The sequence below is a fragment of the Lepisosteus oculatus genome, chromosome 13 (assembly GCF_040954835.1).
Source record: "Lepisosteus oculatus isolate fLepOcu1 chromosome 13, fLepOcu1.hap2, whole genome shotgun sequence".
Lineage (NCBI taxonomy): Eukaryota > Metazoa > Chordata > Actinopteri > Semionotiformes > Lepisosteidae > Lepisosteus > Lepisosteus oculatus.
In genome coordinates, this window is record NC_090708.1 from 9,982,679 (window position 1) to 10,126,857 (window position 144,179).

General features: G+C 39.3%; 6 protein-coding genes, 2 long non-coding RNA genes and 3 other non-coding genes across 20 annotated transcripts in view; 4 read left to right on the top strand and 7 right to left on the bottom strand.

Annotated features, from left to right (window-relative positions):
* Positions 1–20,370: 20,370 nt before the first annotated feature.
* On the bottom strand, positions 20,371–26,502 carry LOC107079151 (uncharacterized). Its single transcript, XR_001480118.2, has 3 exons — positions 26,418–26,502; positions 26,101–26,268; positions 20,371–20,717 (listed from the first exon to the last, which is right to left on the bottom strand). It is a non-coding gene; the product is annotated as an uncharacterized lncRNA (long non-coding RNA).
* A 299-nt stretch (positions 26,503–26,801) lies between these two features.
* bcl6aa (BCL6A transcription repressor a) lies at positions 26,802–50,247 on the top strand. 5 transcript variants are annotated; one of them, XM_015361248.2, is made up of 9 exons: positions 26,802–26,906; positions 43,941–44,112; positions 44,379–44,600; positions 44,867–45,844; positions 46,443–46,621; positions 47,082–47,249; positions 47,658–47,788; positions 48,047–48,184; positions 49,007–50,247. In XM_015361248.2, exons 2-9 carry the CDS (start codon positions 43,952–43,954, stop codon positions 49,148–49,150), a joined length of 2,121 nt encoding a protein of 706 aa, XP_015216734.2. In that variant the 5' UTR covers positions 26,802–26,906; positions 43,941–43,951; the 3' UTR covers positions 49,151–50,247. The 5 variants fall into 5 exon arrangements, with proteins under 5 accessions (XP_015216734.2, XP_006637714.2, XP_015216732.2 ...); XM_006637651.3 differs by lacking the exon at positions 26,802–26,906 and adding an exon at positions 38,031–38,135; XM_015361246.2 differs by lacking the exon at positions 26,802–26,906 and adding an exon at positions 38,874–39,067.
* On the bottom strand, positions 33,838–38,745 carry LOC138242138 (uncharacterized). Its single transcript, XR_011191393.1, has 2 exons — positions 38,646–38,745; positions 33,838–38,402 (listed from the first exon to the last, which is right to left on the bottom strand). It is a non-coding gene; the product is annotated as an uncharacterized lncRNA (long non-coding RNA).
* Positions 50,248–58,464: 8,217 nt separating the features above from the next.
* On the bottom strand, positions 58,465–64,067 carry smx5. The gene is made up of 5 exons (XM_015361353.2): positions 63,990–64,067; positions 62,930–62,997; positions 62,191–62,221; positions 61,280–61,339; positions 58,465–60,483 (listed from the first exon to the last, which is right to left on the bottom strand). Exons 1-5 carry the CDS (start codon positions 63,990–63,992, stop codon positions 60,358–60,360), a joined length of 288 nt encoding a protein of 95 aa, XP_015216839.1. The 5' UTR covers positions 63,993–64,067; the 3' UTR covers positions 58,465–60,357.
* A 965-nt stretch (positions 64,068–65,032) lies between these two features.
* Positions 65,033–65,104, bottom strand: trnap-ugg (transfer RNA proline (anticodon UGG)). The gene has a single exon. It is a non-coding gene; the product is annotated as a tRNA-Pro (tRNA).
* A 1,278-nt stretch (positions 65,105–66,382) lies between these two features.
* On the bottom strand, positions 66,383–66,454 carry trnap-cgg (transfer RNA proline (anticodon CGG)). The gene has a single exon. It is a non-coding gene; the product is annotated as a tRNA-Pro (tRNA).
* Positions 66,455–66,729: 275 nt separating this feature from the next.
* On the bottom strand, positions 66,730–66,801 carry trnap-agg (transfer RNA proline (anticodon AGG)). The gene has a single exon. It is a non-coding gene; the product is annotated as a tRNA-Pro (tRNA).
* Positions 66,802–66,865: 64 nt separating this feature from the next.
* cep63 (centrosomal protein 63) lies at positions 66,866–76,040 on the top strand. 4 transcript variants are annotated; one of them, XM_015361355.2, is made up of 16 exons: positions 66,866–67,267; positions 67,364–67,402; positions 67,671–67,735; positions 67,916–68,171; positions 69,104–69,199; positions 69,469–69,591; positions 69,992–70,105; positions 70,708–70,899; positions 71,316–71,461; positions 71,843–71,989; positions 72,167–72,281; positions 72,756–72,953; positions 73,106–73,192; positions 73,908–74,113; positions 74,587–74,920; positions 75,243–76,040. In XM_015361355.2, exons 3-16 carry the CDS (start codon positions 67,695–67,697, stop codon positions 75,417–75,419), a joined length of 2,232 nt encoding a protein of 743 aa, XP_015216841.2. In that variant the 5' UTR covers positions 66,866–67,267; positions 67,364–67,402; positions 67,671–67,694; the 3' UTR covers positions 75,420–76,040. The 4 variants fall into 4 exon arrangements, with proteins under 4 accessions (XP_015216841.2, XP_015216840.2, XP_015216842.2 ...); XM_015361354.2 differs by having other exon boundaries at positions 66,981–67,267; positions 70,708–70,908; XM_015361356.2 differs by having other exon boundaries at positions 66,997–67,267; positions 67,994–68,171; positions 70,708–70,908.
* A 23,663-nt stretch (positions 76,041–99,703) lies between these two features.
* On the top strand, positions 99,704–115,041 carry amotl2a (angiomotin like 2a). Its single transcript, XM_015361303.2, has 11 exons — positions 99,704–100,158; positions 102,123–102,877; positions 103,923–104,121; positions 106,494–106,638; positions 107,008–107,100; positions 109,911–110,206; positions 110,569–110,762; positions 111,091–111,192; positions 111,455–111,675; positions 111,831–111,992; positions 112,824–115,041. Exons 2-11 carry the CDS (start codon positions 102,186–102,188, stop codon positions 112,904–112,906), a joined length of 2,187 nt encoding a protein of 728 aa, XP_015216789.2. The 5' UTR covers positions 99,704–100,158; positions 102,123–102,185; the 3' UTR covers positions 112,907–115,041.
* A 21,540-nt stretch (positions 115,042–136,581) lies between these two features.
* On the bottom strand, positions 136,582–141,544 carry LOC107079118 (uncharacterized). Its single transcript, XM_015361055.2, has 3 exons — positions 140,973–141,544; positions 140,377–140,561; positions 136,582–137,551 (listed from the first exon to the last, which is right to left on the bottom strand). The coding sequence occupies exons 1-3, from the start codon at positions 141,130–141,132 to the stop codon at positions 136,979–136,981; spliced, it is 918 nt and encodes a 305-aa protein (XP_015216541.1). The 5' UTR covers positions 141,133–141,544; the 3' UTR covers positions 136,582–136,978.
* A 269-nt stretch (positions 141,545–141,813) lies between these two features.
* Positions 141,814–144,179, top strand: part of sap130a (Sin3A-associated protein a) — a 16,307-nt gene continuing 13,941 nt past the window's right edge. For all 3 annotated transcript variants that reach the window (XM_015361280.2, XM_006637654.3, XM_069197239.1), the window contains exons 1-3: positions 141,814–142,039; positions 143,311–143,434; positions 143,763–144,022. In XM_015361280.2, the coding sequence (XP_015216766.2) occupies positions 143,326–143,434; positions 143,763–144,022 (369 nt within the window). In that variant the 5' untranslated portion in view covers positions 141,814–142,039; positions 143,311–143,325. The remainder of the gene's footprint in view (positions 142,040–143,310; positions 143,435–143,762; positions 144,023–144,179) is intronic.

Here is a 144,179-nt window from a genome sequence, read left to right on the forward strand (position 1 = left end):
GCAGAAACAGCAGACCACAAGTGCTGCATGTAAGGCATTGAAGATGGAGTATGAAGTTGCAAAAGATCTCTCAATTACAGTAGATCAAGATTATGTAAAAGCTTTCCAGTTAAAAGAAAAGTCTTAAACTCCATTTAGTATTTTACTGGAAAACAATGCAGTGGTTGAGAAACTGGTTTAGATTTTGTGAGGACACAAGCAGCATCGTTTTGCACAGCCTGGGGCCTTTCGCCGGGGCCTTTCGCCTGATTTTGTTCAGAAAAAAAATTTACTTCTAAGAAAAAGATCAACTGGATCCGATTCCAGCAATTTTATTTAAATTAAAGAGATAATGGTTTAATGGCGCTCCAAATGTAAGGCTCAAAGTTCAGAGCACAATCAAAAGACCCTGAGCCTACTTTCTAGAGAGATTCTGGAGCATTTGGATAAAATTCATTCTTAAGTAACTTTTCAATCTAGAAACCTGATGGTAAGAAGAAACTATCCTAAATTGTGCCATGTCAGCATTCCATTTATTCATTCTCTGCCCTTTTATCCATGACAGGGTCACAGGGGAGCCAGGATCCCAGTCCATCACAGGGAACATATAGATACAGTATACACCAGAAACAATTTTTCCCAGACACTGCTTAACATACTCGCATGTCTTTAGAATGTGGAAGGAAACACACAAAAACAGGGAGGATCAACAAACCACACACATAACACTCAGCTCCATAACTGAACCCAGGGCCCCAGCACCGCAAACCACCAATGCTGACCACTGCACCACCCCCTAGCAGCACCCCTCATGTAAAAAATTTGGAATATCCTTGTTTTTATGGCAGGGCTGCATTACATAAGCCATGACACTGCTGTTTGACTATCAAAATTAGAAGTAAGGTAAATGTGAGTGTGATCGGCACAGACATTATATTCATCATAATGTCTCTGAAGTATGCAAGTTAAAAGTCATCTGTATTAGGGTCAGTACAAAAGAATCTCTTTGTATTTCATCGGTCATTAAGCAGAAGAAGAGACATTAATCTTGTAACAATCCTCAAAGATAGTAAACAGGAGAGGGTCTAACATAGACCCCTGAGGCACATCATTACAAACAGGTAGTGTGACAGACATATGATTACCAAGAGATCTGTAAACTGTATCCTATTCCATAAATAAGACTTCAACCAGTAGAGGACATTTTCACTATTGCCAGCTGAATCTTTGATGAATTTAAGAAGGGGGTTGTGGTCAACAGTGTCAAAGACAAAGATCATTTACTAACTAAAGCTATCCCTGTGCTTTGCTTTGAATGAAACACAGATTGAAAGGTTTCACATACTGTAGCTCATTTCATGCTGGGTGCCTTTGTAACAAACAGACCATAATACAGGCTAAATTGTGTGTGATTTAGACCAATTTTGTGCAAAAGGTATTTTTGAGTTATTTTGTACTTAGCTACTGAGACCATTTTGATCTATAGAAGATTTCCTCCTCAACATCCTGATTTAAGGCTGAAGAAAATACACCAGAGCACAAAAATATTTATTTAGTCTCAGAAAAAGGATGATGGCTAAAGAGCACGAAGACAACAAAGGTTCACTGTTGTAGGCAAGAGATCAGTATAAGTGATTGTCTTCATTTTAAATAATGAATCAGACAAAGAGATTTTTCAACAGACTCAAAGGCCACATCAGTTGTCTGGATGATGACCTTCCTTTTGTAATAACTGGAACTATTTCAACACTATGTGGCTTCAGTGTTAAGTACGTCAACGATTCATATTACAGAAACCAATATAACGGCATTCTGAAATATTTTTCAGGAAATCTACACTGTGTTGCCATACTATTAACTCACACCTTGAACATTTTCCAATTACAGTTGTCAAAAACGTGTTTTTTTGCATAGCTTTTTAACTGATTTACATAAGGACTATGGTACACACTGTACTGGATGTTCATATGACCACACAAATCAGAAAAAAAGGTAAAAGTGGGTTGCAAACATTCTATTTCAATCAGGTCATGTGCTATGATACTGAAAGCTAGACAGATTGCATGAAGTGCCAGACATTAATAACAGAGATTATTTTATCACTATCTGCTAAAAAGAAATCAAATTAATTTCAGCATTCATAACGATCTTCCTGACAGTTGTTAATCTATGAAAACAATAATAAAATAATAATACACAGTTTACATAACATACAGGTTATCCTATCTTCGAATTAACCAAGAATCAACAGAACTGCAACAACATCAACTATATCCTTGTATTTAGCCCTTTAATAGTCATTGAAAGCTAAACAGCAAAACATTGTTTTTATTTCTTCTGGTACAAAAGAAAACTGGCTACAGTGAGAAACAAAATAAAGGGTTAAATAGCAAGGACTTCAGTGACATACAATTGAGCCTGACACCCATTTCGTCTGTCTCGCATGCCTAGTGTTGTGCCCATGCGCACTCACACAAACACGCACTCAGACTGCCATTGCTGCTCAGTGGGTCATGCTTATCACCAGATAAGACTGTGTTACAGCTGTGAATGGGCCTGCTTATCATATAAATCATTTACATACATCTAGGAAAAACCACTTCTAGGGTTTAAGTTTCAGCACAAGTTTTGAAAGCCTAAATATGGTGATACAAGGTGCTGCCCCCACTGGAAACAGTATGAATCAAGCTAGTTAGATAACTCAAGGCAGAGTTTAATCATTTGCCTGCAGTCACCTACCATTTCCTGGAGACTTTTTTTACTATTGTATTACTAAGACTTGTGCATCTATTTTAATATTTATAAAACATCTACACATTAAAGACATACAGTACATCGCCTACATTGTGGCAGATGGACATATATTACTCAAACGTTCTTCCACTGAAGGAAGGCACAGAACTACAACAGAGCAGAAAGCAAGCAAACACTTCCTCAAAACAATCAAGAGATATTCTGCCAGTAATTATTTGCTCAGCCTTTGAAGAAAAATGATAAATCCTTGACCTCCACTGAACCCAAGAGTATGATTTATTCTAGATCATTAAGATCAGAAGTGTGCAGTTCTCTTACTGTATGTGATTAGTATGTGACTTCACATAGCTCATTTAATCAACATTCTTCCTTTGTTTATTTTTCTTATGCATGTGTGATTCTCAATGCAGTACATGCATTGAAGAATTTCTTTCTATGTTATGCATAAAATGTGGAAAAGTCATACAATTTAATCAGAGGGGAAATGACACAAGGGAAGGTTTGTTGCCCTCTTGCTCTTTCAAAGCAATCATTTGCATTCACAATGAGCAGAGGGTCCTTCATAAAAACAGACATGACACACATAAGAAACGAAACTGTAACGTTTACAAATGACTCTTCAAGAGCATGAAGTTTCTTTAAGGTTTCCTTTATTACCCGTGAAGCAACATTAGGACATCTGAAGACTTAGCTGTGAAAACACTGAAAGGAAGGAAAGAAGAGGATCTGTTTCACTTGAAAAAAACATTGCAGTAGAGCAAAAGTAATATTGCTCTTTAGCATGATTTCAGATGAGCCAACCGACAGCTTTGAATTTGAATTGATTCCAAATTCATGATCATTGTGTCAACAAGCTTAGTCTCAAGGGTAATTGCAAATATACTTCACCCTTTTGTCTGCCATAATAATGTCACAGGAGAGGTTATAGAAGAGAGGAAGAAGGTTTTTCAGCTCATCTTACATATCTGAACTTATATACGAACAGGAGATTACCTACAACATTCAGGGATTCAGAATCTGCAATATGATTTTGTACTTTACGTTAAGAATACCTTTTTAAATTTAGTTGTATTTGATTATCATTATTGTTCTTTGATTCTAGCTTAGGAGTAATGTTTGAATTTTTAAAGACTAGTTCTAGGTTTGCTCATTCCACTACATTTTGAAATCTTAAACATTTTGTTTTGTTCTATAATATGTTTTAACTCCACATGTCTATTCTTATAGCTATTATCCTACAGGTTGTATGGCACTGCATTGTTTCCAGTGGTTCAATATATATACTATTAGTAATGTGATGACCAGACCTACTGTATACACATTCAGCATGACCTCCACCATTCTGAATTAATGTGTTTTATGTCCAACCACTTAATCTGAGGTGTTTTCTGTACATATACATATATAAAATGTGTAATACAACAATATACCTTTTATTTATTACATCAAATTATTAGTAGAGGTCAATTCCTGAAAAAATACCCTGTATCACTTAGCAACCCTGTTACTGAATGATAGGATAGATGATGTCAGGTCCCCACCCTTGTCTTTTTCAAATCTTAACTTTGTTCTCTGTTTAATTCCACATATTCTGCTACATCCCTTCATTCAGATAACTGAATATCTTTTTTGAGTGTTATAATACATTAACATTTACTTTTAAATGTTTAAACATTTAATTTTCTCTCTGATTCCTGTGAATCAGTAAACCTTTATAATCTTTGTATTGATCTCTACGCCAGCTATGATTTGCAATCTTTAAGTGCTAGAACTCTCAGATGCACTGTTTCCTCACTGTTCTGGGGGACTGGCTTTAATTCCAGCTATGAGTTCCTGCCTGTGTGGAGTTCACATGTTAATTCTGTTTTTGCTGAGGGTACATGGTTTATGTCACCTCCCTAAGTCTGGGTTCGGTGTGATAACAATTGACTGCTCTAAATCGTCCCTTACCAAACAGGGTCAAAGGGATTTCATATTTAGGGAGGGGAGGGTTGTTCTCAATTACAACAGTGCTGGTTTGTAGAAATTAAAAATATATTGTCTTACAATAGAATTGGAGTAGTTAGGGGAAGTTCCTGTGTGTTTAGCAAGGGGTAGGTGAATTTTACTGTTGACCTTAAAGCCACCCACAAGGAATCTTACCTACAATTAAAGCTCTTCTTAAGAGTTATGTACAAAGATCATTTTTCTCAGCAATTATTAACATTGTCTTCTTTTACAAACCTTTACTATAGGTGTGAACTTGCCACATTCAACATATTTATAAAAGGAGTGTAAGCCCTTGACCATAAGTCAGGTCGCAGGGTTTAAGTGTTTTTGTATGCAAGGTCAAAAACAACCTTATGTGCTGACCTCAGGAGCTGAGTAGAGGCTATTAACTGAAGAATCAAGTCATGACTCACTCTGTGAAAGTTAGACTCCCCCAGTTATTTCCACTGTGGCTACTAGGTTTGGAACAACTCATGAAAACAACAACAAAAGGAGAATAAGCCAAGGGTCTTAAGACATACCTATAGATAGAAGACAAAACAGAAAGGAGATACTTATAGATTATAGATATAGATTTATAGACGTGTGGGATTTAAAATTGTCTGCTTTAACCAAACAAATGGGGAATCAAAATACAGAAACAACAACAACATTGCTTTTAATGGATTATTAGGAAATTTGTATTTTCCAATGACCCCCCCGCCCCCATTTGAATAAAAGTAGACTATTGATATTCATATAACTATTGTTATGTGTTAATGTCTAAGGTCAGACTGGAGCAAATTTAAGGGGATTTCCAATCAATTTCCCCTTTGTGTACATCTTGAAATAGTATTAAAACACTGCAGAAATTTGTATATTTTGTGAATAGCAAGGGAACTTTCCCTTTCCTTTCCTTTGATTTTCAAACTACACAATGTTTCAGTGCCACACAGATGAGACAGCCCTACGTCAGATTCACTGTAAAGTTGTCTTTGTCAAAATGCCATCGTACAGACAACTCATTTTTATAGGTTTATTTCTATGTGTAAGATCTGGTTCTGGTTGAGGGGGAACACTGGTGTGTTTTGCTGCCGCTCCTATCACCAATTTCATCTTTCTTGTTTTCATAACTTTTGATAACTTGTTGAAGTTTGCAATTGACACAATTGAACGCTTCCTGCATTGTTTTGTTACCAACTATGTTAAGATCCCTTCAAGGGGGAAATTAATCGGAAATTCCCCTGCTTCCCCATATGAGCCACTACTGGCTAAATGCATTTACTGATTAACAGAGTTCAGTTTTCCCCATGCTCCTTCACCTGAATCGTATCGTTTTGGGGAGACCTCTAACCAGCAGAGATTTACGTCGCCCCATTCCTGCGCCTCATGGAAGGGGAAATTTGCATACCTATCAACGTCTTTGGAAGGTGGGAGAAAACCCAAGCAACCACATTCAAGCTCTACACAGAAGACGCCTCCGTTTGTAACTCAGTCCAGGATCCAAGAGTCCTAAACCAACCCTTAGTGCCATGCTGAGGGATTGATGTGGCTCCTTTCTCATAAATATCTTTCCGTGGACGTTGATAAAAGGGGAACTGCGGTATTAAATCTCAGAAACAATGATGATGATATAGAAAAAAGTTGCAAATTTCAAATTAAACACAAAATCATGAACTTTGTGAAAGTACTGTATGGCTGCCATGTTGTCGCAAACCCCTGGTCTCACCACGGGCAAGAGTGAGAGTTTGTGCAAAATTGCAATCTGAAGCAGCCCTTCCTGCTCAATAGTCTCTGTAATGAGTAATGTACTGCGATGCACGAGTGAATAAGTACAGGCTGTGCAGTAGACATTTCACCACAGAAATGGTCGTACATGACATGCATGCAGAGTTAACAAGTAAGTAGTATTTGTTGGCAAAACTGTCTTGAAATTGAGAGCAATATTTCTATTGCATTAAAAGAGATTGTATTCAGAAGCCTGCATGTTCACAATGTAATAGGGCTGCTTCACATCACCGGATGTTTTGTTAACTTGTTCTGAATCGCAGAATATGGTGTGGCACATAAATGGAAATTTTGTCTATTTTGTGATGTAAATTGGAGGTTTTACACATTATTGTGTACATTTTACTTTCATTGTGGTTTGAAATGCATTCATCAGTGCTGATGCTTTTAACCCCAAAATAAAAATATAATACTGCACTTTCCCTTTAATAAGAGTGACATGGACAATTAATATGAGTAATAAGAATAACAAATTATGCTTTACCTGTTCAGATAAGATACAACTGTTCACAATACTTGGTATCATCAATGAGGTAGTAGGTCACATTTTATACACGTGAGGCCTTTAATGTAAGATGATCCCATTAAAGGATATATTATTGATTGCTATCATTTTAGAATTAAATCAATCTCCTCTAGCAAAAATATCTGTACAATATGTTAGTGCGCATGAATGTCGTTGGTTGGTTGCAAAAGTGCTTTCAATTAATATTTGAAACAGTTTGACTCGTATGAACCAACTTTCTAAAATTCTTAGGAACAGAATCATTTTATAATGTTTGACCTAGTTAAGCACTTAGAATGTCAAGAAGCATTTCCACACATCAATTTTGATTACAACAACAAAATAAAAGTTTATTTACAGAACTCACCACAGATTAGTCATCCTGCGTTGGTAGTTGTTAAATATATAATAAATATACTGTATGTGTATATAAAACCCTACAAGGTAAATTAATTCTACTTTAATACTGAAGAAATTAGGCTGATGCATTTATAATAATTTCTCACACATATATGACACCGATGACTGGTAAAGGCCAATGGGAAATTTGGCCAGGATGCCACTGTACACCCCTACTCTTTTTGAGAAACACCCTGGGATTTTTAATGATCATGAGATTGAGGACCTTAGTTTTACGTCTCATACGAAAGACGACACCTTTTTACACTATAGTGTCCCCATCACTGTACTGGACAATTACCCACATAGGCCACAGTTGAGCACCTACTGGTCCCACTGACACCTTTTCCCGCAGCAACCTTAACTTTCCAGGAGGTCTCACATCCAGGCACTGGCCAGGCTCACACCTGTTGAGCTTCAGAGGGCTACCAGTTGTGAGTTGCAGAGTGATATGGCTGCTGGCTATAGAATATGGTACAGAATGCAAGATACCCACTCATACAGGTACATGTATGTCTTAGAAAAACAGTTAAATCTATTGTCATCACATGAAATGTCCTGAGTGAAGGGCTAACCGTAGGACTTTTTTAAGCCTGTTTTAGTTATATTATCTTTTCTAAATTTAGCATAAGAACTGTACCAGAGCCATAAAAAAACAGAACCATGAACCATACCAGGACCATGAAGGAAAATGTGTGAAACGGGCCTGAGGCCTGAGCAGTGATTTTTACCCAGATGGTCCGAGAGAACAGAGAGTTTCAGAATCTTGAAATAGGGTTGTAGAGCTTTCCCAGTGGCTAAGGCAGAGAAGGCTCCCACCCAGGAGCAGACTGAGCTCTATGTTGACAGGTTTAAATCAGCCTCCCAGAGGAAGGGTAGGAACAGCAGACCAGAATGCTCCCAGCAGGCATGCAGTGCTATTGCCACTGCAGGGCTGTGTTGCCTGTGAATTGTTTAAAAACAAGTGACTCGGAGGTGGACTGGTCAGTGGAGTCTGCCTACACCCATCTCATTCTCCCCTGTGTGCAGGCAAAAAAGCAAACACTTTCTCATGAACGAAATGTGATGGGTTTGTAACTGCCAGCCGAGATATGAAGAACACACAGCTGGCTGTTCTTATTCAGGTGGCTATAACAAAAATAAGTGGGAATCCCAAATTTAACATTTAGAAAGTTGTACAAAAACAAGTACAACCTATTGTAGTTCACTGTAGTGTTTCAGATAGGTTACATAATTTGTTCTTCAAGGTTTTTGTGTATGACATCACTTCCAGGATCATGAATATCTAAATTGTAGACTTTTCCTATGATTTCTGAATATAAAGCACACTTTTGTGAGAAAGTGTTTATTTTTTGTTTATCTCAATTGTCTTGGTAATTCACTATCACCTGAAACCCACAAGCGTGTATCATTTTGAGAAGGCTGAAAAAGGTTTACAGAAAGGTTCACATTTCCAAGAAAGGAATTAATGGGCAAGACTTTTGCTTTCACACCATACATACTGTACGTTTTGTGGTTTAAGATTGTGCCACTACCAAAAAAGAGGAAGAGTTTTGGAAGATTGTGATAGCTCTGATAAGTATCACTTACACCATATTATGACAACTTTGGGTCAGTAAGAGTTTTGTTTTCCTTTTAAAAAAAGCTTACAGTGGACAATATAAAAAAAAACAGGAAGTGAAGCAGACCTGTTTGTCTTCAGTTCCTCAGATGTAACCAAGCACATTAGCCTAGGTGCCTTTTGAAATATATTGAAGGGGCACTGGCAAATAATCAGAAAGGAATTACAGCAAACCATGTATCCTATTCTAACTCCAGCGAGCTGAAAGGTTGAGGGAGTGCAGTTCCACTTAACTTGAATTGAGTTGGGTTCAATTCTTGGCAACCTCTAGATCCAGAACAGTAGTAATGGATTGTGTAGCTAATGTGCCGTATTTGGGGATGCAGATGTATCGTGTAACTATGTGTTAGTTGCAACAGCAACTCAAATTTTAAACCCATAAGCAAGCAATGGAATCAAATCTAATCTTATGCTTTTGCCAAAATAAGATTTTTGTTTTTGCTTCAGGAAGAGCTAATTGTTTCCTTACCTTCCTTTATCTTTCATTCAAACTCACATAATATTGGTGATCTTCATAAAAATCCCAATCTGTCAATGTGGTCCATCTGGGACATTTGTACAAACAGCAAAAACATAAAGTCTGAGTCACACCCGAAGCAGGCTCCACAGCCGAAATGTTGTTTCCTTTCTTCTCTTTCAGCATGAAATAAACCTATTACTTGTTCTTTTGAAGTCTGAGTTGAGACAATTGATTACGAAAGAAAGGCCGCAGCCAAAGAGCACTATACTTCAACAGCAGAGAAAGAGAGAGTGAAAGCTTTGAAGGAAGGGAGAGTTAGAAAGGTATCTTTGTAGGATTATTAAATTCTTGCCCACTTGACCTGTTTCAGTTCACAGTTAAGATAAGATCACTTTATTGGCCATATACAATTTCTTGCATTAGGAATTTGTCTTTTCGCATCTCCCAGACAGGGAGAGAGAAGCTTGGGGTCAGACAGCAGGGTCAATCACTTATACAGCACCCCTGGAGCAACTGGGGTTAAGGGCCTTGGTCAGCGGCCCAACAGAGTAGGATTCCCCTGCCAGCCGTGGGATTTGAACCGGCAACCTTCCAGCGACAGCCACATTGCCACCGCTCCACCCAGATAAGATTTAAAAATAACAAAATGCAGGGAAATAAACTGGGGCAACTGAGCGCAACTGAGTTGCACTCAATATCTTTGGCATGTGACATGACCAACACAATTCTTTCAAAGTGTGCAATCAGATCTGATCTGTGTGTTTCACTTTTCAACTGGTAATAAGGATTAATAGGCAAAGACTATTAGACTGTAGAAAGTAGACTGGCGTTTTGTGTGAAATATTTTTACATATACACAATTTTATGTATACTTGGTCAGTGACAAAGAAATAAATAAAATATCAAATAATGGGGGAAATGTTACAAATTCAAGACTGGCATGCATGCACCCGAGCTGCGCTTTGAGAACTAGTTACAGAGCCTAAAGCACACCAGTCCTTCCTTTATCGTGTGGGCATCACTACCAGCCTCCACCATCTCCTTTTGACTCAAACCCCCATGACCCCTCTCCAATCATCTCACTGGAGAGCAGCCCTGAATAGAGGTGGAAGCCGAGTGTGCAGCCTTTTCCATCATCATCATCTTCATCGTCATCAGCTACACACTCCTTCCATATTCATTATCTCTAGGAGATTATGGTCAGCGTTCCCTGCATTCTGTTATTTTTAAATCTTATTTGATATATTTTGTATACTGTATAGTACTGTATTTGCTGGATTACTGTTTTCATAATAATTTAAACTACATACTGTCACAAATGGGGATTTATGAAAGCAGTGAACAACAGGAGTTGACCGATCGGCTCAGTCAGTATCTAAAATAAATTATCATAACCCCCAAGCATGTAAATTATTTATCAAAGAACATACCCAAGTGGTTTGTATAGTTACAGGTACATGAATTCTTTATTCTATGGCACAGCTTTGGTGAATAGAGCAACAATTCAGGCACACTTGGTTAAACAAATATTTATTAACAATGACCATACACACACTACATGCAACATAAACGTACAAAAAGTTTACAGACAAGGCATTCCAGAGACCTATGTCTAAACCACCCAGGAAAAAACCCAGACTGCTACGAAGTATTTGGCTTAAATAATGCCTACAGAGACCAAAAGAAGAGATAAGCTGCCTCTTAAACTAAATAGAATACAACCTACGATTAATTCTCTCTCTCTGCAAACTGGGATGCCACAAAATACATGGGAGCCTATCTCCCTATTCTAAAATGCACACACTAAGCAGGAAAGGCAGATTTAAGCCAAGGGATTCTTCACTCAGGAATGAACTCCAAGTACCCTAAAAACTACAGAATAACAAGGTCTCTTGGCAAAGTTTAGATACTAAGCTCCACTCATGTCTCTTCCTATGATTTTGAACTAAGACCTCTGGCCTGGCACACGCTTCAAGTTCTCCCCTCCTATCTCCCTCTGTCTCTCTCTTGTAGTTGGTTTTTCTTTATTTTTTCTTCTTTCCTGCTTTCTCTTTTTTCTTCCTTCCTGATCTTATATGGTGTATTTTTGGACTACCGATTGACACTTAATCATTTACCCAGAACTTAATTAACAATGGTAAACCAAGGTCAACTTTAGGATTGCTTTGATCACAGGATCTGGACCCCTTACATCTCAGCAAACATCCCCTTTGCTTTGAAGCTGGAAATGTTTATAGTGCCAGGTGTTGCACACTTTATCTAGACCCTAGAGACACTCCCTAGTCACCAAAGCTGTAACAATACATACACATACTAATACACTTCTGATTGATTTTATTTTTTCATGGGAGGGGAATAGGAGGATCTAAGGTGTTCTGATTTTTTGTGATTTTGGGTCAGGAACTTACAGTAACTACTGCATAGCATGCAAGTCTATTATATTAGCAGTTACCTAGTGGGTCCCTACCCTGCAGTAGAAGGAACAGAATGTATACTGATATTTTTTCCAGCTGGGCTCTAACTCTACAATGCTAATTGATTACTTAATTGATCTGCTTGCATGTTTAGACTTTTATTTAACTTGTCTCTTTTGTCAATCCCAATGAAATCCCAATGAAATACCTGACTTCAAAAATACCTCAGCATACAGAACTTTATACAGTCTCTCCTCATCTTTTGACCATTATTTCTAAACTATGCTGTGGATCAGTTAATCACAAAGAGACTCAGGTGGGAATGATGCTGTATCAGACACGCCCACTTTGTTATCTTTTCTGGAAAAGCCCTTGAATATGCTCTGAAACTGAGAAATTGATACTGAGTTGATACCAATTACAGATTCTGTTTGTACTTTTAAGAGCTGAAAGCAAATTTCCACATATGCTTCATATAGAAATTTGAAACTAATTTGTGATTAAGAAACCTTGTGACTAAAAACTTGGCTATCGTGCTTTTCCAGGACCAGGGTTAGGACTACTGACTTAGCCACCCACAAGTGAAAGAATACAGACATGCAAATTTAATATAAACAAAATAATTTTCTGAAAATACCATTGGTTTCATTGCACATTTGAGATGACGCACCATCTTAGACATTGGCTTTTAAAAAAGAGCAAGATAGAAATCAAGATAATTCTCTTGTGAGTGCAGAAAAATTAATATATGCAGAAATTTGAGATTTAATACTTTCAGGGATTTTTCATCAGGTCTTCCTGTTATAGATTAACCCTTCGGTTTCTGTGAGATGTGGCTAAAATTAGGCTAAATAACAGACAAAGTCCTGGTACTGTATATTGGGCAGAAATATAAACTGAGAGCAAGCACATATCTGCACAACTTGGAGAGGTAGCAACATGGAATAAAGAGAGAGTAATGCAAAGATAAACTAGAACAGCAGGGCATGAGAAGAAGATCTCAACTAACACATAATGCCCTTGCAATATCACACAAAGAGGTTGCAGCTTAGTATAGAAAGTTAATGGCAAAGTAAAGCTTTAAACGTCCTGGAGATGTTATTTTGAAAAACAATCTCATACTACTGTCACTATATAAAATACAAAATAAAAATACAAAGCTTAAATGCCTTTAGGTTTTGTAAGTTGATTGTAATGATTATGCCTGACTGTTGGACATAACCAAACTACACTCTTCTTGTAATGATGTGAAGACTTTGCGAACACTAGGGTGCATAGCTCCTGTCCCAGGGGGCAGGTCTGGATTTCTTTTCACCTGAATCCTTAAATACCTAATTTAATTCATTATTTGTTTAAGATGCTGTAGATTTAAAGAGACTTATAAACCTGCCGCACAGCAGACTTTAAAGACCAGAGCTGGTCTAATATAATTATACCTCTCCTTCTTCTTCCATACCATCGCAGGCGCGATTCCCTCATTTTCTCAGTGGTTGGGGCGACTTTGAGTGTTTTTCGCACCTCTTCATGACATGGTCTAGTCTTGCCAAGCCGAGGGTCCATCGCAGCATTTTCATTTCCATCGTATGGAGTGCCTGTTCATGTTTCTTTGTCGTTGGCCAGCATTCAGCTCCGTATAGGGCCACTGGTCTGACCACTGAGCGGTAGACTTTGGATTTTAGGCGCAAAGGGATCTTCTTGTCGCACAGTACTCCAGTGACCTGCTGCCATTCCATCCAAGCGGCGCTGACTCGCTTCTTGGCGTCTTGGAGAGTAGTGCAGTCGGAGTTGACACATGAGCCTAGGTACTTGGTCACTTTGAGCCTGTGTCACTTTATTCAGTTGGACCCCACCAGCTGCGATTGTGCCATCGGTTTGATCACCGCATTCCAGGTACTCCGTCATCTTGATGTCCAATTTCATCCCGTTCAAGGCGCGTCTTCCACTCCTGTACTTGCTGTTCGAGGCCGTGTCGCGTTTCACTTGCTATCATAACATCGTCAGCATACAATAGCGTCCATGGATGCCTCGTTTGGATATCTTTGGTCACTGTATCCATGCAAAGTATGAATAGCAGAGGAGGCAAGGTGTCTGAGGTTCCAGCTGCGCAACGTACTGAGCTAGTGGCCTTTTGGTACAGGAGCTTTGTCCAGCTGACATAGGCTTCAGGGATGTGGTGCTGTCGCAGTGCCAGCCAGATGAGATCGTGCGGTACTCTGTCGAATGCCTTTTCCAAGTCGATGCATCATATCTTGTTCAAATAAACCAAAGTCAAAGCTTGTTTTAACAAAGCAAATTTTACTCAATACTTTCATCACGTATTATAATTTTTTTTCTATGTACAGTAAAATACTGTGTGCATGCAATGTTAATTAAATATGCAATGTACAAAGAGAATGAAGTATTAACATCTCAGAAATCTCAATGTTTTAATATAACTTTGCCAAAAGGTATAAAGGAGAACAGAAATACAGATGTACTGTTACACACTGAAGATATAGCTTTTTCAATAAAAATTTAATTAAATATAACAATAACATTTTTTTTACAATTAATATTTTACACTACTCATTGATTTGTAAGTATCTTTGTTAAAAAAACAAATCTTGTTATGATTTTTTTTCTTTTCATTCATTTAGATTAATTGTGTTTTTCCTGCACAAAATGCAGTTTCTCTTATATAGTGTTTATTCAAATACACTTTCCATGTGTTTGCTGCGAGATAACAATGAGAGTAAATGATATTTATCAAATTCCATGTAAACTTTGCTTGAACCAAATATTCAAATTAAAACTGCTTTTGCAAAGATAGATTTGCTGATGTCTGTGTGTTGGAGATTGAACTAATCATAGACAAATTCCCATTTCTTTTCCTTCATTTCTGTAGAATTAAAGTTACAAGGTAACATGCTTTAATTAGTTCAGACAAAAACATTATGTTCTAGTTGGGGAAAAAACACAGGATTTTTAAACTGAGGATTGTGCTATTAAAATATCCTGCATTCCAGTCACCAATGCTCAATGTCTAGTCCAGCAAGCCGTGTAATTCTCTAAAACTAATCAACCAACCTGAACCTGTTAAAAGAGTTAAATTGGTCAGATAAAAGCAAATTATTAGTGCCAGTACCTAAGACCTTAGGCCAAATTAAAACCAGATGGTCCTGCAACTTTCAAAGAATGGCACAAAGGAATTCTAGTCTGCAGGTGTTACATTTATAAGCTACTTGTACAGCTATTCTGGTGTTGAGATATCTCACTCATTAATTTTCAAACTAACATAATTTAACAACCTAATTAATATACAAACAAAAAATGAGTATTGATTAGACAATATTATTCCTCTCTAAAATGGGTCATTTATTTTAGTGTTTGTCGTATAAACACAACTTTACAAAGCTTCTGTGGTAATTATCTCAGACTTTTTAGCCGCTTTCCACAGCAGGGAATCCTAGTGAATTACAGATCTCTCACTAGGCCCATGGATGTTTTATAGTTCTGCATTATGCATAACCATACTTAAGCATCTTAAATAATCTCCAAGTCAATTAAGGCAAAGTTGGCTCCAGTCTTTGTTTGCTACTCAACTATTTCTTATTTTTGCAGAGCTGAGTAAGAGTTCATTTTAATACCAAAGACGTATTCATTTGTATTTTTTTTTATTTTTAGGAACCAGCTCTATTTCAACATCACTGTCTCCATCTGTGCACAGAAGACAAAGCAGTTTAATCCAACAAGAATTCCTTTGCTCAAATGGAAAAAAAATTGCCATAAAATTGCTTTCATGCAGATCGTAAAAAATATATGGTTTACCCGTGATTACTGGATAAACATATTTCAAACAAATGCTCTTGTATTCCACATAGTGGCAACATTTGTTTTCTCCACACCTCTGAACATCCAGATACAAGATTCTTGAAGCTCAGGCCCCTAAATTAGAGATATGCCTTTAATAGGTGAGTGCACGTGTGTGTGTGTGCTGGAGGAGAGGCAGGCTCTAGATTTGTAGCACAACCCAGAAATATTATTTCCTCCAGTAGAATGACAAAATCAAAAAGTTTCAAATTAAGACCTATGAATTATGCAAAGTATTTCTATGTAGCAAGGGACAGTCCCTACTCTGTATGTGCCAGTAAGGGATGCGACGAAAGAAGCTCAAGAAATCATAATGCCGGTATTCAGTGATGCAGTCCTAGAGGTTTAACAAACACATCAAACAAAATCAGCTGTGCAATCCAATGAAAAATGCTATTTTGTTTCATTTTTTGTTTATTTTCCGCCTGGAATGTATTTGAAAAAACACTTAATTGAGGCACATTTTAAAAAACTGTTGACCAAAAAAACTTATTGTTAGTATTGGCCCACACCAAATGTTATGTAATGAACTGTTTTGAAATTGAAACTGTGCGATATCCCAGTTATACATAAACACACAAGAACAAAAAAAGCAGGCGAACATTATCCTTAGTATTGTGTTTAAAGCACAGCCAAATCCAGAGGCAAGATCAGTGCAATTTCTAGTATAAAGTTATAAAGGATGTTCCTCTTGTCCCGAGTTAAACCCTGCAATTTATGTTTGTTTACAGAGGAGATCGGAAGGTAACAAGCTGATGAGAGTAAAACATTTTTAGTATTAAAACAAATTTAAAAATAATTTAATACTGCACCACATACAAAAGTATGTTTAAAGAACCAGTGTTATAATGTATTGCAACCTGTTCTGCCTGGAGCTCTTAAATTGTGTAGCAACACATCCTGCTGCTATGGACTGGGTATAACTCACTTTGACGAAATGTGATCTCATTACAGAAAATCCAATCAACTTTCACTAAGTCATTCTGTGAACTGTTTCTTTACTTGTGTTGTCTTTTGGAATTTTTGATTACACTATTCCTATTATTTCCTTAATTTTCAAGTTTGACTGATTGTTTTCATTTTAATGATAATATTTTCCAATGGCTTATTGTTTTTACAGGAACCTTTAAAATGTTAATTTGCCTACTCAACACATTGTCTCCTACTGTGTTTATACAGTAAATGCAGTGCAGTTTCTTCCTTGTTAGTTTTCTTCTATGAAACCTCCAAAACAAAAATAAGTACACCAGAAAACAAAGACAGAAATAATGTTTTATGTCTATTTCTTTGCCAGGTTACATTCCTTTATTTTTATTTTTTTCAGCAATTTCTCAGCATGACATTTACATTGGAAAAAACTGCTGAAAACCAAGAGCTATATTTAACTAAAACTGAGACTGCAGTAGTTAAAATATCTAGGTCACTTTTTATAAAGAGTAGGAGTGCATTTCATACATTTGCAAAACTCAAAACATTTAATGTGGTCTACTGGTTTGCAGACTTCTGTTACTGAAAAATCAACTACTATTGGTTGCCCCCAAGTCATCACACCTCTGTAGGCAGACTGGAACGGATCTCACCAAAATGGAAAGGACCTGAGATTTTCAATCGAGGGGGATTACTTGCCAAGTTTTTTTAAATGTACAAAAAACCAACACAAAATGCATAGAAGGACAGCAAACTGGAATAGAAACAGACTATATTTGGAACATTTCTTCCTACATCTTCATATCATTTAGTGAACACCAAATAAAAAAAACAAGTCCTTCAGGGGGGCTGGTGCTTCTTTCATTTGTGAAAAATAGGGGTTACAATGACACTTAGGACAGGTTTGCTAGTAGTTTGCGTCAGCTACAAAATAAGAAACAAAAAACCTCACACATTACGGTCCTGAACAAAAAGATCTCTGTATGGATATTACATCACTCCCATTAATTCTGACTCTCAAAGCATGACAAAAAAGTCCCTCCAGTCAGACAGTTTAAAGAACCAAACATAAAAACACATTTCTATGAAATTACTTTTTAAATGCGTGGAATACAGTGGTGTTTTCTGTAGATACTCTCTGTTTTTTTGGGGGGCAATTTATAACATCATAAAAAGTCTAGTATATTATGAGTCCATCCCTCTCTTGAATATCATATGACTGGCTGAAGAAACACCATGTCCATCTAAACAATTATGAAATGTTTTAGTCTGGGGTCACACAAAAGCCAGTGCATTACAAGTGTTAAGAAATCTTGAATGTAGGTCTTTTGAAAACATCATTGCATAGCATGCCAAAAACCCTCAGGAAGTACAGCTCTGTAAACCAAAAAATGATTCAATGAGAAAACACTAATCTGAGAGAGTTATCCTGGGTCCAAGGCAGGAAGGAATGAATAAGCCACACACCCATCCATTTTCTTACCACTTCGTCCAATTCAGGGTCACAGGGGGTACAGAACCGAGCAACAGGCACAAGGCAGAGTACACATCCTGACAAGGTCAGGATGGCAGCCCATCACAGAGCACACACAGACACACACACTCCCACCTGGGCCAATTTTCCCAGAAGCCAATCCTACCAGTATGTCTTTGGACTGTGCGAAGAAACCAGAGCAGCCAGAGGAAACCCATGCGAACACAGGAAGAGCATGCAAACTCCATGCCGATAGCACCCCACATCTGGCATTGAACCCAAGCCTCCACCTCCGCGAGGCAGCAATGCTAACCAACATGACATCGTGACACCCTCAGAATGAATAATCAACTCTTAGAAATGCAAATATAAAAATGGATTTCTCCCAAGAGCTAGAGGGTTTCAGTGTAAGTTGAATGTGAATCTTCTTCATGAAAGATTGGAATGAATCAGTTACCGCTGAGTGTAATTAATTTTAATGAGCAATAAGTACAAGTCATGGCCCCCCCAGCAGACTCACACACCCCCCCACCCCAACTGTGTAACTGTTGTTGTTTCATCCAGGAGACACTTCCTTCAACCTCAATGTGTAGAAGCTGTTCTTCCATTTTTTTGCTGCATAATAGTTCCCATTCTATAGCGCTAGATGAAAGAAGCATGCCTTTATACACCGTATGATTCATTCAATGTAAAGGGAGAAAGAGTAGTGACAATGAACCAAATTTAATTTCTTTCAGCCATCGAGATGCATGCAGCCAGTGACAGTTTCATTGTAATCTGCATGCACATTACAATAGAGTCAGAAGAAATGTCTCCAGTGATCCGTTGTTTTTTAAAATGTTGTATTTACCTTAATTCTTCGTTCTTTCTATGTTTTTTTTCTATGTGTCTCACTCAGAATGTGACTTATCCGTCCATCTATTTTCTAAGCGCGGTCAATCCTGGCATAATTGCCTCGGTTGCCTTATATACCACACGTCACCCTCTCCTCCTCGCTTGTTTTTGCATCCCTCCTAAACCCCATCTCCACCTTTGCAGCTACTCCTTGGTCTCCTTTTTACCAAGCATGGGAGTCCTGGCCTCCCTGTCCTACAGCCAGGAGGTTGGCCCTCAGCCAGGCAGATTAAACCAAAGGTTTCACTAAATCCAAAAAACAATTCATCTGTCGCACAATCCTCGGCTGCTGTTCCTCCTTGTGAAATCCAATTCAGGGTCGCAGTGGACACAATGAATTGGTTGCCTATCCTGGCAAGTAATATAATAATGGTCTGTATTATACCTAAACAGTATTTGGTGGTGGCTCTTTGTCAGTCAATTCTTTTGTTTTCTGCCCAATGGGAACCACCACCTGTAACTAGGTGCAAAAAGTGTGTGGGTATGTGGCTCACAGTTTGTTTTAACCTAGACAGTTCCACTTATCGTCCTGTCTTTTAAGTAAAAGCGCCAGAACAATCATAAAAAAAATGTCACTAAGCACCCTCAAACCTTAATTGCAGTACATTGTGTTTAATTTCACATCGACATATTACAATAAAATAAAGCTTAATTCCTGCCTTAGAACATAAGAGAAACATTAACAGTACACCACTAATTTGGTGAGAAATGGTTATGAGCACTGAGAAAATCAAGGACAAAGCAGGTCACCAAAATAAAGCAATAAAAATACTCTGTATAATCACAAGTATGGTTTGGTATAGGATAACCTTCTAAGGTCTTGCACCGGTGTGAAAAGAATTAGCATGCTCTTATTTAAGAAAAAAAGATCATCATGCATGATCCCTCTTATCTCAGAATGGAAATCAACTGCCAAATGGTTCCAGGTAGCTGTTAGTGGGATGCAAAGTGTCTTGAAAGAGACATGTACTGGGCCTGATAACTGAGGATTTCAAAGGCAAATCTATGTTGTTAACCAATCGGTTACCTCAGTCAATCATAAATGTACTCATCACCTACATGGAGATGAATAAAAAGACATCATATTTTTGTTGTTGATAGTTTTAGTGCCTCTGAAAATGACGTGATTGTCACGATTATAGTCCCTCCTCCTTAAGGGTGCTCCAGCCCTTCACTTTAGACTTTATTCTGTGCACCTGATTCCTATTCCCAGCCCACCTTAAAAGCCAGGCGCTGACGCTCATCCGGGTTCTGCATCTGGTTTCCGTACCTTGCGAGTCCGGGACCTGGAAGCGCCTGGTCCCGTTAAGGTTTTAATCCCCGTCCCCCGTCCCCCGTCCCCCGTCCGCCGGTTCCGACCCGGTTTCTGGTTTTAATTCTTTGTTTGGATGGATCTCCTGGTTTTGGATTTGCTCTTGTGTTTTGGATACCCTCTAAGGATTACTCTTTTGGATTGTTTGCCTCGGCCACACCTTCTCCGTGCACCTGCGCACCTTGGACACGCCCCCCTGTTTTCAGCCCCGTATTCCTGCATGACGTTTTCCCAGTGTTTCCCCACTTCTTCGGATTGTGTCGTCCGTATAGGGTCCGGAAAGAACTGTTCGTTACAGTGATGGTTCATATCCCTCAAAGGTTCATGTGGTATTGACAGTGCACCACATTCCAAGACTTCTCTGATACTCTGGCTGTAAAAGGTGAAAAATCATTAATCATGTCATGTACTGTAGAGTTCATAGTCTTGTTAAGGGTTTTTGTTTAAAATTAAATGTTCCTTCTAGTTACATATTTATGTTTATCTTTGTTTAGATATTTCTATGCATTCAACAGGCTGTTTTGCACTTTAAAAATGATCACATTCAGGTCACCTGCTGCCATGGAACATCACAGTTAAGCTTTCCCTTTACATCAACTAGCATCTCTTAGAAGTCTTCCAAAATCATCTGAGTCACACTCAGTCTTTCAGAATTGTGTGAATGTGTTACGCTCATTGTTTTCTACATTGCAGATACAGCAAAAACTGCTTTTTTCAGAAATGATAGAAGAGAATTTTCATATTAAAACATCATCACATTGGATTTTTTAAATTAAAAAAGTCATTTCTTCAGAGCTGAATTCACCATTTTTAGTAGACATTGCATCACATCCACGTGATTAAGCAAAGTAACAGGAAAGCTATTTTACACAGCAAATGTTTTTCCTGCAGTACAATATGTACTCTCCTATTTTCATAAATAATCAAATCTAGTGAAAATTAAGGAAAATGCTTACATTGTTGGAATTTTCATTTAAATTCTCTTTATTTTCCCTAATTCCTTTATTGCTAGATTTGTAGCCTTTTAAAATTGCTTGTGAAAAATATATTAAAAACATTGCTCTGGAGCAAAATACATAGATAATCACTTGTAAGTATAATACGGAGAGGGACTAACTTGAATTTAGATCATTCAAAATTTAAGTTAGTTTATTTTGGAGTCTTAAGTCTGTCTCTTTATCCTGTGTGGTGTTTCTTGAGGCATTCATTTTTCCACATGATATTCTAAATTTAACAGTGTGTATCTCAAGACTTCTGTAGTTAAACAGTCCACAACTTATAATACTTTGGTCTTTCACTCAAGGAGAATGCTCTTGCTCACAGATGTGTTGAAACAACCATATATCTGCTAATAAAAGAATATACAATTTGTATTCAACAGAAATCACTCTAAGGCATTTTTAAATTGTTTAAAGTCATTATTTAATATACCTTGAAACTTACAGGCCCTGCTTCCTAAGAGAAAACAAAATGTAATGAATATGAATGCTTAATAAATTTGAAGATGTTTTTAAAATGTATTAACAGCTTCATTCATCAAACTCTCAAAATAGTCTTGCAATAGAGGCCTATACAGATGAGATTACGGCCTTCAATACCGGGCTAGTCCTGCCTTGAGCCCTGTGAATGCTGGGATAAGCTCACCATGACCCTGTAAGGATAAAATTGTTATTGAAACAGATGGATTCTTATTGTCATATTGTAAAGTTCTTTAAATGTAATACATGAGTATGAAATGGGGACATAAAACGTTATTGTGAACATGAACATGTATAGTTTTCTCAACCAAATATCTAAGCGATAATAGTTAGCTGCCTACAGAACCCTAGCAGAGTACAACTGTCTACTTCTTACCCTTTCTATTCAAATTATCTCCAAGAATGTATTTCTGTAGGTTTGTTATAGTCTTTTATTTGTACTGTCCTCATAAGCCCACCCTCTTATGATTTCAAGAGTGTCCAAATCACACAACAGAGGAAAGCCATTACATCAATTTCAAAACCTGTTATTCTGCTTTCTGTCTTAAGTCATTTCGATTTTGGAATGGAAAAGTACTAAGAGTTGTTACCAGGTTGAAAACCAAACCCTTTACCTGCATGATGGGGGTGTTATATGACATTGAGGAATGGAATGGCATTCTTACTTTGTGGATTCATTGTCTGTTTTTATTCTCCCTCCTATTTGTACACTCGATGAAACAACCCTGACCATCATGGTACACCTCTATCTTTTGCTAAAGGCACTACAGCCCTCCCCTGCCAGAATCTTCTCACATACTATCTCTTTTATGATATACCACAGATGTCAAAAAAGTGTTTGTGCTTGTAACTTTCCATTTATGGAATGCTTACAGTCTTCTTGTTAGAGTTTGATCACAGTGCTTTTTTTTCCAGAAACACCTGTTAATCAGGAATTCACATACAGTATGGGTTCACATGAGCTTTTACAGACTAAATGCAATTAGTCATTTTCTGTTGATAGATAGTCTGTGACAATATAGATTTTATGTCTACAGAATTAATACAGTATGTTTTCCAAAATGTGTTAGCCCTTTTGAAAGGCAAGTGACTATAATCTAGTTATTTGCTTCCGAAACTCCAATACCGGGCTAGTCCTGCCTTGAGCCCTGTGAATGCTGGGATAGGCTCACCATGATCCTGTAAGGATAAAATTGTTATTGAAACAGATGGATTCTTATTGTCATATTGTAAAGTTCTTTAAATGTAATACATGAGTATGAAATGAGGACATGAAACGTTATTGTGAACATGAACATGTATAGTTTTCTCAACCAAATATCTAAGCGATAATAGTTAGCTGCCTACAGAACCCTAGCAGAGTACAACTGTCTACTTCTTACCCTTTCTATTCAAATTATCTCCAAGAGTGTATTTCTGTTGGTTTGTTATAGTATTTTATTTGTACTGTCCTCATAAGCCCACCCTCTTATGATTTCAAGAGTGTCCAAATCACGCAACAGAGGAAAGCCATTACATCAATTTCAAAACCTGTTGTTCTGCTTTCTGTCTTAAGTCATTTCAATTTTGGAATGGAAAAGTACTAAGAGTTGTTACCAGGTTGAATACCGAACCCTTTACCTGCATGATGGGGGTGTTATATGACATTGAGGAATGGAATGGCATTGTTCCTTTGAGGATTCATCTTCTGTTTTTATTCTCCCTCCATTTTGTACAATGGATGAAATGACCCTGACCGTCATGGTACACCTCTATCTTTTGCTACAGGCACTACAGCCCTCCCCTGCCAGAATCTTCTCACATACTATCTCTTTTATAATAAACCACAGATGTCAAAAAGTGTTTGTGCTTGTAACTTTCCATTTATGCTCACAGAGAACAGGTACTGTACCTTGTGCTGACAGCATTGAGATTTCCAAAGCAAAAGGAAATAGTGTAGAAGTGCATTCAAACAAAATCTATGAATGCATATTGTGTAGATTTGAATACAGTTAATACCTCCTATATGTACAGAGCAAATCTTTTGTAGGATAACCTGTAATGTAAAGCAGTCTCAAATACAATAAGTATTACAATAGTAAAACAATGTTCTTCAGTTGCTGTTTCACAACGTAAAGTGAATTTAGTCTGTCCTCTCTCTGAACAGAAATTGTGCTGATGTTTCCAAATTGCATATGTGGCAATGTATCAGTTGCTGCACTTTTATCACATATTTATTAACTCAGCCTTAGATCAGCAGCATTACCATGGTGTAGCCTAACATCTTTACACCTCAGAAGATCACGGGCAAGGCTGGCCCTGGTCAGTCCTGTTCAGAGATGGGAAATGAGTTCTAAGGTAAACCAGGTGGTAGTGGTGGTCCAGTACTTGGCACTCTTTCCAAACCAATATCCCTGTATGTTGACAAAGGACGCCGTGCCTCAGATGAGACATTGGGCTGCGGTCCTGACTACTTTTTTTTTCATAAAGATCCCACTGCTCGGTTGGGATGTCACCCTGGAGTCTTAGCTACATTCCACTCTGGTCTTGCAGTATGTGGCTTATGTACCTAAATTCCCCCGCTGAATTGAATAGGTGATGCAGTTTCTCACTTCTCTACCTGCTAGCAATAGTGGGGCTGCTAGCATATACAGCTGCCACACTCCGCCCAGGTGAATGCTGTACCTCAGCAGCAGACAAAAGGGATCCCTTCCTATATGTGAGGCTCTTCAGGATCCTTTGGGGTGAAAGTTGCTGCAGACATTTACTGTAAGCAAATGTAGTGATTATTCACAAAAAAAATGTAATCTGTTTTTTTTCTTCAGGCTTGAGGACCTGATCCATGTTATCAAAATCCCCAAAGCCATTGACAAGGTCTGCCTAGTGGCCGTCTTCCGAATGGACAGTGAAACACAAACCAGAGGAAGTGGAAGTGCCGAGAAGAGGAGGTACCTTTTAACCCAAAGGACTGGGAAAAGCTATCCAGACACATTGTTGAAGCTGATATCCCAGCTCCTTTAAAAAAAAAGGCTGGATGAGATCCTTGGATTGATTCAGGAATAACTACCAAACAGGCCGAATGGCCTATTCTTATTTCTAATGTTCTTATGTAAATGTACCTCATACCTCTGACAAGCTTTTTGCAGGAAGACCCCGTGCACCCCTCCCACTTGCTTAACCAAAGGTTACAGAGTTGAGCCGAGCTGATGAAAGTTTAGTGCTCAAGCTTGCTTCCTACCGAGGAAGCCTCGAGGTTCAGGAATAGAACTCATGTATATAGCCACACATAACACTCCTTTATAACTCATGTAGGCAAGGTACTGTAAGTGAACTAGAAACTAAGATGAGAGCAGTTAGCTTCTGAGCACTGTTTCTACCACTAGAAGCAACTGCAGGTTTTACAACATGAGGATAGTGAGAAAGACAGTCCAATGCACTTTAGGAACACCTCGAAACAAAGCAGAATTTTATTTGAACGGACAACATCTTCAGAATTTCACATTCGGATTCTAGTCATTCAAAACTTATATTCTGTTTTGAATAACTAGACAATTAAATATTTATCCTTTAAAACCCTGCATTGTCCTCTGCTATGAGGTAGGACTCATCCCATCACTCGAAGCTAAGGCATCTATCAAAGAAAAGCTGTTGCTTTCTTGTTGAAATTTTTGGGGACTTCAAAGTGGTGGAATATTTTGAAGTGCAAGTTAAAAGCACCTTTGCAGTGCATACCACCACACAGTCTTCTTGTTAGAGTTTGATCACAGTGCTTTTTTTTCCAGAAACACCTGCTAATCAGGAATTCACATACAGCATGGGTTCACATGAGCTTTTACAGACTAAATGCAATTAGTCATTTTCTGTTGATAGATAGTCTGTGACAATTAGATTGTATGTCTACAGAATTAATACAGTATGTTTTCCAAAATGTGTTAGCCCTTTTGAAAGGCAAGTGACTATAATCTAGTTATTTGTTTATCTTTTACTCATATAAAATATACAACACATTTTAAAATACTTTCAATAGAGAATATTAATTTCAGGATCTTCAAACAAATTTGTGTTAATGTCTTTCCTGGTTTAACTTTGCTTCCGAAACTATTGCTTCATTAACTGGAGCAACAACTGCAAACAATCTGCAGTTAAACTTGTGATTATTAAGCAATGCAGGATTTCACATGTTTGTTTTGAAACTCAACTGTTAGTGAATAAAATCTGTTTGCTTCTTCTTCTCCTTTTTTGAAAATCTGATCCTCGATAGCATAGAATGAGTAAGCAAAAAATTAGAACAATACTTACCTACACAATGCAAATGGACATGATACACGAGTTATTTCACTCCAAACGATTTAAGCCAAGTGATGAAATCTGAATAAAAATTCCCTGCAATGGAATTTCATCCCATCTGCAGTGTATTCCATCTTTCACGCACTGCTTGCTGGGATAGGCTCCGGCTCCCCTGCAATCCTATATTGGATAAAGCCATTAGGAAAAGGGTAAGTGGACAACAGACATTATTCTCAGTGTGACACTGTTCATGCATAGAATGCCATATCCTGCATAAGTGCTTGAGCAAAGTACAGTATAAAAGGCTTCTGCAAGGTAATTTGGTTTACCTCCTTAATATCCTATATAGTATCTTGTCCACATTGTGCCACATGGAAAGTAGTCTGAGAAAGCACACTTAAAGGCAAATCCCATTTTGTAGCACTGGTCACAATGCTTTGGGGCCCCCTACACAAGAAAAGGAAAGAGGTTGGTTCCATATACCAGATACATGTAAAAAAAAACAGTGACAGCTCTTTTTTCTCCATTTAATTGAGTACTGTACAAACTAAAACAAAGTGTTATTTACCTCAAAGTGTCATATACACAGTATGACACAGTACCGATTGGTATAATGGGAGGATCCTTGTCCGTAACTGTAAGGCCTGAGGAGAGCGAGATCCTTGAGTGAGGGAAGTGAGACATGTGGCAATAAGGTGGTGAGAGTGAAATTGCCCATAGACTGAGTGTAGCGCCGTCTGAAAAAGGTGGATGTTAGCAGTCTCGGGAGCGTTCCGAGAGAGGAGATGTGCGGCCCAATCCAGAGCTTGTCCAGTGAGGTAAGATACCATGAAAGCAACTCTCTCTCTCTCCACGGGGAAGCAGTCTGGGCGGATGTGGAAATCCATCCAACATTGAGTCAGAAAGCTCTGAAACTTGGAGGAGTCCCCATCAAATTTTTCCTGGGGAGGAGGGGGTAGAGGATTAACAGGTGCTTGAAGCGGGTGGACAAGAATGGGAAAGGTTGGGGAGGCGGTGCTTGTGCGACGTGGTCTACTAATTGCCGGACTGCCGCAGTTAGCTGGCCCAGGGTCTGGGAGTGTTCTTGGAGAATAGAAAATTGATTGTTCTGGTCAGCTGGATCCATTTTAATTAGGCTGACTATTCTGCCACAAAACTGATAGGTAGAATCTGAGGATCCTTATGCGTGAATCCTGCAGAATGTGAAGTAGCACAGGGACAATATCTCAAAAGATATCATAATCCAGTCGACAGGAGGAGCACTGAGTCCGGTAACCAGGGAAATCCGAGAAAGACAATCCGAAAAACGAAATCCAAAAAGCGTGGTCAAAAAAGGCAGGAGCCAAGATGAGGAACCGGGGGAAACCAGTCAAAAAGGTTTAGACACGCACAAGAGAATTCTACAAGAGGCTTCTCAATAGTGAGCATGGGTTTGTGTGTGAGGGAACTTTAAATACTGAAGGGAAAGGGATATGGTTGGATAATTGGTCTGGGAGTGAGAATTTGTCGAATCTGGTGCATGTGAGAGTGTGATGGGTTTAGTTTGGAATAAGATCGTGAAACAGTGGATTTGGGAATGTAACAGCGTTTGCGAGAGAGAGTACGGTATTCTACAGTATTTGACACGGGAGTACTGTGTTGAGTAGGTGATAATCACAATATAGTAAAGGAACTAGATATGATATGTAGTCTTTTAGAAATTCCAAAATCTGGGCCTTGTCCTTTTCTATAGATCTGTACGTGTATTTCAAGCATGTTTGTAAAATATGAATTGTCACTATGCATCAGCACAAAAGAACAGCCTACAGCTACTTTTTAAGGTAAAAAAGAAAGGAGTAAATTTCCATGCTGTCTTTGTGTAATCAACACTTTGTAGTCACAGGAGGTCATTGGAGTTTGTTTATAATAATTATTGCTCAACCTTGGCATGACAGATATTTCCCATTAACATAAGGCTGAAAAACTGGAATGAAGTTATTTTCCGCTTGTGGAATCTGGTGTAGGTACTGTATCTTACTGTCTATCATGTTGGACCACTTTCTTCTCCAATTGCTCAGTATGTGGAGGATGAAAGCAATGGAAAATGAGAATATGGTAATAACACAAAACATTAAAAAAACTCAACTGTTTTAAGAGATCAGCACAAATCCAGAATGGAAAATTAACCTGTACAAATCCCACTATCCCCATCTGTAAATCTGCTGTCCCTTCACTTCAATCCAAGTAAAGGTTTATGCCATGCTGAAAAGAGAAGAAAGGAAAGACAATGTTTAGGCTGTGGAGCCTTCTATGGGAAAGATGTTAACGAGTATGCTGACAAAAGGCCATACATCTTCTTGCCTCTAATCTTTACCATGAAATTTCTTACTGGGACATCAGCTTATATCAGGAGTGTAACCTGATTGATCTTAACCACCAGTTATCACAGGTATGGTCTGTTATTCTATGGCATTCTTTTCCCCTTCCTGACTGAACGTTGTTTTTTGACCAAAATAATGGGCATATTTAAAATTTTCAGCATATGTGAAAAACAAACTTTATTTATTGCATTCAGAATCATTGCTAACTAATCCCTATAATTGGGATGCAAAAGCCCTTTATGACCATATTAGGGTAACTACCCTTCCCCCAAAGTACCAGGTACATATGAATGTACCCGATGTTGAAACAGGTCTGAGGTTCACCAGTATGTGAAACATTCAGTCCAAGTGTTAGTCCAGGCCAGCACAAGGCATACAAAAGGCTCATTGCTCAAATCGTTTATTTCCTGGACATCTCATGTGGCAATTCATTACCAAAGCTAGCGGCCATCTCTAAAAATGAACACCAGATACTAGACATCTGTTTGTTAAGGACTTTTCACTTTATTTCTTAATCATTTCTGTTTTTGGAAAAAACACCACAGGGTTGCCTAAATCAGCAGCTGGAAGAAATAGTTGGCCTGCTTTTGTTGACTCATCTTTATTTTTCAGTTTTTCAAAGACTGTCAGTCATACAGAAATATAAAGGGGTATTCTATTCTTTTGTTCAGTTTCTACAGGTTATATATCCTGTAGATATTATGATGTTATCTATCAGTTTATAAGTTTTCATTAACTATACCAGAGAAAAAAGCATGTGAAAGTTTCCCATAATATGATCACACAATCAGGGAGTGAAGAGTTTTATTGCCGTCATCCACTTGGTTTATAAGCATCTGAGCCACATGTGACAGCTTTCCCCTTGACAAAACTCTATGAGTTATTTTTTCGCTGGAAGAATTAGTTAGCAATGAAAGTAAACCAAGCATAGTAAACAGGAAATTGTTTATTACATACAGTCAGATTTTGAATTACAAGAGCTGGAGCCAAATAGTCCAGCTATTTACAAAAACAATTTACAAACTTGCTGCATCAGAAGACCAGCCCCCTAAGTCATGGGATAAATACAGTTTTCAAACTCCAGGCAAGGGATGTCACTTTAGCCTTCTCATGACAAACAATGTTTCCAGTTGCAATTACAAACCAAATTAATATATGGATACACAAGTAACATATAAAGCAACATGGAAATTGCAGGTTGAACGAACTCAAATCCTGTCTCTAAATATGACCAGAACCCATGGTACCACTATTGCAGAAAGGTGACATTGGCATCGCATCTTAACTGCTGTGCTGAATAACTCTTTGACAAACACTATCTCTTCACGCAAAACTTCTCTCCTCTCTTCTGCTTCATCGTCGGCTGGTCTCATGGTCAGGCTGTTACATGTTGTGTCACGGCAAAAAAAAGCTGCTACTTTATCCATATCACAGCTGTGCGTTAGTGTGTGGTAATTGGTTCTGATGGGAATTAATTGTGAAGTGCTTAGGGATACTTGAATGTGATGAAAGTCAGTTTCAAAGTAGAAGATTCATTCAATCATTCAATTGAAGTTCTAAAAGAGTTTGCGTGAAAAACGTTTGCAGCCCGCATATTACCACAGTGCCTGTTTTTTTATATAAATCTGGATGGACATTATCTGGATGGTCTGTTAGTAAAAAGATCAGGATATCCTTACATTTCAAGGATTCTCTAAGAGAATGAATAAAACTTTGTTCTCATTGCATGGTTAATGCTTAGTTTTGATATTAAAATCTACATCCATCCATTTTCTAACCACTTCATCCAATTCAGGGTCACAGCGGAGCTCTATGTACAGTAATTCACTTCCTGTGCAATATACTTATGCCAGCATTCATATGAAGTTTAATGTTTTATATATACAGTAGCTCATAATACTATGCAAGGTTATTGGGAGGACTTGACTGGGTCATAATGTGTGCAAATGTACAGTATCTCAGGGTGCAAATGCAAGTACAAAATTCTCTTGGTCGGTCTGATTGACAGGTTTTTTTTATTTCGTTAGTAGTACATCTTTAATTACTACAAATGAATGAAACAGGCTGGTTACTTTAATTTGTATTTGACTTTCATTTTCATCACAAAGGATCCAGGAGTGTTTTTACACACTGGAGGGCCTTCACTCCATTCACCACTAAGATGTAGTACCCACCTGGGTGACGGGCCGCAGGCAGAGAAGGAAGAAATTGCTTCAACAGTTGATTTAAGGGCTGTAATTTAAGAAATGTAGGCAGGCCAGATTATACAATTCCAAAGTGGAATTTAGATGTAACACACCAACCTTTAAAAGCAGTGCAAAAGGATCTTTAATAACAGGACCTTGGTTTAATATCGCACCAAAAGATCCTTTTACAGCATAGTCTCCCCAATCATTACAATCACTATACCGGGACATTGGTTTGGAAATTCTCATCCAGAAGGATGAGAGCCACCAGCACCACTAACAGTAGTACCTTTGTTTTCCTAGGAGGTAATCCATGCCAGAATTGACCAGGCCTAAATCTGCTTAGCAACTGATATTAGGCTACAAGTTGGAAATGTTTCTAGCTGGTGAAAATAAGGAATGGTTGATGTCCACTAGGTTGCTGCTAATACTACTGCAATGCTTCTACAGTGGCTATATTCTTAACCACTGGTTTTTCAAATGTATGATTCTAACAAAATGGGTCATACATTAGGTCTCCATTATAACTAAAAAGAAACTATCAAAAGGTGAATACTTATTACATATCCCCTAATCTTGCGGTGTGGTTCAGGCTGTGGTCAGGATTAGGGCTTTGTCACTAACATTCAATTAATCTGCAGTACAGGTCGGTTGCAATTGCATTTATGTCACTATGTTAATACTTTTTAAAATACTTTATCTATAAACCATGGTTAAATAACAGAATAAATAAAATATATTTATAAAATATATATATAGTTCCTTCGTTCCTTCCTTGAATATGTTCTAACTTTTACACTGATCTGCTGGTTTGGCAACCTGAACCTGAGAAGCAAGAACAAACCAGGCAGCCTGGTGAAAATATGTCAGAAGCTCATTGGCGCCGATCTTCCAGTCCTCTCCTCCATCCATCATTCATGTTGTTTTGCATTAAGCAAAATCCATCTATCTACGATGATCCTTCACACCTTTTGTTTCATAATTTCCAGTTACTCCCATCAGAACACAGATACCGACTCCCCATCTTAAACCAACAGATTTAAGTTCTCATTCAGACCTGCAGTCATATCGTTACTTGACACTTGACTTTCTATGTAAATCTGTATGTATGTTGTTGTTCCTGTCGTTTTTTTCTTCTGCCTGTCTGCACACTAACACTGCTACTGTAAAACAACTTGCCTCCCGACCCCCCAAAAATAATAAAGATTTTCTCTCTCTATTAGTACTTTATTATGTTAGTCTGCTAAAATAAACAACAACAGATAACGTTTTATGAACTCCACACAAATGAACATTAATCTTCATTTTTGTTGATAGATCACTTACCATTTAGTCTTGAGACTATATGAATTAAAAAGTATTAAATGATACTGCTCATTCAAGAATCTGTAACATTTCCACCCAATACTTCAACAAATCATAAGTGTTTAAATTCAAAGGAAGTGTCATAACACCATTTCCTAAAATCAGACATCTGCAAACCACAAATTATGCCTGATGAAAGCTCGAGTAACTATGCTTATACAACCTGTATATAAATATACAGACACACAACTATGACCTTAAATCTTACCAAATAAAAAGAATAGGATAATTTGTGTTGCCTACTTTTCTCTTATGTTGTGTACATTATGTAGACCAGATCAACCTGATCTCTTTCATTCCTAGCACTAAGTGTTTATCTATGGATTCCAGGGGAAAAAAAAGTTTATTTTAATGCCTTCTCAGCTCACTCAAGGATAACCTATACTTTCTGAGTGTTCTTCATTACCGGCCATGGCAAAACCAAGCTGCGATGTTGTTATTTGTTGAGGGATGACGTCTACCACTCAAAACAAAGAAACAATACCACCCTCTTTGAACAAATGTCAGGGACAGGCAGAAATCTGTCTTGAATAAATTTTGATGAATCTGGCAGAACATGCCAGCTTTGGAGGACAGTCAGCCGTGCCAAACCCATACACAACTACATTCCAAGAGTTGCAAAAACCCAGAGGGTGGATGCAGTATCACCAATACTGCCCCGCAGGGCATCAATGGCACCTTGGTCTTGCTACAGCTCTTCCCCAAGGAGCACAAGGAGGTCATCGGCACATGGCTGCCTGCCATTTGTCAGCCTTCACGTCCCAACTTCTTTTTCGCTTGGAGGAAGGGAACTTCTTTTTTGGCTGTAGGTGGTCTGAGCTGCATGGACCGTTTTTTTTTTGGTTTGTTTTTGAACAAATAAGAGAGCGTCAACTTGCATACCTGGATCTTATTATCACTCTTCGGCTGCGGGCCGAGCTGTTGCACTTGTTGTAATATTCTGTAAAAACTAACGGCAGACGTTTCTGAACGGGCCACTGAGTCCCGACCCTGGTCCTGAATGAACACTGTGTCTTCTGTTTTTTTTTCTCTCTAGCCGAGTTCTTAATCACAGGATCATTCCTTTTAGTTTTCTGTTTGGGTTGTGTTTGTAAATGTGATTTCAGTTCTTAAACAGTCGAAGGGGATTTATAATTGGGAATCAGTGCTGTATCAATTTGCGAGTTTCAGAACGGGCTCATTCAGGTGTCTTGTCTGAATTGTAACCAGCTGGACCTCTGAAGAAGGAAAAAATGCTCATTGTGGGCATGTCTGATACAGTGTCATTCCCACTCATGTCTGTCCATCATCAAGTTGATAAATTGGAAAGAGATGTTTAGCTAGAAATAATTGCAAGTACGTGGAGGGCAGCCCATTTAAAGTTCTATACTGAAGGCTTAAGTATTTGTTAAGTAATTGTTTATCTGCAACATCTTGTATTCCACTGGAAATTTATATGGCTACTACGTCTCAACTGCATATGAGTTCTGTGTTGTACAGCCTACTGTACGTCTAATCTCTCTTCCTTCGCTTCCTTGATATGCAGGCCTTTGAGATGTTGCATTTTTCTAGTGAAGCATATTTATACTGTGACGAAATAAACAACAAAACATCCCCCATGCAAAGGTATTGTACAAAAAAGAGAGATGAATTAAAGATTTTATCAGTGACTTTACTTAGGCTAGTAAATGCAGCCCTTTTAACCCATTCTCAAAGAGTAAAAGCAATTTTGTCCACATTTATTACAAAAACCTTAACTTATTGTATAACTTGTTGCATAACACACGCTTAAAAATAGAATTTTTACAGCTGTTTGACGCATGTTAAAAAGCACTGAATAATTCAGACCACTTCTGTACTTCTTACCATGGATGATCATTTTATTGAGTGACATTGAATCATTTTTTTGCTAAAATGTACATGCATTTGTAGGTTAAAGCCCAAAACGCAATATTAAATTCATAATGCAGTATATATTGAAATATGCACAGACGTGTAATACAAATTGTACTCAAATTACGAACTAACATCAGTTTCCTACCATAAAACACTTCTTTAGTTATAAGCTCACACCGTGGACATCAAAATGAAAAGCACCTGTCAAAAATCATCCAGTTACAAACCTTACTTGAAAAACATAAGGCATATAGGCAAAGTGTATTTAACTGGACGTATATTATTTGAACTACAGACTTTGCTTTGTATATCGCGCTTATCCAATCAGCAGTGAACTTGTGTTACCAAACTTGCTCGCTGTATCATGCTGTATTTTTTTAATGTGGCATCTGTAGTCAACGTTAAAAGTTTTTAGAAATCGCTATGCTGAAAAAAATAAATTATTGCAGATGTATGTATTTTGAGTACCGAAAGAAAAACGGATCTGAAGGTGATTGTTGCAATATCTGAAGTATCACCAGATGGAAGAGGCCACAATAACAAATCGCAGAACGAGGTAGCACAAGTCGCCATCCACCAACATCATAAGCAATTTATTTACGTCACTTCTTCAGTGCCCTTTTAACAATTTATGTACTCTGTATAGAATATTTAATATGGAATGAAAAAGAGTAGTTTAAGGTGATATGGTTTTCCTGGTGACTTGCATTAACTATTTTTTTCTAAAGTAAGACGTTGATTACAGAATGATTTTCAAAAGAAAAAAAATGAATGCGTCGTAGACCAGGTTTATGCAAAATGCGCTGTCAACTGGTTAGACCTGAAAGTAGACAAAAGACATGCAGTTTCTCAAATCAAACCTAAAAATCATTTTACAAGTTTTATTGCAACCCTCCTGTTTTGGAAATCGCGCTGTGGTTTAAATAAGAGCTCTGAGAAAATGCTAGGTTTGTATAGAATGTGTTAACGTATTTTAAAGAACCGCTTAGATTGGATAAATGGTGTACAAGCCCGACAGCGACACTACATTTAAACGTAAAAGTGACTGTCTTCCTGGTTTTGTAGTCCGTGGGTTAACGTTTCTCTTTTGCGAAAGGAAGCTTCAGGTATTTTAGATAAGCTACTTTCCATGCGCGAATTTATGTTTACATTTATCTTTAAATACTAAAACCCAACATAGGATTATTGATATTAAAGATGTTTACATAAACATATCTGTGCAATTTAAACAATAAATGTATTAGTTCAGTGGTAATTAATCTATTTTGCCCTGATTATACTATGCAGTAAAAAATGAAAACATTGCTCGATTTGAAATTACTTGCACATCGTCAAGCCGCGTTGACATTATTATTCTTGGTATACCTGAAGTAATCTCTCTGATTAATTGTATTGTGTTTTCACCTAAAGGTTTCATTTTTAAGCGACACGTATTTTATGCCCTGTTCGTAGGTATATGAAGAAAGTGCAAGTCGGAAGAAAAAAAAAACTTTTATCTTGGTTTTCAAAAGACGAAGTAAATTTATTTAATAAAGCATCAGATAAAAACTAAGGCAATATGCAAAAAACACAGTATTCTGTTAACTCCAATGAGATTGGCCGTATGCCAAGCCTGTTAGACGTAAGAGGGTTGTATTCGCTTTGGGTTACACTGTTACCATCTACTGTAATTGAAAACAAATTACAAACTCAGTATCTATTAATGACCTTGTTCTTCAACAGTTCTAAAATTATAGACTTGACCTTGATCTTACACGTTTCAAGGGATATATAACGAAACGTTCTTTGAGAAATAAGCAGTGTAAACAGTATTGGCACACCACTCACGTGAATATCTGAAATACCCCCGCCGCTCATCGATTTACATAACAACACGTGCAATACATTATTAAAATGTAAGCCTTAAATATAGTCTACATTTCTTGATAGCTCAATTGAGCGAGGCGCCGAATCCTCTTCTTATCACCGAACACGGGCAGAAAGTTTTAATCTGCTTTGGTAACAGTTTACCCAGCATTAGGCCTGTAATACTTAGCACGTGTTCGGTGTTATGACTTTCAACACGTTTGCCTGTTACTGAAACGTTTTAAGGGTTCGGTACTATCTCGAAACGAATTTATTTTTATTACTGGTTACATTTCTAAAGTAGCAATAGAAGATTCCTTGGATGGGAGTTCCTTGCTCAGGTATTCATGGGTGTCCGAACACTGATGAGGCACAACACAAGCAGAAGCGTAGCAGTGTGTGCACACAACATTTTTATACAAACTCAGAACTGCAGAATAAAAAAAAAACTGACGCTTTGCAACAGACAATGCCCTGTCGACACATTACGATGCGTGTTGACAGCAGTGCACACTTTGACACTAACACTTCGCAATAACACAGATGCAGGACACAAGTGCTGTATTCCAAGCACAGATTTCAAAAGTTTGTAATAATACGGTCATACTCGGCAGCACTAGCCCACCGTCCAGTTGCGGAAAACCGGAGTTCCACTTGTCATTAAGTCAGACTACTTTTTTGTAACGTATTTTACAAGTCACTGTAACGAGTCTTTTGAGAATTACCACCATTGAGGACGTTAATCTACGCCTTGGGCTCCAAGGTGTTACTGAATACACCTAATTTTTGCAGGGATTCCGTGTATTTTGTTTCCGTCAGTATTTGCACTTATTTCACTAATTGTTCAGATTTGTTTTCTTTATGTAGGACCGCCGTTTTTAAGCAGCAAATGCAGAGAGGAGAGAATCTAGAAATTATTGACGTAATCATAAGCCTTATGACAACCTGTAATTTTTTGAGCAGTAGTGAGTTTCAAAGCGATACCGACAAACTATCCAAATGCTCGACTCCAGTCCACGTCTGTACACCCCATAACTTTAGGCCATTCCTGGGTGACCCATTCTGACAAAAGCGCTGGTACATTACTAAGACACAACGATCAACGATATATGACGCTGCAGTGCAAGTGTACTTTCGCCACATTGGTCGTGATATTATTAGTTTTCTTAACATTAAATTTAGGAAATAAAAGAAACTTTAGATTGAGTTTTAAATTCAGTTTTAGAATATTTTCCCCTAGTGCGCAATATGCAGAGTTAATTTCCGCTTTACACGTAATTTTGAAAAATCTTGAAGGATTTATTTGCACAATAAAGCAGCATTATAAGGCTTTTTCTCTCACTGAGGTTTGACATCAAAGCATTTCGTGATTTGTGCAACGAATCACTAAGTGTTCGCTACGTTTATGTGACGTTTTAATAGCACACACAATATACAGTACTTGTCAAATAACATAAAACATCACAGCTACAATGTCTTTTGGAAGTCCAAGATTAAATTCAAACGCTCGCGTATCACGATATTCCACTTACACTTGTACAGAAAAGCACCATCACCAATGACATGCACATTTTGACACAGATTTAACCTTGCTAAGTGTAGGGTGAAAATACACAACAGACTGCATGCTGCAGCCTGTCGCTTAGGTCTTTAAAAGGGAAAATAGATGCATATACATGTTACGCACCTTCCAAATTAAAAAAAAGAACTTTGTAAGCACAATGTTTTTTCGGCTCATGATCTCCAGCTCCAAACAAACCCTTGTAGGATGGCGGGCCCAAATCCACAGGCAATGTAAGGTTAAAAACGGAGAATGTTACCAAAAAAAAATCGGCCGGAACAGCAAAAAAGGGAACACACGGAACAAAAATAAAACACACCTATAAAAGTGAACAGTAAGAACATGTATCCAAGTGTATAACCACCCCTGCTATGTTCTCTATATGTTATGGCAATCGGTTTAGTATTAGGACGAGCAATGTGCAGACACTGTGCTTATGTCACGGAATAGCAAATTAGTTCTGAGAATTTTGAGGCAGGGCTAAATTCACTGGCTACGTCGACTGTAAGTCTACCCACGTGACCGTCTCTGTCTGGAAGCTTCCACAACCAAGTGGGACATGAGCGCAAGAGCCACTTATTTTTCCCCCGTTTTGCAAAACTTAATCATAAAATAATAGGAAAAAACGTCTCTCTTTTTATGGTAAACTCTCTGTTAATTCAGTCCCTACCCGGGCCACCAAAAGTTTTCTCGCGGAATGCTGCTGAAATGCCCCGCGGAAAACAGTGATCCTCCCCCGCCCTCTGAGAATGGTACAGTCGCAAGCTCAAATTCCGAGAATTGAGCTCTTCTGATTCTTAGAACTGGGGTTCTTAGAAGTGGTGATGCAAGAAGTTTCTAGGAAAGCCCTACCAGGTGATTTTTTTAATTCTTTTTTGCCAATAATTTGGCGCGAAGTTTTACTTTTCTTTGCAGGTGGCTTGGTTCAAACACAATGTTTCTGTGACTGTGTTTTAAAAGAGGTTTCTAGGTGATTTCAAGGTGTTTTAGACAGTATTTTGTTGCGCAGTGTTCATCTTGTGTGCCTTGGCTTCTGACAGTACTCTGACAGTTCCCTCTCTCTCTCTGGTTGGTAGCTGCTGCTCCGCCGCTGTGGTGCTGTTCTCTGCGGCTGCTCTGCCTCTGTGGAGAAGGAGCAAGGGTTTGCAGCGGTGCTAATGGAGAGAGACGGGAATAGCTATTCTTGTATTCTTGCCTGGTAGTCTGAGGTGGAGAGACCTTGTTAGATCGAGTGATGAAACCACGTACAGTCTCGAAGTTTATCATTGTATCGCTTGATACGATATAACCTTGTACCGTGATCTAAAATGTGTTCCTAATCGTGCTGCTTTGAATTTGTAAATGCGTGTGAAAACTGGCACTTACTGTATTTGCACATTGTGTCCATTTCTATTTTTTTTTCCAACGTTATGTCCTTTATCTTTGTTGTAAGGCACTGTGCCACCTGCACAAGTAACAGTCGGTGGGTGTCTGGGTTAGTGGGCGTCTGGTACTTTTTAGTAAGTGTTGACACTGATAGGGAGGTTGTATTTTTGGAGATCTGCGTGACTCAGTGTTGGCTCTTAAATGGCAGGCTTGAGAAACAGTCACTGCTGGAGGGGATCATTCGGCACTGGCCAAGCCTGTCTGCTCAGGTTGCAAAAAATATCATATCTGTCGCTGTGGCCCCTTCGCCGCCTCAGCTCCTGAATTGTTTTTTGGCGAGCTGGTAGCTTTCCACAGTACCACGATGATGATGCGTGCCTTTGCTAAACATTTGGATAAGGTTGGAGGCAAATCTGAAATCGGTACAAGAACATGCCGTACGAAATGTTTATTTATAGATGACGGCACTGTTCTGGTGTGGCTATATACAAAACAAATGTAGCTTGTTTATACAACCAATTGAACAGGTGTTTTGTTTTTTAAATTGCAATTTTAATATAAGTAACTTTTTCTGGTTTGCGCAAGTTTTCAAAAGGCGTTCCTACACGCTAAAAGAACTTCCATTTTTTAAGGATTCACAGAATATTTTCTCCCCAATTGGAATTTAAAATGTAAAATTTCTGTGTAACCAATTTTGATGTGCAAAAAAGTTCTTTATTGTGACTCGTTTTTTTTTTTACGGGAGTGCGGCGCGACTTAACTCTTCTGTCTAAAACAGTTTGGAAAAGTACCGCTAAATGTTGGTATACACGCTTTAGAAAACCAAAGGACTTCTGGTTGTAATAGTGTTTACTTTCATATTGTCTCTGGGGCATTCTGTTTGCCTCTTGAAAGACTTACTGCCGAGCAGCAGCCCCAGACCTCGGGTAGAGATTTATGAACCTCTCCCTCAATCCCAGTGTCTGCGCTTGTTGGACTTGCTCCACACGCTATTCTTGGATAGCGCTTGGCTATCTGTTTTCGGGTTCAGACAGTTCATTGAGTAGGGGTCAATGTTTTTCACATAAGGTTCTTGCATCGTAAATCTATTATTTCAGTTGTTTGAATAGCTGTCGCGTTCTCAAGAGAGATCATTTTAAAAGCTGTTCATGGTCAAGTTTACGGAAAACCGCTCATGATCAATTTTATATTTTAAAATGTTAATGGCTTAAGCCGGTCCCAAAACTCTTGTGACTGCATGCTGTGTTAGTATATAATTGCTAGAGTAGGAAAATAACTGATAGTGCCCATTGTTTGTGGTGGTTTAAACTTGGCATGGAATTGTGTGTTGGAAATGAACTTGAAATCGTAAAGTGTACTTTAAGATCCATTAAAAACATTAACTCTTCTGCCATAACTAAATGATTGGGAAAGTTTAGTTGCATTTAATTGCTTGTGACTTACAATGAACCTTGTCGTATCTCGGGGAGAAAAGAAAACTTATGAGCGATTTCTTTTCATCTTTGTAAAAAAATATATAATAAGGCAAGGAAGCTCGTGTTTTAAAGAGAGCTAACTAACGAAATCGCGTTTGCCGGAGACCGTAGCGTTCTGCTCCTCCCCACTTACAAAAAGGGAGCCTTCTGAATGCAACAGAACCGTAACTTGTTTTATTTTGTGATGTGTGCGCGTACATAGATATGTTGGTGACATCTTGTGGTAATTGCTGATATGACTTGCAAGTGTGGTCCCTTAAGCTAAATTGAAATCCCTTTGAAGTACGGCAGCGGCTTGGGCTGTTTGGACTCTGGTCCGATAGATGGTGGGCTCCTGTCCCGAGTGGTTGTTGGTGCCTGTTACCTTGAGCAGAGTACCCCACTCAGCAGTGCCCTGCGTACTCATTGGGTCTTAATTGTAAAGGAGAATTTGGTCTTAAGTGACTTACAGTTGAGTAAATGATTAATAAAAGTGTATTTCAGACCTACACTGTGTTTATCTATCTTGTAATGTATTGTGTCGTGCTTTTATGAAGTGAAGCTTACAGTTGGAGAAATTCCGATGAGAAAATAACCCCAGACCTTTTTTTACTGTATCTTCCTCCTTCAACTCAAAACCCATAGAGGTATCCAGTGAGCATGTCCAGTTTAACTTACTGTATAACTTTAAAATTTTTATTAAAGAGAGTGGGCAGCAGTGCCACCTTGTGGCACACTCCGATTTCATGGAGACCCAGAGCAGTATACTCTGAAACAGAACTATAAAACGAGTAACGTTTTCAACCCAGTGAAATATTTTCTTAGACTATCATTAACGTCCAGGATTCTTCAGTTACTGCCCAATACACGTGACATTGTGGATAGTGAACTTCAAGTAAAAAAAATAGATCAGAGAAATTCATAGCTTTACTTACGTATACTTGTGGGCAGATATAGGTGTTTAAATGTCACAAGTTGATTTTTTTTCCTTTTACACTGTGGGACAGAATACCTAGTAATATAGGTTTGGACGGAGACAGTATTTAGCACTGAGCTAACGCAGAATGTACAACATGCAAATAATAATGTTCGTAGCGGGTGAGCGCAAAGTAGTATTTGGGGCGGGTGTTTTAATTTCGCCTCTAAATCATGGATTTTGCTCATGGGTAGACTGCTGTTTTTCCCCCCTGTAAACATCCACACATTAAATGGTTTAAAATAAGATGCATGGTTTTTATTAAGCTTGAAGTTTGTATGTGAACTTGCTTTCACAGCAGTGAACAAGTGAAATTTTGACCCTTCAAACATCTGCATATCAAAGCGGTGCACAGCTTCACATACACCGTTTAAGGAAACACCCGCTGGAGAAGTTTTTACTGACTGCCAGCGGAGGAAATACATAACCGTTCTTCCTTAACAACTTTGTCATCGGTTTTATCAATACCACAAATTATGGTATTCCCGGAAAACACCTTTAAGAAAAGGATTGCTGTCTTTAGGTTCTAGATTTTTTCAAAACGTAAGGTCCGATAAATTCGAAAGGAGCTTGTCTCTTGTATAAGTGCTACTGAGTTAACAGTAGTCCGTGTGAGATCAATTTTGCAACCATGCAGGGAGTATTTAATCACGACATCTAGTTCACAGTAAATATTTAATATGCGTTACCTTTCCAGAACTTCCAATAGAACTGAAATACCTCAGTCTGCTTCGGAAAATTGCAAATTACCTTTGCAAATTAGGAAGAGCAACCATCGAATACTTGTAACCCCTAAACGAGGTTATTGTATTTATGTGGCAACGTTCTAGAGAAATTTTTGGAAGTGTAGTTTTCAGAAGTTCAACGGGATGTTTTTTTTCTCTCAGTGAAAACGGTCAGCTGGCCGGACTGCGCCGTCTACTGGCTGTAGGAGATTTTCTCTCTGTTCTACCGTGTGAAATTGTGTCGTTTTGGGGGTGCCCTCTGTTTGAGCAGGTCTTTAAAACCAACTGCTACTGTGTTTATATAAAGACAGCGGGGAATTCACTGGAAATTCACTTAATCAGATTAGAAGTAAGGGTTACATTTGCACTGCACACGTTTTCGTTAAGATGAAATAAAACGACGGAAAAGAAAAGAGGTTTTGCTTAGTTTTTTTTGAAAATGTGGGAGTACGATGGTTTCGATGCGGGGTCTCTCTCTGACCTTAACCTTTTAAAGTCCTACGTAGGACCAGAAATCGCATTTCAGATCTCTCGCTTACCCTACAACAGTTCTAAACCCCAGCTGAAATTTATTATAAACAAGTTACAATCCAGAAGCGCAGTCTTGAAGCTTGTTAACTCGCCAACATATGTACAGTAACTCAGGAAAGAGAGCAAGAACTTAAGCTTAGACATAACGTTTTTTAGAAAAAAAAAACCCGTGGGTGTAAAGGGGCATTTTCTTTATTGTTGAACTCGAGATATGCGTACCGAAAAGCCAAGAAAGTTTTCATTGAAAAGTCTTCTAAATATTCAAGTGATTTCCAGGAAGGCGGCTTCTGGATCTGAAGAGAAGCAGAACTGTTCTCTGAAAATCCGCCCAGGCTGCAGTTAGCATTCCCGGAAAGGTTGAATCGCTGTATTCCCTGCTATTAAGACTCAAAAGCAAAAAAAAAATCATTGCCATTTATACGTCTTAGTTGGTTTACAACATGTTTAGACCAAACTGTAAAATGAAAGGGAGAGGAGCCTAGGAGAATGTCTATCTTCTTGAAATAAAGGTACAGATTATTATTCTATTCTACATTGCAGTTTGAATGTTTATATTCTAGTTTTAAACACTACATTACGTACAGTAGCTGCAAAGTTGCAAAGGGTGAAGAATGCGTTGCTTATGGTGCAAATTCCTGCATACGTGATATATTGGTTGCATGGAAAATTACATTTGCTATTACTACTTGTAGCCTAAACGTGCTGCTTTTAAACTTTGTGACCGCAAAACGACGGACGGTGGTAATGGAAATGGTTATGGAGGGTAAGGCAGTTCTTGATTTAGGGGTGATATTTAATGGTGGTAACATTCTTGTGATGGCATGCCACCATTGTATGATTTTTATAGTGACTTAATACAAAATTAACAGTTCCTCAACCAGAACCATTGTGTGGCCACGTTGCCATAGTAACGGGAACACTAAAACTGAAGTTCACGTCTGCCTAAACGGTGATGGGATTTTTCAAAACTGAAACTAATATTGTATTTTTTGTACAGTCCTATCGCAGATATGCGATTTTATTTACACCTCTGAAGTTTAAAAAAATAAAACTATCAATATTACTGTTGCACGGAGGTTTTAACTACCATATAAAAATAACATAATCACAGTTCTCCTACACTAACGTTAAGCAAGAATATATCCGTTACGTGTAAAAACGCTTCTTTCAGTTCTTCAGTCCTGAAAGTAGCTTTGTCCGAAGCCTTTCTACAGTTTAAGAGACTTCTGTTATGAATAGATTTGATATGATACATGTTACTTCATTTAATGATGTCCGGGTTTAGTAAGGAAGACTATATAACTGTGAATAGCTGCATTTAAATAGCCGACACTGTGTAACTTTGAATAGTGCTGTTTGGTTTATATCGATTGAATGTTAACGGGGTGCAATAAGTAATTACAGACTAACGACACGGAAATAAAACCCCCAACACATGGAACGATATACATTTAAAACTTAATTCCAGTTATGCAACCAGGCAATAACTGATATACTGAATACGGCTATAGACGGAATGTGAGTGGAAGTACTGTATTTGGAAGCTTTGGTTAACAGACATGTAAACAAGTATTCGGACTTCTCATAGACTTCTCGTTTGCCTCCTCAGATCCTGACAGAATGGCATGTGCAGCCGACAGCTGCATTCAGTTTACTCGCCATGCAAGCGACGTGCTTCTCAATTTGAATCGTCTTCGGAGCAGGGATATCCTAACGGATGTCACAATCCTGGTGAACAGGCAGCCCTTTCGTGCTCACAAGACAGTACTCATGGCCTGCAGGTAAACAGACCCCCTCCAATCCTAGCCTTTGAATTGCCAAGTCTTGCCTTGAAATTCTATACATGGGGAAAAAAATAACGCTCTCCACAAGACAGAACAGGCAGAGTGAAGTTTTTGCGGCGTGTGCAATGTCACCACGCGGGTGTGTCACTTCTTGAATTCCAGATATTAAGAGAATTTTGTTTTTGCTTGTTATTGGATCTTTTGCCAGTGAAAAGTATTGGTAAACCACTGCTTATGCACTCTTTCTTGTCTTGATTTCAAAGTGGGCTGTTCTATACCATCTTCACTGACTCCCTCAAATGCAACCTGAATGCCATTAGCCTGGACCCAAAGGTGGATTCAGAGGGCTTTGCAGTTCTGCTGGAGTTCATGTACACCTCTCGCCTCACATTGAAGGAAAGCTTGATCATGGCTGTTATGAACACAGCTATTTACCTGCAAATGGATCATGTGGTGGACACCTGCCACAGGTTTATCAAATCCAGGTAAGAAAGAAAAAATAGGCAGAAGTGAAATCCAAAGCAGATCACTGTAATGACTGAGCAGAGACTCGTGTTTAAAGTTGTGTGGGTTTTTAATTAAGCTGCAGTTGAACCTCAATAACTTCCTTTAACTGTGTGGAAGACTGGGACATTCCCCACTTACACAAGTTTGTGGTTTTACAGGCATGTCTGGAAAGGTCCAGTCAATTTTTTATTTTTAAGGTATACGTTTTAAGTCTAATGGTATGTTTTTGTTTTGTTTTCCTCAGTGACCCTTCAGCCAAGTTGCCCAGGGAAGAGTTTTTAGCCAGTCCCTTGCTGTTGCCTCAGGACATCCATGGCTACAGGGCCCATGAAATCGTGGAAAACCTGCCGGGCCGGGCTGCTCCTTTCCGGGATGGGAGGCCTTACGGTCCAGGCATGTTCAACATAGTGAACCCTCCGAGCAATTCCTACCACCTTTATAACCACCTCCCAGTCCAGGGGTTCCCCTATGCTCTTGGAAAGCTGCCAGAGGCCAAAAACCCCTTCCCTGACTACAGTAAAGGAGGCACCAGCCACCAGAAGCACTGTTCACCCCCTGATAACACTAGCAGTATGCTGGCAGACTACAACAGGGCAGCAACCAACACCTCCTCTGCCCTCTGCCATACCACTGCCTACCCTGCCAGGGACATGGTTGTGGATGATGAAGCGAGAAAGGAAGCCCACAGGGTTGCCGCCCAGTCCTCTGGACTGGTGTCCAGGAAGTATGCCTTCTCTTCTCTGGGGCATGAGCAGCCTGAAGACGGCAAAGAGAACACCCTGTCGGAAGAGGACGACATGAGCCACCAGCATTACTCCATGGGCATCTCTTCTGGCAGCCGCAAAGGTCTCATGAGCAGCCCTCAGAGCCCGCTGAAGTCCGACTGCCAGCCCAACTCGCCCACCGAGTCCAGCAGTAGCAAAAACGCAGCGCTCTCTCAGACCGCTGGCTCGCCTTCCTCCCAGGGAACTCAGGACCCCAAGGCGCGCAACTGGAAGAAGTACAAGTTCATCGTGCTCAACTCGGCCAACCAGGCCTCCAAAGGGGAAGAGGGTGGCCCCCAGGACCCCGAGACTCGCTCCCCCCGTCATCTGGGCTCTCCGGCCTACCTGCAGTCCGGAGAGGCCGAGCACATGGACCTGCAGACTCCCGCCAAGATGAGCGAGCACGGCGACGACCTGCCCACCCCTCAGGCCAGCCGTCTCAACAACATCATTAACAGGTGGGCCCTGCCTTAGGGGCTCAATGAAGAGATGAGCCCACTTTATCGCCGTCTGGGAAATCGATTGTGTGAAACGAAATAAGAGTTCGCTGCTTCAGGATGCCGACTTTGTTCAAAAAAAGAATCTTGTGTAGTCCCATGAATAGCACAGCAAGGGAAGTATACATTCCTTGCTGAGAATGCTTAGAATTAGAAGCTCACTAGATCATTACAGATGGGGGGGGGGGGGGGACAAAACAAACCTTCCATAGCTCAGGATCCATGGTCTGTCAGGTTGAAGGCACAGTAAACCAGATTCAAATAAATTATCGTTCTTCTGTTGTTGCCTGTGATGTTTAATGACTGGGAATGCTGAATGCAGCAGAGTGCATATTTCCATAGCATGTTCGCCTAGCTGAATTTTGTTTTACCTGTCCAATCCTCTTGAGGAACTCTGGATTTACCGCTGAACTCTTGTGTTTTAAATTTGTAGAAATGCCTTCTTAATTATGGATTTTGAAAAGCTCTGAAGTCATTTATTGATTCGCGATTTTTCTTTTTTCTGATTTAAAAATACTCGGGGCCGTTTTGTGATGTTTCATCTTTTTTCTCCCCCCAGAACACTGGAAGGATCCCCAAGGAACGACAGCCACTCTTCGATCTACATGAACCACTTAAAATGCTCCTCCTGCGGCTCCCAGTCCCCACAGCACTCTGAAGTTTGTCCCAACACTCCTGGTTCGCACTTCGGAGAAGAGATGTCAGAACTTCATTCGGAGTACTCGGACTCCAGCTGCGGTAAGGATTCTTTTTCGAATGGAGCCGATATCAACGGGGTTTTAAAAAGGCAGATTCAAACTAAATATTGTAAGGGAGATGACATATCGTTCAATTCTCATTTTCAGTACGTTGGTCAAACCATGATTAAGGCAGAGCTGATGTGTGATCTGAATAGTGAGCTTTATTGGTTAAATCACCTGAGGAAACCAAAAACCCAGCTATAAAGATGGGGCTGTCAGTACCCCTACTTCTAATCAATGATGAGCCGGGGAACTGCTGCAGCAAGGAAAATGAGATTGAGGGAGGACACACTGGATTTGGACCTCCCAAGATTTTAGGTTTAAAACTGGGATAAGATGCAATGGGGACATCCAGAGATCTGCTTCTTTACTGAAGAGCTATTCACTTTTATGCAGCAGTTTAAGCTTGGTGGCCTTGAACCTTCCATTTATTTTCTGTATTTTTTTTTTCCTAACAGAAAACGGAACTTTCTTTTGCAATGAATGCGACTCCAAGTTCGTGGAGGAGGATGCTCTGAAACGACACACACTTCAGGTCCACAGCGACAAGCCATATAAATGTGACCGCTGCCAGGCTGCATTCCGCTACAAAGGAAACCTTGCCAGTCACAAAACTGTTCACACAGGTAAACGTCTGAACCCCCCCTCCATCCTCCATTTCCCTCTCCCTAGTGAAGAGCAGATTACTGTATTGACCTGGTAACATTCATCATGAAGTTGTATATTGCCATGATCCTCACTCCTGGCTCTGGAGAGTGACAGTGTCTTCTGGCTTACATTCAACCGTGGACTCTTAATGATTTAATTGAATCACTTATTGACTTAATTGTTCTTGATTTACAACTGGTTCTCATCCCTTATCGATTTTGAGCTGGCTTCAAAATCTGATGGACTGTCGCTATCCAGCACCAGGAGCGGGTATTGCTGCTACAGGCAGAACATTTGAATTGGATTTAAGAGTCCCAAAAAACAGTGCAGGGCCACGTTTGGCAGCCATAACTCTGATTTTGTTTTCCTGGTTTGTCTTATTGCAGGAGAGAAACCTTATCGTTGCAACATTTGTGGTGCTCAGTTCAACAGACCAGCTAACCTCAAGACTCACACTCGCATTCACTCAGGAGAAAAGCCATACAAATGCGAGACGTGCGGTGCTCGGTTTGTACAGGTGAGTGGCGCTGCCATACAGAAGCAAGGATTAAGTCCTGGATTTTCAAATAATTTTTCCAGCTGAAATAAAACGCAAGCACACTGATGCCGTAATATCCCTAGCTACATTTAAGACTCCTGCTTTTGTCGTTCTTAAATCAAATATACGAAGCAGAAATACTTCTATCATTGAAGACAAAATGGCAAATAATGCAGAGTTTTGGACTTTCTTTTTGTTTGTTTGATCTTGACATGTTTGAAATGTCTTGTCTTGCAGGTTGCCCACCTCCGTGCTCATGTGCTAATTCATACAGGAGAGAAACCATACCCATGTGAGATCTGTGGGACGAGATTCAGACACCTGCAGACATTGAAGAGCCACCTCCGCATTCACACAGGAGAGAAACCGTATCATGTAAGCAACTTGCTGCCAGCCTGGTGTCCCTTACCCATATAGGTTATACTTAGTGTTTCATTTTCCGTTCATTTTACAATGATGTGCAATCTACACTCATTAGATCCCAATTTAACGATGTATGAATTGCCATATTGGTGTGTTTTAGCATTATCAACCGATATTTAAAGTAAAATGGTTTTGATGGTGTACTACATTTGTCTTTGTCCTGTTGAAAAGAACACTGTTGGACATGTCATTCAACAACTGGCAAAAACTGATACACAAACCTATGCAAACACAGCTGTGGATAAAGTGCAAACTGGAATGCGAGTTAAAAGGCCCGTGGGATCAGTAATTGGCATTGCCCATTATCTCTGCTTCAGGGGTTGATTAGGCAAAACAGTGGCTGTGATGTGAAGCAGTTTGACTTGTTTCACAATTGGTTGACTTTTAATTCCTGTAACTGGGAAATTCAGTAAGCTTAGTTTAAAGATACTTACCATGGAGAAAAACACACTAAAAAAGGGAACACCAGTTATACTATTGGGTGTGAAATTGTTAGTTTTTCACGATTATATTACTCGGCTCTTTTTTTAATTGATGCTTCAGTTGTCAATGAGATAACAGGTAAAAAGGCAGGTTGCAGGTATATCCAGTACTTATTTAAATAATACGTGCACAGGCATGCCAATGCAATAAGATCTAAATTAAAACCACGAATCATAGTGGGTTCAGTTTTCCTTTAAAAAAAAGGGATCCTTCCTGGCTGCATGTACTCAGCTGTGCAGGCACGTGTAGAGATTTTAACTACGATTCTCTATTTTTGTTTTTCATCTTTAGTGTGAGAAATGCAATTTGCACTTTCGCCACAAGAGTCAGCTGAGACTTCACCTTCGGCAAAAGCATGGCGCCATCACCAACACGAAGATTCAGTACCGCATGTCTGCCGGAGACCTGCCTGCAGACTTGACCAAGGCCTGCTGAGCAGCAGTTGGACATCTTGGCTTTGAAGAACTAGTGCCACACTGCGTTGAGGAGAAACGCTTGGGCAGGCTGTGGCATCCTAGACGGGTTTAATCTACATGTGAAACCATCACAAGATATGGTCTCTCTTATCACAGTCACTTTATTGTCTATACATAAAGATGGGAGTGTTTATAAGCTTTCTGAAGTATATAAAGCTTTATTTTGGTGAAAAAAGGATGGAATGTACACAAATCCAGTTTTTGAGGATATTTTATATAAAAGAACATACTTTTTTGAAAGTATTAAGAAAACTTTTGAAGGATGGTATTTTTTTTAGGGAAAAGGTATTTCTGGCGGATATGGACAATGAATTTGCTCTATAAATTTATATATAGATGTACAGGATACACCATGTATAATTGCCTCTTTCATGGATGTGAATTATTGCATTGGTTGCATAGGTCAGATACCATGCTGTGTTCAAAACTGAAGGAAGCAAACTGATGATCTAAATAGGGGACTTGTTGCTAATTTAGAACGAACGTTCACTGAATGGGCAATTTCGTAACTATTCTGTGACATAATATTGTACAATTGCATCAAGACCAGATTGCTTTCTGCGGGCAGAATCCAATCTGGCGTTAATGTTGAAATGACTTCAACTGAAATTTAAGGTATTATTCTGTATAAGCAAGAAAAATATTTTGTTTAAAGTGCTTCAGATTATTTGTCTAGAAATGTGTTTTGTTTTTTTGCAAGTGAAGGTTTACAGTTTTCTGTCTGTTGTAGAAGCTACAGTAGAAGGGTGTGATATTGTCCAGATTTTGTTTGTATGTACACTGTGTACTCAAGGTGCCTTTACTGTGGCAAATGAAAGATTCATTCAGCCCAGTTCTATTAAGGTACGACTCAAGGACAGCACTTGTCCTGTTTTTTTGTTTGTTTTTGTTTTTTTTTAATGCTTTTCATCTACCTTCAAAACCTGCAAATTCAACATTGCTTGAGCTGTAAATCTTCAGGTAACTTTTGGGGTTGGGCTTCTTTGAACTGCATTAAGCTTATATTGTAAAATATAGATGTATGAATGTAAAATAAAAGTCCTGAATTTCTATGTCTATTTTTGTGATGTACTGTATGTAGGTTTAAAGTAAACCCAGAGATTCTGAGAGCAGAAATACACGAAAAGGGAGATGTCTGAGGCAAGATGCAAGATACAGATTATAGTGACTGCCTTGGTCTAAATTTGGAGAAGGGCAGGCATCTAAATTTCAAGAGCCAATTTACTGATGTGTTTTCTAGACCTCTTTTAATCAGCAGCACCCGATCAGCTGGTGGGGGCTGCTGATTTAGTGAAAAATGAGCTTGTAAGGAGCTGTGCTAGAGGGAAAACATCAACAGAACTACATTGGTCCCAGCAATGTCCATCAATTCCAAAAAGAGATGACATTTTAATTCCCTCCTGTCGCACTGAGGGAAATGCAAATGGTGTTCTACACTGATGTTTTTAAAACACGTTTCATGTTGGTTTTCCATCTGGCAACACAAACACTCAAAACTACTTTGAAAAATACTTGACATTCTCCAGTAAGAAGAGTGGGGGAAACTGTGGACAAACCAATATAAAATGACACAAAAAATAAGGTATCCAGCTTGCGAGTTATAGTAAAGAGTAATTTCCATTAAAGTGTTCCTCATTGCACCCCAAGACTACTACATGAAGCACTATTATTTCAATATTTCTTTCATGGATTCACTGTACTAAGCATCAAGAATGGTCCTAATTATATTTTTATAAAGATCATTAAAAATCAGGGCTTTCTATCTGGGATTTTGGATTTTGCTCATAGTAATCAAAATATGGAATAAGCTTTAGGTCTGGTCTCATTAAATGATCCACCTTTTATCAAATTAAATTCTGACATCCTATAACTCAGATTTTTTTCCCCAAAATGTTTCAGTAATATTTTCAGAAAAATATTAAATGCAGCCTAAGGAACAACTCCTTAGGCTGCATTTAATATTTAGGCTGCTTAGGAAGAGTGACACTTCGTCTTTTATCTCTAATCGTCTGTTTCCTTTCCAAAGATAATTTTGTAGTCACCACATACAGTACATAAACCAGAAATGACAATTAATGTCAGCATCTGAAGCGCTTAACTGAAGTTTGGGAGGGATGGCGATAACCAAGCCACATTCATTCCAGATGTTTTAAATCATAATTGTTCCCAACATTATTTCTCAAAATCTCTCTCTATATCTTGAGCAAAATCCCTTATTTTGCGTGTAATCTCATTATTTCATCTTTTTTTTTCTGTTCCCCTTGGTCCTCATCGATCATCCAAGGCACCAGTTAATCACAAAGTGCTACAGGGTTCAGTCCTGGGCACAGTACTTTTTATTATTTATATGCTTCCTCTGGGTCCGATTATATGCAAACACGGTCTCCAGTTTATTGTCACTACAGATGATACTCAGATTTACGTTAAAACGTCTTCCCCCCCGATCTTCCGCCTCCATCACTTATCTTTTATTTGAATAACATCAGGCTCTGGCTGACGTCAAACTCCCTGAAGCTAAACAGTGACAAAGTAAAACTTTTACTGGTGGGCAGCAGATGTCAGCTGGAAACAGTAACGGCGGACTGCTTCCCCATTCAGGCTTCAGCCGTAATTGGGAACCTGGGAGTCGCGCTTGATCTTTTTTTTCCTGCTTTAGAAATATTGCCTGCAGTAGGCATTTTTTTCTGGGTGTCTGAATCATGCATTTATAATAGCAAGGCTTGATTTCTGCAACTTTATACCCCATGGGCTCCCCAACACTCTTCCCAGTAAACCGCAAAGTAGCTTTACAGTAAGTGGCAGAGTAAGTTCCAAAACTCTGCACTTAGACTTTCAACTCACTCCAGACCTTGGCAGCATATCACTCCTACACGTAAGTCCCTACATTGGTTGCCTATAAAGTCACGTATTCAATATAAGATGCTGTTACTGACCGATAACTGATAAATAATCTGGTTTTATCGTACATCTCCGAGCTCCTCCATGCTAACACTCCTCCCACAGGCTGCGTTCAGTTGAGCCTCGTCCTTTGCCCACTGTACCCAGGACTAAATCACAGACCATTCCTTTTCTGTTGCTTCTCCTTTTTTTACAGAGCGCTATTCCACTGATTCTGCAAAAGATTCGGTTTTTATTTTGACCAATGTATAATTGCCCTACATTCTATCCGGTTACGTTCTTGTGTAACTTTATCATTCGTTGTTCTTGTCAATATGTACGGAGTCATTGGTTTTTGGAAATCCCACTAATAATATTAGTTATTATTATGTCCTCTTACACCCCATATTCACTTTTGCAGCTCCCCCTTGGTTAACTCCTCATTCTGCTTAGGTTCCTAGCTGTGCCCTCTCTAGGCTACAGTCCCACTTTCTGCCCTGTCTTTCTGATACAGGCTCTGTGTTGTCACAGCCAGACCCTTCCTAAGAATAAGCAGCTTTCTAACATTGCATAGACATACAGACCTCTGCAGGTCCTATAATCCACCAAAAGATGTCAGTATCACACAAGTAAAAGACAACTGTTCTATAGGTTGTTTGTTGATTGTATGATTTTCACACCTTTCTGGAGGCTCATTTTTATTTCGCTTGCGATTATATTCATTTGCTGTGTCCAGGGTACTAAACCACTATTTTGGCACATGTACCTTGTCAACAGGTTATCGAAACCTTAATGGTGGAAGATTAATCGATCATTGCCCAATCCAGCACAGTCCCCTTTCCCAAATCTGTAATGCATTACCTTCAAACCTTATGCTTTTAAGAATGTTCTGTCATTCCTACACCTTTCTGAAGGTCTCAGTCTTTCAAGCAGAAAGTACATTACCAGAATACTCCACGTAACAGGTATGCAAAGGTGTGACAATTTATGAAAAAAAGATACCTATGTTTAATAACCCATGGGATAACCCAAAATTCTATTTTTTCATTTCCTTTTTTATGCATATGAAAAGAAACAACAATAAAATGTCTGTCATCATGTCACATGATCAAAACAAGACTTTCAGTTAAGGATACATGAGATTTTCAAATGAGAGAGTGCTATTTGGTATATCTAGATAATTTGGTAGCTAGCAAGTAACTTATACAAGGATATGATCCAGTCATTTCTTTTTTGTTGAATAAAGCAAAGAGTATTAGCTTCAAGAACATGGCTGGTTAGCTCGTTCCAGACCTCCACAAAAGGTTCAAAAGCAAATTAAACCCTGCAGGGAGCCTATTGTATGGCGCTTCTTTTCTAAAGAAATAATCACAGATAAGGGAATTCTCTGCTTTTTCATCCCATATTTCTGGTTGGGTGATTTTTTCTGCCTCTAAAACAGCTTACTTAAGGAGACTTTCTATATAGTATACTCACATTTACAAATAACATTTAGAGATCCTAGTTTTAATGGGCTATTGTATCCACAGATATTCAGATTGTTTAACTGAGCTTTTCACAACCTAAATCAGATCATTTTTAGCATAATCAGAGCAGTTGAGGAGCTTCTCTCAATGCTTCAGGTACCAATGCTTTGAAGAGATCTAGAAATCATGGAAACAGACCAGCCATTTCAAGGACAAGATTGGGGATCTCCAGGTTCAGGGACCTACAGTACAACCACTTACAGGAATGCTTCAGTTTATCAAAGGACTCTCTGCCATCCTTGTCACCAGTCCAGGCCTACTGGGCTAGTCACTCAAGACGGATGCCCTGCTACACATTATCAATCGCTTTATGCACTATTTCTCCCCAAGCCTTTAAAAAGAGCAAAACCTTCTCGGTCTCACTCAGCTTCAGTGGTTTCCTTTTCCACAGACAAAATTCAAGTCACAAAATAAAAACTCTTGGAAGATACATACTGTACCTCTATGGGATGTCAATCTAGAAACTTCAATTAAAGCAGTAAGAAGAATGAATCCGAAAAGGTGTACTTAATAAAAACAGGTTAAATACTGCACACTTAATATGTCACTTTAATTGTGGACAACACAAACCAACAGACAAGGTTATTTGGATTAAAATAGAACTCCAAACTGGATCATGCTTATTAAATACATTTCTGCCAAAAAAAAATAATCAATACACAGACACTATTTGTATATACATTGAAATTTACATTACAAGTTACTTCAGGCAAACTTTTGTTACCCACGTTTTTTCACTTTTGTAAAGAACGTCATCCTTAAATCTTGCTCTAGAAGTGCTGCAACTTCACTTTACACTTTCTGCTTTTAAATAGTCTCAACCACATGGTTTACCCAACTGTGGACCTTCATGCATCACTGGACCTCTTCTCTAGATTTTGAAGATCTTCTGATGTTGAAAGCTCCACCAGAAACAGAGCACGATCTAGTCCAGGGAAATTGTACAACAATGTCTCATTCAGGTCTTCCGGGCCAAGTCTCCAGTGTCGCTCCTTCTTGGTAGATATCTACAGAGATGTTAGTTGTAAAATAACTAGCATCATAGACCTACTTTCATCCTCTCATGTGAGATTCTTACCCCACCACACTACTTACTCCCTATTTAAGGATCAGCTCTAGGCAATTTGTTTCGGCTCCAATAAGGATTATGTTTCTGGGTGGGTGGGAATTTAACTTTAATTTTGTTAAATTAAGAGACCAAAGAGAGAAAAATGTGCAAACCGTTCTTCAAATTTTAGAACACTGTACGCTCTGAGCAAAGTTACCAAGCATGAAGCTCATTCAGTTCACTCTACTGCAATGCAACCCACACCTTAATTCTTATAATGATCAATTAAATATTTGATATTTTTATTGACTACCAAAATCTCTTTTGGACTGTGTTTTGTTTCTACCTGCCCTCCTAAGAGAGCAACTTGAGTGACCCTAAATTAGGTGTTTCTGCATGAAACTGGGCAATCCTGGTCCTAGGAGGGCAGTGTGACTTCAGGTTTCTTAAATAGCCAAATAGCGACTGTACCTCTTCATCTGAAAATTCTTCAAAGGATGAATTGAACATGTGGCTGGTCTCAAGCTCACTTTGATCCCCCTGCGAGTATCAAAGCAATAAGAACAGAGCATTACATAAAGACAAAAAAATACTTTCACTACAAATATGCTTTGGGATTACTTTGTGCCAATGCTTCTCAATTTGTATAGTGGTTGTGTCTGCTGAGCCACTCGATTACAGTTCTCTATCTGAGGCAAGTTTGTAAATTTGCTTTCGGCTCTTAAATGGTCATACTGGATGTTTAACCGGCAACCACTTTCTGAACTGAACTCTTTAGGTTGCCAGAACTGTAAATTGGATCACTGCAAAAGCAAAAAATACTCATTGTGGAAGTATAATACAGAGCCATTTCCACCTATCAGTTCAACATAAACTGATCAACCAGTTAGAGCTCTTTGGAGAAGCTGTGAAGCTTTTGATGTGCTGAAGCTGTTGGAAACAGTACCCTTGAAGTCAGGTATTCTGGAAGCTGAGGGCTAACCAAAGAAAAAAGTGAAATGAAAGTCTAAACAATCAAGCAGTTGAGTCATCAATTAGCAGTAAAGATTTAGGGCTCACCACGAATGAAAACCAGCCAGCAGCATTCCAGGGCTGTAAACCACTGCTCTAGACATCAATGATGTCTAGGTTTTACCGAGGTTTTCAGTGAAAAAATACATTTTGGGTTCATTTAGCAACAGGGAGAAGAGAGATGGTATTATGGGCAGCGTGGTGGTGCAGTGGTTAGCATCGCTGCCTTGCAAACGCTGGGGCCCTATGTTCAATTCTGGACCTGGAGCGCTATTGGCATCGAGTTTGTATGTTCTCCCCATGTCCATATGGCTTCCCTTCCACAGTCCAAAAACATACTGATATGTAAACTGGCTTCTGGGAAAACTGATCCTAGGTGTGTCTGCCCTGCAATGGCCTAGCATCCCACCAAGGGTGGATCCTGCCTCACATCCATTGCTTGCCAGGATAGGCTCTGGTTTCCCTGTGATCCTGAACCGAAAGAAGTAGCTAGAAAATGGATGGAAGGAACTAGTATTGGGGATAGCTTGAAGTTTTCTTTTTGCAGTCTACTAGATCCAAAAGTGTCATTTTCAACCCCAGAGTTGAACCTTTTTTTAATGCTGAGACCTACCTGATCTTCAGAAAGGACGTCTTCCTCTGGGCTGCACTGGAGCAAAGATCCCTGATCTCCCTAACAATTACAAGTCAATGGTGACAAGTACTTTTGTCAGTTCAGTTGTACCTCTATTTCTTGGCAGTCATCTTTGATTTTTGACAGTTCATTAGAAAAAAAGAGTTTGTGTCAAGAATTGATATTCAGTGGATGCTAGAGCTAACTTAACTTGCTTCACTCTAGAACAATGTGTGGATAATTTTGCAATAGTCATCTTCATGCATTATACCAGTCACAATTTTTCCAAAGGGTGTAAATAAAAAAATAATTTAAAAAAATTACACACACTTCACTCCTATCTTTTTAGGTTTCTGTCTCACAGTGTTATGTTCAACATTCCTTAATATCACTGTATGTTATGCTCTCCTCTTTCTGAAACTGTGAGCTATCCTGCTGCCCATGAAGCCTTGCAAACTGATTTGTTAGTGTGGTAAATAAGATGCGTGTATGCTGTGTCAGTTCTTATATTTCACCGGCTATAATCTGTATCATGAGGCAATTGCCTGCACATTACCTTGACAAGTACGGTGTTTGTTGGCACAGAATGGAGCAGAATGCTGTTAATTCAGTTGCTTGAATGTAGTCACAGAAAAACAAATGATGAATAAATGACAACAAAGAACAGCCACAAAACATTTAGAACGTTTTTACCCAACTTAGAACCAAGAATAGTGGAGAAAAAAAAAATTCAGTGAATGGTTAAGGCCTACCCAAGGAGATCCCTGTTCGATAAACCTGCATTATATGGCCAACAAAAATCATGGTGAAATGAGGGCCGTACTTGGAAAGGCCCAAAAGCAGAAGACAATCAAAACAAAACAAAACAAAAAAATCTAAAGAAACAGCCAGTACATCAGCTTAAATATAACTAAGAATTATTGTTGTAAATGAAAATGGTTATACACAGTGTTTATGGCATTTTTCTAACAATATCGTAAAATTACAAACTCTTAAAAATAGGAACACCAGATGATTCTCTTAAATACCCGTGGACAGACCTTTATATATTTGGAAAGCTTGTTTCTCAGGTGTGATTGCAATCCCCAGAATCATTTTGATGGTTTGTATAACCGGTTCTTTCGATTTGTAAGCCTATTTAGCACGAACACTGTAGACATCTAAGTAGCGTTGGTTGTTTGGGAGAAAAAAAAGTGATGTTTTATTTATATGAATTAAATAATCATAATATCTTTGCTACGTCAACGACGTATGGGTCTAAAAGAGAAATACCTTGTGATGAAGCGAAGGCGCGGTCTATCATTTCTATTAACAGCTAAACTGCAGTTTTCATCTCTTAAGCCAAACTCTACAATTCAGCGTTGTCTACTACTCTTGCGGTTTCTTCTAAGCATTGAAATTTCCTTCCCATACACTGCCCCTCAAAACACTTGTACCTGCTCCATGGCGATGATTATAACAAAAGCCCGTCCAAAAAATCCTCCCAGTTCGCAGTACTACTGCACGCTAGTGGCTTGCGCCATTTTAAAGGATTTCACACCTGCATCGTCGTGTCGTAAATAAACGTTAATTGAAAGACCCTGAACCTGTTTTACGTTACGTGTGAGAGGGAGACAATTGTTCTGTGGTAAAAAAAAACTCACTTCAAAACGTTTATTTAAAAAATATATATTTCATATAGAACACAAAAAAATAATATAACCTACTCAACCTCGATTTGGTAGTACCTCTAAAATACGGCTTAGGCAAAACTAGTGAAAGCTCCAGGCAACCTGCCTCCTGACTGCGTCATCACCTGCGCCTCATCCTCCCGCGGTCCTCACCGTCGCCATGGATGCGAGCAGGAGCGGGTTCCACATGACACCGAGACACGCCGGGACCCGCAGCGTTTCACAAATGTTTATTCCGATGTCTCAGTGTAAAGAAAATAATTCGACAAACGCCACATTGACGAAATGAGAACAGTACAGCAGCAAGGTGTAATTATTGGAAACGGTCAAACAACAAAGACCATATGATTTATTTAAGAAACACCAATTAGGGGAATTCTGTTTTTTGTAATGTATGCCAGTAGCCTGTTTCAGATGTGATGAATGTATGTTTTAATGTATACCGTATATGTTTTCTTTCACATATACGTTTTATGTTTATATGACTTAAAAAGACCATAAAACCACTTGAAAATCGGAGACCACGGGTTGGAAAAAAAAACGTTTATTTCTACTTTTTAACAAAATAGTCTCTCAAAACACACTACATCATTTATCATATCATTGTGACTCAACCAAATAGAAAATTAACCAAATCCACCATTAAGTAAGTTTAAACATACAAACATAATTAATGGAAATGGGAATCCAACTCCTATAAATTCAATGTAAAGCTTTTACATATCCACACCACTATGAGCAAAAATTTAAACTCAAAAGACACTCTTCTTACTCCTATTTAAAGGTAAAGACTTAGTTCAGAGAGACAATACAACCGTAATTCATCCAGAAACTGATAATTTGTTTATTGTGCGAATCTGATTTGATTATTCTTTTAAATTAATTCTTCAAATCTGTGCATATGATCTTTGTGGAGGTCATCATAAAGCTGTGCTAACCAATTAGGTGCGTTAACTAATGTTACAATATTAGAATTGCAATACAGTGTGTGTACATGGTTCCGAGGAAGACCTTGTAAAAGGAATCTGAGGGCTGTTACCAATTCTGAAAAAATACATGCACTTTTCTATTCTTTCTATAAAAATATTACATTGATTTTTAGGAAGAAGAACTGATATTTAAGGGCCAAAATGCTTCTGTTATACACTTCGCTTAATGCAGTTCCCAGGTAAATCTTTAAATGGTAAGTTTCACTGCAGTACAGTACAGCCTTGATTCCCAAAACTGTTCAGTTTTCTTCAGTTGTTCATCAGAAAAAAAATGGACTGAAATTTCTTTTAAATTGGTTTTGGAAGGTCTTGTCTAAATTGACATTCATGGGTGTATGCAAAAACAAATCTGTACAACCTTTTCTGGTGCTATTGTTTGCACAGTTTTGTTTCCCCAAAACATTTCAAATAAACTTGACACAGCACCAAAACATAAGAGAACATAAAACCATAACACATTTCCTACAGAATGTTTTCTACATTTTAGTGTGCTTTTTTTTCTTTTCACATTTCTAAATTTTAAAATGAAAAATCCCTTTTTAGGATCTTTTCATTACCCAGAAGGAAAGCAGTTGCTAAAAGCTGTGAAACCATAATTAAACAAAAATCATTTGTTTTATGTCTAGAACATAATAAATATGTTCTATCTGTATGATTTATCATAAAAAAACTAACAAGTCTTCCTAAGGATCTTGCACTTTTTAACAGCATTCCTTTCAGTTTTACTTTAATAAAGCAATTTCACACCTTGTTTTCTGAACACATTTGATGCCAGGCTGATTGTGGTGATGCTATGTCAATGCATAAAGCCAGGAAGGGACAAAATAACAAAAGAAACTCCTTATAAATATTACCTACTGTTGAATAGAAAAAATCCCTGCACATGCCTGCATACACACACAAAAAAACTAAGCTTTTATAAGCCTGATAATACATTGTTATAGTCTTTTCTTTAATTTCAAATTGCCAAATGTTACTTTGATTTCTCATTAATTAGAAGTACTTCGAAAAGTGTTATGTTTAAAGTTGTTTCCCCCATTCCAGTAGTAAATGGGTTATTAGCCTGCACCCCACTTCTGTTTCAAGAAAGAAGCAGAAATTAAGGGATACATAAATAAAGAAACAACCACCCAAGTTGCCATACTGACGAAGTAGGTTTTGGCACCCTACAAATCCACACTCTACGGCTTTGGGAGGATTCAACATCACAGCTACAGGAAACACTGAAAGATACGATCACTTAATCAGAGCACCTATTAATTATGCAAAACTGAAATCCAATTAAGAAAGCATTTACTTTAATAACAAAATTAAGATGAATTATTTAGGCTATGGTTTTACACATGCTCCAGTGAATGTGTAGTCAAAAGGCAGCCTAGGACCCTTGTGGAAACAGCAACACCTCCCTGGCCCACCCCGCTCATGCATGTGATCACTGTTTTTGTTGCATGGCTTCTTTGCGTGCGGCGTCCTGCAACAGCTGTGTGTCCACCTCATCCGCAGGGAGCTGCACATACCGCACCACTGAGCCTCGGATAAAGCAGTTCTTCACAGACAGCTAAGGGTCACAGACCAAAGGGGCAAAAGATAAAAAAAAAAGATCAGTCTAGCTGCTCCTCCAGGAGTCCTTGTTTTCCGGAAGGGCAAATGTCAGCTATTAAACGAGAACAATAAGATGAAATACATCCGTCTTTCTGTAAGAACTGCCATTTCAAGGGGAACTGCAATGCTATTTTAACATTTCGGGGTTAGAAAAAAAAAGGCATTGATGAGTACATTGAAAGTAAGATGTATGCAGTTACATGTAAAACCCCCAATTTACATCACAAAGTACTCGAAATGTTCAGGTTTGCAGAGCACCATACTCTACAATTCAGAACACGGCCACCAATCTTCTGATGAGGTGAAACGGCCCCATTACATTTCAAACAAGCAGGCTTGTGAATACACCTCTTTTAATCCAACAGACATTTTGCTCTCAGTTAAGACGGTTTTGCCAGCAAATACTACTGGTTAACTCTTCATGCACATTTCTGTGGTGAAACATCTGCTGCACAACCTGCACTACTTCGCCCGTACATCCCATTACATTAGTCACTACAGTGACTAGTGAGCAGGAAGGGCCGCTTCATGACTCAATTCACAGAAACTCTTGAACTTGCCCGTGGCAAAGACCAGGGCTTCACAACAACATGGCAACTATACACTACTTTCAGAAAATTCATGACTTAGTTCCTAATCCAGAATTTGTAAAATTTGTGATACTGTCAATTAATTTATGTTACCGAGATTAAACAACCAGTCTGAAAAACTGAGACTGCAGTTAAAGGACCAAATCTTGTCAACAGACTCACCATGTGAGGGTACTTCTCTGGATCAGTCACACTGATGTCTGTTAGTTTGATGTTCAGGTACTAAAAAGGAGAAAATGTCAGTCAAATGTTTTGTCAGTCAATAATGATTATGGTTTTCCACCAATTAAGAGTTAACTGGGCTTGCAACAAAAGCACAGGTGGAATGTAAAAGTGCAGAACTGGCAAAACTATATTGAAGTAATGAAAGTAAAAAAAAAAGTAAAAATAAATCAATATAAGTATGCTGATATTCATACTATAATATACACAGACAGCCAACCTCAATTTATTTCCTAAAGTTAAAAAAAAGATCCTGAGGACGGTTTCCACAATCCCATTCATTTCTACAGTAGCCAATATTTCTGTATAATTAATGTTGCCATGTTTCAATTAGCGGTAAGGTACGAGTTGGCAATGAGAGTTGTTGACTGTGTTGCATTTCGGGCAACTTAACACCTGAATTATAAATTAGCAGGATAAGACGTGACGTTCTCCAAATATGGTGAGAAAATAAATATGAATATCACTTGCTTCAAAATGCATGGCTGAAAAAATTACCAACTAATAAAATAAACTCTGATTCAATGACAGGGGTTTAACTGCTTAATTTTTATGGAGAATTTTCATGCAAAGCCCCATTACCGACTGCTGATCTGCAATAGCAAGAATGAGAAGGCTGCTTGTCAAACTCCTAAGCCATTTTACAAGAGTTGTCAAGAAACTATCCAACAAGGATAGCTTTTTATCACTCAGAAATATTTTGCAATGACACTGTAAAATACAAATACGGTAAAGCTAACCTTTCACAACCTGGAATGAAAAAATGATTTTCACTATTGCCACTTTTACATTTGTGGATTTAACAGGGAGAAGATATACATAAAAATAGAATAGAGAAACAAAACACCTACCTGGTCAACTGAATGAAGTGTCCCACAGATACTATAGAAGAGCACACAATAACAAAAAAAAAACATTATAATTAGATAATTTGGGCTCCATAAAAAAATGCTTAAAGGTTTTTTCCTTGTGACTTCATCTTACACTGTTTAACAAAAATGTTGCTATGGATTATGGAACATAAGCTAATTTAATTGCTGTACTGCATCAAGTTCATACTGCCATTGTTGAACTATTTTGTGTTTGGTGGTTTGCTAACACATTTGAAAGCGCTGTCTTAATAAAAACCTTAATATACATTCTAAGCATTCATTGACATTGGAATCGTCTTTTGTATTTCTGATATAACCACCTCATTCCTTCAGGTCTTTATGAATGCTGCCCTTTAGTATTTTAACTTTCTGCTCTGACACACCTATAAGGAGGTACAAACAATATTGTACCTGGACCTTGCTTTCTCTTTTTTTAAATGGATATGATGTGCTGTTATCTTCTGTCATTTTATTCTAGACATTAAGAGATCTTAGTTAAATTCATTGGAGATAACAGGCCAGTGTAAACCCACTATGACAGAGGAGGCCGATCACAGTCCTGCAAGGCCAGTGGATGTACAGGCTTTCGTTCCAGCTTGGCTCTCATCCTGAACAATAAACTCCTCCACTTCCGGAAACTGAGGCAAAACCTTGTTTACAAATTCACCGACTGCCACAACTTCGAAATTCTCTTTCTTTTGGCCAGTGCGGCCCTCACCTTAAATCATTTTTCAGCTCCACCACGACGTCCTTCCCCACAAGGGACTTAAAAAACGAGTAGAATAACTGCAGAGGGAAAGAAAAGGATTGTGAAACCCCCTGCCAGCAATCCTGGCCAAATCACATGAGAATCTACACGGGGTCACTACAAAAAAAGGCAGACTTGGAATTGTGTCTGTAAGAACATCAGTAATACTTTTGAAACATGCCTGGGATAGCACATTAATATCGTGTGATTCTTGCTGTAAACAACACAATTCCAGAATTTCCTTCAGTAAAGGTACCAAAAAGACTACGGGAAAGCAAGAGACGGTCTGGAATAAGTCTGATTTGCAGATACTGCACCGATCAAGCTCGAAATTGAATAACAAGAAGCTGGGCGTTTAAGATGCCTTTCGGGGCAACCTGTTCGGCTCAGCATCTTTCCCTAGAGCACTAAACTAGGCCTTGCCTATCCCAAACCCATGTCCTCAGCGTCTACACTTTTCGTTAGAGATGGGCTCTCCGGCGCTTTACTTAATGAATCATACCTACCGTGTACGGGCGCTAAAAGTTCGCAAATTTTAAGTTACTAATAACAGTTAAGCTAGTAATAGTAACAGTTCAACTGGAATATTCAACAGAGCGAAAAACGTGATCATAGTTTAAATAGCTCAAGTTATTAAAAAAAAAAGCGGAATCGGAATCACCAAGAAACATCCGCGACACACAGACCCTTCGAAACACGTAACGAGCATCTACTTAAAACAAAGCTTTCCTGCGGATTAGACGCACATCCAGCTGCAAAGAGAGGTGAATGCAAACCGTACGGCTGTTCAAAAAACAAGATTTAGCTTTATTACAATGCTCTTTCAAATTTGAATTGGTTGCCAATGGATTAAAGAAATTAATTCTGGTATTTTTTAAAGATATTTTGACGAAACGTTTGAGTAATTTTAATCTCGTCACGGTGCCGGTAGTCAAAACCATTTTCAGAAATTAATTTCTGATAGTGAAAAGAAATGTACACAGAAAGCATTAAAAACTGTTCTCAAAATTGAACAGAAAAGGGATCTCACCATTTTCACTCACACTCGACCCCCACTGCGCCTTTACTCTCCGTTTACATCCCAACGAGAACGGGATTAGAAGTCCTACTCACCCATTGGAGCAACTTCTTTGACGTCATAAAAATGAGCCGAAATGATATTCACCAATCAGCTTTGTCCGCTGGGCGACACGTGGTATAACCATAGAGTTTATGGAAGAAAGAGTAATATTTTATTATCACATGCAGATTGCATCGCCATATTGGTAGAGAGGATACAGGAATTGTGTATTTTCGAAGGGACCTACACACGAAGAATTATATCAGGAAGCTTTCAACAAAAGGCTTTAACTATTATGTCAAAAAGTTACCAAAATAAGTTCTTAGTTATTTTAGGTGTAGTTAATTTTGTTACTGTTATCTGTATCAGTAACTGCAGTGGTTTGTTAACCATTAATAGTCTCTGTAATTAAAGACATGCATAACATTTGAAAATTGAAAACATAAATCACGTTTGCTTTATTGTTTATAAAATATCGCTTCTATTTAGCTTAAAATCAAATCAATACATTTAAGGTAACGAAGATGTATTTAGTATATGTACTAGAACAAAAATGTATTTTTTTCTGTGCATTTTTAACCATAAAAATATTTTTTATTTTCCCACAAATATAAAATATAAAATACACAGTAAAACCTACAACTGTGTTGGTGTTTGTGCTGTGTTCTGTAATGATTTAGACCCTTTTGGAATACGAAGGGAATATTGTTATAGGTTGAGATTTTCTGCTGCTCTGCCCTCTATTGATGAAAATATATACGTATCGGTGTTTCTTAGTTAAAATGAAAAAAATCAGTTTGGTCATTCCAGTTCTAGTTCTAGTTAGAATACCTGTTGCTGATATTATTTCTGGCGATTTTGTTATTCTGAGAAGTGTTTTCACTTAATTTCACTTATTCTTTATTTAACGTTATTGGCTTTACGTCATTATTATCGGTGCTACTTTTTTGGAATATGAGAGTCACTCATTTAATTAAGGTCGGAAAACCATTCAAAACACAGTAAACAAAATGGGGCTCGTCCGGGATTCGAACCCGGGACCTCTCGCACCCAAAGCGAGAATCATACCCCTAGACCAACGAGCCCGCTAGCGCATATGTTTCTAGAAAGCCACATATAAAATAAAATACGTTAGGTGTAAATTAATGGGGCCCAAATGATTGCACAAGATTAAAACACCATGCATGGTACCATAATAATCCACATTTCATTCATATTAAAACAACAATTAGATTGAGTTATACTGCATAATTGCAGTGGAAGTCTCTATAATTTATGGCACTAAAACGTTTGCAGGTAAATCGAGAGTCACCAATAAAAAAGTGAGCCGCAAAGCGTTTAGCAGCCGAAAGGACGGAAACAAAACATCAATCGCTGCATCAAAAGCCTACATCAGCGCTTTGCTTTTTATCTGAAGACATTATAACGTCTTGAACGTATGAATTATGACTTATACCACCATGAGTATTCTAAATTAATTATGACTGAGAAATAATCTTTGCTCTAAATGACTGTGTATTACGTGTCGGCATATCGGAGCTTTTACGTTACCATAATGGCTAGGCTGTTTGCCTTAAAAAAAAAAACAAGCATAACAGAGCAGAAAAGAAGAGAAGGCTGTGAGGCTTGTTTTCCAGGCGGGATCGCCACTGTGCAACCAGATACGATCTAATGCATGATATAGCAGCTATTAAACTCCTTAATGATAGCAGCAGCTAATAAACTCTTGTATCCTTGTTTTTACAGAAGTCACTAGAGTTTGAAATAACCCATTTTGCCCAAACTGCCAGGGTTCTTGAAAAACCGTCCAGACGAGACTCCGGGATCAATCGACTGCTTGCAGACGCAGCTGGGCCTGGCCAGTACTGAGGTGGGATAACTGCGATCTGTGGTGTTCCGTGAACCAGTGGGCTGGGGTGGTGGCACCCTCTTCCCTCCGGACCACAAGATCCACATCCACGTCCCAGTATGATGAAAGGGGACACGGTACACTATCCGGTGGCATGCTTAGGATGAAAATAAACAAGTGAAGGTTTATTCCGTGCTGAAAAGAAAAGAAACACAACCTTTCGGCTGTGGGGCCTTCTTCAGGTGTGCGTGGATGCTTAGGATGAGACAATACACGTCTTAATGTCTTTTTATTGCACATCCCATGCCTCTGTTCGTAAGACAGTGTCCTGTCTGAATTTAAATATCGAACTCGTACGGTCTTTCCTGCACAGGTAGGATGATGCCTTCTATTTGCACAGGAGCTTCAACAATGGATACTGACATGGGTCCCCTCCTACATTTAAAGTGCTATATACCCACAAGGGATGGTTTTTATTTAAACCCGATGCCTACTTTTCATGTTTTCAAAAGTTGGGCTCGTCCGGGATTTGAACCCGGGACCTCTCGCACCCGAAGCGAGAATCATACCCCTAGACCAACGAGCCACACGATGTCCTTCCTCCACTGCATGTATATTTTTATTTTCTTACGGCTACACTGCACTGATTTTTTTTTTAATCCAATGTAGCCAAAGAATAACATGTTAGGTGTACCAATGCAGACTTATCTAACTGACTGATGAACATTTTAAAACACACTTTTTGATTCTTATGAGTAGCGAAACTACTCGCATACATATGAATTCACACAAGTCCAGTTTATGAATTTAATTCGACATCAGTAAGTATTCGCGTTTATTAGTAGTAGTTGCATAAAACTGGGGCTCGTCCGGGATTTGAACCCGGGACCTCTCGCACCCTAAGCGAGAATCATACCCCTAGACCAACGAGCCTGTACAAACGGCGTTACGTTGCATCCATAAATACTAAACGTACCCTTGTCTAGAATCGCAGGAAACGTATTCGTGGTGAGTTTTTCCAATTTTCGTTTGAGTTATTTTATCCTTCCGGGGCCCGGCAAAAGAGCCCCACTCAAGAGCTTATTGTCTGCTACAGAGGACAGAAATCAGCGGGCGCGACGCTTCCGAGACCCACCATGTTTTCCCATGATGCCTTCTTCGTACAGAGCTGTAAACATTTGAACTCGCCAGAGCTGTTCGGGACTGCGTGTAGCCGGATGGCAAGTTTGAGAGCTAATGGAGAAAGACGATAACGTTTTATTCTGAAGGCATTTTTTTTTAATGAGCACGACACCTTTTGTGAGCTGAGCTTGCGATATCGTAAGGGAGACTGGCGAAAAGAGAGAAGAAGCGGCCCCCTGTATTTTTTTAACCATGGAAACAGCTGGACGCAGTTAAGGTTTGCAGTGTGGGAAGGATGTATTTAAGCATTGGGTTTCCGTCCGTATCGATACCTTTAAATTAATCTCTTTCGTTTTCCTGCGTTTTCTTCCAGACTCTGGTTGTATTTTTGACCTCTCTAAGCGGCAACCAGGTAAGTTTGCTTCTTGGAGAAACATAAGATGTTTTTCATCACCGAGTCTTCTCCAAATCAAATCTTTTCTTCCTGCCCGGCTTTTGCATTTAGAAGAGATATTGTCCTTGCTATTCATCTTCGTACCCCCATTAGACATCCGCTTTAACTTATAAGGGAGTATGTTGCAGTCGGTGTACGTTGGATGGCGTTGTTTTATTTTTTATTTACTTTTTGAATGAATAATACAGTGTTACATTCTTAAGATCATCATGTTTTTATGTGACAGATGCCCTACTGGCATTAATGTGAAATGGAGGCCTTTTGGGGGACGCTACAGGATGAAACTGCAAGGTAGGGGGACTTCACAGTTAGGCTTATCATGTTTCCCTTAGAACTGTTTTTCTCACGCTTAGTGGATGTGGATTTGGAGTTTGTGTTTTGCTCCGCCACTTAACTCCCACCAAAGGCATGTTACGCACACCTGCTTCAGCAGCAGATGGGACAGCTTATGTTTCCACCATTGCTCCCTAGACAAAGAGGGAGTTCAGGCAGAAACCACACGGGCAGGTGCGTGGAGAGGCTGGAATCAGCGTTCTCTCTCCTCCCCAGCGCCATCCTGTCGTCGTGTGAACCGGAGCTCCAGGAGCTGATGCGTCAGATCGACATCATGGTGGCCCACAAGAGGAGCGAGTGGGAGAGCCAGCACCGGGCCCTGCAGGGGCGGCTGCAGGTTCGAGAGGAGGAGCTCCGTTCTGCCAGGGACGCTCTTGAGCACAAGCACAAGGAGGTACTGCCGCAGCTAGTACTTTTGTCAGAAGTGTTTCGCGACAAGCTTCGTATTGGCGTAGTGGACCGGGGGTAGGTAAAGACAAGCTTGGCAATTTTTAGATTTTGCATGGTTGTAGGAAGATACATTTTCAGCTATATAAATGTAAGATTTCATAATCCCCGTTGGGAAATTTCGTCATGGTGAAGACGTGTCAATCCTGTCAGCTTGCCTTACGGGAATACTACTTCATTAGACGAATGGACCTGATTTGCACCTGTGTTCTTGAAGAAAAGTATAGGAGAGTGGAAAAGAGATTGGTGGTCATATCTGTGTTATTTTCGGGGGGGGATGATAAGTTGGTATGGAGAAGTGACAGTCTTTGCTAAAGAGAGAGAGCTTTCACGGTGTGTTTTGTAGATCATTATGACTGACGACGAAATACTCTTTTAAATATTTTTTTATCAAAGAAAATTACATTCTGCTTTCACTCTTGGTCAGTGTTCAGAATCAAGGAAGTCTTTGTTAGATCTTCAGGACAAAACCTTTCAAGTGAACTTTGTAGAGGACATGCTGAAGGCGAGCTGGCATGGAGGTTGTGTTGGAAGGCTTTGCATGCTTGTCATCTGAACGGACTTGGTATGAAAATATCCTATGAAATGAGTGGCAAAAACCTTTTCTCGTTCATATTAAAGCAAAATCGGATTGTTATTTGCCCAGCTATCAGCCAGCCAGAATCAATTACTGGTATTCACGTGAAACTGAGATTCAGCAGATGTTTACGTAAAATCCATGAATTGTATGTAAATGTCTCTGCCAGTATGTGCCTCCTCCTTACATGGCCAGAATGCTTTCCCAGTGCTCCTTACAGCATTAGTATCCCACAGTGAGGTGGAGAATGGGCAATGGAGTCCTCAGAGCGCACCTAGTTACTCTTGTCCATTCCTTCTTAGGTGGGAATGTTCCGACAGCAGCTGCTAGAGGCGCAGAATGAGAAGCAGGAGCTGGTCTCCAAGTACGAGGAGCAGCTGCAGCGAGTTCGAGAAGAGGTGTGTCCCCGCAGGTTTTCTCCGGACATCTGTCGTGAACACTCTGAGGCAGAGCAGAACAGAGGAAAGAAAAGCAAGTAAAAGTTTTACGGTTTGCTGTAGGATACCAGCACAAAGGTTAATTGAATCACTGTGAAGTGCTGCACGTGGCACTCAGTCAGTTACTCGGATACTTGGCAAATGTAAGGGAAGGAACGAACTTGCGCTGGAATCTTGTGAAGCTGTGGATTAGTGTGGTTGAACAGGCGCGTGTCTGAACCTCGCTGCAGTTGTCCAAGCTCAAGCGGAGCTACGAGAAGCTGCAACGCCGGCAGCTGAAGGAGGCCAGAGAAGGAGCCAGGAGCCGAGAAGAAGACAGGACGGAACTGAGCAGATTAAACGGCAAGATAGAGGTGATGTGAAGCTTTGACTCATCTCCACACCACCTTCTGAATTGAGATGGCAATACTGGATCAGTAAATGGATTTGACAGTATTTGGAGTTCTTCAGTTTTACAGTATTAGGGGGCTAATAGTACAACTCACGCTCTTATTTTGTGTCACTGAATGATCTTCCACTTTCCTGTCCTGGGATGAGCAGTGGTACGCTTTGCCACACATCATTGGAAGTTTATACATCTGAACCTAAAAAATAAGTCGATTCCAGAACAAGTTTTTTTTAGTAAAGCAAATGAACTTTCTGTCATATCATTTCCAAAATGTGTGTATTGCACTTAGACGTCTCAGAAGATAGAGTTCAGAATTTTGCCCGTCTGCACTGTGGCCTTTCCTGACTGCCTTTTGTGCTTCTCAGGAGTTCCGTCAGAAGTCAGCTGAGTGGGAGCAGCAGCGACTCCAGTACCAGAGACAGGTGGCCGCCCTGGAGGCTCAGAGGAAAACGCTGGCTGAGCAGTATCAGCTTATGCAGGTAATCAGTTTAGGAAGATGGCATTCTTATTTTTTCCCCCTCTGTTTGCCTGCCTTAAGGTGGGCCTTCTGTGCGGGATGTTAGTGTTTGAAATGATTTAGAAAACGCATTCAAGCTTTGTGCTGTGAAAGACCAAGCATCACTTTCTACAAAAGAGTGGCATTAACATTTCTTTCTGCAAGGCATTCTACAACACATAGAAAGATCTTTACACAGAAGTATATCTTTTTCAAGATGTATTCTGAACTGAGTAGCATTTTGGCAAGGTTGATTTATGTACAGTATTTGAGATTTGATTTTTGGGACACTGAATTGAATGTGGAGGAAAAATGGATTCTAGCTTATCGTTTGGAGCAGCTGGAACTAGTTTTCTGCACATTGGAGCAGTGTGACTGACATTGTCTCCAGGAGATCTGATCAAGAGGCCAACTTGCAGTGAATCACAGGCTGCACCTCCTAGAGTGGGAACTCAGAAAAGAGCAGTCAGTTGAGCTCAAATAAAAAACTGAAATACAAGTTTGTCAATCCCCACCGTTTAATTCTCAGTGGCATTTTTCAATCAGTCTTCCAAGTCTGTGAATTCCATCCCTCTTGCTGAGCAGGAGTCGGCTGCCTACCACTCCCAGGTTTCTGGCCGCCAGCAGGAGCAGAGTGAGCTGGCCATCCAGTCGGAGGTCCAGCGTCTCCGGAGCCAGCTGGAAAGAGCCCAGGACAGACTGCACGCCCAGGAGATGGAGCTAGAGCGGTTCAGCCTTCTGTGGGAAGAACTGGGAGACTCCAGGAGGGAACTGCAGGTCAGCAGGGTAGGTGCTGGAGATGAGAACGAGGGAAAGTAAAAGCAATGGTGAAAATGAGTGAAGTCCTTAGTCTGGATGTTTGACTCTCCAACAGCAGTTTTCGATGCATAGTCCATTCTGTAGCGCTGAACCGCGGGATTAAGTAAATGGTAGTGATTCATTTCAAAGCTATTTTCTAAATATACAAACAAGCAAAAATCAAGTCATCTGTAGTGGCAATTCATAAGGTAATTTTTCTGTTAAATAAAGACCCGAAATGAGTAGGTTAGGAGGTCATCCTCCTGAAGGTTCATGAATTTGTGACTTAACATATTCAATAGTGAGCACATGAAAGAATCTCCCAGCGGTTTCCATGTGATGGAGGATGTTGAATGGCTCTTGTTAAAGCTGATTGTGCTGCATTTCATGTCCAGGTGCTGAGTGAAGAGAAAACCGAACTGAAGGCCACCCTGAACACACAAGATGAGTTTGTCCGTAGCTCAGGGCTCCAGCAGAAACAGCTCCGTGCTGAGCTGGGCAGGCTGTCTGAGGCCCTGCAGGCTAAAGAGCATCTTATCAGGTGTGACATCCTAGCTTTAAACCTCCTACACACTACTAACTGCAGAATTATTCCTGTTAACAGTTTGTTAGACCATTACTGTTTTCTGTAAAGAGTTACATTTAAATTAAATGCTGTAAAACCATAAGACATAAGGGCAGACACATACAGTAGATTGTTTTTATACTTGAGTGCATTTAACATATTAGAAAATGGTATGTGTGTTATATGGTTATATATGTACCATAACATTTTACTTAACCTGCATTATTAATGCTATTAAAAAAAACATTCCAAAATCTATAGATTAAGACCTGTACAGTACTTTCAAAATGGGTTTTCCCAGAAGACCTTATCGCAGACAGTTTCTTATTTATTCCCTGTGGGATTTTCTTTACTCAGGTCTCTTGAAAGCTGCCTACAGAAGCAGGGTATGTCTGGAGGGCTGGCACCTCTGAGACAGGATCTGGAGCAGGTTCTAATTCAGCTCAGTGCTACACGCGCATGTGAGGGGCACCTGAAAGCAGAGGTGGCTCTGCTTCAGGAAAGGTAGGAAGTCCAGAATGAAGTAGCCTTCGCCACTTTGCATGAAACCTAATTATGCTAGGTAAATACATATACTATGTGCTATGTAGACTGTACCCTTTCTTGATGATTAAAATATACTATGTGGAAGCTTAAAAGAGAGGACCTGATATGAATCCTGAAATTTCACCTTTTTTTTAGCCTTGAAAAGATGCGCATTCAGTCAGAGGGTCTTAAAGAAGAACTGTATGGAAAACAGCAGGAACTCCAGCGGATGGAAGAGGAGCACAACCACTGCGTGGGCGAAAATAAGAAAGTAAAGGGCAGCTGTTTCATTCTTCTGTGTGTGGTGCCTTCTCTTCAAGTAAATCAGCCCTGTGCATGGACTGCTTTGCAGTAGAGAACAATCATAGGTTCCCTCTGTTCAAAACACACTTCGAACCAGAAATAAATCCGAAATAACAGAGATCGTACTCTTATTTAGTGTCAATTTACTTAGAAGAGCTGCATTCTTGTTTGGTTTGAATGTGTGTTGGAATGTTTTATAGTTCAGTCATGTACATGTCCAGTATATGAGGGGCACCGTCCTTGTAGTTTTATAAGTTATTTATCCAGAATTTAGCTTAGTCATGTAAATTTGGAAAACTAAATGAATCCAATAGAGTAGATAACTGATGCCAAGGCTGCTATAGCTCGTATGCAACAGGAATGACCAAAACCACCCAGCTTTTCAAACAGCCTTGTGGTAGCTCTTGTTAGATTACTGAACAGGTGTGTTGTTGTCACCCAGCTGAGGGATGAGCTGCAGAGGGCACTGCAGACACATCGAGGGGAGATGGAGGGCATGAAGAAAGAGGTTTCCAAGCTGACGGGCGAGCTTCACCAGAGGGATATCACCATAGCAACTCTGAGCGGCTCTGCCTCCAGCATTGAGCGCCAGCTCCGCGCTGAGGTCGAGAGGACGGAGCACAGGGCAGCCGAACTCAAGGTGCGCGTGGCAGGGTAATCGGCCCACGGAAGAGTGGGGCACCTTGGCATGCCAGCAGGCCACTGCCATCCGCGACAGGCTTGTCTTTGGACTGCAGGAATAAGGATGCAAGTCTGCAAATAAAGACTTCATTGCTGCTGTTCTCTGTGCAGGTGGCACAAGTGCAGCTGGAGACCCTGAAGATGGAGAATAAGCACCTGACTGAGATTCTTGAACGCATGGAATCCAGGACCTCTAAGGTTTGTGCAACCTCGGAACTGTAGGGCCTACATTCCTAAACTGAAGGAGTGTTTCGGGGCTTAAATTAGCAGTGGAACAAGTAATAGGTTTATTCCACGCTGAAAAGAGAAGAAAGGAAACACAACGTTTCAGCTGTGGAGCCTTCTCCAGGTGTCACCTGATGAAGGCTCCACAGCCGAAACGTTGTGTTTTCTTTCATCTCTTTTCAGCGTGGAATAAACCTTTACTTATTCCTTTGCAGTCTACACATACGGACGCAGCTACCTGCTTGAATTAGCAGTGTTCTTATTCTAAGCATGTTTGTAGTAGTTGATTTGGAGGGTTGGGGGAGGAATTCAGTTTATTTTACAGAGCTGACATGGCACATTTTTGTTTGCATTAATGGAATGTGCGTACTTTGAAATCTCTGTGATGGATTGGCGTCCAGGGCAGCCATGTGGTCTTCTGTCAACCTGCCATGTGCCATATGCTTCTAGGATGGGCTCTGTGTCACTATAACCCTCTTCGGGGAAAAGTGTCTAATCAGATAATGAATGGATAAAATTTCCAATACAAAGGTCTTCACATGTGATTTTTTTGGGGGACAGACTTCAGATATCGCCATGAATATGTGACACGGCCAGTTCTTGATTTCTTTTTCATGAGGAAAGACAATTAGTTACGTGTCATTTCTGCTTTCTACCCACAATGAATGATAACCGCGATGTGCTGCAGAAGACTGAGGGATCCCTGTCGGCGCTGAGAGACGGCTATGTGTCCTCTCTGGACAGCCTCGAGCAGCAAAACCTGCAGCTGCGGAAGGACCTGGCTGAGGTGGGTGCCAGGCTGGACACATCCATGCAGGCCTGGCAGGACAAGTACGAGAGGGCACTGGAGCAGAGCCAGAATAAACTGACCCAGCTGGGCGCTCAAGAGCAGAGGTAAGTGAGCGTAAGCTGACTGAATGTGGGCGTGAATCTAGTCAGTTCTTCGTAAGTCTCTTTCCTTGGATGTAGCCAAAATTAGGCACCATACCATTCTTTAGAAGTCATACCAGTTTACTGCTTAGTAAATAGGTCACAGAGTTTTACACCCAGCCTTTCTATTTAGTCATCTTGTTGGCAGTGATGATGAGTCTAGGCCTGGCTGAGCTTTATTTTCTTAGATTCTTTCATTTTCCGATGCTTGTAAAAGTGAAAAGAGAGCCACAGATATTTCGGGTTCTGATCTCACACTTAGATGATATCCCAAGAGGCAGCTTCGAGTGTATCATTCCGGCAGAAAAGAAAAAGATGGAAATATGAAGCGATGGCCAAGGAATTTCTTTAAGTTCCCTTTATAATAAAGAATACCCTTTGGGAGGACTTCCCTGTGATTTTCGAACAGTTACTTGCAAGCCTGCAGTCTGTTTCAGGAAAGTCCAGGAGATGCAGATGAAACACATGCAGGAGCTTCAGGACTTGAAAACCAAGATGCAAGAGACTTCTATGCATTATGAAAAGGAAATTGAGAACCTCAAACATCGCCTGCAAGAAGCCAATCTCAAAGCCTTCCCCAGCCTACCAGATGGACAGTCTCTGGCCAATAAGAGTAATTCACCAACTTCCTCGTCCTCCCAGTCATTGAAAGGAGACCAGGAAAAATCTACATGTCCAAGCACAGCGCACAGCAGGAATGAGGACAGTTCCTCTGACACTGCCTCAGTAAAATCTCTTGGGTCTGTGGAACATAAAGAGTTTACACCACTGGTTAGTTGTCTCTTGAAACATTTTTTCTAGTTTTTCTAGTTATGCTGACATGTTAAACCAATAGGTAAATCAAAAATAAAATGGCACCTTTTCACAGCTGGGACTTCTGCAACCCAGAGAAAACCCATTTCTCTGTTAAGATCTCTATAGATTACTACTTCATTACAAATTTGTATTTTTTTTGTGCTTCTCATGGAGTAAAATGCAGAGTTATCCTTTTTAGCTTTCTTTGTATCAAAATATGACCACTATGAAAATAGCCACAGGCTTTTGCGAAACATTTCAATGGTCATTTTTTCTTTGCTTCTCTTTTCCTCCCTAGGATCCTCTACCTGCCTCGCCCGTGAGTTCTGTTGCCACTCGCTTCCTTGAGGATGAGAACAAGCGCTCCCAAGACCTGCTCAAACGTCTGGATGCGCACATCCAGGACATGAGAGAGGATACCACAAAAACAGTGAAAAAGTACCTGGAGAAGGAGGCTGGGTCTTCCTCTGGTTAGAGTCCTGCCTAGTTGTCATTTATGTTTACCTTGGAAACCCAAGAGCACCCCATCATGGTGCCCAGTCACTGGTTCATTCCCACAGCCACCTTCCCCTGCTGCAGTTAATTTGCCACTCTTGATGGACTGCAAATGCTGTTCATGAAGTGATGCTATCTGGGTCTCCTACAGTTAATCAGGGGCAGGCGGCAAAGAGACTAGGGATACACATATATATGTATGTATGAATAATTAAATAAGACATCCTGTGCAGACAAACCTCTCAACAGAAGCATTGCACTGCCTCTATATTTTTATACAAAACTGACCTCCTTTACTACTTTTTAATATTATTAGAGAACAGGAAGGTAGTCTGCACCTGATGTGTAATTTGGTTTTTAAAGTAATCGTCAGTGGAGCAGACAATGTCCTGCACTTTCATAGAAGAGCGCAACATCTCTTGGAGCACTTATTTTTTTATTGTCAACTCTTGTCATGTCTGTACCTTTATTTCATTCTTTTTTAATGGTGATTTTCTCTGTGTTTTCTTTGTCAAAGGTCAGTGGAAGGTGCTATTGTGTATTAAGAGATGTAGTAAATATTTTTGTACCTGTAAATTAAACGTTTTATATGTTTCACTGATCTAATTTGAAGTCAGAAATGGTATGTTGAGGGACAATGGTCATTTTTATAATGCACAACGAGCTTCTTCTAGCATCATTGATGGGCTTTGTTTGCTCCAAGAGAAAGATGAGGTGACAGGAGGAGTGTGTTGAAATAAATCATTACCAGCATCTGGAGAACCTCCCTCTGACTGTGCATTAACATCCAAATCTGCCTGACTGTTGATTTGAACCACAGTGCAGAGCTGTTCTATTGTTACATGACTGATATTCCCTCATGGCCTAAGTACAGTTAAAACCGGGCATGGTATGTTACAATGACTACAGCATCCTGAAAAGCTGGTCAGTACAGGTTTGATTTCAGACATTGAAAATCACATTTGTGGTCATTGAAAACTTTTTTCCCCCCAATATGGCTATACTTTATCTCCATTATCCAGGTGAAACATGGTATTTGGCTTCCTTTTCCCAACCTTTAAACTGAATAGTTCATTCCCAGTATTTCAACTGATGCAGAAAATTATGAATACAAATTTGTAAAGTGACAAACTGAAAGCACTACAAAGCAGCATTCAAATTCCATAGATCTGAATGGCCGTTCTGAGAATTTCTCAGCTGGGGCTTTCGAACCCACATCATTCCGAAGTAGAGGGCACATTCTTCTGCTGAAGCATTCCAATCTTGACATCTTGCTCAGAATTGTTTAAGTTTGCTGAAGGAATCTGGCTGTAGAGCCAGTGCTGTCAGTGTTTTCTCCTTTATGAGCTGCATGAGAAAAAGCCTGAGGAATTTTAATGTCAACCATATGGGACTCTGAAATTTGGAAAGGGAGCATCAAAACATAATTTAGATGTTCAGACGATGGGAGGATTCATACTTATCCTAGGCTGCTAATATAAATAAAAATAGAATGTTTTAACCTTCAACAATAGAGAATATCAACAAGAAGGCTTATTTTAGGTTTATACGTTTTGTTTTTATCTTTGGAAGGATCTGTGGCAAATAAATGTAGTTATGCTAGGCTGCAAGCCAGGGTTACTGATGGTGTTCAGTTACTATGGTTACATGCTCTGAAAGAACCAACAAATAGAAATGTGAAGGAATTTGGCATAGAGGAGGTTTTCTTTTCATTGCGCATTAAAAAATGTTTTAATATTCCCAGATGTCCTGATAGTCAGCATTTGTAACCCTTTAGGGGCAGAAAAAAACATTCCTTTGAAAGATCAGTGATTGCAAAGTTGAAAACTCATTAAGATGAGCAAATAAACACATCACTATCATAGGAAAAATACTGAACAGACATATACTTAAAGCTAGTTTGTGCTTAAAGTCTTAAGGACAATGTTACATTATTCACAATAAAATAAAAACATCCTTTAAAGCTAGACAGTTCTCAGTGAAAAGTTATGAGTACAAAAATAATCAATATGCATGATTGCATGGCCCGGATGTCCAAACCAAGCAATTTACAAAGTACATTTGTTCATATAATTTAACAGTAGAGGGCACTGTTACATTGACTCTCAGCTGGCATTTCTGGGACAAGCTTTCAATCACAAAAAGTAATCTATTTGTAGATTTTACTGTCCCCTGAAAACTGTTTCTTAAATTTGAAAGCTCCCTTTACTTAACTGATTATTTTTATTGTCCCAGATGGTAAATTTGCTTTGCAGGCAGGAAAAAAACAGAATACACAGTACAGTTACTGTATCACAACATGAACCCATTAACAAATGAGAGGCCTGCATGTATGAAAAATAAAAAAATATAAAAAAAAGTAAAATAAATAATCAGGAAGGTCAATTAAAGCTAACTTATTTCTATTGCATTTGAATCTAAGTAGACCCAATCGACACTCGAATAGAAGAAGCTCAAATTCACTGTGCAAGGAGTGGTCATGACAGTCAATGATTATATTGGCCTCCCCCACTATCTGACGTAGATGTCTGAAAGCTACAGCTGTTGTGCACCAATTATTTTGCTGGCGACCTTCACTATCCTGCTCAATCAGTTTTCATTGTGTGTATTAAGGTTACCAAACCAGGATACCGCAGTGAATGTTGTGACGGGTTCATTGAAAGATCTTTACTGTAGACCTTTCACATTGAAAGAGTGGAGTATCCTTAGAAAGAGCAATCACTGTTGGCTCTTCTTACGTATCGCATCCATGTCTTCCTCAGAAGTTATTTTGCAATAAGCAATAGTGCCAAGATATTTGTAACTTGACTGTTTCGATTTCTTGCTCTTCATTGTATGTTGGTTCTGCAGCTGGTGTTTGCATTCTATAATCAAGGATCATGTCTTTGTTTTGTGATACTTCTAGTACTAGTAGCTGTGATACTAGTTAAAAGTAGGAGTTCTTGCACCATTCAACAAAATAATCCTCTACAGGTCAATGATCAGTGTCTACATCTTGGAGGAGATTGACAATGACAGAGCAAAACTAACAATGTGTCTTTCCTCAAAAGGATATCTACAGTTGATAATGATAATCCAGAGTAATGATGTCAATTCATAGATGGGGATTACGAGGCCATGATTAATAAAGGCCAGAGAGACGTTTGGCTACAGTTATACCCCTACTTTTTTCAAGAACCACCCTGGAGTTTTTAATGACAACACAAAGCCAAGACTATGGTGTTATATGTCTCATCCGAAAGATAGCAAATGTTTTACAGTATAGTGTCCCCGTCACTATACTGGGGCATTAGGACCCACACAGACTTCAGGGTGTGAGGTCCCTACTGGTCCCACTAACACATCAGCAGCAGCCTTAGTTCTCCCAGGAGGGCTCCCATCCAGCAGGCAACCCACCGAAGCTAAACAGATGTGAGCCTGGTCAGTACCTGGATGTATTCCTGGGTAAAACTAAGCTTGCTGCTGAAAGAGGTGTTCATGGGGCCAAGTAGGGAGCGCTCATTCTGAAGCCTGTGTGGGTCCTAATGCCCCAGTAAAGTGACGGGGACACTATTGTAAAAAGGCACCATCTTTCGGATGAGACGTAAAACCGAGGTCCTGACTCTCTGTGGTCATTAAAAATCCCAGGGCGTTTCTTGAAAAGAGTAGGGGTGTTAGCCTGGTGTCCTGGCCAAATTTCCCAGTGGCCTTTACCAATTACGGCCTCCTAATAATCCCCATCTATGAATTGGCTTCATCACTCTGTTCTGCTCCCCACTCATGTGTGGTGAGCATACTGGTTCACTATGGCTACAGTTGGTAGTGGTGGAGAGAAGTGCCCATTACCTGTAAGGTGCTTTGGGTGGAGTGTCCTGGGCTATAGAAGTGTAAGGAAGTACTTTCAAATGTCTTAAAGAGCATCCCCTGTACTTCATAGTTCTTAGATAAGTTGTTTTAACTTGTTTTTTTTCCCTGATCATTTTAGAACTAAACTTTTTAAATCTTACATGTCTTTAAACTCTCATAAAGCTATATGACTCTATGCACACTTGAATGACATCTTCTTGTTTGGCAGTTTAATCAATATTTTAAATTTTGTTTCTGTGTAAGCGACGAAGCTTAGTTCCAAACTCTCCAGTGCTGCTGTAACTTAGATCATAAAAAGAGGAAGCTTTTTATTGATCTTTACAAGAGCAAAACAGCATTTTTTACTCACTATTTTCTGCCACAGTATGTTTGTCTGTACTTTTACAAGCATTTCTTTAAAAGCTCCTTCATGATGGCTTAGTGTATGTCTATACTGTCTTGACTTTAATTGATTGACTTGACTCTTGATTAGCAACTTATTGACTTTGCAATCATCTTTTGTATTTATACCCAAATCCAACATGGATCAGTTTCTGCACTTACAACAAGGTGTATTTGTGAATATTAGTCCCGAGTAACAGGAGTAATAGCTCTGTGGGAGTTCTGTTGGTCATAGTTTAACAGTCTAGCCAGTGAGTCGACTCGTCAACCTTTGTTGCTAACGCAGATGTACGAGCTTTGATGAAACATTACTAGTATGTGTGAAGTGCATCCTAGAAAAAGTTTTGAAAGCCACATTGCGGGTTTAAGTCTGGGCCCTGTCAGTAGCCAGCTGTGACAGCACTTCTCCAGGTGCACACAAATGACTGAGCCTCTCAGAGTTTGAGAGGGCTTGAGTCGTCCAGGCAGGATGTCCTTGACGTGCCTGTCAGTTCCACCCACTGAGTCTTCTGCTTGCAGTCATTCAGGAGAGCTGCTTCTGTCCTCCATTCAGTGTTAACTCTGCTGTTGATACTGTGGGGCTCTGGCTGTAAGAGGGCAGATGTCTTGGCAGTGAATATTTTCTAAGTATGGTTAGCACCTGTCCTGCCAGTATGATGGTTGTGATAGTAAAATGAGCTATTTAACATCCTCCAATTCCAAATCTGGCATTTGAAAGAAAAATGTGGATATCTTCTAGTTTAAGAAAATACGATTTTAAAAATCTGCACTTCCTCCACAAAAAGGAAGTATAGATAAGACTAAAATCAGAAAAGTAGAAACATTGCTTCTTATGCACAACAGGTTCCATTTACTTGCTTTTTCCCAAGAAATATGAATTCAGGTGTGCTAAGTTACCGAGTTAAAATCGTCTTTTGCTTTCTTCTAGAAAAGATTGGTTACCAGTTGTTGTTTTTTTTTTCATTTTTAATGCATAACTGCTTTTGTGTACAAATAAGCAGGTATTACTGGAAGATTTAGTGCCTTCATTTTCAAGCATGTTATCATATTAGCACAGTTTTCTTGGGCACATAACTGTCACAGGTTTGAAAAGTGAAAATGTAAAATGTGAAATTAAATGTGAATCAGATTTAGAACAGGAAAAATAAAAAAAATTGAAAAAAAGCAAGGCAAGGAAAACTATTTGGAACTTGTGCATGTGTGCAAACAACAATCTTTAAAGGCACATTGACGTTCTATTGCCAAAACAAACAGACTCACTCCATATCAGATGCTTGCAATTTTTTCAGTGTTTGCATAACTTCAGACGTACCAGAAGTAGAAGTTCTTCCTTTGGGTTCTGATAGGCTCTTCTCCCGAGTTCACAATTTTTATGCTGCCTTTTTTTTTCTCACGGATTTACAACCACCCACATAGAGTAGCCATGCCTGTTTTGCATAACTGATGCATTCCTCTAACTGTGCCCATGATTCTTCCTTAAAGGGTAGGACACCTGAAAAAACAAGTTTTTTGTGTGTGTGGGAAGGATGAGTGGAAATATTCAACTTGTGGAAGGGAAAGGGAAAAACATTCATGGCTGAATTCAAGGTTAAAAGTCTGACTGGCTTTTGTAACCATTTGAAAGGAAAGGTAGCTTAATGGGTGCTTTGTCCTTAAAATATTAGATTTCATTTTTAAAGTAACATAAGTGGGGCACTTGAAATTAATTTGAGATGTATTTTTGCACACACATAAATTAAAATTAAAATCAAGCCCATGGAGTTATTTTCTCCTTGTAAACCATATAAGAAAATATGTCATAAACCTGTTTAGCTTACAGTGATTATTAGATTGTAGACTAATGTAAATTAGCATCAGTACATCTGGATTTCTGTAAGATGAATTTTGTAGAGAGCTGCAAGAATTCCTTCACACATCTGGACTAATGTGGAAAAAAATGGCCTTCCTAATGCTGGGTAAGCTAATTCCTTTCTCATTTCCTGTCACATATTTTTAGTCATGCAACAGAAATTCCTTAAGATAAAAACGAGCACAGAAACAGACTTTCCCACAATTGTTGTTCCTATACGCATTTTTTTCAAACATATTTCTGGGCTTAGAGGAATGCTTGTCATATTCAAGCCGTTAGCCATTCTCCTATTCCTATTTGTCAGGCATCCCATTGTTTGAGGTCCAGAAGGGAAGCAGGTTCTCTGGCCTCATACCTCGTAGCCCAGACATTCAGTGCCAGAATCCTGGAATGTTTCTAAGACAAAGATCACATTCTTATCAGCTCTTGACCCTCCAGCAGATGGGAGCATGTGACAGAAGGGCTTGAAGGAAAGTCCCAATTCAGAGGTGCCAGCTTCTTGCGAAATCCAAGGCAAGAATATTAGCTTCAATGATGGACAAGTTGCAGCAGACAGTTGCAGATGTACCCTGTATCTAATACCTGGTCTTTAGTCTTCTGTCTTTGGTAAGGGTTGGTTCTGTGTCCAGCAGATAAAAAAAGGTTTAACTGGCAGATGTTTTTGTTTTTGAAGGGATATGACATCTCCTGCAGCTTTGCTGTCCAGCAGCTCTCTCTCTGTGTTGGGTGGTCCATCCCATGATGTCTATTAGAATCCCAATCTAAGAGTGGCCTTATATCTCAATTGGGCATTCATACTAAAAGAAATTGCTTTACCTGGACCATATTTATTATCCTCATGCAGGTACATACTGTAGTAGTAGTGCTGAGCCTTCAGTAATATTCATAGAATGAATAAACAACCTTATTCAGAGAATCATATGTGATATTAATTCTGTAATACAAGTAGCAGCCTCGAATTTTCAGAGGTCATAGGCAAGCCTCTGTTATTAATACCAGTTCATTTCTGTTGATCATGGTTTTGTTGTCAAACAGAAATTATCAGTATGGTACAGTACACACACCCATTCCTGAATTGAATCTATATTTTTTTTTAGGATTTGAAATCTCAGGATAATTTTCTGAAAGTATGGATTTTCTGAAGTCTCATCTTAAGAAGCACAGTCATTTAGGTGTATTTCGATTCTGACAGTCCTAACATGTGCTTTCAATGACAGGAGGACAGCACCGTGTTGGAGAACATGCAGTAACTGACCTCTAAAAGCAAACAAACACAAAAGTCATATGACTGTTATCCAATCTTCTTTGATAGTCAGCTCTCATGAAATGTCATGGAATGTTCCTAGGGGATTTTTTCATTTTGTTTAGTTGGCTTGTTTTCACGTCTGTGATGGAGACCTCTGCTCCTTTTTACATGAGCCGTTTTAGAACAAGATAACCTTGGTTATGCACAGTTCTTTACATGACTGGTAAAAAGCGCCTGAAAATTCACAATTAATTTTGATTTACTAAAGGGAGGTTGAGTAAAAGGCTACAAAATCCCCAGCTAACCACCAATTTCCATTTCCTCGCTTTATAGATACTTATCTAATGGTTCACTGAAGTCAGTAGCACCCTCCGTCTAAGGTCATGCTGTGTGTTTAACATTTCATTGAAGTATAACAGGATGCAGAGGGATCAGGGCTACCTTCTGGCCTTGTGTCCCAAATTCCTGCTTAATGGTAAACATCTCTTTGTGAAGGGAGACTTTGTGGCTTGCCTCAGGTTCATTTCCTTAGTAAAAAATGGGTTTGTGAACCTTCAGCTTTTGTGAACAGGCTTTATGGGACCAATTTGGCAAAAATACACCAGAATTAGAATGGGGAGTATTATATGGAAATAAACTGCAATGTATTTTTGAATCAAAGATGAAGCTTAATATTGCGAATAGCATGTCAGGTCCTTTTTCGGGTTTCTCCAGCTTCATCTTTTAAATAGCTGTGACACAGCAGGGGGTTGATTTACTGTAGCAACGATTTGAGGATGCTTCTGTGACTGGGATATTTAAAGCTTTGTGCAGCGGTTTCCTCCTTAAGCAACTGGTGGCTTTTAGAAGAGTGGTAGCAGCCTGAAAGCTGTAGGCCTTTGCTGTCTTTGGTCTTAGAAGTTCTCAGTAGCTCACATTGGGCTCAGGAGCATGACATCTGGGATTATTTGGTTATTGTATCATTTGTAATTCTGTAAATATTTAGACATTGTAGTTTAGACTAACATTTATTGCACTATAAATTGGGGGAAATCAATAGCTAAGATCCTTCCTTGTTAAAGGCAAACATTGACATTGAGAAAGTAGTAGCTTATTTATGGTACAAGCAGTATGAATGAAACATTAGTTTTGGAACTTTCACATCTATGTTTTCAACACAGAAACATGGGATCTCTGCTTTAAGACTGGTGATTTTAAGATTTACTGATAAGCAAACTTTTTATATCCTTAGGATATTCTAGAATACCTTGGCCTAGCTCTTAACCGCGATGAGGAGGTTTAGCCATGTGTTATTTTGCCATTATATGGGGTAAATTAATATTTTTATTTGAATTTTGAAAATGGTCATTTAAGCTTTTCCAAAAATTAAATTTAAAAATAACCCTCTTAAAAATGTTACAGGCCTTCATTTCTAGTGTTAAAAATAGAATCCCGCAAATTCCAAGCATAACAATGTCTCTCTATGCTCAGAACAAAATGAGGCTTTGTTTCTTTTATTCATTCAAGAACGTTTAAAATGTTCATGCCAGCAGAGATAAAGACAATGGATAGCTATGATTACGTCTTTTTAAAATGATTTGTAGGAAGCTCAAATACAGTGTTACAGGTGTGATATTGTACAGTTTGTTTCTGAAGACTAAAACATGAGCTGAGTGAAAGAGTTACAGTTCCTCTCAGTACTTCCTACTGCCCCCCACGAAGATACAGTAGAATTATGTGATGTACCCATGGATGAAAAACCTGAGAATCTTTTGTGGCTGTTTTAGGAATAAATCCAGATATATGTTTTTTGCTAACATAAACCCAATGCTTTTACTGAAAAGGTGACAAATGGGCCAAATGTTTTCTTTTTTATATTCTAATGTACTGAACAAAGCAGACCACCGATTTCAAGCCATACTTAAACGTTATACAGTATTCCCTTGATTCCAATTTGACCATTATACTCCAGGGCAAAGACTTTTTTCTGATGTAAAAGAGAATCATGTAGTAAGCTGTTTACTTTTTGTTTACTGTGATAAATGCTGCATTTTACATATTTTTGACATGTCTGGTACAGTAGGTACTGTAGCAATGGAAAAAAAAAACCTTCTTCTTTAAATGCAAACTTACTTAAGGGAGTTAATTAAGGCTTTAACCAAGCTCTATATTAAATCTTTGATCAATCCCTTTTAGAAAACATAAGTGTGAGCAGAATAGGTATTGTAGTTGATTTTTAATATTGCTGTAATAACTGATAATTGTAATAGGACATAACAAAAACTGGTAACCTGTAAGCAGTGAATAACAGGCTCCTTATACATCTAATTAGAGGTCAATAATAGGTAACCACTACTCAGATGTATTCATTTCTCAGTCTGTTTCTCCTGCCCTGCTTTATCTAGAATTTGGCAGTTCATGTCCTTTTCTAGGGGGAAAGTAGAAACATAGATAAAGGGGAGTAAGAGAGGGAAATTCTTGTGAGAAAAAAAAACTTAACGGAGGGAAGAGAAAGTGGAGATGTTGTAATCGGCAGTTATGCCTCTAACTATTAGCCCTTAGTGCTATCTGAGTAAGGTCTGCAACAGTAAAGTTCAGCAGGCTTGGAATGCAGTCAACACACATTAATTATCTCTAGTAGAAGGCACACCTTCTGACTGCAACCTCCCAACATTCTGCCTTATCTATTGTGAAGGCTACTGAGGTCATAGGGTAAAGTGCAGAGGACAGATAGCTGTAGGAATGAATATTATTTTGTGGAGGATGAATGGGGTTAGGTTGAGGACATTTATAGACCTCATCACGTTTCAAAATTGTGAAATAGGCATTCTGTTAAGAGTGTTTGTATTCCATTTTTAGTCACAATATACAGAGCTTTTAAGAAAGATTTCCGATTAACAGTTCAGAGTTCAGATTAACAGTTCAATTCAGGTATAATTCAAATCCAAATTCTTTTTTATTGGTGAAATAGAAAAGCTCAGATATAAATCTATATAAAATAAATATATTTGTTTAACTACATAAACATTTTCCTTCAACCACCTGTTCCTTTAGTTTTTCAGACTGCTCACCTCTTACGTTTTGTCAAATTCCATTATGGTTTGTTTTAAAAACATAAAGCTGAACCAGTAATGCGGATAAATAGATGGAGTTGTAGAAAGTGGAGTTGTGGAAATGTTTTGCTCCAAATAATTTCCCCATGTTTGATATAAAGGGTGGATCAAGTGACATTATTTTAAGATGCTTTATCTCCCCTGGCTGGTGTCTCTGCCAGTGAGTGTTGTCGGCCAGTCAGTGCGCCCCTCTGACAGACTATCGCACGTCAGCAGACCCCACGACCCCCTACACAGGATGTTACAGGCCCAGGGAGCGGCTGCTCTCAGCTCCAGTATGCACCAAAGTTCACGCATTTCCTGCAATCTGTCTTGAAAGTCCAGGGTGTGATTTCCTAATTCATTCATTTCCACGTAGTATTCAGATGCAGAGTTCACTAAGTTCTCAAAGTGTTCCAAGATGTTGATAGAGCAGAGGTTTCTCTAGAGAGGTCAGTGCCGATGTTTTTAAGCATGCCCACATGTACAGTACTAGTATAGGCAGGGCACATCCACATACACCTGAAGAAGGCTCCACGGCCGAAACGTTGTGTTCTCTTTCTTCTTTTTTTCAGCATGGAATAAACCTATTACTTGTTCCTTTGCAGCCTACGCATGCTGACGCAGCTGCCCACCTGAACTACATCCACATACAGTCTACTGTAGTCCAACAGGTTTGTTTTGTGACCTTGTGAGTCTACCGCATTAATTCAAAGATAACTGTAGAACCATGGTTGTGCTTTAATGGTTTTGTCAATCCACACCCACAGCCCATTTGTAATGAAAAGTAGTTAGCCCCTCTGAAATCTAAAGCGCCTATACCAAGCAATCGCATGTATTAAGCAACAGTAAAACAACGTTAAGTAACATTTTTCTTACATTTAACACTGAAATATGCACATTACATGTACATGTCAAGATTAGTTTACTTAGATATCAGGAAATAGTCAGCAATTCCGGGAATGTGAAACTCATTTAAACATCTTCTTTCATGTCTGAAATATTTTTCTTCTAAACATGTTGCTGCCGAGATATTTACTGCTCTTCTTGGATGTCCTCCCAGTTTGTATCGGTAAACAACTTTATCCATTGTCCTCTGTTATAGCAAACTTTGACCCCATTTAAATTGAAAAGCAGCGATTGAAATATTCTCGGAAATATGCAGTTTAAGGAAATGTAAATAAAGTGACTTGTGTTTGCACATTAGAGAAAATTCGCTATTTCTTTTTGATCATGGAATTTGGAAGTGTTTTGACTTTAATTATCTTTTTTACGGCTGCACTGGAATGCTGTATATTCATATTTTCAGTTCCTGAGCTCTGTTGACCAGTTCTCAATTGTAAAAAAGGTGCTTGTCTCTAGGGCTGTGACAGTGTTGACTTTCAGTTAGGAGATCTACATGAGCCTTGCTGGGTTTAAATAAGGGGATTCTCAGGTATCGGCGCTGAAAGGAATGCAGATATTCCAGTTTGTCCCAGGGTACATGGAGTGGAAAGGCTCACAGTATCTGTCTATGCCCTGCAGGCTTTGCTAATGAAAAAACTGTGTTTGAAACAAAACTCTTAAGACAGGCCTTATTCGAGCTTATTTTAAGCTTCTTCCTCTTCATATTACTACTGTTACCAATACTACTACCTATTACTGTCTTTCAACTACTACTACTTGTACTAACACTAGTAGTACATTTCAGACCACTGGTAAGTTGGAGCAGTTAATGGCAGGTACATTTTGCCTGCTAAATGATAGAGACGATAATTACAGTCACCCTTATCAGATATTCACATCACATTTGAATGGTATTCAAATTGGTAGTACAATAAACAAACCCACATTTTTAATATGTGTAAGTCACAATTACTTAAAAATAGCAGTGGCTCATAAAGACAAATAAAAAAAAACATTTTTAAGCCTAAAAAATAAGCTTAGGAAATCAAAAATCTAATTGCACAACTTAGAACTTCTTAAAATCATTTGAGTTGTAGTTTTCCTTCAGTGTTATCTGTAATGGGGTTTGTTTATACCTCTGAGTCAATGTGAACATGCGTCTGTATATGTGATTCTTGCACTGCAGAATTTGTTGCTCACTTATTTGGAATTCCTCTAGTTGTGCGTAAAACAGACGGCAGACAAGTTCTGCATACTGTATGTAGAAGATACTCCATATGAGTCACATTCTATGTCAATGCTACTAAAACTGATCAGCAGTGGAAATACCCTACATGTATGATTTAGACTAGAGTACAGGCACTGGTCTTTCTGAGATAACATTCATTAATCAACAGGAAGAACTTAGAAATCTGGAGAGACAATTTTGGTTTAATGAAGATCTCTTACATGTTTTACTGTATTAATCGGACTCAATCTCAAACTGCTTGTTTCATTTCAATAAAATGCATTGACTGTATAGTGCCAATCTCAGGAGTGGCCTTGTAGGTGTGGAGGTTCATGAGATGAACTTAGATGTTAAAGTGAAATGTGGGATTTTTTGTAGGCAGTGTGACTTTCATATTTAGCTTTCTGGTGCAACAGTGAATGCCCAGGGGCTCAGAAATATCCAGTTGTTTTTGAGTCTTCACAGCCTCCTAAGGCACATGAACAAAATGGCATTGTTAAAGCCTAAAATTGCACATATTAACTTATTGTCCCTCAATATAATGTGTTTCTGTTGTGTTCTGAAACGGTTTTCTGAAACACCTAGGTGTCTCATTATCTGCACCAATGGCTTTTTAGGAGGTGCAAGAGGATGTGACATTGTTCTGTGGCCTGTACAGCTTTTGAGTTTCTAATTTGCACCTGAGCTTTGATCTTTCAGGGAAAATAGTATGAATGTCCTCGGGCATGAAATGCCTTGATCCATCTTTTCAGGGATTTGTCAAGAAACAGGCTATAAATGACTGCTGAATCACTCTTCAAAGACAAACACCTCATTGTCCAGTATCAGATTCATGTCTTAAATACAGCCTGTGGGGGAAAGTATTTGTTTTACTCCAGTCTTGATGGAGCATGTGCTCGGTCTTCTTTTAATGAAATCTTGGTTTCCTGATTGAAGCATAAAAAGAACTCTTTTTGCTCCGTCCCATAGCAAAGAGGCATCGTTTCATGAACCAAACAACAGTGGAGTCTTATTGGACTCATGTTTGTTCAGTTACTTGTCTGTATTGAACTAGAAAACCAATCACTTCATCCTTGAAGTAGTTAATAATTAATTTCATGCATTTATATTGTTTATATTAAACACCAATAGGTGGCACTCTTCTCTCTAGCCCAGAATTTCCCAAAGAATGCCCCAGCCCCAGTATGGCGATGGGAGATTGTAGAAATCTTCCTTCTGCTGAGACTTAAAATTGGAGTTTTGACAACTGGCAATTAATGATCCCATGCTGGCGTATAATGGCTGCCAGGTGTGCAGTTTTTCAGTGGTGGGGAATGTGGATCCTCTCCAATATTTAAAGTGATCTGAGATTTAATGGGATAAAAAGTGATATATAAATGAAAAGAAACAAAATCAGGGAGAATGGTTTGGTACGTTTTCTTATAATGACAATTGTTGGAATGGGGAAGTAACTCCATATTCTTTATTTAACAGCTGAAACTGAAATGAAATTGAATTTCTTCATTAAAATTCACCAAAATCATTCCATATTAAATGACATTATCTTTCATTAGAAATCAATGATGTCACCACACCTCATGACAATTTAGGTAAGACCTGGATTGAACCCCAGTTATGCTGTATCTGATAGCTGCCTTAAGAAAGAGAGAATCCTGTCTCTTGAGTGGTAAATATGATCTCTTGGATGGTAAATATCAGTATAAGGTAAATATAAGGGTCTCTCCATAGATGCAATGAAACAATTTTAAAGTCATTAAAACTGTGATGCGAGTCTCTCAATTTTAACACAGTGTAAAACCAAGGTTTTTGTATTTGGATATTTATTATATAACCGGAGATACAAACTCCTTAAACGCACTGTGACAAAGAAGACAGTCATAAACCTGAAAGCAGACACCACTGTATGTTCAATGTTAAACAAATACGTACAATATACTTGTTTGTTATGCATTACTGTTTTTCATTGTGGCTACTGAGAACTCAACCCAACCCTTTGCATTACTAACATGTTTTATGGTATGTTAAATGGGTCTTCCGCCGGTCTGGCCCAGAAATCCTGGAACGGCCCAGCAAAAACCAAGGACATCCGCAACTCTAGAAAGGCATTCCACATTCCTTTGCAGTTCACTGAGTTGGGTGTCCAAAGCTCCTCCTATCAGGAAGTGGGGCACAATAGAAGCAATTTGCCAGAAGCATGTAGACAGACAGTCTGGACCGATGTGGTGGAGTGAGGGGGGGTAGTGGTTCTGAGGAAGGGGGACTAAAAAGTTAGCTAAATGTTACAGGAATCGCGGTGTCGATCAGACCACGGATCTGTGAGCGAGGATTATAGGAGATGGCAGGCCGAGATCTGTGATAGAAAATGAAGGCTGGTGTTACACTTACCTGAATGCAGCAAGTCATTCAAATCTCTTTTGTACTCAGTGTTAGGATCTGTGGCTCAGGTAACCTCTTCACAGACATTCTGTTTGATTGGTATGAAACATAGGGCCATTTCAAAGCTCATTCATCCTGAATTGAGTAGCTGATGTAGGCCTGAAAAGAGGTTTGAGCCTGTGACTTCATGGAGATGAATTCAATGCTGAACAGTAAGAAGAAAGAAGAAAAAAATGTGGCCTTTTCTTCGTTTTTCATTTTCAGCAAAGAATTTACCTCTTCTCAAATCTCAAAATAACAAATACCATTAAAACTAGCTGAAAATATCATAACAGTCTAATAGGTGGCGTATTCTGTAAATAACCCCATCCATAGCAGAGGATAAACACAGAGTTGAATTAAAGCTGTTACTCCTACCTTGGGAGGTCTGGACCTTTCACAGGAATGTAAAAATGAACATGTTGAGAGCTCTGTGTTTTATTGTAGTCACTCCTCTGTTTTCTGGAAAGAGAAATGGCACAGAGAAATTCTCTCATCCTCAAGAAGCAGTCTTCTCTGTAGGAAACAGGATTATTTGAATATGATAAATAAATGCTTTTAAAATGTATCTGTATCAGTACTTGTGTAAGTGAAAGGTGATGGTATAAGCTACAAATGACAGCACCATTAATATTCTGCATTATTTCTAAAAGATCTTCTAGGGTACTTTGTTCTTAAATGAAATTTTAACAGGAGCTGTTTATCACTTTTGTAGCCCTGTCTAAATCTATTAAAGTACTATAAAAATTAAGTTGCTGTTAACTGTTGGATATTTTACTGTCAGCATATTTGACAACAAGTACAGTATTGTGCTTCATTTGAAAAAATTGGAACAAAAACCCTGGGTAACATTAGCTGGACATAAAGTAAGCACTGCATTGAAAACTCCCAGGGCAACTGATACAGTACATTTTGTATGGTAAGACCTTAAAATGAATCCAGAATTACTTTAGGTGTAAAAATGGCTCTTTTTATTCCAGTGGACTTGGCAAACAAGACGGTCTTATGGAAAGAATTACTGACAATGCAGATTCTATCCTGAATTTATTTGACAGTATAAGTTAGGATTACTATATTACACTTGTATCAGTGTTTACATCTTGGGTAGGGACTTATTTAAAAAAAAACAGTACGCTTAGCTTTTAATGGATATCCTGTTATAGTGGCTTCCAACACAAAAATAAAATACCTCCGTTAAAAATACAAACATCTCTGGGTTTCCCATACATTCCTGTTCCTAAGAATTTGGTTTCATTGTGTGAGAAGCAGATATGCACATCCTCACCTTACCCATCACCACATCTTTTTCTTCTTGTCATGATATGATCAGATAAATAAAATTCTCAAATTACATTTTCCGAGAGGTCCTGTTCATAGCTGCGATGGAAGATTGAAGAGGAGTCAAGATCTAGAAATGGATTAGAGCGTACGGAAATAAACTATTTTTCTTGTGGCAAAAGGGGGTGAATTTGGGGGTTAGAGAAGTGTTTCATAACCCTGCCCTATTAAGTAATCCTCTTTCCCCTCTGTACAAATTTAATGTTTCAACATAGAAACAATGGGCAAGGTCCCAGAATACTTTCGCTGGTACTCATAGGGATATCTGAGAACTGTAGAGAGAAAAATACATTTTAATATTTTTGCCTTGGCAAAGTAAGCAAGGTTGCATTTGTTCTACGTCTTGTTATCTTCAGCCTCAGGAAAGACTGTATTAAAAACAATCTGGTCTTGCAGTATGATATACCGTATTAATTACTTACAAAGGTTTTTATACAAGTGTTTGAAAGGGTAGAAAGAAATGGTGCCCCAATTATGAAAGCATTTCTATATTCTGTCAGTTCAGAAATTGAACTGTGTCTAAGGTAAAACTGCCCTGGACACAGATGCTCCTTGGAAACAAAAATAATTTTAAAAAGGAAAATGTTTCAGAGCTAAAGATCAGACGCTGCTGTCACCATTACTGAAAAACCTGGGACTTTTTCAAACTTTTTTCTCCTGTATTTTTGGTATTTAATTTAAAGATTAGGGTAGGTTGACTTCTTCTTCAGTCCTAGGGCTGTCTTCCATAATACAGAATATTACTAAGGAGATAGATGGTCACTTTGTCCATCTTGCTTGTCAGCAGCTGTATCTTTATGTTTCATTAATGTTGAATAATATCGTCATAATGTTCATTTTTTTCCACAATAGTTACACCCAGTTCACTACTACTTTGTAATGGCTTATACAATTTATTTACTTAGTTTTTTATGTTTTCCCATGATTTAGATGAGGGGCGTCAGACTCAATTACCGGAGAGCCTATTGTCTTCCAGTGTTTGTTCCGCCCAAGCCCTCAGTTTCTTGGTATAATTATTTCATTAACTGCAAACTTAAGCCAGACTCTATGTGTTTCTAATGAAGAGAATTTTTCTGTACTAAAATAGTCAAGAGGAGGAACGTTATTTTCATGTCTAAGAAAATTATTAGATTGGTTGGAATTAAAGTATAAAAATATCCCCAAGCCTAGAGAGGTGACAAAGTTGAATACTGTAAATCCCCCAAATATGTGAATTCTATTAAATTTCTACATCAGGCTACAGGATCTCACATTTCATTGGCTACAAGAGTTGACATGTTACCATCTTTAAATGTATTGAATCCACTAGTTCTTTAATTATAAAAAAAACACAGTAACAGTGATGAATTCCAGAAATAATTCAGAATGAGGTTTTAAATGTGCTCCCAACCTCTTTAAGACAGCTGTAGCCTGTTATATATTAGAGAGATCCACCTGCCTTCCAGTCTGCACCGAGACTCCTGGGTGTCACTAAGATACGAGAAAGAAGTATGCATATAATTTGAATATTGAATGAGCACTCCAGGCTCCCCAATGATCTCCACGCCCCCAAGGTCTGCCTGGGGAAACATCTTTATCTTCTGGGGAAATGTTGGCTCAGTGTGACATCTGCCAAGAGACTGCCAGGCAGAGCAGAAGGAATATGTAACCTGATCTGTGTTGTAAGGCCGGACAGATGTCAGTCCATGTGTGCTAATCTCCCCCAGACTTGTGCCCCTGCTCCATTCTCTTCATACCATAATTCAATCAGAAGCCTATTGTGGGGGACTTGCTTCCAGCCAAACAGTCAAGGTTTGTAAAGAATGGTCTCTCGACATGAACGCTGCTGATATATCCATGACTTCATCCCAGAAATGAAACACAACATCATACAATCACTATAAAATTTACAATAATATAATAATGTATATTTAAATGATTTTATTCTTGTTGAGAATCAGACAATGATGAGCACAGTTCACTTATGATACCCCACCCTAAGTCATATCATGTGTACAGGAAGGATTGAACACTAGAATCTCCCATATATTATTATGCTTGTGTAAAAAAAATCATGAATTTCCAGGAACTAAAAAAATGCTTTAAATCTGTAACTTCTTCAAAATAGTGGCAAACAAAAACAAAGTTACAGTTAATATGACTTTTGCCAGGATTCTCCATATAATTTATTGAGTATTACTAGTTGAAAATTAAGAAATTCATTATGTTTTGAAAGGCATTTGAATTTGGCCATGTTATCTCTGAGACATAATGTAATTTATAAGTAATTTCTAGTATAATTGCATAATCTTAATGGATTGTTAATACTTTGTAGATCCATTGAGATAAGGTCGTATATAATGCACAAAACTACTGCTGCTTCTATTATAAGCTGTGCTACACAGCATCTATAGGGTTAAATAAGAGGTGAATCACCTAACTTCAGAACATTCATATATGGGATCAGAACAGATACGTGAGTAGAATTATGATGAATGAGGAAAGGTTATGTTTTAAAAAATAGTAAACTTTCAAATTTCTTCATGGTCTTATTACTCAGTACTCTGTTTGAAAAGTCTGGGCATCAGACTGGGAGCGTTTGCAATTGAAGGTCATCACAATATAATCATCAGGTACATTATTGACGGGAAAAGCAGTCTGTTACATATTATTGAATAAAAGGTGCTGTTTCATTCACAGAGCAGAGTAAATATCCACAAACGAGCATGGACATGCTTATCTGCTGCTGGATGTATCCATATCTGTATGTTATGTACAACGGCCAGCCTGCCAGATGGTGAGAAGCTGACAGGTGCATCTGTTGGACAGAGAGTGAAAAAAAAAGAAATGAGCTTTTGTTTACATAAAACAGCAGCCATTGACTAGCCAGGCTAAATCTGGCACTCCCTAACCACTCTCCCCGAACACACTCTTCCCAGGGGCAAAGACAACATTTTTGTTTTAGATATAGAAAAAACATTTTGCATAAATGGACACTTTTCTCAAGCATATGGAATCCAGTTATGGGACAGTATTTCTCATTATTTTTCTTACAGTTTTGGTAACATTTTTGTACTTTCCTGGTTCTGTAAAACATAATATAAAACAAAAAAACACATAAATCCGTTTAAAGATTTAAGAGAATTAATGGATATCTAATTCTACTTTACTCATTACAGGCTTCTAGACCAGAGAATTGGTTTATTAATTCACATTTCAAAACATAACTGTGTTTTTTGTTTATGTACATGTCAAAGGAATTCTATATAACAGGGTTTTACTTACAATGCAATACTAAGGGTGCTTTGAAATAATGAACTATTTTAGATTGATTAGTGTATTGACTCTTAAGTCACACCCCAAATTAATTCCCATTAGCATAATAAGACTTCTAAAACTAAATCTAAAAACACCTTTTTGTGTTGTAGGAAAATATCATTTAATGCTGTATTTTTAAAATAGGGTGTTCAGATACAAAACATGTTGTGGCCTAAACAGATCCTTTAGAGAAAAAATGTGGAAATTCAGTTAAAAAATGAAATTAGCTTGTTGTGGGGCAAACAGACATTGTTTATTATTGTGATTCTGGAAACAAAGGCACGTTAAGTTCTGTCACACTTAAAATCAATGTGTGACAGAACCTGAAATTCCTTTCTGCAACATTGAAATCATGGAATGCTTGACCTTTCCTTGCTTGTGAAAGGACAAGCTTTGAATCTAACGTATAAAAGCAAATTATTTTTGGTCTTCAGTATTCTTCCTTGTAAGTAAGCTGAAATAGGGTTAAAAAAAGATAGTTTACTGTAAACATTATTTAGTTGGCTGCAATGATTTTCTACTTAATTACAAAGAGCTCCAGAAATAGATGTAGATCATTGAGTGATCTTATTTGTGATCATCAACGCTGATAATGAGATCATTGTCGAGAAAAGGTAACTGACGTTGCTTTAACCTGAACGCGTTTGTTTTAATTTGGCATTATTCCTGTTCTAGGTGAAATAGCTGCATGTCTGTTAAACTTGCTGCCTCACAGCTCTCACATGTATTTCCCTTCCTTGTGCGGTCTTCCTCTGAGTACTCTGGTTTCCTCTCAGCTCCCTGAAGACATGCAGACTTTTCCCCAGTGCCCTATAATGTACTGGTGTGCTGTTCAGTTGAGTCCTTTTGGTCTCATCCTGAACCCCTATTGTTCTGGAAAAAGCAATGTTGTTCTCAAGGCCGAAAATGGATAAGTACCCTTCTAATAATGGATTATTTCTGGTCTCCTGAGCAGGTGCTAAAGTGTTATAAGCCCAAAATCAGGAGGTCTGGGATAATTGCCATGTTACCATATTATTCATAGTGTAATTTAAATGTCAAAGTGCCTACGTTGAAGGACTGTTACGTGTTTTCAGCAAGCAGACAGTGGAGGACATTGTTCATGGCGCAGAAGCAGCGTGCGCTGACGTTCAAAACCTCCTTTAGGTTTAACTAAAAAGAAAATAGCAACCTGTCACTAAGGCTGATGTCAGAAAGTTATTTTCAGTTCAACTATGGCTCCTTTAATTTAAAGACCAGACATCAGGATCAGGTCGGAGGAGACAAAGGACCTACTATTGGTAAGGTTAAGTAAAGTCCATCTTCAGGCAACACCTGTTCATCAGTGAAAGGCATCTAGAAGCCCTTGAATTGAAAATAAAATGACTTTTAAGTGTCGACTGAAAAATACTCTGCGGAGAATCTGCCTGAAAAAAAATCAATTAATAAATTAAAGCATTTGTTTGACTAGATTTTCTTTCTTTCTACTTTAAACTACATAATGAAATTGCAGAAGTCTGAACACTTTTTACCAATTACTTGCTCTAAAACAATTTGGGAAATGATAGATCGTATTTTAGGGAAGGCCAGGGCGCAGAGGGAGCCGCGGTCGCGCTGGGCCGGGTCACCGTGTTCTGCGGGACATGTCCAGCCGAGCAGCCCAAAGCGGTTCAGGGATTCATGAAGCAGATTCCCTTCTCTGACTAACGCACTGTGAAATACACATGTAGATCAGTCTGCTTGGTATTGCGCTGTGCCGCGATTTGAATAACAATTCTCTTTGAAGTTGGAAACATATCTCATTTATTTACTATACAGTATGTATTTTTTATCCGTCTTGAGAGATATTTGTGGAAATAAAAACACATATAATAAATAATAATTCAAAGCTTTACTATGACAGCTTTTCCAATAAAAAATTCCTTTTGTCCCCCCCTCCGCGTCTTCTTAAGCCAGATGATTGCAATTTCGTGTACATTCATATAGGGTATGGGGAGGAGGCTGTGACAGCGACGTAGCAGATGGTAACCCTCGTTTACAATGTCTGGTGTGGATTGGGGACAATGAATCTCTCACAGTTCTGATTATTGAGAGGATTTTATTCCGAAGACAGCTGGCAGGCAGCCTCCCCCACATCACCCTCTTCTTGCACATACTTCACGGCCATTGGCATTGTGCATTAGTTAAATATTTAAAAGACACCTGGGAGCACACGGGCCTTTTACAGAAATAAAAAAAAAATTCACACAATGTTTCGTGTGTGGGTCATTTACAGCTCCTACTGCTGAATTTCTTTATTGAAGTTGAACACTCCAAAATTGTTGCGACTCTTCGCCTTTACATTTCACAACACCTAGGCTGTGTAGAGTATGCATTTGAATCGTTTTCTCTGACCGCTTTACACGTTTTTCAAAGACGGCGCACAAAGAAACCGTGTACAGCAAAAGCCTTCGGGCAACTTTAGAGACGTTATGGGCGAATGATGAAAACGTAATTCTCACAAATCCATTGCCTCTGTTCATTGTGTGTACGATTAAAAAAAAAGTTTTTTTATTTCGAGAGTCATTTTTTGTTAAAAAAGATAATAAAAGTGTTTTATCAAATAAAAACAAGTTTAAACATGATCAGTTAACCTTCACCTGCGCTCCTTCCTCATCTTGCTAACAAAGGAGGTGAAGAGTTGGGCAATTACACCAGCTACATTGCTATCAGGGAATATTTAAGTTTTACCCGTTCTGGTACAGACTGATTCTCAGAAAAGCTCAAGTTTTAATGTATGCCCCACAATATTGTAAACAAACACATCCTGTACCATTTCAGACGTAAATAGTAACCAAATAACTAACCAAACCAGGTAAGATTGATCATTTTTTCTGTAATGGAATAACTCAGTTGAGTATTGGTATCATGTTCAACATATTTAATCTAGTAGCTCACCAATAGTGTTTTATTTTATTTTTATGGATTACCTAGAAGTTTATTTTTAAGGATTTGGGAAACGTGCAAGAGAGAGATAACGCGCGCTGTATTATCTGCACGCCCACTAGAGGGGTTTAGTGGGAACTGCAGATGTTTTCTGCCTCTGTGGCACGATTTAGCGCTGTGGATCGCGGCAAAGCTGCCCTCTGCCTTAAACATCATACACAATGCCTCCTAATTCGATCGTTTGATCTACGATTGTGCCGTTAAAACATGTTTTTAATTAAAACTAAATTTAAAGTGTTGGAGTGTCAATGAAGTCGCCCCACCACAGATCTGGACAAACAGGGATTCCTAAATAATTCGTTGGTGCAGTTGAAACCAGCGTTTATGCTCCTTTGGGTTCTGAAAAAGAACGCGGAGAGTCTGCTGAAATGTGTGTCTAAAATTAGCACCTTTTGACTTAAGCGTAATATAATCCTTGAAATGGGGGTGAATTGTAATGATAAATTGTGCATCTTTGTGCAATCCCATTATTTATTTCTGTTGACCCAATATAACCCAATAATTAATGTCTTTAAATCTGTATGTACTACATATGTGTTTCTCAAATGTTTCATGTGATGAGTGTGAACAGAAAGGTAACAGGTCTGCGATGAATCTTCATTCTACATAATTTAAGAATTCAGTGATTTGCAAGCTCTAAGGATCTTCATAATAGCGGTGCAAATTGTGTTAAAAATAATGTAGATACACATGCATATAAAGTACACACAAATATGAGCTTTATTTTAGCTTTATAGTTAATAATGAAAACATTTAACAACTAAGTGTCCACATTTTCATAAACAACAGCTTCATAAAAAAAACAACTATTGAAAACAAAAGATGTATTTAAAAGAAAATGTGGAAGTTACTGTTTCCAAAATTTGTTTAGTCAACAAAATTAAAATAGACTTATGAAAGGTTTGTTAGTATTTTTGTTCAGGACTGTTGAAATATTAAAGTCTACATCCAAGCGTTCATAGCATTAACTGTGTTGTTTTGCTGACGTGTTTTAAAATAGTCAACTCAGTACATATTTGTGCAGTACCAGGATGGACATACAGTATACTTCAATAGCCAAGTACTGTTCTATAGTTATGTATTAGGGGAGCACTAAATAACTTAATAAACATCAGTTTTTTTATCTAAGGATTTTCTGTCTTTTTTAACCTTTTAAGATTCATTTGTTCTTTAACCCGCTCTTCACCTTTTAAAACTATTAACACAGTCGCGAATATTAAGTCTAGCTATTATTTTCAGAAAATATGTGCACTGTGTTAACTTTCACCTGATTTTTTTTTCAAATGATGAGAAGACGCATCTCTGTCCATGGTTTAATAGATTCGAAACAGTTTTATCTTTACCATTAATTCATACATGCACACGTCAAGAACAGATAATCCACCTCATGATTTCAAAAGGAGAAGATCTCCCATCCCTCAGCAGACACAGAAAGAAATTAATAGCTCTTACCATCTACTAAAACAAAACAATTTAATCCACTGTCACTGTTTTGCTATAGTGTTCTGTTCGCAGCAACACTATAAAAATTAAACAGTACCAAAGGCTCCTTTAAAATAACGAGTTCATAAATAAAATATTGCTCATTTGGGTTGATGTCTCAGTGATTATTATAGTATTTCGACAAATGTTCATCTCAGGGCTTGGCGCTATTCTGCGAACTGTGCTTTCCCAGTTCCACTGCGGTCTCAGGTTCTGCTCGTCGACTTTCAGTTCAACCATGATGCTGCTGGTGTAGGAGTGACATCACTCCCCTCAGAAGAACTTCTAATATCTCAAAAACCGAAGCAGCACTAACACCACTTTTAACGACACAAACGAATGAATCGGGGCTCATTGTTCGAGCTGTTTGTATGGGGGGGTTGGCAGCTTCAACGAGCTGCTGTAGTCTGTTATTGCTTTTGATCCCAGAGGAACCTGGAGCTCTCGCATTCCGATCATTCCAGCCTCTGTGAACAATCAGCCCTCAGTTATTTATTAGCGCACTGAGCTCTTAAACTGGCTCAGTCTACGCCAGGCAAATCCACAGAGCGTAACTACACTTATTAACAGTGGAATACATACACATGGGCGAACACGCACGTATCTGAACTTACTTTCAATGAACAGATACAGGATTACTTTCAATAATCCGGAATTTAATGAACAGAATCTACACGCGTCTCCCTTCTGCTATGCATTTAATGGAACTGTGAAAGGGTGAGTTTTATTTTTATCGTCTTTCTCTTATTTCACCGGTCACTTGCGATCTTCTCTAATTTTTGTTCAGTGGTAAAACTCATTTTTAGATTTTAACTTATGTATAGCGTTTCTGTGTATCGATTTTAAATCGAACGTTATTATTTAAGCAAGAAGAACTTATTTGAGTGATTTTAGTCTCGTATTTGATGCGAATAGCTAACCTAAAGTATCCAAAGGCATGGGAAGATTGGCATACATGTTATATTGCAATAAATCCATCTATGAGGGCCATAAAGACTGTACCATCAGTATTGTCTCCCAAAACTAAATGCGGAGACTATTGTGTCGGTTCATGTTTAATATTTAGCGATTTGAGATTCGAGACGTGAATCCGGGGAAGGTTCGGAGCTCATCTGGATGTTTGCTGGGTCGGTCCTTTACCCGATTAGACTCACTTTGAAGTCTCAGTGAAATAAACCCTTTGCATTCTCAGGAGTAAAACACTTGTTCGTTCGGCATGGGATGTTTTACAGACAATAAAAGTGGGGATTTTTTTTTCCATAAACACTGCGGGTGTAAAGGCGAATTAGATTTACCATAATTGCGTTCAGTACAGTGCCTCACGCTGTGAAATTGAATAAAAAACGCGTGTTTTCGAAAGAACAAAATATGCAAGCGCTGGAAATATTAGGAGTCTTTCTGGTATTTTGTCTAAACGTACAGATGTGACTGGCGACTACACTGCCCCTTTCCTTCTTCTTTTGTCGTGTTCGTTTTCCAGACTTCGGATTTTATCAAGTCGTATAGTTCGCACATTACAGCAGCACAGTAAGTTATGTAGAAACAGAGCGGCGCCTGCCGCAGGAAGCTGTGTAATGGACAGACCAGTGCCAAGACTTCCTCTTTAACAACTGCCTCCTTTGTCAAAGTGCTTTAGTATTTCAAATCTCTGTATTGATATGTTAACTATATATGTATTTTAATGTAATGAGCTGGAAATCCCAAATAAATTGTTTAAACTAGAATTGGCTGGTGGAGCCTTGAAGGGAAAGATCTCCACGTGAAAGGTTGTTTCCCACTTCTAGAGAGCTTTTACCAGTGGGGCTTTCTTGCCTTCTGAAATGTCAAACAAGTTACCTTCTCCTTTCAAGTACGCAATTCTAGTAATTATCGACACCTTCGTTTCAGTAGAAAGGTGAGGAGGATACGTTTCCCGAGTATAGTGTACGTGAATACTGGGATAAAACAGGTCTTGGGGAGTTTTTTAAAAACATTTTGCCTGGCCACGGAATACGCATAAAGCTGGCTGGGTGCTAGAGGGCTATTTCAGTGATATTGAGGTGCAAACGTGCTGTTGCTATGGCGATGCTCTCTGAGAGGCAGACCACGCAGAGCCGCAGAGCCACAGAGACATGACTGGTATGTGCCCTGTTTTTGTATCGGGGGTCCATGTGGCCAAGGGAAAGAGATTCCACAGTTTCACAAAGCACTGCTTGGCTTAGTTTTGCAGCTGGCTCTCCTTATTTCCCTGATCTAAAATCATCTGGGGGGAGAATGAGCGCAATGTGCATACCTTTACAAAATAAGATACAGAAAACCCAAAATTGGAACCCGATGTTTATTGCATTTCAAGGGACACATGCCTTTCTGTTGAAACATATGTGCCTCAAATTATAGCTGGCCTCTAGCCAAGCTAACAAATTACTCAGAATAAAGGTCCCTCTAGCTTTACTATCTTTATTATTGGTATTGATGTTATTTCATATTAAATCATACTTATCAACCATTCTATAGAAATCTCATCTAGTCTGTAACTAAAATATTTTGGTTACAGCTAGGCCCAGCTACGCTCTTCCAATTTTTTTTTCTACTACAAAATTTGTTGGATATACCAAGGGATAATTGAATATCTTGCAATGTTTTATTTAGTAAGGCCCAAAGGCTTCTTTTTCATAGATTTGTCCTTTTGCTTTTCCTCCCAGACCTGAGGCTACTTCTCCGATTCGTCCCCGGCCCTAACTCGCCTCGCCAAGCCAGCATCCACGATGCGGACGGCGGAAGACTCGTCCAGCACGGTCCTGCACCGGCTGATCCAGGAGCAGCTGCGCTACGGGAACCTCACGGACACGCGCGCTCTGCTGGCCATCCAGCAGCAGGCCCTGCGGGGGGCGGGCTCCGGGAGCCCCCGCTCCTCCGCGGAGAGCCTGAACCAGGAGGAGTCCCAGTTTCTCCAGCTGTCGGCGCGCCAGGAGCCCCAGGGGCAGGAGCACCAGGGGGACTGCCACCACTCGGAGAGCTCCCTGCACCAGCTCTACCAGCTCCACGGAGAGGAGCTGCCCACCTACGAAGAGGCCAAGGCCCAGTCGCAGTACCTGGCGTCCCAGAGGGGCCAGGGGGATGCCTGCGCTGTGATGCTGGACGACGTCCTGCAGGACGATGGTCTGAGAGACCTCAAGCGGGGGCACGTCCGGTCTCTCAGCGAGAGGCTGCTGCAGCTCTCGTTGGAGAGGAACGGCGCGAAAAACCAAATGGCTATGAGCTCCTCGCACAGCTATCCGCAGCTCTCCAAGCATCACGTCCACCACGCCCCAAGCGCCCAGCAGCACCCTGCTGAGCAGAGAGGCCCCCCACCCGAATATCCGTTTCTGGTCAAGCCTCCGGGATATATGGTTAGCCATTCCCAGGAGCATGGACATTACAACACGCCACCTCCCCCTTTCTATTCGCAGTCTCACAGGTAAGTCACACCTGTGGGCTTTACCGTAGCAGTTGTAATTAATTATAATTAATTAATTATTATAATTTCTAATTGCTTACACTTATATGGCGCTTTTCTGGACACTCCACTCAAAGCGCTTTACAGGTAATGGGGACTCCCCTCCACCACCACCAATGTGCAGCATCCACCTGGATGATGCGACAGCAGCCATACATAAGCTATCAGTGGGGAGGAGAGGAGAGTAATGAAGCCAATTCATAGGGGGGGGTCATAGTCTTTGAATTGAACCATTTGGGTTTTTTTTTATCTAACAATGAACTATTTTATGGTCTATGGGAAGAAATGGAGCCAATGAGAACTTTATATCCCCTGTAGCCACATACTCATTTTCTCATCTCAAAGGGTTTTTGTAATGCACCTGGGAAATGTTTTTGAGTATTCAAAGCACTTGAAGTGAAACCACTGCAAACATGTTGTTGCATATCTGTATTCTTCATGATAGACAAGTAGAAATCTTCACAAGAAACTTCTGGATTTCCTTTTGGCTGGTGGCACACTTAAGGAATGTTGCACTAGTTTCCTCAGCATTGATCCAGCAAGCAAAGTGTGTTGGCACTTATCTTAGCTGGATAAGTCTGAGAACAAGGCCATTTTTTACTGCGTGTGTCATTATGACTAACCTGCCTTTACAAGCAGAGCAAGAAATTGTCTGACAGTGACGTAAACCTAACAAAATATATTCATTTACATATAACAAAAGATATTCATATGCCATCTATTTTTTTCCTAATGAAATTGTCTAATCTAAACTCACTGCTGACATCACTGCGGGCGTGATTGTACCTGCTCTGTGGCTTCTGCCATTGGCATGAATTGGTGTTTGATTGCCCTAATGTGATGAGGCACCAAGAGAAAATGTAACCCATCATACTTGTATTGTATTTTTGTGTGTGTATGTGGGTTGGATGGGAGTGTGACGTGAACCTGCTGATCTTACTACTGTGGGCTGCAACTCGTGGATATGTAGAGGAGAGAATTAAATCAACCTTTCTCTTTCCTGTAGGCATCTACAGACTCAGCCACAGGTGTTCCGCCACAGTCCTTTATCTACACTGACCCCTGCAGGTGTGGAGGCCTTCATGGCCGCTCACAATGTCTCTACAAACAGCCATGTAGCCCAGATGGAAATGCTGATGAAGGAAAATGAGATGTTGAGGCGGAATCTAGAAGGCTACAGTGAGAAGGCCGCCAGGATCCAAAAGGTATAGAGGTTTGAGACCTTTCAATGAGACTTAAACACTGAGTCTTCAACCTGTTTTTTTCAAAGCAAGTCAATGCAGGTCGCAATATTTCTATAAATGAATATACCGTGATGGAAATGTGACTGCTGGTGATTCTGTTAAGAGTCAGGAGTTTCTTCCGATTTTGCCAGAAGGAAAATCCCAATCAGGAACTCATTAAACATAATATGAGAAACCACATGAAGCCCCAAAAGAGAGACTTAATGTCATGTTTATGGAAACGAAATTGGTTTATTTCAGTATTTTGTGTGAAGTCTTTGACTTCAGCGCATTTGTGTGCTTTATGACGGGTGTGGATTTCAGAAATTAAATGTGCGGCCTTTGCCAATACTGAATACCAGAGAGATTAACTCTGAAGCCACGCTGGAATGTGCGCAGTGGAAGGATCACAGTGTTTATGACTTGTCTCCTTTGGCACATGTTAAAGCCTTTATGTAAAGTAATAAGAGATACAAAATATCCTAAAAAGACAGAGCTGCTTCTATTGTAAAATCTTTACAATAGACACTGGTACCTGTAGAGGGAGAAAGACATTCTCCCTTAGTTTATAACCTTCAGAAGACAATGATTTGTAAAGTATTAGGACATACGTGTGTGTGTGTATATATAAATATATAAATGAAATAATTTGTATTACACAGTTGTTAAACTCAGTGCTTCAGCCCCTTAAAGGTCTAAGATCATAAGGCGTTTTTACACTTATAGCTCTCTCAGATCACTTTTTCCAATCTTCTTCCGTCTGTCGGGATCATAATTCCAGGGCTTGCATGAATCCTGAACTTCCAGCAGAGTCCAGGAGGTATGGCATCTCAAAAGCTTCTGCCACAGTGAATGCCAAGCTCTTCCAGTGCACATAAGATTAGCTCCTCCAGATATGTTCTGTAACTACTAGGGAAGAGACGTTTTAAGAATTCAGCATCTCTGTGTAGGGAGCCTCGGTTAAAAGCAGTGTCTGTATTTGAGGGATGGCAAACAGCTGTTGCCTAGGAGACTGGCTGTTTGACTACAAAAAGGGAAAGGCGGCCCAGTGTATAAACTAGACTTTTGTCAGGACCTCTGGCAAATAAGTGCATGTGCTTGGAGTGCCTGCAGATGTCACGTCTAATCCAAAAGATGTCAGACTGCAGTGAAGGGTTTCTGACCTTGCCACAGCTGATGAGACTTAGGAGAAAGCAGCAGGCTGCAGAGAACAGTTGCTATTTCAGACTGAAAGGCTTCTTTCACTTTCACCCCTACTACTTGCATACGTGTTGCTTCTTGTTCATTCTTCTTTTATAACAATCCGACTTGGGCTCAGAGATCCCATTGTGAATTGACGGGACAGTTTGAGGTTTGGAAAAAGCTGAAAGAGTCTTCAGACCTAGTTAAAAATAATCTTTCATCATGCTTCTAGAATTGGGGAGTTCCTTGTGGTCCCTTTGGGTATTTAGCTTTTTTTAACAAGTCTTTATGAAACTACTGGAATTTTGTTTACAGCCTCTGTAAAGTGTGCATGTCATCAGCAGTTTTTCACATTCCATCGTTTCATTTTTATTTAGTGTGACTTCATGGAGAGGAGAGCTTTTGAATAACTTAGTTTATGGGGAAAAAAGGATTACGAAAAGTTCCATTTCTAGCATTTCCCGTGTACAGCCTTCTGAAGAGTTTTCATTGTATGTTCTGTGTTGATGAATGATCTTTAAAAACATTTAACCCTGATGATGTTCATTAAGGGAGTGAATGTACTTTTCTTCGATTCCCCATATCCATATCACATTTTCTTATCTGCTCTGGACTGCTTCTCATATCTTTAAGTAGCAGTGTGTACGAGCATGACATTCTCTAGCTCTGACAATATGCATCTCAGTTTCTGGTTTTGCTTTCTCACATGAAAAGAATGATAATTACAACCTCAGAAATTACACAACAGGGCTCTCTACTACTGTGGAGTAAATGTGCCCAAACAGATATGTCTGAGTAATGTTCCTGCTGTGGCTGCTTCTATGGTTTTAACTGCCAGCTCTTTTCTCTGCCTCACTGCGCTGGCATGTTGCCTATTCAAAAGAACACCTGGAACTGATGTCTTTGCTGTTAGGAATGTTGATTCAAGACACCCTTTAGAATAATCTGCACCACAATTGTTCATTTGTGGACACGTTAGAAAAGTGCAGATAGTGACTTTTGACATTGAACCTGAAATGGAAAAATGCGAGGATCATGCTTGTTTGTTCAGCAGGTACTTAGGTGTGTGAAGAGGTCAGTTAACTAAAACTGTTGTCCGTTTTTATGATTACTTCATGAGAATTTTGGAGTTTGACGTGTATATTTGGGAACCTTTTATTTTTCCTCTCCAGCTTGAGATGGAAATCCAGAGGATATCTGAAGCTTATGAGACACTCATGAAGGGTTCTGCTAAACGCGAGGCTCTGGAAAAAACCATGAGAAACAAGTTGGAAGGAGAGATCAAAAGGTTACATGATTTTAACCGGGACCTAAGAGGTAAGAATTAAAGTAGATGTTAAAATGTCCCACTTGCATGGTTCTTTACCTTGCACTTCAAAGATGTATGCTTATTGAGATCCAGTTTGTCAGCTTGAAACATCTAACAAATCGAGTAACTGTGAGTGATGTAAAAGTTTAGGGACTAGTCATGTGTTGCCCTTTTGAAACTGGGATCCTCACTGAAAAACAAATGTTTATGCTTCTAAAGTAAACCACAAATCCCCTAACCCCTAATCTTTGCTTTATTTGAGACATTTAGCACTTAAACCATGATCAGCCCATGATCCTGTTGTAAGTGCTATAAGAGTATCTAGAGACTTTACTAAAGAAAAATACTGACCAGCTGCTTTCTTTGACTGTTTTTAGACCGCCTGGAAACAGCTAGCAAACAGCTGGCTGCAAAGGAAGCTGCTTCTTCAGACCAAAACCAAGATGTCTTGGCCAAACTCCTAGAGCAAAGTGAGTAACTTTAGTGCAACAGTGGTTTTTGTCTGTATATTGACCTGAAGTCTCACCCATAAATACTAGATGGCTAAGAACACTTTATTTTGTGGATCCACAGTACTCAATATATATGCTGTTTCATTCCTTAAAATACATCATGCTAAGTAGTTGTGGAAAAGGGTGGTTATATTTTAAGAAAACCAAACTGAGGTACAATGGTGTGGTATTTCAGTTATCTGATTAACACTAGACTCTTCAGTAATTAATATTTTTGTAAATACATGGGAGAATTTATTATAAGGGCTGTAGTGTTCTTTTTTGGCTTAGGGAATCTGGTGGTTTGTCTCCTTGTTCCAAAGTCTATGTTGACACTCACTTGTGCATAAATGTTTCATTGGAATGAGAGGAAAGAAGGAACAGACAAAAAATCAAAACAACGTCCGTAAACAGCACCAAAAAGGGAGCAATTTTCTTGGGGGGTGGAGATGGAATCTTTGGAATTTCCTTCCTAGATCTAATGCCAACAAAAAGCAACACATTTTAATCCTTGAATATCTCTGTTAAGTGCTGTTAAATTAGACATAAACAAAGCATTCCTCAAAACATTCTTTATGTAAAAAATTCACACTGAATTATATTCATACATTTCAAGTATTGTTTTCAATCTAAGGTGGATTTGTTTTTCATTATGTGTACTGTGCTGAGGAATGGGGAAAAAGCTATGCTGTGCCATGAGAATATTCCTGAAACCTTTCCAACAGTTTTTAGCTCTCTACTCCTTTTTAAATCTGACAGTTGTCCTGTCAGTTATGTTACCATTTCTTAACAAATAAACTGCCTTTATTAAAGGGGTGTGCTCTTTTGCACTCCTTGTACAGTTTCAACGTGATATTAAAAGCTCATAAAACGTATGCTGTCGGTTTGAGCTGTAGCTGCAAAGGGGAGGGGAGTGTGATGTAAAAGTTAGGAAAAGTTTGAAACGTTTTCTCCATTTCTAGATATGGCGTTATTCCATCCATTATGTGAGGTGGCTGTATGGCCTTTATGTAACACTCTTGCAGATCCAGCTTCATCCAACTTAAGCGTTCTGGACATCTTGTTCCTTTAAGTGTGGTTTTACATCTGCATTCTATCGATGCAGTGAATGATAATACAACTGGTGTGCACAATCGTACACATGCCAAGAATGGGGTGGGGGGTAGGTTAATGTGTAGTCTGATCCTTCTTCCACTCCACTGAGAGCTGCTCTTGGCACTTGAACAGCAGTCATTATTCACAGCAGCAATAAATGTGGCATGAATTCCTGGAATTCCTCAGGTAATTCAGGCTGTTCCGAAGAACAGGACAGACTCCCTCCCTTCCCCTAACCAAACAGCTCCTTTGTTTGCTTGTTGGGCTGAGCTTGTGGTACTGGCTTTGACTTTCTAGCTGTGCTGTTCTTCCCCTTTTGCGTTGGCCTCCTCTTAGGTTTGTGGTCCCTGAGGTTGGGGCATTTCAGAGGTATACATGTGGATGGGGTGGGGGTGGGTTGCTGTGCTAGTTTCCTGTTACTTCCCCCTTTTAACATATCAGTTCTGGCTGATGCAACTGCTTTGGCAAATAATCCACCTACTCTCACCAAATGTTTGGATATATTCTCAACTTTTACTGGTTACCTGGTTAGGCCTAGTGCTGAAAGAGGAGACAGGCACCTGGCCCCCTGCATGTACCCACTAATTGTTAACGTGGTGTAAACAATGTAGTTTAACTGTGAAATCACCAGGAGGAATTGTATCATTACCCTGTTTCCAGCTCTATCAGCAAGCAACCACATCATAGTGAACTGAATCTAAACCATGCAGATTAGCAGCATTACCCAATGTAAATTCCTAATCGCATTGAAATGCTCTGCTGATCTGATGCAATTAATATGGTTCTCATAGTGTACATAACGTTGAAGATTGAGACATTATAAAATAATAGTTGAAACATTGAGGCTCATAGATCATTTAGGAAAGCCAAACTTTATTTTTAAAGGAAAATACTACTGCATGGTATATTTCCTAAGGGAAATGCAATTTGCTCCTTGAAAATTTAGCAAATTGTAAAGATATTGCTGACCTTGTTCAAGCATGAAATGCAATAGATGTTTGTTCAGAAAGTCAACACCATAAAAGGTTCAGAGGAAGTCTGCATTCCCTGGCACTGCTGGAATGTAGATTGTGTAATCAGCACACAGACAGAGGTGGGGGGGGTTAACAAATTTCTAACTGTTCCAGGGATTAGATATTTACCTTGACCTTTTCAAAAGAATAACTGCAACTGGAAATGAACAACTAATGTAGTTTCCTCGGAATAAGGAAAATAAATCGATTCCAGACAATTTTAAATGGATGAATTTTGTAGTTCATCTGTCCGTGGGATGTTCATGTGGTTTACCTACAGCTGATTCACTGTGTTAATTGGGCAAATGCACAATTTAGTTTTGGGCCCACAAAATGGCTACAGTATCTGCGCTGAGGGCCTTCAGGTCTCCAGCTGTTAAACTGGTGGTGGTTTGTCCCAGCACGCTAGGCAGGCATGTTCCTCTAAGCGTTCAATGCTTTAGTCATGTTCTGTGGCTGAAGAGCAGGAAGCGAGACCAGCTTCCTTAGACGAAACGGCACCCAAGGGAACACCGCGTTTGTTGTTCCCCTGATGTGGATTGACTTGCTATCATCTCTAGTTTTATGTTGAATAGTTCCTCTCAGAACAAATACATGGGAGTAATAAACGTCCTCATGCTACTGCATAATGGAAATGGACGGGGGAATGGAATGGGTGACCTCATGCCGCTGCCCCTCCAGGTGAACGGCAGCAGCGGGACAAGGAACGCCTGGAGCGGGAGGTCTCGGCGCTCCGCGGCACCAGCGAGGACCAGCGGCGGCGGCTGGAGGCCCTGGACCAGGCCCTGAACAGCGCGCAGTCCAAGGCCGCCCAGCTGGAAGAGGAGCTGCGCAGGAAGAGGGCCTACGTGGAGAAGGTGGAGCGGCTGCAGCACGCCCTGTCCCAGCTGCAGGCCGCCTGTGAGAAACGGGAGAAGCTGGAGCAGAGGCTGCGCACCCGGCTGGAGCAGGAGCTGAAGATGCTGCGGGCGCAGCAGGTAGGATCTACCGTTCTGGATATGGAGTGGATTGATCATGACCAACCCGACAGCATCGTTGGAGATTTTACCTCAATCCGCTTCAGCTGACTTAGTGTTTTAAAGACTATGCCACCATAGATTTCTCCTAATATACACACACCCTAATCGCTAAAAACACAATAATTACACATCCTACTACAGGGCCTTGGAGTTTAGTTGTTTGTTAAAATGTACGACTGAAGGCCATTTCAGACAGCAGGCATGATAGCAGTTTCTTTATTTTAAAATTGGTGTCTCCATTTAAGAAGGAGAACAAGATGGCGATACCTGAGGGGGAGGAATTTAGTATCAAGCAAAATGTTTTTTCCCCCCTCCCCCAGCGGCAAACCCACGGCCCGGGTTCGGCCTCTCCCTCGGAGCTCAGCGCCTGCGCCCTGCTGGAGCGCCTGCGGGAGAAGGAGGAGCGCATCCTGGCGCTGGAGGCCGACATGACCAAGTGGGAGCAGAAGTACCTCGAGGAGAGCACCATGCGCCAGTTTGCCATGGACGCGGCTGCCACCGCGGCTGCACAGAGGTGAGGGGGGGCAGGAGGCCTGGGGAAAGCGTGCGTGGAACACCCTGGAGCAAATGGAGAAGTCGCCGTATCTCATCTTGTTGAGGCATGGCTCCTGAGCCGTTGAGTTCCTCTCCGAAAAGGACATGAATAGGTCATGGAACAGTATGGCACCTTTTAGATCTAAGCGATGGGGTTAAGATTTCCTTCGGCAGTTGGGAGTTGTTAGTGGTTGTTGACACAATGCTAGCATGCAGAAGCAGAGGAATGTACTTTTAACACCTCTCAGTAGCAACTTTGTCAGGAACTGTATTGCTCCTCAGTTTTATAACAGCCCTTCCTTCTGCAGGGACACTACCATCATCAACCATTCGCCCCGGCACTCCCCCAACAACAGTTTCAACGAGGACCTGCTGACTGCCAATCACCGACACCAGGAAATGGAGAACCGGTAAAGACCTAGGGTTTTAACTCTGCTATAGTAGCTTTACCCTGCATGAGCATTAGCCATATTTTAGTCACAATGTGAGGAAAGGTCTCCCCTAGATATGCTGGCTAAGATCGATTGGTTCTTCTAAACTGGCCCTTTGAAGTAGCAGCACATCCAGGGAGACTTCAGTCATGTGCCATCTTTTCTGCTTTGCACCCAATGCTTTCCCTCACCTGGACAAGTGTCTTGAAGGAGCTGAACGAGTGGGTATTTCTCTTCCCAGAATCCGTGCCCTGCATGCTCAGCTCCTGGAGAAGGATGCAGTGATCAAGGTCCTTCAGCATCGCTCCCGCAGGGACCCCAGCAAGGGGGAGCAGCAAGGCCTCCGTCCCGCCAAATCTGTGCCATCCATCACTGCAGCTGCCAGTGCCCACAGCTGGCACACGCCAAGCCGCCAACTTGTTGGCAACAAGGCGACGGACGCGGCGAGCAGAGACCCAATAGGTGAGCGTTTGACAGCTGACTTATCTTATTCTGGAGAACTGAAATAACTTTAGGAAGCAAAGCTGCATTTTTGTAATTATTTTGTAATTGTTAATTATTACTGGATAGCATTTGTTTGAAACCATTAATGACCTGCTTTTCCCTCTGTGTTGCAGTGAAAAGCCTCTCGGACGATCAGACGGTAGCAGTACGGTCAACCACCCACACTAAACACTGTAGCCAAGATGGCTGTACCCAGACGGAAAACATTTCACAAGAGTCACCTGCTACCTCTGAGCTTGCTGCCACTGAGGATTCCAGCACTGTTCCCGTCTCTGGTATGTACAGCATTTGGACTTGGACACAATCCACTTCAGGGTTAGCTGTCGCTTGCTCCCAATGCTTAAAACATTAAGGAAGGCAGTGGGACTAGTTTTTAGTTCTTGATTGTTCACTCTTTAAAGAAGCCTCTGTGCCATATGTATTTTACAAAGAGCAATTAATCCTCTTTTATTTTGAATATTTTGAGTGGATAACTGAAAGCTATTCCACAAACTGGACCACATTCTAAAAATGAACATTTTCATAATTTTGCGATGCACTGGGGTGTACTTTACAAGTACCACAGAAAGACCATAATCAAATTGGGACACTACAGAGCCATGAGATGCTGGAACCTGCATGAGTTGCATTTTGAATAACATTTGTGGTGAAAACCCAAAACCGATAGGCAGCCTCTGGTGTCGGATGTCAAATGTTTCTTTGGAAGACTCCGAAGTTCTGTTTGGATCTGTCTGGATCAGAGGTTCACTGACTAGTTGAAGTCTTGGAAAGGTTCCCCCATCTACAGCCATGGGCCTCAACAGACACCAGGAGAGTTTAATCTCCAGGAATTCCAGCTATGCAGAATAGATGAGATAGAAGCGTTAAGTAGTGTTTTTAGAGGACGAGATTGTTTTTTCCTTGTAAAGGTTTTTGCAATGCATTGGGCAGATGTACACACATCAAGAATGGTATAATGCTTTAGAATTCTAGTTCAGTGGTGGGTATGCAAATATCACAACAAGCACAAATCAGAGATCTACTTAAAACACTTAAGATTTTTGAGGAGCCATACTGTTGTGTAAATATTCCTCACGTTTGTTTCCTTTTTCCTCCTCCATTTTCAGATAACGTGGAACAACTGACACCCATTAATATGTACAAGAATTTGGATAATTTAGGTGTGGAAGTAGTTGAAATTCTTATCTAGAGAAGTGATTTTCTTCTGGGGGAAGGGTGAATAACATCTCCAGGAAGGAACCTCCTGCATTTTAACCAGAAAAAAGTTCTGCACTTCATGTGGAAAGAAGTTGCGAACGGATGCTCTGAAATGTGTGCCGCTCCTGGAAATGAAACAACTATGTACTTAACTACACAAAACACTTCAGTAGAAAAAAAGACGAGCTCCAGAAAGCAGGAAAAAGGACTGGTGTAGCACAGAAGAGGAGCTGAGCTTTCCTTGTGTGTTTACCTACGCTAAAAAGGACCTCTGCTTGATATACTATTTTTAATCTGCCTGGTGCAAGAGACACTGTGAATCTTTGAGGTACTTTGAACAGTATTTCATACAGTTGCAAAAAGCAGCTGACGGATTGTATAACTTGTAAATATTTTGAAAAAATATTTATAATTGCTGCTTGTATGTGTGTGCGCTGTGTGCTATCTTTGCAGTCTAGCTATTAAGTATCCCTGAATGTGTATTTTTATCTTGTTTCCTGTATGTATGTTTGTATGTAATTTATATATGTCACTTGTAAACTGTCAAACAAGCTATCTGTAGTGTTCAGGAATTTCACATCTCAAATATGTTTTCATGAAAACTTCCCCAAAAGCCCTTGTAACTGAAGTGCACTTGTTACTATCCTCCAGAAACCCTTACTTGGGTTGTGTCTCTGAGAGTGTGACCAGGCTCCATTTTGCATTTGCTCCCATTAAGCAGTAAGGCTCCTTTTTCTTCTGCCAATACACTTCATTCCAGACCTACAGCAACAAAGAGTTCCCATTCTTGGCAAGAGGTCAAATTTGAAGGTATAGAAGAGCAAGTCCCCTTTGATGGGTGGAAAGATATTTTTACTTGCTTTTATTGAAGACCAGCAAATAATGCTGTTTCTTCACATTGAACAGAAGGAACTCCTGTTTTTTCAAAAAAGTTTTCTAGAACAAAGTTCTTGCTTTATCCTTGAAGGAGAAAAGAAGCTCGACTTACGGTGTTACGTGTTTGGCCATATTGTAATCTTGTTTCCAAGTCCTAAGAAATGCAGTAATAATAAAAAACCTGGATTTGGGTGTTTTTGTCTGGGGAATGCTCCTTAGATTAACATCAGAGTGTAGTCTCTGAAATGACTGGTTGCCTTTCACGAAACCCAATTGTTCAAATGCCAGGGGAAAAGTAGGTTATCATTTTCTGGTTTTAAGCAGCAACTGCCATGCATGCCTTTCCCTATTTCAGGCAAGCTGTGGCTAATCTTGTGAAATTCTTCCTCATTGGAATGTCTCAGGGGATAAAGGCTATCTATACTTTGACCCACTTTAAAGTTGTAAGCATTCTAACGAGCATTGATTTTTTTTTTACTTGCTCCCCCTAAGTAATGACCCCATTCTGGCCAGGGACCTCTTAAGATGAGAATTGCTATATGGCTACTCTAGTGACCCTAACCTGGTTTATAATGTGTAAGCAGCTGGAAACAAAGTTTACTACATAGAGAAAGTACTAGTAAATTCACTTGTGAAATACTTTATTTAAATAAGATTCTAGTGGTTACTAAAAAGTCCAAATGCATTTGATTTTATGTCTTCCAAATGCATCAGTTCTTTGCTTCCACAGGTTAAGGACATAGTCGAATAAGTGCAGATGGTCTTTGTACGACCTGAGCATTCTAAGTGGAAACGCAGTTTGGTCTTATCTCTAAGGGCCCTTTTGAACTGGATGGGAGAGATTGTGTGTTTTAAAATTTGGAAATCCCTTATTTTCTTATTTCCAACGCAATGCATTTGCTGGTCAGTGCTTTGTGTTGAAATTTCACATCTGCTTACTGTTTATTTTTGTTTTGGGCTTTGTTTACAAGAAAAGAAATACTATTGTGAACTAAGAGATCTTAATATATTTTGTATAAATGTATTTGTATTCTTTAAGTATTTAGTGCCATGAGCATAATGCCAAAGACAATTTGCATAATTAAGTTATAATAGAGAGAAAAAAGCAGCTTGGTTATCTGATGCAGACCAATTCTAGATGGTCTGCCCATACGTAGATGTTGCTGTGAACTTCTATTATGTGGGAGTTTTGTATTGAAATGTCAGACCCATTTCATTAATAAAATAAACATTAATATATGCATAAGCCTACATGATATTGTTTGATACTCTTTTATATACATGTATTGTACATTGGTCTTTGAAACAATAAATCTACATGTTTGGTTTTCAATAATCCATTGATTGAATGAAAAGGTGAACTTTATAAACAACTTAAACTTTATTACACCTCAACATATTTAAATGTCCTTGCGCTGGGTGTATAAGTGTCCCAAGACACCGTCTTAAACACTGCAATTTGCATGTTTAGTAGTTGAAAGGGGCTTAAAACTTTCCATCAACCCCATATTACTTGCATCTATTGGACACCAACATACTGTATCCCTACACCCTGAGCCTCTTCTGGTAGGACTACAGAAGCACTGGTCACCAAGCCCCTGCACTCTTGCCCTGGCCTCTCCTCTCGAAAACGAGCTCCTTTTAAAAACTTGTTTTGCTTTCAGCGAGGAAACTGTTACCCAAGTACTTCTATGTGTGTGTGTTCTGTGCTATTCTAATCATTCCCAAAATGTGGGTTTTTTTTCTTTCGGAAACGGCCATCTGCTTTATGGTGGGTGGGCATCAAATGCATCACAACCCAGAGAAGAGCTTCAAGTAAGGTTTGGAGCTCCGCAGGAGGAATCTGTCAAGTTCAAAACCTTTCATTGTTGGAAAGAGCATTGACTTCAGGTTCTGTAAAGGTTAAAGTTTGTCATTTAATTTCCAATAATGATTGCCACCAAGCCACGGATACAAAATTTACTTGTGGACATTTAATTGGACTCATTTTACTTTTCATCCGTTTTGCTATCTAATGGCATTCATGGTGAACGTGAATTCTTTACATACCTGCAATAATCTACCACTCGCACGTGCCTAAAAAATCATACACATGCTTTTATTTTTGCTTTTTGTCTCGGGCTCTACAGGTGGTGCTGCTACATCCCTCTATCTTCTACCCTCTATATCCAATGCAGGGTTACAGGGGAGCTGTAGAACAATGGCCACAGGCACAAACAAACTCACACCAGAGCCAGTTTTCCCAGAAGCCAGTTGACCTACCAGTATGTCTTTGGACTGTGGGAGGGGACCAGAGCACCTGGAAGAAACTCACACTAAGCAGTCAGGACCCCAGGAATTGAATCCATGGCCACAGTACTGTGAAGCAGCAATGCTAGCCCCTGTGCCACTGTGACACTCAGTGCAACAACTGAAGTCAAAATGTTAATTGTGTTCTTTCTTTTAAAAATGCTCTTTTCATTTTATGTGGCATATGTGGTAATCAGCTGATCTCAATCATAGAAATCCATATTCATTCAATATGGAATAATCTGCTAGATGAATTAATCAGAAAAGAAGCCAGATCACCTGATTTTTTAGTCTTAAGCAATTCGCTAAATCAAAACCCCTTGGAAACTTTCAGAATTCCAGCTGCCGAACACTGAATTTGCTCATAAACTGGTCTGTGCTCATTCCTTGCAACTTCTCACTATGTGAAGCTGCTTTATGCTGTTCAATTATGGCATGTTCTTTATAACTTTCTTTAATTCAATGCAAGAAATCATCTTCACGATGTCTATTTAATAATCAAGGATGTAATGTAAGCATGGATCCAGATCTTGAGAGTACAGAAGATCAGTTTAAGACATTTAGGAAGAGAAAGGTTGCTTGTCCATACATTGATATGGATACCGAGACTATGGTGTTTCATTTTCCCATTACAGGAAGTTACTCTCAGGCAAACCTGAGTCTGTATTTACATTACCTTTAAGCTGGAATGTAGGGCATGCTGTGACTGTATGGTCTCCAATGGCTATCAGATTTCAAATAAACTTAGCATGAAGCCACAAGGGTGCTAAGGTCAGTTTGTGCTCTTCACAGAGTTATTGGAGGATTAGAGGAGAATGCATACCAGGGATTTTGCTCATATCCTTAAGGGGCAGGTACGACTGTAATGTGAACCATTTGAAAGGAGTGTCTTATTAACAATGAGCTTCATACCAAAGTAGTGGCTAGTGTTGCAGCACAATATTGTTTTGTTTTGGAGATAGGTTGATCTTAATGGCCATGATTGAAAATAAAAAATACATTCTGTACCAATAAAAAACCCCAAAAGGGCATTTAATTTACATACTGTATCTCAATAAAGTGGCACCGCTTCATAGAATTCAGTTCTGAGATACATGAGACACAGCATGCAATAAAGAGACATTCTTTTAATCCCTAAGACAAGACAAAAGACAAGACAAAATTCCAATGCAAGAACCTCACCATAATACAATATGTATTATTGTATATGCTTCACATTGGGCCTAACAACGCCTTTTAACTGTGACTATTTCCATGATATGGCGTGACCTCTCGTGCCTTATTGCTTAATTCACATATTATCTCTCAGTCATTTAAAAGGGTGTTCTGCTTTCATTAAAATTAAGATCTTAAAAGAACTACTATTGCCCACACAGGCACACAATTTAATGAATTCTGTCCTTGAAATTAATTGGGTTATATGAAAACCTGCTTTTCATTAGACTCAGGTGTCAATAATCTTGCTGCACCTGTTGCAGTGCTTATCCCTTCATTATACTCTTACATAACTAAGGCAAGGGTAGCATAGTGACACAGTGGTCAACATTGCTTCCCCACGGTGCTGGGGTCCTGGGTTCAATTGCTGGGGTGCTGTCTCCATGACATTTTTATCTTCTCCCTATTTTTGTTTAGGTTTCTCCGTTTTCCTCCCATAGTCCAAAGACATGCTGGTAGTTTAATTAGCTTCTGTAAAAATTGTTCGTACTCTGTTTTTTTGCTTGTGTCTGTGTGTGCCCTGTGATCGACTAGCATCTTGTCCAGAGTATGGAGGGTGAGATTAAGACATAGGAATAACAGGGCTCCTTGTTCATACATTGAAATGTATAGCTAGACCATTGCAGGAAAATACACTCTGGCACCTGTGAATCTGTATTCACTATACCTTAAAGCTGGAATGTGGGCTATCCCAGGTGTATCCTACCCTGCACCCATTGCTTGCTGGGATAGGCTACAGCTCTCCCATGACCCTGTATTGGATAAAGTGGTGAGAACTGGACAGATGACCACTGAGGAATATAGTGAGATCAAATAATTTGCAAAACTTACAAATTGTGAGTAATCCAAGGTGTTATTGGATGGAAGAATTTAGTTTCACCTGTTTTAGTATTATGCAAGTTTGGCAAGACCTCAGCCTATTGAAGACAATAGGCATTCCCTGTTAAAACCCTTTGCTGTAGGTTGGTGGATTAGAAGAATAGGACTGTCTATATTCCTCCAAGTACTGCCAGTCTCCAGTCAAGTACTGCACACCCCTATGTTTTCCTTCTCTTGATTGGACCCTGTTGTTGATCATTTCCACTGTAATGTAACCTAAATACATAGGATGCTCTTTGTTTATAATATTTTTATTCTGATCATCATGAGTCTCCTTTGTGGTTTCAAAATGGTGTGAAAAGAGTTTGCATTTATGTGCATTTTAATATAGCACATGTATGTATGCAGTAAATATAGCACAAGGCCAAACTTAGAGCTAAATATGCGGTTTATTTCTGATTGCAGTTGTGCTTAAACATAGAACTTACATTCTTGCAAAGTTATTTTTTCTTGGGTTTGTGAACGCTCCTTTTAAAAAACAAGTTGGATCTATTTGATTTACATTCCTTTGATTTATAGAAAGACAGATGTGCAATAGATTTATTTGTCCCCCAGCTTTTTGTAAAAATGTCCCTAGACTAAATGGATCTGTATGAAAGGATTGTAATGACCTCCAAAGAAAAGCTACATTCATAAACTACTGTTGCTTGGCTTTAGTGTTTACTATTTTATAAGATCCACAAGGAAGCTAAGGGCCTATATCTGACACATTTCAGTTTTTAACTACACTGCACTACTACCATTTCTTTTGGTTTCCTGTAATTTTTGTTATGTTTGTGGTTTCAGACTAGTGTAGTTGAAATGTGTGGTATGGGCTTGTCACTGACAATGGCATTTCTTTTTAATTTGTGGCCAGAATAAAGTATTTCTGGTCAAATGTTATAAAAATCTTCATAGAACAAAGGGCCTTGGTTTGCAATTAATCCTTGTAGAGCTTTACTGATGAACAGAGGGCGATCTTTACTATTAATTAACTTACGAACAATATAAACATTGTATAAGAGCTCTTTGTTCCAGGAATTGCACAATCCCCATGACTTTATGACATTGATAAGATTGTCATTGAAAACAGCACCATAAGTTTTATAGCTAGACATAGAAAAGGGCTGTGTATGGGGAATGTTCAAGGAACTAATGGTATAGATAGATCTCTTTGTTATATACTTAAAATGGTGAAGCATTCAAATGACCTGGGAAAGAATTTCATTTCGGCTAAACATATACACAATAAGTATGTATGCTATTTTCACAGCCATTCGAGAAGTAGTATATAAATCACCAACAGGTTAAATTATAGTTATGAAGTTTTAAAAGGGTTGTATTTCCATTTAAATAATTTCATGTAATCTAGCAATATCCATACCCAAAATGTAGATATTAGCTTTTCTGTCTGGTGAAATTCTGTCACTTCTGTCAGAGGACTTGGAGGATGACGTTTATAGACTATTAACAAATTTCCATCCATAGTGTCTCAAGACAGAGGTACTGTACAAGCCATTTACTGAGAAATTGCGAATGTAGCACCCATGCACAAATAAAGTGACAAAAACAAACCAAGCAATTATAGACCGTTTGACTGGATTACATGTAAAGCTAATGGAGGCAATAATTAAACTAGATCATGTGCAAGGAAATAGGTTTTTAGGAGGTCATGAACATGGATTTAGAAAAGGTAAACCTTGCTTCACTTGTTCTTTGTTGAGGTATTTGAATAGACAAAATACATTTAGAATTGTAGAAGACTTTTGATAAAGATCCACATACAGTATTTAGTCTTAATTAGAAGTGGTAGGCGTAAAATATAATGCATTACTGGAACTGAGAAATAGTTAGAGGATAAAAAATATCAGTTAAAAGGTAAATACTCCTTAAATTTAGTATTGCATAATAAGTGGAGTACCACAGGGATGTGTATTAAGATAACTATGTTTTATGTCAATAATCTAGATCACAGTAGAGTCGGTAAACGACTAAAAGTCACAAATGACACTTAAATTGGACATTTAGGAAGACTTAGATGAAATTCAGGTTTAGGAAAACACTGGGAGAATCACATTTATTGTAGACAAAAACAAAATGTTACATGCAAAGTAGCAAAATGTAATTTACAAATAAAAGATGGAAAACAATGAGCTTGAGTCTCTTACAAAAAAGACTAGGCTGTTTATACTGATGCATTGTTTTCTTCCTCTAGGAAATATAGGAAATAAAACAGGCAAACTACATTAAGATATGTAGCAAAAACATCAAATTTAGAGTAAGGAATGTAACATTAAAATCGACATTGCATTAGTAAGATCTCACTTAGAATATTGAATACAATGTTTGTCAACAGTTTACAAAAATATCTTGCAACTCTGGAGCAGTCCAGGGAACTGTTAGATTTTTCCATAAACCTAGAAATGCATTCATGCTATGGCTATGTTTTGTAAAAGATCAGAAATATAGGTTGAATGATATGAAGGACTTATCTTTTAAGCTAACCTAAATAATGGAGAGTCATAAATTATTCTGTATTTTTTTCATCATCTATGTCAGTATTATTTATTGATATTAGTTTTGCTCTGTTTCAAATGCCCTTACTTTTAAATAACCTATGACTTTTTTAAAAGTCATAACAGAATATCTAAAATGTATGAAAAGACCTCTGTCTTCTAATTAAAGCTTAATCCAATAAAACTTAATTTTCTCAGAGTAAAACAAATGTGACGTAAAATACCTATTAAATCCAAAGTACTGTGCCTGTCAGAATCACCAACAGAACAGCTCCCAGTTGTTTTTAATTAAATGTGACTCAAGTTAGCATAAAACTTGCATCATATTGGAATTGTTGCAACATGGCACGGCTGTGAATTGACATACTGTACACTGGATCTACTTACACTGAATGCATAATTTCAAGAAATCTACCTCCCTAGTTTGTATAAATGCTTACTTCTTGTAAGCAGTATTGTAAAGAGAACCACTAAAATCATGTAAGTGTTAGGTACTGTATGTTGTAATGTGGTAACGTGTAAATATAATGTCCTCTGTTGATTTAATAAATATTAGGATTCATTAACGTTCAGATGAGTGGCACACTTCTGATGTACTATCTGTATCCCAACTGCTAAACAGGGCCACTCAATCTTACTGTAAAAACATATTGACCAAATTCAGTATGTTCAGGGCTGACTAGTTTTTTTCCTGATGTTGTAACCTATCTTAAAGGTGGGTGTGGCACTGTAACTACTAGTGCTTTCTTGTGAACACAAATGCTATTTTCTGAAGCACAAAACAAACTATCAATAAGAGCAACTGTCCCCAAACAACATGAACACCCCTTCCAGGTCCTGTCTCAGGACCCCTAAAACATGGTCAAACAGCTACAGAGGAGTCCCCCACTCAGCAAGACTGACTGTGTTAGCAGAACCACTCCAAATCTCCACTGTTCCATCAATGACGCCAAAGATCCCAGTAGTCGAAAGCTCCATAAAATTATATCAAGACAGAAAAGGGTCCAGTGATACCAGAAGTGAAAATGGGGATGCTCACAACATCATGCCAACAACTTCTGGACTGCAATCCTACCTGCCAGCCACATCTGCTTTGAGAGACCTAGATAACAGTCACTGTTCAACAAGAATACTACATGTAAACAGGGAATATCCCTATTTAAAGCAGTGGACAAACAAGATGAGCCCTGCTTCTGGGACTTTACAACCTCTGGACATGCTAGCAAATGTACATTCTTGTGTTCAATTATTTTCTCAAAGTCATTCTCAGCTCCTTTGTTCACAAGACAAAGTAACTGTATTTTGCAGAAATGTGAAACCACTGTTGTGTAGTTATTAACTCTTGTTTAAAGGCATCACACTGTGTATTTCCATTGAAGTCTTTGTGTGCGTGGACGATGTGTTGTTTTCATTGTAGCCTGCCTCTTTCCCATTGCAAATATCTCCTCCCACATTCTTCTTGGCGTAGTAGGTGCAAGATAGCATTCTATAAATACTTTGCAGTTCTCTGCTTGCTGTTTACTTGTAGCAGATCGGTGTGACTTTTCTCATTTCAGCCAGGAAAGCTGAGAGAAATGCCATTACAGAAATTCCTCACCTTGTCGCTGCTGTCACTGACAAGGTCAGTTTAGCACACATCAAGGTTGACCAGCAGCCTCAAGACTTTTGTCAAACTCTTGGGAAAGTAGCAACATACCTTAAAGATATGCAAGATAAATTACCCATGAAAACTACAGCAAGAAGTAAAACATCCTCAGATTTCAGTTTATTCTCACGTGTCAGAACATTTTTTTTTTCCCAAGGCTGGGATGTTTGTGTGGTTGAATTGTTGCCACATCACATTAAAGGAGCTGAAAATATTTTGCCTGAAATGTGAAGCTCAAGATGAAATAAGGAAGACTTTGCTTTTTTTTAGGTTCTTCCTTTCCTGTGGGTTCACAGGAATCAGTTGTACTGTTGGAAAGCTGTGTGACATCTGGAGCTTTCACTGAAGAGCCAGCACAATGGTTGCCATACCTCAACCTGTAATGAAAAATACCTAGTCAACTTTGAATTGTGTCACAGCCAAATGTGGGCTTTATCTTAATAAAAACCAAACTTTGTTATAATTTTAAAATACTACGTATTGTGAATGGGAGACGACTACATACTTTACCTCAAGTTCAACATTATTACAACACTGACCCAAACCACTGAAAAGCAGTATGCAGATATAATAGTCAGCATCAGAATAACTCCTTACACCTCATCAGACTAGGAAAATACATGTAACATCTAGTATTAAAGCACTAAAATGCTTAAATATTTTAGTATAGTTATTGGTTGTTTCTTTAACAATTTTTTTGTGTAATTTTGTATCTAACAAAACTCTAGTAAACAAGTGCCTGATGTGTGCAGTGATGGATGAGTCTCTCAGAATATCTTGGACTTTCAAATGCATTTTTGATCCGAGTGTTCTTTGCAAGAAGTATTTGGAAAAATCATTTCCCTGAGTGTTTTGCCTTGTTTCTATGGACACCAAAAAACTTCCTGTAGGGATACAGATTTGTTGCAGTCAGGGAATTCACTTTTCATTTCATATGCCACATAAATCAGGTCTAATTTTAGGTTGGCTATTGTAGTGAACTGCTGTCACTAACCCTCATTATTAATTGATATTTCATTTTTACATACACTCAAAACGCAAAATGTTTTCAATTATTTAACTTTTGTTCATTTTGCTTTTGCTTCCTGGATTAGTATCATCATTTATACAATAGACAACTTATCTTTGCAAGCATTTATTGAAAATGGAAATTCACAAATACAGTGAATAGCTGGACTGGGTCCTCCCTCAGTGGTGAAAGCATGGAGTGGTCAGAATTAGGTTTAGAATGTATTGCATAAAAACCATACAGAAACAGCAAGGGTTGACAAGGCTTAGTGTATTCATACAGTCCATCAGTCTTACTGGGGGACTTTTGAACACATTGCTTTGAGAGGGCCAACTATTGGATGAATTTGACAGTAAGATCAAATCATTTTGATCAGTATTCTTTAAAAGGGAAGGGCTGGATGTGGTTAACTGTTGATTCCTAAAGGTGTGTGAAGACTGAAAATGAGATTTATAGAATTTTGTAAAAGTATTCAGACCCTTACACAGTTATCTTAAAGTGTGCAATCATCACACTTAGAAGTAGTAATTAATAGCTGCTACAGTATATGTGTAGCCTACTCCACACATTCAAAGCAGAAACAAAAATAAAAAATAGATAACTAGTATGCAAGAAAAAATTGAAAAGTTATGATTGCATAAGTTTTCAATTACTTTTTTGTGGCAAACCTAAATTAATTTAGGTGCACATCATTACCTTAACAAGTCACATAATTATTTGAGTGGCTTCTGTCTCTATGCAATAAAAGTGGTTCACATGATTTCACAATAATTGCCGTCTCTGTAAGGTCTTTCAGTCAGAAAGGGTTTTCCAGCAAGGATTCAACCATCAAGACCCAGGAGCTCTCAAAACAATTCAAAGATAAAGCTGTAAAAAAAGCACACATCAGAAGAAAGGTATATAAAATTCATAAACACTGAAGATTCCTTTGAGCACAACGAATTTGGTTATTACGAAGTTCCAGATACTGCCTAGATCTGACTGTCCCTCCAAATTGAGCAGCCGGGCAAGATAGAACCTGGTTAGGCATGCAGTTGTGAGGCCTACAGTGAAAGAGCTGTTCACTACTGAGTTCAATGCCAGATATAAGAGAAAATGGTCATGATCCAACAATATCCCAATCACCCCACAAAGCTGGCCTGTATGACTGGGAAATTTGTCAAAACCAATGGGAACATAGAGGAGAAAAGTACTGGCAAAAATTAACTTTTCATTAACAATGACCTGAAGCACAAAGGCCAAAAGCTATGCTAGACTGGTTTAAGAATAAGAAATTTTATGTCTTTGAGTGGCCCAGTCAAAGTCCTGACTTGAATCCTATATATAATCTGTGAATAGACAGCTGTCTTTAAGCAATATTCAAGCACCTTGAGAGAGCCCAACCAAATCTGCAAAGAGGAATGGGCACAAATTGCCAGTGTGCAGAGCTTGTAGAGACCCAAAAACACATGTAGCTGTATTTGCTGCCAAACTTGCTTCCACCCAACAAAGGGAGTTCACAGATCCGAATTATTATGCAATCAACATGTTTTAGGTTTTTTTTCTCTTTACTTTCTTGCTGACACTTAGAGTAATTTGTCTTACACCTACAAACCTTCGGTTTGAACAGTCGTGTGACTAAAACAAAGCTGGAAAGAGTGGGTATGCATCATTTTGTAATTTAAGAGGGAGGGATTGAATACTTACAGTATTTCAAGACACTGTTCATGAGATGAGGTGACACAGTAGTGTGTGTGTTTTACAGAAGGGCTTAGATTTGACAGAATAACAGCACCAGGCTCATGACGTAAGTCATGTTTGGGTGTGTAGGATTAAATACCCAGTTGGGCGGGTTCACCTCCAGGTACATATACATTCAGAAAGATTGTTTTATGTCTAGCTTTTAATTTTAGTTGCTGTATGGTGGTTATGTCATCGTGTCTGCGAGTTTGAGTTGAGTGATGGAAACATTTAAAAAAATTACACCCTGGTTGAGTCAGTAGACAGCTTTTAAAAAGGGTTTTGGTAGTCACAGTTTCCATATTGGAAAAAAAAAAACATAAAACTAAATGTCATTTTGAAACATTCCCCAACTGAATTTATATGACATTAAATGTGATAAAATTACTGGAGAAATGAAATGTTCTCCCAGATGCAAAGAACATCTTTGCATCCAGAATGGTGTGGTGGCTTTGAGACTAAGATCCTGCGCGTGTGGCTGGAAGGTTGCTGGTTTGTATCCTGTGGCCAGCAGAGGAATCCTACGCCGTTGAGCCCCTGAGCAAGGCCCTTAACCCCAACTGCTCCAGGGGCGCTGTAGAAATGGCTGACCCTGCGCTCTGACCCCAAGCTTCTCTCCCTGCCTGTGTGTCTCATGGAAAGCAAGCTGGGGTATGTGAAAAGACAAATTCCTAATACAAGTATTTGTATATGGCCATTTAAGTGATCTTATCTGCCTTGCACCCTTTGTAGGGAGTAGTATTGTTGTTATAGAAATAATTATATCTCTTTCATTGGCATCACAGTTTGACTGTAGAGAATTTGTCCGAAACAACTGAGGTTGGTTACAACTTTATATTGTTTCACTTCATCTCATTTTAAGTGTTATAGGGGGTCCCGTGGTGACACAGTGTTTAGCATTAATGTCTCACAGCACTGGGGCCCCATGTTTCAATTCTACTCCTGGGGTGCTATTTGCCTGGAGTGTTTATGCCCTCCTTGTGTTTCCAAAAACATAGCTGTGGGTTAATTGGCTTCTGGGAAAATTAGCCCTAGGGGTGAGTCTGTGTGTCTGCCCTGTGATGGACTGGCATCCCATCCGGGTTGAATCCTGTCTTTCTGGAATGAGCCCCAGCTCCCTTGCCACCCTGTTTTGGATGGACTGGTAAGGAACTGGATGGATGCTGTTAGTAGATGGATGGATAGAGGTAGTTATAGTGTGCGCAATGAGAATGACTCTTCAAAAACTCTTTCAATTCTTTTCTCTTTTCAAATACCAGTACTGAGAGAAATGTTCCTGGAGGGAAAAAAAATTCATACAAAGTGATAAAATAATAATAGACACTTCCAGAGTCCAAGGAGCCTTATTCTTCCTGTGTGGTGAAGAAGGTGTTCTGAATCATAACTATCAAATATTCCTGCTGCTTCCAGACCTGTTTCCAGACACAGCCCAGGTGTTACCATGGGATCTTTTTTTTGGAACTTCCAAGTCAGACGCAAACAGCACAAACACAAGATTAATTTTTTAACAGTAATATTCTATATTATGAATCACTTATCAGTCTCATACCAGCTCATTATTACTGAAAAATGGCTTACTAATGTCAGTTCAGCATTTATACAGTACATTAACATTAACAAACTTAACATTTTACATTTTTAGTGCTTTTGACTTCTTCTTTTTCCATGTAATCAACTCAGATATCTTACTTTGCCTTTGCTTTGTTTATTGTTATTAACATTTTAAGAAGACTTGCTTGGCCATGGGCGTGAGATGAACAATACATGACACACCTTCCCAACGGCCTGTTGCCATGGGTTACCATGTGTTGCCTCAGGGGTGTCTCATCTTTGTAGTGATATGGTATTTCAGAAACCAAAGCACAATCCCATAGGAAATACCTCTCAGATGACATACTGACCTGAGCATGACCTATAAAGGGGTTCACTACAGCAGAACTACAGAGTTCAAAGTTTTGATGCTAACATTCACTGGAAAACTTTTAGAACATTTTACTTCAGGGTAAAGATGGCACCAAATTGTCTCTTTCCACACGAATCTCCTTTTCACATTTTTGAATATGGATTTTGTCGGTTTCGTGGAGCTCTCTTTTTTTAATCAGATGTGATTATAAAATAAATTCATTTCCATGAATGCATGTCTTCTTTTAAGAAACAAACATGCTAAATGGAAATACCAAGGCAATGTGTCCTACATTGCTATATCTTAATCTAGATTTCCCAGCAGTATTAAATATAACCGTACAGAAAAATGTTCAATAAAGATGAGTTAGCATGTGTCATACATTTAGGGTAATGTTAGCAAAGATTACTATTGAAAGCAAAACAAGATTAAGGAAAGTTCTGTAGTTATTAGATATTTTCCTAAGACTTATTTTAGTTGAGCTGATTATAATCTCTGTACTTTCAGTTTGTCTATTCAATTATTCTAGAATTAAACATTTTTATTGGCAATATACGGTATCTCATTTCATTCATACTTACTCATATTAGACAGATTTTTTATGGTACGGCGTTTGTAGGAATTCAATATAATTCACTGAGCATTCCATAGGTCTGAGTTCAATGTTAGCAACTACAAAACATGTTGTTGTTTTCTACAAGATTCAATTTGCGCTACTTTTATATAACTATTGTATTTCTGTTGATTCGGTTGGGAAGGAGTAGTCTCAGCTCAATGAACCACAGGAGTTCAAGAATGAATGGTATTTGTCCAAGAGTCTGAGTGTCACATTCTTTAAACAACGAAGTCATTTTATTTAGGAATTCGATAGTTGTGTCAAACAATGAAGTATGAAAAACTTCCATCACTTTTGGTGAAGGTTTGTGTCTATTTATCCCAAACCATCCTTAGAATTTGTAAAATTTTGGAAGAAAAGAACACTTGAAAGGCCAATAGGTTCAAATTCCTGTAACTGACTGTGGATATGCCATAATTTCCTTTTTGTGGTGATATTTTTTCTTCACTTTATTTAAGTCTGGGTTTTGGGAAACTGTAGCTCTCCTATAGAAAGAGCAAGTATTAACAAAAGCAACCACCACACAGTCAACAACAAATAGTTACAGTCATAATATAGTTATATTATGATATATTAAATTATACCTTCCAGTTAAAGTAGTTTTTACCTGGTTTCATCTGTTGTGATAGAGTGGTTTACAACAGTTCACATTGTCAATGGTGTTGATGGACAGTAGATGACAGTAGATTAATTTCCAAACTAATTCCTTAATAAAATAATATATACATTCTTGAATTTCCTTGTAAAGAATTTGAAAGATCCTTAAACATTATCAGCACTCGGCAGGGATCATTACACAATGGATAAGGTGGAGAAAGAGAATTGACTCTAAATTGGAGAAGGTGTCATGAAAGTGCAAATTGGAATTCAAGTGGGGTAGCAGGGCTAAAAAAACCATCTTTTCAAATAATGGCACAGGATCTTTCAAAAAGTGGCACTGTCTGGATTGTGGTTTAAAGTACATTTCCTCTAAAAGACAATGTGTTGTGGACTATAATTCTTCAGAAACACAAATGAGAGGCAGACATCCAGCCCATTATATTCATTTGGTTCTGGTTTACTCACATGAAGACGACTGTTAATAATAATAATAATAATTGCTTACACTTATATAGCGCTTTTCTGGACACTCCACTCAAAGCGCTTTACAGGTAATGGGGACTCCACTCCACCACCACCACCAATGTGCAGCATCCACCTGGATGATGCGACGGCAGCCATAGTGCGCCAGAACGCTCACCACACATCAGCTATCAGTGGGGAGGAGAGCAGAGTAATGTAGCCAATTCATAGAGGGGGATTATTAGGAGGCCATGATTAGTAAGGGCCAATTGGAAATTTGGCCAGGACACTGGGGTGACTGTTGACAGTATATTAGGAATAATGCCACAGCATTATTCAAAAATGCAAAATGCATCCTAGCCTTTGTGTTTTTGGAAAAAGAGAAGCCATACTGAGCACAGAATGAATATGTAAACAGTACACAGACAGGTACTGTAGGTATCCAGTGCTGAAAATGAACTTAGCACCCTATAACTGTGAGGCAGCAGCACTGATAAGTGGCACTGTGCTTTATGTCTTCAAACTGGGACACTGGCTTGGAATTTCAGATCTAGTGAGAGGAGTGTCATCTACTGGTCTGCCAACAGCACTGCTGGAAACAACCTGGTTTTTGAAAGATGTTTTGCATCCAGGAACTGAAAAGGCCAAGGTTTGCTTAGCCTCTGAGCTCTTATAAAACTGCTCCTTTACGGTACAGTACTAATGTTATTTCCCATGGAATAGTAATTAGAATATGTGGTTTGAGCCACATATTTCACTGCCACTATTTGTGTTTAGGTATAAAACATGTGGATGAATGGCTCTAGCTGTATGTGTCTGACAACAAGCACTTCATTTTATTTTTATATTGTGTCCTTTAAGGGTAATACCCAGCATATCTGATGGCACGATGACATATTCTGGGAAAATTTTCTAAATTTCAGATCTGGAATTTGTAGCATTCCAGGTTAGTCACAACTGATCATTTCCAAATAAAAAAAATGTAGCAGGATGATATAAAATTGAATATTAGAGAACAACACGACTCTCTAATGCTTGACTTCTTTGTAAATACCAAAATACTGGAGAAGAATTAATTAGTATCCATAGGTTTTTAGGTAGATGAACCATTTGCAGGATGGAAGTCACACTCTAAAGATTGCAGTGATTGCAATAGTTTTATTATTGAAAAAGCATCCACAAAACTGTTGACGTATTTCCATTATTAACACAATTTACTACAGTTTTGTAAATGTGTTACAATATGGCTGATAATACAAACCCCTGTGCAGTTGCCCTGATTGTTCCCAGTCCAGAGCGAAGAAAAAAGCATGTTGTCACATTCTCCACATTCTCCATTGCCTGCTCCTCAGGCCAAATCCATTAATATTGATTTTCCAAGCATTGCTCTAAAGCTCGGGCAACGTCCTTTTGATAATGCAAAATACTTTTAATTTTTTTCTACGTGTACAGCCTGCGAGCGATTTTCAGTCTGCTAACTCTAAATTAGATTGATGTGTCCTTACTTTGTTCCATGGAGAACACATTTTATTTAGTGTTACCGACATTAGCACTGAAACTCATGAAGGTTTATGCAGAGGGACCATCCATGATTAAATGCCATAACTCCCATCCTGCACCTAATGACAGCTAATTAGAACAGCCTGATTCCTAGCCATTGCTATTTCCTCAAATCTAAGGTACTGTAAGATATCGCTAATTGCTTGAAGTACAAACATGCTTTTATAGAAAGAGTAGGCTATTTCAGTGCTTGATTCAAACTTTAATTAAGGTGTAGAAGAGGTGTGCTTTGCGTATTGATCTCTGTTGGAGTTGGTAACTCACCTGGCCGAGAGGAATGGCAGCCTATCTATAAGGACAGGGCTGTTGGAACCTCCCCATACCCCATAAATGAGGAATAAGTCAGTGATCTCAGGAGTAAAGATGACTTGTAAGGTGGGAGATGAATATGAAATGCACAAACAAATAAGCAAGAAGAGTGATATTTATAAGCAGGGTGGCAAAAGTTGGAGAGATGTATTGTCATACTGTATTGACAAGGGCCTGTTAGTGAGTGTAGTATAAAAGATAATGATTATGAATATACATATTTTCAAATAACATAAGGCAATTGATGCTCATTGTAAAAATGTGTGAGGATTGTTCATGGGGGGTCATTGTTTTTTCTGGGATGCTGTTTTCACATCACCCCCTCTTCCCAAACTAATGTGTGTGTTTTAAATAACAAATTTAAAATTAAAGACAGTGCAAATTCTCAACCATCATGGAATTGAGGTACATATGCATAAATGCATTATTTTTTCAAAGTTGCAGCTTGAAAACGGAGCATATTCTTATTTTCATTTGTCTAGAGCAATGAAAGCAAAATAGAAAAACAGCACAGATCCCGGTCGTTCAGTAAAATCATTCGACTCAGCGAACTCTAAACTGCAGGCCTCACAAAAACAAGCAAGTTTCTAAAACTGGGATACACTGTAGCATATTCCTTGTGCTGGTCTCTCAATCCTGCATGGTAGTAATGTTTAGACTGCTATTGTCCATTATTTAACAAAAAAACTACAGTACATTCATGAAAACCCCTTACTTTCCAGTCTCCCAAATAGTTGTGTCTCTTTTAGGCTATATACCATACTGGTGATTTCCCATGGTAGGTATGAATGAACTGTTCTTCATTATTCTTTTGAAAACTGAAAAGGTTGATAAAACTGTGGCCTACAGCTTCTATGGCTAAGGATTTCAGAAAGTTATTTCAGCCGGGCATGGCAAAAACTTGCAGAACTACGTACAGTCAAAAGGATTTAATGATGTAAAGTTATGATCAGAACCTTTTCCAAGCTCCATGCTGTCTCCATGGAAACACTAATATTTTTATCCCAAGCGCACTCCCTGCAGTTCTAGTGATGCCAGGCATGAATTATTTTTGGAATGGGGCCTGGTTTGGGTTGTAAAAAAAGAACCTTTGAGCCATAACAGATGAGATTCTTGGAAATTCAATAACCCAAATGTAGAATGAGCCTATTTTTTGAGTCTGTATGTTATTTATGTCGGTTTAGTCAATATATTTTTCACAATATTGACTGCACAATATTCCAAATGGCATATGTATATAATTTATCATTTTTCATGCACGTCATTTAACCTTCCAAAGAAAAGTCTAAAAATTACTTCATCAAGGCAGGCTTATCTGTCATTTCTTACCAGAAATGCATTGTATTTATCAGCCTCATTCTTGATGAGGTTGATCGTGATGTGGTTTGATAATAACAATTTAACATGAACTATATGGTGATGGAAATAGATATACTCTTAAGTGCTTTTGTTTCAATAGTGCCATCATTATTGATATAAAGGTATCCCACAATATCACAGATATTTGATTTTTTCCAATCTTAATTTGCTCATTTAAAATGGGGTTAGTTTAATCATCCATTCTTCACTGATACGTATTGAAAGCATGAACTTTATCAGTGGGGAATGCATTAAAATCTAAAGTGAATAACAGAGGACATCATTGCTTTGTAGATTTACCATCTTTACTTTACTAGACTGCCTTATGTAATGTACTTTTAGATACACATTATAATCTCAAGAACAATGAACAGCTCAAATCTTATGAATTAAAAATCCATGTTTTCTGTACTTTCCAAAGATTTAAGATTCCAAAACACTTCAGAAAACAATGAGAGCTGTGGATTTATTTCAGTAATCCCAAAGGATTCTGGGTATAATGCGTGTTGTAGGAATCAAGCCACTGATAGACTCTGGAATTGCATCACATATTGAAGGAACAGTAGAACCCTTATAAAATGAAATTGCAGGAATAACACTCACTGGAAAATAGCTGAGACCCAGAGATCGCATACAGCCAGGCCAGACATTCCAAGTTACTTAATGACATAAGTGGAACTGTTAAAGATGTATGTGCCCATAACACGATGTTCATCAGACCTAGCATGGTGCCGAAGATAGGTGATTATGATCAGTTTGGATGCTTTATCCATTGTAATGCTAAACTCTGTTCCCTGTGGCTTCATGCAAAACAGTGTCATGAGGTTTTCAAGATAAACCTATCACTTTTTTGAGAGTCATTCTGAAAAGGACCACAGCAAAATTCAATGTCCCTACTCGGAAACATTTGTGGTGAGCTCTGCAGCTTTTAAAACAAAGAGCAGAAACCATCTTCTGTGAATGGAAACCTTGAAAATTACCCTCTATTCTTCGTGGTCTTCAAAAGTTTTTGTTTTAATTTAAGACACAGAAACCGTATAATTTATTCAGGCTGAGCCTTATGATTATTGACTTTTTTTTTCCACGATCTTTATTTTTTAACACTGTAAATAAGACGGTTCTTTGGTTTAGTGAAGTGATAGGGATTGAGTTACCTATGAAAGGGTAGAGATCCAAAGTTTGATTTCAGGACAAATGTTAGTACAGTACTTGCAAAAAAAAACCTGTTTATTTCATTATTTTTTTTAATGTCCTTACAAAATGGCAGTGCTGTTAAAAAAAGACAAGTTTTCTGACCACATGCCAGTTATTTAACATTTTTTCACCAGCCTTGGCAAGGTGAGACACAAATTACTGCAGTGGCTGGAATGCGCTTTCTCAAAAGTGGACTTATGCAGACCCCTTCATTTCAGTTTGGAAATTCCAGTAAAAAATTAGGTTAGCCCACAAAGTGACATCTGGATTAGAGCCAGGCATGAATCCTAAACAGAAGATTTTTCGGATACTTTCTTAATTTTAAATGACACCCATCGTAATTTAGATTCCTCATCACGGGATACTCTTTCTGACAGTTTGTTTTCCCTCTTTAAATGGTACCGCATGTGGAATAAAGCTCCTTTTTCTTATCCTTTGGCAACCATGAATGTTAACACCAGTGTTTTGGAATGTACTGGAAAGTTTTACATACTATAATTAATTACTTAGTTTAAACTGCATTTTCCCTATGCTGGTAAAAGAAATGGCTTCTGTAGGAGTCTGTGACCTGGGACACTCGGCATGAAATATGAAGTAGTGCCAGTCACAAAGTTATTTTACAACCCATCTGACAAATTTTAGAGCATGAAATAGCCTAGCATTTAGTTGTTCTGGAAATTGTATTTAAAATTGTACTGTATAAGTCATTATATAAAAAAATGACAGTTTAGCAGTTAGGTAAGTGCTTCACAATTCTAGAGTCCTAAATTTGATCTTAGGTGGGGTGTTCCTTCATTGTGAGTTTTATATGTTCTCCCCTTGTTTAACTTAAAGGTGTGAGTTTTCTTCAGGTGCTCTGGTTTCCTCCCAGTGACGTGCTGTGAAGCTGATTGGCTATAGCCTGAGACTGATTGGCTATAGCTATATTTATAGCCAGCAGCCATATCACCCTGCAACTCACAAATGGCAACCCACTGAAGCTCAGAAGGTGTGAACCAGGTCAATACCTGGCTCAAAAACTAAGGTTTCTGCTGGAAGTGGTGTTATTGGGTCCAGTAGGGGGCACTCACCCTAATGCCCCAGTATAGTGACGGGGACACTATACTGTAAAAAGGTGCTGTCCTTCGGATGAGACGTAAAACCAAGATCCTGACTCGTCATTAAAAATGTCTGGTCAAAAGTGTCACAACGTGCACAAAAGTGAATAAGAAAATTAAAAAATAAAATATTCTAGCTACTTCTTCACATACATCTCTTCAAAAGATGCATTGTAAAGGTCCAGTCTCCAGGATATACTACAGTATGTAGTCAAAACACTGACATACTTTTAAATGATAAAGCAAGAAGTTACAAATAAAATGGTAAATTATATTCTGATTGACATTTTAATATTAAGCTTGAGTGAAAGTTAATAAAACATTGTTTACATCTCAAGTACAGGATAATAATTGTCAATAATAATTAATTGTGGCAAACGTTGTCTCACAAAACATTCCAAAAAATACAAAATAAAATGATAACCAACTGAGGTTATGCATATTAACATACAGTATGTGAAAATATGCATTTCTTTGTTAAGGCACACCTTTATGTGTTACATTAGGCATGTTTAATCAAGGCAGTTCAATACTTACTGATGTGAGGATCACTGTTTAACATCCCTGCTTTTTCCTTATGACATGTTTGGATTGGATTTGCATAGCGCCATCCACAAGTAAGATGAACAAATACATGGCTGGTCGACAAAATAGAGATTGTTGTGACAGTTTATTTCTCTCAATAATAAAAAAATCACACTAATACAATTCTTTACAAACAAATACCTTGGTTGAAGAAGTATAAGGATCCATGCCAACATCTGCATTTTTTGCTTTGACAGATGCTTACATACCACGAATACTGCACATTTCTACGAAATTTAGCTTTTAAATTCCAAGTCTGAAACTTGTTTCAGCAACGAAAGCTTTCATTTGAGATGACAAAGTGTTTCAAAACTGGTACAGAGCAAGTTTTGGCAGAAGCTCAATTCTTTCTGTGCAGTTCGTAGTGGCTATGCAGATTTTGTGTGAAATTCCATCCTAATGTTTGACTAACCTGTTTATAATTGAAAATCAATCCAATAAAAGCTAACACAATTAATGGTTTAAAAGTACAATTTGAGCAATTTTTAAAAAGGCCCAAGTAATTTCTTGAAATCAATATTATATGTTGTTGAATATTACATAAAACACTAGGAATTAAGGGAGTTGGTGAAATGCTTTTTGTCAGTTTGCTACAGACCGCCATCTAGTGGCAACTATAAGTGAGTGTCTAAAGCCTGGGTTCAGAAGGTGCATTTGCCAAACAAATTCACGAAAACTGTACTCAGTTTTCAGAAGATAATCGAAATATGGTATCATGGCATAATGGAAAAAAAGGAAACTGTTTAAACCCTTTGTTTAAACATTTTGGGAAAACGAATTCTGTTAAAATGACAAATTTCCATTCAAACTAAGAGTAGGAATGTGAAAGTTTATTGAAGTAAAAAAAAAACTTTTCAACAATTTAATCTCCAATCCTTTTATCAGAATTAACAGAAGGTTATGAAACAATCTTAGATAAGTTAATTATTCAGTATCCTACATGAAATGCACTTATGACTTCAGATAATTGTTATGTCAACTGTACTAAACAAAATCACCTTCCATACCATACATGGGAAAGAAATCAGGTAGATATTTGATTAAATATCCCTCAAGTTTTGGAAAAGGTTGATAAAAAAATATTTGCACTTCTTGCTCTCAATGAACATTTACATGACAAAAACACTTGATTTCTAAAATAATTCAGCATTTCTTGTCTTTTCAGATGTCTTTGACATATAGGGCCTTATTCAAACTACCTGGGCACTTCAGACCCCCTAGAAAGCAGAAAGGATTTAAGTGCCGAAGTTTTGAACAAGGTCCCCTTATGTTTTCAGATGGACGTTCATGGCGTAAGACTGAACAGACTTTCTTCAATAACTCAACCTACACAAACACTTTGACTTAATATAAGGGCGACACACAGCTTTTGCCATAAGTTATGACAAACATATAAGAAAGAGGCAAATATTTGACATTTAATTTGCAAAAAAAAACATTTGCTCTTGCAGTTGTTTTCTTGCAGTGCTCCAGCCACGTTTCCTGTAGAGCACGGCATCCCAAACACATGACTGTTGCTTTCAGCAGTCTTATCCTGTGAAATTCATGGGATAATGGGTTAAACTAAAAATAAATATAATTAGGTGTTTTATCTTCACCTTTGCACCTTTAATTCCACATGGTTGTGAGTCTGGAAGGCAACTGTAGAAAATATAAATAGCACTGATGGACCTGCTACCACCCTCTAGTTACAGAGTTGGTTTATCAATATTCTTGTGACTGGCCATCCAGTCAAAGCTGTATTAAGGAAGGGGGGGGGATTTTGTTCCTGGGGGGTGTTATTGTTTGTATATTTGTTAATTGATTGTTCTGATTGCAAAAAAAAGGTCAATCACAAAAAACAAAACTGACACGGTTTTGCTGTGGATGCATACGTTTGGTTCATAGAAGAACCATGCCTCCTTTTTTAATAAATACAAACTGCAATATTGGAAGACAGGGGGATGTAGCAGTCAGTGTGATATTGCCTCACAGCTCTGGCGGCTTGAGGCACCTTCTGTGTGGAGTCTGCATGTTTCAGTCCCATCAAGGATGCATCCTGCCTTGTGCCCGTCTGCCGAGTTAAGACTCCAGCTCAGTGCGATGCTGGAACGGACGAAACGTTCTCCAACGATGAGCGGAAGACTTAAGCTACTACCACAAAACAGCTGTGTCCCCCTCAGACCGAATGATCCCAATCAACTATCCAAAGATCCTGACCCTCCACTCTGGTCTCACGGAAGAGAGGAATTGATGAGGATGTGTGCTCGTCCCTACGGAGAAGGTGAAGTTTTGATATACGATACTGCATTGCTTTCACTCTGGGCGTGGGTGTTGGTTTTAGAAGAATCCGGAGCGATAACATGGAAAAACGATGGCGCTGGGCTGCAGCTGGCGATGACCGGACCGCAGAGAGGGTGATGTGGCACAGGGATAGGAGGCGGCGGCTGGGCTGACCCCAGCTGGACGTCAACCAAGACCTGCTGGATACGCAACCGTGCCGTTTTTTGCATTTGAGCATCTTCCATCAGCCTGAGTTCTGAGGCTATGTGTTTGCCAAAGATGTCAAAGGCATCCTCCTGGGAGGCTAGCCTTCCCTTAGCAAAATTGTCCGAGATTGTCTGTATATACGAAGCGGCTCTGGCAAAGAGAGCTGCTTCATTAGCCTTTCGTTTCCGTTTGTTTGTCCCTCTCGCAGCGACGTGACCGCCTGCTGCGCGCTTCGTTAAGCGCGGCAGAGGGTTCCCTTCTCTGCTGTCCTCCTCCGCGCCCACGTCGTTCTCATCTTCGGTCAGTTCTCCTGCGCTTACGTCCTCGACGGTCTGACGGGCACTGTTCTCGGGAGTCTGCCAAATATATGGAAACAGGGCACCTGTTCAGGCTCAGCAGGCTCAAGGGCTTGTGCAGAATGGAAATCTCGGCTTTGGGAACATGTAAACAGGCAGTTCAAGTAGGGAGCTGTGTCGGCATGCCCAGGCTGCGAAGGAACAAGTAAAGGTTTATTGCACGCTGAAAAGAGAAGAAAGGAAACACAATGTTTCGGCTGTGGGGCCTTCTTCCACACCTGAAGAAGGCTGCACAGTCGAAACATTCTGTCTCTTTTCTTTTCAGCAAGGCGTAAACCTTTACTTGTTCCAACGTAAACAGGGATGCTATCTGCATGGGTTTTCCCTCCCACAGTCCATAAACATACTGGTAGGTAACCTGACTTCTGGGAAAACTGGCCCTGGTGTGACTATGTGCGTGTCTGTGTTTGTGACTGTGACAGAGCAAGCAGAAGCTCACTTAAAAAGCCTCTTGCTTCTTGGAAGTATACCGGACACACCTGCTTGCCCGACTCATTTGCCGCCTTTGGAAAAAGGAATTCCACAGGCAGAAAAGGGATCAGCTGATCGGCCCTGTACATAACTGGATACTCCTCAGGAGCAGCAGCAGTCAGGTGTAGAGGGCAGAAGTGCTGCATTTAAGCTCATGCAATTCAGGGACTAAGAGCATGTTAGTGGCACCCACATTTCATAGTGCATTTATTAATCTCCTGTTCTTGAACATCAGCAGTGAGTCAGCAATCCTAACACCAGTTTGGGTTTGAGAAGTTAGAAAGATCTAACGAAGATGTGTAAGGGTCTTGTTATGGGTGGATGTAGTTAAGAAATATGGAGAATTTAGCAGGGTGTTTTTCTATAGTGTGTTCTATATTCTTAGATTAATTGGAAATTTTCCAGAATCTCTGTAGAGTAGTAGTCTATAGGGTTTATTGTTGGAAACTGGGCGCCTGTGGGTGAAGCATGCCAGTAGGTCTTGAAAGAAACTGGGAACTTGTATCTTCCAATGAAGGGAAGGCTGGCAGTAGAAGGGGGAGCCCAGCTGAGTGTGACAAGGGTCCCAGAATAGGGATGGGACAGATTCCTTCCAAAGGCAAGACTGGCTGTAGATTGGAGAGCATGGCTGAGTTTGCCGGGGTTCCAGGGAATTAAAGGGGAACAGCAATGCCATTTTTATATTTCGTGGGTTAGAAAGATTCAGCATTGATGACTGAATTTCAAACCACAATAAAAGTAAAATGTACACGCCAGCTTGTAAAACCCCCAACTTACACCACAAAATACGCCGACATTTCCAGGTGTGCGTAGTGCCGCGATGTAGGATTCAGAACAATGCAACAAAACGTCCGGTGACCCGATGAGGGCCTATTACATGATAAACAAGTGGGCTTCTGAATGCATCTCTTTTAACCCAATAGAAATATTGCTGTCCATTTTTAGACTGTTTTGCCAACAGGTGCTACTTACTTGTCAACTCTACATGCAGATCACTCTAGCAGTGAAATGTCTGCTGCACAACCTGTGCTCGTTCGCTTGTACATCGCAGTTCATTGGTCATTACAGAGACTAGTGAGCAGGAAGGGCCGCATCACGTCGCAATTCGCTTGTGAGTTGGCGACATCATAGCAACTTACAGTGCATTCGCAAACTCCACAATTTCATGCTTAATTTGCAATTGGTAAAATTCTTCTATAACATCAATGAATTTATTTTGTTAATTGTATTAAGTTCCCACACAGAGAACTAACACTCTTGTGCATTCTGCTTCCACTAACCTTCACCGAACACTCCAATTTACCAATAAAGTACATCTAATTGAAACACTATTTACAAATCTGTATAAATCAATGCTGTAATGGTCCTGTTGGTGGACTTATTAGCGGCTTTTCCATTCCAGCAGCCGAGCTCTACATCACTAGTGCTAATTGATCGGCTTGCTTGTTTAGACTTTTATTTCAATTGTTTCTTTGATCAGTCCTGAGTGTCCAAAATACCCAACTTGCTGGCCTCAGCTTGCTGGCCATTATTTCTGACCCAGCTAGCTGAATTACTAGCCAATCAACTGATGATGAAGAAACAAAGGTGGAAATAACACTATCAGAATGACACTGTATCAGACAGGCCCTCAAAGAGCATTTTTTTCTGCTTTAGAGGCAACACACATGTATGAGGACTGTTCAGAGATCTAGACATTTTTACAGGGTACTAAATACAAACTGCATATATATCCCAGAACAAAAAGCAAATTTAGAAATGTTCCTCAAACAGAAACCTGGAATCAATTAGGCTGCAATTAATACCTTGGCAGCAGTGAAAACCAGCACGCACTGGAGTTCCTGGGTTAGGAAACACTGGTGCACTGCATGAAACGTGCTGGATTGTGGCTCTTATGGATCATGGTTTGCCATTTCTGGTATTTACTACTAGTACTGGTGTTTTGGAATTCAGCTTGTGCTTTTGAAAGTGCTGGGATCTAACACTAATTTCCACTCATTTCTGTTGTGATTTCCCAACCTATTAAGAAAAAATCAGTGCAAACACTACTGTATATCTGTAATCAAGAAGGGTAGAGAAAAGAAACATTTCCAAAAGATTTCAGTAAACTTTCAGCCTCAGAACTAAAGCATTAAATTACACCTACTTCCCAATCCTAATTCCTGGACTAGAAAAATGCAGAAAAGCATTGCCCTTAGATGTTTTTTTAAAAAGTGGAGAATTACTTTACTGTGACTTACATTCTGAAGGAAAAGCTGGTAGGAGAGAAAAGAGATGGGCATCTGGGTTCAGTGGAAAGGGTGTATTTGCCCAGTGCTGGCATGTGCAGGCTGCTGTTCCTATTTTGCACTTACCTTTAAATTGGGTTTCGCAGCCCGTGGGTTGGATGCTATTAAACCATCCAGAAATTTCAATAGTGGAAGCAAATACCACTTAGAGAGAAAGGCTTCGCCACACCCGTTCTGAGCAGTGCTTGCCTTTCGTTTCTCCCGGGCATACTGAGTTTTCAGATTTTTTATTTTTTTGAGTACCTCTTCTCCTGGAAAATAATAGATAATTGTTAAATCTTGTCTTTTTTTTATGCTTACTTTTAAGCAACTGGACAACCGTGATCTGGAACCCAGGAAACAAAATTTGAGGGAACATAATGTAATTAATGTAACTGCACGTTCCATTTTCCTATATCCTTAGGTAAAAACAGTTTGTACAGGTTATTTAACGCAAACATAGCTACGTATATCTATATTCCAAGACTGCCTGAAAGCCTCTCACAATTTTGGCGAATGACAAAACAAGACAACGGAACATCTCTTGTTGAATGTGTTCGTCGGGAAAGTACTGAACAGTACTTCCAGTTAAAATGGGATTTCCTCTTCAACCGTCGTAAATTCTGAATTAAGTTATATGGCGCCACCTTTGGACTAGGTACAAGGTTTTTTTTTACACTTACCAGTGGTACCCAATTGCTGGGCAATTTCCTCGGAATCGTGTTTTCTACACCATCTGTCGTGATATTCACGGACTTTGGGGTTGTACAGAGAGGGCTTTGCTTCCCAAAGGTCACAGAGCTCCTCCAGTTTCTTACGCGTCCAGAAATCTTTCCACTCCATGGCAACAATTCTATATTGTGATTCTGTATTCGAAAAAAAGGTTCGGCTTCTAACCCTGATCAGGGATGTGCAGCCTATCGGGCCACCTCTTTTATTATCAGATGGATTCGGGGCTGCAGCGTTTCACGTCTGCACGGTCTTTGTTGCGCAACTTGTTTCTGTGTTGCACAACAAATGTTTTCCGGTTTGTAGTGACCTTTTGTTTCCTCTCAGTGGACATCAGAAACCCCTTTTGACAAAAAGAAAACCCAACCCCGCTAAAAAAAATAAATAAAAATCTTCACAGCCGTGTTTTTGTTTTATTGCACGTCAAAACCTTTTTTTCCCGATACTCTAGCAATGGATAGAACACGCCCTGTCGACTGTAAACAGAGAATCCATTAAAAATTCACACAAGTAGACAACTCTCCACTTAAACTCTGAGCGTTAAGGAATGGGTGGGCTTTCTGTTGGTGAATAAGGGGCGACTATATCTGCTACTATTGGCCATTTAAGCAGCAGTACATTTTCATGCGATGCGATTGGTTAGAGATGAAGGATCTGTGTGCCTATTGGCGCTTATTCGTCTCCCGGTCCTCCTCAGCGGGCCGTCTGTAATTGGCCAGGCGCTTTGCCTTCTCTCTTGTGATTGGCCAGGCGGCCAGAGCGCCCTCCAAGGTTAGAGCCTCCCCTTCCGGTGTTGTTGCAGAGACGGATGGAGAAGCTTGAACCTGTTTAAGCACGGCTATAGAAATGAGTTTAGACTTTTAGGTATTTGTTTTCAGTACACGAATAGCTGTAGAAAGAGAATTCCGCGACGTCGTCGGGTAGATGTCTAAATTATTTAGCGAAGTGGATATTCTGTTTTGGAATTTGACTTAAGTGTATCATTTTCATAGAAGAAGGAAAATTTGGGAAAATCTGTACGGTAAGGGACTCTTTTCATTTTTGTCCGCAAATGACTTTTCTAGTGCATTATAGCAGTATCTTAGCATCTATTTTAATTTAGCGTGTTTGAAAATACAGGTCGGAGAAAAGCGGGATGCATGATGTTTCCTACGATGTCTACTTGGTCAAATTGCTATTTTTTCGGCTGTTGTCCACGCGTCATTTTTTTCCGCATATTATCCTAGAAAGCCGAGCATCTCCGATTTTTTTTTCTAGGTTCATGACACGTACGGGAGGAAAACAAAAGAATATGTGCGCGGATGATTCTGTAATTACTTGTTTTGGGTTTGCTTAAGGACGTTTGCGATGCAGATATGACCCCACAGGAAGCGAATCACGTTTATCCCGATACCGGAGTGAATTAAAGTGGTGTGTTGTTGGTGGCTAACTGGTCTGGTACTGCTCTTTCTCCTAAGAGTGTAGACCGTACATAACTCGTATTGCCTTCACCATATCGTGAATGCGTTGGTCCTCGGAGACCACTTTCTAGTATCATGAAGGGTATGATGATCTCTGTATGATTGTAAGCATTTAGAATAACTGCATAACGTCATCCAAGCGAAAACAAAGCACTTGCGCGTAGCCAGTAAGCCTTACAATTCCCCTAAAAATGCATGCCCGGTATTGAGGAATCGTTTAATACCTCGATTTTCTTAAACAACATTTCGTTGATCATACGAATAAGTAAATATAGCTTTTCAAAATGCAACTGTGATCATCTTACCTAGAAGCAGCGACGCTTTGGATATTTAATCGAAGTTCATAAACCGATGGTTTATCAACTGTTAATTTCGGTAATCGCGTGAATGAATGAAAATCCAGCCTTATTTCAACGGTGGGAAGTGCCGATAACGTCATTCATGGAGCAGGCGATTGAAGTAAAGGAGTCGCACCTTGATATAATAGACTATTTCGAGTCCAGTGATATGTGGGGTTTTTTTGTCTCGTTTTTCATTGCAGTCCTCGTGGGAGTCGTATCAATTCTCGATGAACGTTTAAGATCTTGTATAACGTATAAGATATGGTCTTGGTTTCTCAGAATTTGAGAATTCTAACGTTGTTAAAGCAAATAGGATTCCTCCATCGAAGGATGTCTGTTTGCGATTTTGGCAGTGGGGAAAATCTCATTTAACACCCACCAAGAGATGATCCCAGCCGGCTACGGAGAAAAGTCCATTCTTTTCATCTTTTTTTTTTCATCTCCTATCCAGTTGTTTCGATTGAAAGTAAGACTCTTCTCCGCATTTACAGGACCTTCGTCAAAAGATGAGCTCCCAGCAGTTTCCAAGGGCAGGAGTTCCAGCCTCTAGCCTGGGACAAGCACAGATGACAGGGGGAAACTCCAGCCTGGCTCCAGGAAACCAGACTGGCACAGGTAAAAAAAAAAAAGAAAGCTTGAAATAATTAAGCCTACTGTAAGGTTCAGTGAATCTGCGTAGAGAGGAATCTTTGAGAAGCGCTTTGAGTAATTTTTAATAAGCGCTTTGAGAAGCCACCTTTAAAGGCGCTATATAAAATAAAGTTTATTATTATAATCTTGTGGAGCAGATTTTTTGTGAGTGTCTTGTAACCAAAGCCATCCTGCACTAATAAGTCATAGAAGGACCCAAGTGTCTCGTCTAGCTCTCAGACCTGTGACGTGGAAAAGGGCCGCAGGGCCGTCGTCGTTTTCTCACCCTCCGAGCTGCGCGTTTGCTTCGCAGGGGGCGGCGAGGAAGGCTGCCGGGAGCCGGAGCACACTCCACGCGACCACCCGCCCAGCGGCGGGGGGGCCCTGGCCTTCCGCGACGAGAAGCAGGAGACGGTGGTGGTCAGGCCCTACCCGCAGGTCCAGCCCCACGGGCAGCCCCTGACTCTGCCTCAGCACCTCCCGCTGCCGGCCGGCCCTCCGGCTACCGTCTCGGCGCCGCCGCCGCACCTCGCCCAGGCCTTGCCGCTGTCTTTCACCGAGGCGTCCATGAAGGTAGGGCACGGCGAGCTCATGGCGTCGAATCGGCCGATAGACTCCGCCGCCGGAGGTGTGGCATGGGTTTCTTTTACCTCTAGGACCATAGCCATTTTTTCATTTTTTTGTAGTTGTTCTGAGGTTTAATCCAGTTGTTAATTTTTAATAGTTACAT

Bases quoted from the DNA above. Each gene is read 5' to 3' on its own strand.
- cep63 (XM_015361354.2), top strand. From the start codon at position 67,695: ATGGAGGCCTTTTGGGGGACGCTACAGGATGAAACTGCAAG. The intron at 74,114-74,586 runs GTAAGTGAGCGT...AGTCTGTTTCAG, and splicing joins CTGGGCGCTCAAGAGCAGAG to GAAAGTCCAGGAGATGCAGA. The intron at 74,921-75,242 runs GTTAGTTGTCTC...TTTCCTCCCTAG, and splicing joins ATAAAGAGTTTACACCACTG to GATCCTCTACCTGCCTCGCC.
- smx5 (XM_015361353.2), bottom strand. The intron at 61,340-62,190 runs GTAGGTGTTTTG...TCTCCTTTTTAG, and splicing joins CACTTCATTCAGTTGACCAG to TACCTGAACATCAAACTAAC. The intron at 60,484-61,279 runs GTGAGTCTGTTG...TGTGACCCTTAG, and splicing joins CAGAGAAGTACCCTCACATG to CTGTCTGTGAAGAACTGCTT.
- LOC107079118 (XM_015361055.2), bottom strand. From the start codon at position 141,132: ATGGAGTGGAAAGATTTCTGGACGCGTAAGAAACTGGAGGAGCTCTGT. The intron at 140,562-140,972 runs GTAAGTGTAAAA...ATTATTTTCCAG, and splicing joins CCAGCAATTGGGTACCACTG to GAGAAGAGGTACTCAAAAAA. The intron at 137,552-140,376 runs GTAAGTGCAAAA...TATATTTGGCAG, and splicing joins CTGCGAAACCCAATTTAAAG to ACTCCCGAGAACAGTGCCCG.
- bcl6aa (XM_015361246.2), top strand. From the start codon at position 39,010: ATGATGATGCGTGCCTTTGCTAAACATTTGGATAAGGTTGGAGGCAAA. The intron at 44,601-44,866 runs GTAAGAAAGAAA...TGTTTTCCTCAG, and splicing joins CACAGGTTTATCAAATCCAG to TGACCCTTCAGCCAAGTTGC. The intron at 46,622-47,081 runs GTAAGGATTCTT...TTTTCCTAACAG, and splicing joins GTACTCGGACTCCAGCTGCG to AAAACGGAACTTTCTTTTGC.
- amotl2a (XM_015361303.2), top strand. From the start codon at position 102,186: ATGCGGACGGCGGAAGACTCGTCCAGCACGGTCCTGCACCGGCTGATC. The intron at 102,878-103,922 runs GTAAGTCACACC...TCTTTCCTGTAG, and splicing joins TTCTATTCGCAGTCTCACAG to GCATCTACAGACTCAGCCAC. The intron at 111,676-111,830 runs GTGAGCGTTTGA...TCTGTGTTGCAG, and splicing joins GGCGAGCAGAGACCCAATAG to TGAAAAGCCTCTCGGACGAT.